The sequence below is a fragment of the Carassius gibelio genome, chromosome B22, assembly GCF_023724105.1.
Source record: "Carassius gibelio isolate Cgi1373 ecotype wild population from Czech Republic chromosome B22, carGib1.2-hapl.c, whole genome shotgun sequence".
Taxonomy (NCBI): Eukaryota; Metazoa; Chordata; class Actinopteri; order Cypriniformes; family Cyprinidae; genus Carassius; species Carassius gibelio.
Window position 1 is genome coordinate 16,606,864 of NC_068417.1, and position 137,500 is coordinate 16,744,363.

Here is a 137,500-nt window from a genome sequence, read left to right on the forward strand (position 1 = left end):
CTTATCACATGTCTAGGTTTTGAATAATTCCAGTGAAACTACAGCATGCACACAAAAAAAGCATTGCTCTAATATTTACAGGATATGGATTATTTTTTATTTGTAACACATATAAAAGTTTGAACTCCAGTGCTTTTTAGACACACACACAGATATCGAGAACCAGCATATGAATCTCTACAATGGTTACAATCAACAAAATGCTTCATGTTGCAATACATGAATTACTCCCATAATGCACTGCAGTATGAATAATAATTTTCACCACTGTTGAGGATCACATGATAAATGTTCATGATAAATGTCCAATTTTTTTTCTTCTTAATATTGAAGTGTTATAAAGCATTATATGGTGGCATTTGCATAATGAGATTTCTCTCTTTTTTGTGAAAGTGACATACAGTTAAGTGTGGTGACCTGTACTCAGAAATCATATTCTGTATTTAACCCATCCAAAGTGCACAGACAGAGCAGTGAATTCACAGCAGTTCTCTCTAACAACTAAACCACAAACTCTTCTCATTGATCAAGAAATTTAACCAAGATCATACAGTCATCAAAAGCATAAGTCACCTGCTAGATCAAGAGTTGTATCAGCATTGCACAAATGTTTGCTGCAAAACAATAATTCAAGTTCAAGTTCAAGTCTGCTTTATTGTCAATTTCCACATGTACAGTACATACATACAGAGAATCGAAATTGCGTTACTCTCAGACCCCGGTGCATACAGTTAACATTTACATTAAAGCCTAAAAAAAAAATAACTAGATCAAATATAAAAATGTAGAAACAACTATACAATAAGGGAATGATATAAAAAAAAGACATATAATAAAATTAAAAATAAAGTTAAATAAAGCAGCGCAAGGCAAATGACAGATATAGTGCAAATCAATGAAGTGAACAACAGTGCAGTTAAAAGATTTTTTAGTGCAAAAAAAAAATCACTTATTAAAAATATCTTATTAAGTCTGATTAAAGTGACAAGTGACCAAGAGCAGTTATTTTATTTAACTGACTGATGAGGTAGTGGAATGACGTCAGTTCCATGCCGAATGAGGTAGTGAGCAGGACAATGCTGCACAAGTGACTAGTGCATGCCATCATATAATAATTAATCTGTGTGGAGGGGGGGGGGGGTTCATAGTTCAGTGGTGCCTGGGGAAGAAGAGGGGAGGGGGGGCAGGTTCGGGAGGGAGTTCAGCTTCCTGACAGCCTGGTGGATGAAGCTGTCCTTCAGTCTGCTGGTCCTGGCCTGGAGACTCCGCAGTCTCCTCCCTGATGGCAGCAGGCTGAAGAAGCTGTGTGAAGGGTGAGTGGGATCACCTGCGATGCAGAGGGCTTTGCGGGTGAGACGTGTTCCATATATGTCCTGGAGGGAGGGGAGAGAGACACCAATGATCTTCTCAGCTGCTCTCACTATGCGTTGCAGAGTCTTTCGGCAGGACGCGTTGCAGGCGCCATACCACACAGTGATGCAGCTCGACAGAATGCTCTCGATGGTGCCTCTGTAGAAGGTGTACATGATGGGGGGTGGGGCTCTGGCTCTCCTCAGTTTGCGGAGGAAGTAGAGACGCTGTTGTGATTTCTTGGCCAGTGCTGCGGTGTTTTCAGTCCAGGAGAGATCCTCTGTGATGTGCACACCCAGGAACTTGGTGCTGCTCACTCTCTCCACAGTCGCACCGTTGATGGCCAGAGGAACGTGCTGAGTGTGTGCTCTCCTGAAGTCTACAACAATCTCCTTTGTCTTCTCCACATTCAGAGACAGATTGTTGTCACTGCACCACTTGGCCAGGCGGCTCACCTCACTCCTGTAATTTTTCTCATCTTTGTTGCTAATGAGACCCACCACAGTCGTGTCATCCGCAAACTTAATGAAGAGGTTGGAGCTGTGAGACGGTGTGCAGTCATGGGTCAGCAGAGTGAAGAGTAGGGGGCTCACCACACATCCTTGGGGGGCCCCAGTGTTCAGTGTGATGGTGCTGGATGTGTTACTGCCGACCCGTACTGCCTGAGGTCTTCCAGTCAGAAAGTCCAACAGCCAGTTGCACAGCGAAGTGTTGAGCCCCAGCTGAATCAGTTTGTAGATGAGCTGTTGAGGGATGATCGTGTTGAATGCTGAACTGAAGTCTATGAACAACATTCTGACATATGAGTCCTTTTTGTCCAGATGGGTGAGTGCTGAGTGGACGGCAGTGGAGATGGCATCATCTGTCGACCGGTTGGACCGATATGCAAACTGGAAGGGGTCCAGGGAGGGGGGGAGGGCAGACTTGATGTGGTGCATGACTAGCCGTTCAAAGCACTTCATGAGAATAGGGGTAAGTGCAACAGGACGGTAGTCGTTGAAGCAGGATGGAGATGGCTTCTTTGGGACTGGGATGATGGTAGTGGTTTTAAAGCATGTGGGAACAACAGCCTGACTCAGTGATATGTTGAAAATGTCTGTGAAGACATCAGTGAGTTCTGCTGCACAGACTTTCAGTACACGCCCAGGGATGTTGTCAGGACCCGGAGCTTTGCGTGCATTGATCCTGCTGAAGGATCTCCTCACGCTGTCTGGGGTCAGCGTCATCACCTGGTCGCCGGGAGGAGGTGGAGTCTTCTGTGCAGTGGTGCTGTTTTGTTGCTCAAAGCGAGCGAAGAAGGTGTTCAGCTCGTTCAGCAGAGAGATGTTGTTGTCACAGGTCCGTGGTGGGGGCTTGTAGTCCGTAATGGTCTGTATCCCCTGCCACAGGTTCCTAGTGTCTCTGCTGTCGCTGAATTGATGAGCTATCCTCCTGGAGTGCTGTCTCTTAGCCTCTCTGATGCCACGGGACAGGTTGGCCCTAGCTGTTCACAGGCCCACCTCATCTCCAGCTCTGAAGGCAGCGTTCCGTGTCTTCAGGAGTCTGTAGACCTCCCCTGTCATCCATGGCTTCTGGTTGGCCCGGACAGTGATGGTTTTTGTGACCGTTACATCATCAATACACTTATTGATGTAGGCAGTGACAGTCTCTGAGTACTCCTGGAGGTCAGTTGTGTTATTGTATGTGGCAGCCTGTTTAAACATGTCCCAGTCAGTTGTGTTGAAGCAGTCCTGAAGAATCTCTGATGATCCTTCTGGCCACACTTTAATCTGTTTGTGAACTGGTTTGGCGACTTTAATGAGTGGTCTGCATGCAGGCATTAGCATAACAGTGATGTGATCTGAGGCTCCGAGGTGGGGGAGGGGGAGGGCTTTGTAAGCTCCTCTCTGTGTGGTGTAAACAAAGTCCAAAATGTTATTACCTCGTGTTGGAAAGTTGATGTGCTGGTGTATTTTTGGAAACACACTCTTAAGGTCAGCATGGTTGAAATCCCCAGCTATGATGAGAAAAGCATCGGGGTGTGCTGTCTGCTGCTCACTGATGTGCTGGTACAGTTCATTTAGTGCGTCGTTCCTGTTGCAGCTGTTGTTTGGGGGAATGTAAACTGAGATGAGCAGTATAGCAGTATATTCCCTCGGCAGATAGAACGGCCGGCACTTAATAATCATAAACTCCACCAGGGTTGAGCAGTGTTTGCAGATCACAACAGTATCGCGGCACCACGCGTCATTGATGTAAACACAAAGCCCGCCGCCGCGGGTTTTTCCTCCCACGACGAGAGCTCTGTCCGCTCGATAGCACGTCAGCTGGTTGAGCTGAATAGCGCCATCTGGAACGCTGTTGCTGAGCCATGTTTCCGTGAACACAAAAACACAACAGTCTCTTACAGTCCTCTGAGTTGAGGGTAATAATTGGATGTAGTCCAGTTTATTATCCAACGAGCGTACGTTAGCCAGTACGATGGTGGGGATAGATGGCTTGTGTGGGTTAGCCGTTAGCCTAGCCCGGATACCTCCGCGCTTCCCCCTCTTCTGCTTCCTCTCACACCGCTTGTGGCGCCTCCGCTGCGGGCGAGATGCAGTAGTGGGGGTCGGTGATGGTGAAGGCCTCCGTAGCAGATCGAGATCCCGCAGCTGTTCCGCGTGCGCGGAGTTTAACTGTAAAAATGCGGTCCTGCCGACATCGAGCAGAAACTCGCGACTGTATTTGCGCTTACAGACAGGTAGACGCGACGACAACGTACAAAAACACTGCGACTTACAAGACAAAAAACACGAAAACACCATTCTGTCGGGACAGAGAGAAGCCGCTGCGTGTGGACGCGCCGCCATCTTACTATATCTATAATAATGCAATTGTATAGAAGCAAATGTGAAAACCGCTTAAAGGCTCAAGATATCAACTGAAGCAAATACTCACCACAAATATGGTGGCAAATTTTTTTTTTTTTTTTTTTTTCAATTGATTTCATCCAAGGCTGTGCTTAAAGTCAGTTGTAGTTCTTGTGTTTCTCTTTTCTTCAGTGATGTTGATTGTAAACAGCAGGTGTTTATCACTGATGCATCTTCATTTAATTAGTCACTTAATTATCTCATTAACTTTAACTCTTTGAGGACTTGGTACTTGACTCAAGACTCGTTTGTGACTTGGAAGGAATGACTTGGTTCCTCCTCTGGTGAAATCAGCTGGTGAGTTCATGGGTGGAACAAAAATATGGCAGGACTTTTACTCTTTGGCCCCTGGACTTCCCACAGTATATCCTATACTTCACATTTAGAATGAATGATATCTCTATTTTTATAAAAGCTCCCGAAAAAAACATTATTATATATTTTTTATGATAGGCAACGTGAGCTAAACTCTCGAGACGAGGCTTGTGACAGATAATATAAGTTACTAAATAAATACACGAGAATAAGAAGCTGACGTCTGATTTCCTCAAGCGGTCTTATTTACCATGTTTACTATGGTAACATTAATGTTTAGCATGCATAGTCTTTTGCATCACTAATAAATATTTCTGCATTGTATGGTGATTATAATCCACATTGGATCAAGTTATTTCAAAGACTCGCTGCTGACTGAAAGAGAGTTTTGAGCTCGACTTATTTAATAAAGTGTTTAATGCTGGTGTTAAAGCGGTTATCTTTCTGAAATGATCCTCAGTGCAGACTCTCTATTTTTATAAAAGCTCACGAACAAAAATCATTATTATATTTTGATGATATGCAACGTGGAGCTAAACTCTTGAAACGAGACGACATAAATTGTTACTTAATAAATACACAATACACAATTGTCATAGAGAATAAGAAGCTGACGTCTGATTTCCCCAAGCGGTCTTATTTACCATGTTTACTATGGTAACATGTTTAGCATGCATAGTCTTTTACATCGCTTATAAATATTTATGCCTTGTTTAGTGATTATAATCCACATCGGATCAAGTTATTACAAACACTTGCTGCTGACTAAGAGTGAGTTTTGAGCTCAACTTGTTTAAAGCTGCGCTGACGCTCTTCAGACATGGATAAACTCTGGCTGTGGTGCATCACACCATCTCCTGACTTCATTATTAATTGTGAAATAGGGACTTTATGGAGAGTGTGTATACATGTTTAAGTTTAACTGTTTATATTACATTAATTAAGGGAAATTAAAAAGTGTCTCAGCCCTCAAGGGACTATTTAGCAGCTTATTCCTGCTTGAAAAGCAAAACGTTATTGATAGTATAAAAAACATCAACTTTGAAACACATGCTGATTGATGGACTAGCATTACTCAACATTACTTACTACCTTCCAGCAACGCTACATTCAGTGAAGGTAAAATAGTAAAAAAAAACATAATAATAGTTCATTTAAATGAAACCAGAAGCCGAACCAGAAAATGTCTAAAAATACCCCACCCTACTTATGAAGATCTGTACACTGTAATATGTGCTGCATTTTGACATTACCAACCTTTAAATTAAGTTGACAGTAAGTAATAAACAGTATTGAGCATTGGAGTAGTTGAGTATTGTGCATTTTTCCTTACCACTATTTCTTAATAATTGTTTAATGATTTTAATGTAACCGGAAAATTTCTAACTATTCCCAACCCTAGAGCTATGTGATGATAACGGCTCACCATCACAGCAGACTGGGAGATGTGAAGTCCGGCTACTGTGATAAAAAGAAGATATTATGCCATTTGTACTTAAACTTGAACTTAAGTTGATTTAATATATTTTAATTGAATAATATAATGTTGATAAAAAAAGACAAAACGTATGTTTATTTGTCTTGGCCTTTTTTTTTTTTTTGCTGATCCGAAAAATGATCCTGTCATGTCATGTCATGAGTCATGAATCTGATCTGAGAAACGATCCGAACCATGAGTTTTTTGATCCGTTGCACCCCTACACTAGAGTATTAAAAACGTAACTGTGGCACTTTTGGCTGTGCTGCGCAGTCAGTGAACTGCTTTTTTCACGTCAAACATTTTATGTTTAGTATTATGACCAGAACTTTATTTGTTCTGCAAAATTTTTTATTTAGAATTTTTGCGTTCGGCTAGGCCAAGTATTAATACGGAAAATATATTTTACCGGTTTTATATATTTAATACTTGGTTGGTTTATTGATTTGTTTGGTTAACTTTGGATACATTTTTTATTTTAATACCGTGCAGTGCACAAAATTAAGATTCGAGAGATGGTTCAGTGTCAGTGCTCAATAAATGATGATAAGTTTAGAAATGTTGTGGATCCACTTATTATTAGTGTGACATTTTAGCATGCAAATGAAGGGGAAAACTTGAAGATATTGGCCATCGGCTGACCCTGACCTCTAAACATCGGCATCGGCTATAGAAAAACCCATATCGATCTCTAATACTGTATCTATACGACTATGTCAGCTGATCAATATGCTTTATAAAAGAGAAAGAAGAGATTAACATAACACTAGAGCTTCACGATTAATCGTTAAAAGATCGCAATCTCGATTCAGACACCCTGTTACGTCCCCAGCTTGTCTAGGGGTGTGGGACTAACAAATATTTATACCCAGGATGGAAAAACCAAGGATAACTCAAAACATGTGTCAAGTTCATGTATTGATTTAATTAAGCCCTCTATAAAGTAGTCTACAAAAACAGAAGCTCAATAAAAACCATACAACACAATATACTGGCTTCACGGCTCCCACTGCGTTACTGAAATGCATGTGGAGATTGCCCACCGCTCCCCACGCCGACTTCCAGCTAATCAGGAACCTCGGTCACACAGCTGCCTCCCCAGAGTCCCTTAACAGATGGTATGGGGAGAAACCTAAGATCAACACCCAGCAGATCACGCTATAAACCACACAGTAATCCACACAGTTCACACAGAAATTCACACAGTCTGCCACGAACTGCCCAGAGAAAGGGAACAACAACCACAAGAGCACTTCACTGGCTCAATTTATACACCCTTACTAATTGCCACTGATCCGCTTCAGCTGCGGGATTCTCACTTCAACCTCAAGATATGGGACATATGCTGAATAGAGACAGAAAACACCAACACCACACACACAGACCTCACGGGTTGTAACACCCTCTCGATCTGACAAAGTCTTACCGGATCATTCAGATCTGTGTTCACACTGCCACTGACAGAGAGAGAGCAGTTACCATGTTTGGTTAAGAAACATCTTCACAAACTGTCTTTTCAACTACACAGTATTATTTATATTATCACAGAAATACTGGGATAAAGTTTATAGTTCAGATATAAACACTGAGATCTATCTGGCAGCGATCAAAATAGAGCAAACCCCCTTCTGAAAGTGGCGATAGTGGTTTCACTACTAGGTGGCGACAAGTGTCTTAAAATGTATTTGTCAATGAATTAATTTTTCATTCAAGAGAATCGTTCAAAAACGCTGATGCATCCAGTAATGAAACAAGTGAAGTAGGTTTATGAGTGAGTCGTTGAATAAGTGATTTAAACAACTTTTTAATCATTCTAATATTTTTTTTAAAAACTGGGGTTTTAAATATATTATATATACACTACCAGTCAAAAGTTTTTGAACCATAAGATGTGTAATGTTTTTTAAAGAAGTCTCTTCTGCTCACCAAACCTGCATTTATTTGATCCAAAGTACAGCAAAATAGTACAACTTTGAAATATTTTTACAATTTAAAATAACAGCTTTCTACTTGAATGTATTTTAAAATTAGGGCTGCACGATTAATCGCATGCGATTGTCATGCGTGTCTTTGTCAGTAAAGCCGGTTCTGTGATTAGCAGTAAATGTCCACCACCTGGTTTCAAATGGAGCGGCACTTCCCAGCTAGAATTTTCTTTGTTCTAAAATGTTCTAAGAACATTCCCATGGATTGTTCTAACAATGTTTTTAGCGGGTAGTTTTATTTTTGTTCCCAGAACGTTCTCTCAAAAGATAGGATAACGTTCTCTAAAAACATTCTACAAATGTTTATCAATAACATTATTAGAACATTATTCCATAACATTCTAATTAAGATTTAAGTGGATGTTTAGATGTGGATGTGTCTGTTTAAAAGTAATAGCTTGGTTTGATGTCACCATAATGCTGGTAAGTGTTGGCTTTAGTTGTGCAATTTGACACTTGACTTGACGGTGTTGTTTTTTAGCTGCTGTCATCTTTATTGTGGCTAAAACAGCAAACGAATATGTGGTTCAATGGTGCTGTTTGCTTGCTGATGATTGATATGTCTGGTTACTTGTTTTCACCCAAGCTACTGTGTATTGTTAGTTAAGTATTATTTATTAAAGTGACTCAATGGTCAACAGCCTGACACCCAGTTGAATTTAAAGCAGATAATTTCAAAAATTTAAAAAAAATTTGTCACACAAACATCAAGATTCAGTGTATGAATCTCAGCAATGGTGACATGCTTTATGCTGCAATGTATTCTGGGTACATCATGCAAAACTCCCAGAATGCACCCAGAATGCATTGCGGCATGAAGCATGTCACCATTGTTGAGATTCTTACACTAATTCTTAAGGTCTCTGCATGTCTAAGCATCCTATGGTTTGAAGTGATTCTAAAACAATGTAGTTTAAAAAGATCAGATAAAAATAAAATAACATAACATAAATTGTCAGAACCCGGTGTATTGCAACACATCTGCTATAGTCACTAATATTAAATTAATAGCGTAGAACAGACTCCTGGTAAAATCAGTTGATCAGATTTTTACATTAAGACATCTTTAATATCAGCCAGTAACCAACATTATCTAATGGCATCTTTTTCTCAATGTTTTTGCTGTAACAGGTTTAATTACAGCAGCTAAATGAACGCTAACACTGAAAAGAGTCATACTTCCTAAGTACTGATCAGCATAATGGTGACATCAAACTAAACTATAATTTTCAATAAACCATCAACATCTCTGTTAATCTCAAAAAGAACTTTTTTACATTTATGACAGAAATAAATCTTGTTTATAATAAGTGAAGATTGTCATGTTTTTGGAGTATTTACGCTAGAGTTTGACACCAAACAGAGGTTGGGTTTTCACTTTCAACCAACATCTGACTTCTGAGCAATGTCAGTCCACATCTAGTGTGATGGGAAGCCGTAATTCACTGACAAGCTGTGCAATATCACGTTCATAATCGCAGATTAATCGCATGCGGTTATGAACGCGATATTGCGTAGCTTGTCAACGATCTACGGCTCTGTATATTAGGTGCGGCTCCATTTGAAAGCAGCTGATGGACATTTACCGCTAATCACAGAACCACCTTTACTGATGAGACACGCATGACAATCGCATGCGATTAATCGTGCAGCCCTATTTAAAATGTTATTTATTCCTGTGGTCAAAGTTGTATTTTCAGCATCATTATTCCAGTCTTCAGTGTCACATGATCTTCAGAAATCACTCTAATATGCTGATTTGCTGTTAAAGAAACATTTCAGATTATTATTTTTATGTTGAAAACAGCTGAGTAGATTTTTTTTTAGGTTTCCTTGATAGAAAGTTCAGAAGAACAAAATTTGTGAAATATAAATATTTTATTATAAATGTCTGTCACACTTGATCAATTTAAAGAATCTTTGTAAAATAAAAGTATTAATTTATATACTTGTGATAATGATAATAGTAAAGTTATATTAATTTTTAATCATCAGATTCAGTGACCCTAGCCAACTGCAATCCTATGCATTTGTAAGGAACAAACTGTTGTTGTCCAACTTTATTGGGGAATTACAGAAAATAGTAATAAGAATAAAGAGAAGACCTAACGTTACATTAGATCAGATAATCTGAATATGTTTTACACATCGCCAAAAGATCTCATATGGAAACCATTCTTACTAGTAGACCAACACATTAGCACACAACAGCAGCATTAATTTTTACATTGTTTTCTATATAAGAATCTAGATGTTGGTGACAATGTCTACTAGACATTGTCTAGCTTATTTTCATTATTTCATATATGGATCAGTGGTCTGATCCAACGCGTGCGCGCTCCCGCGAGTACATTTGCTGAACAGCGACCCCTGTTCAGTTTTCGATAGGTCACAGATTTCAGCACAACACCGACAATAAACTGAAAATGAAAGTGTTACAAGAATGAACGGAAATTACACTTACCGCACAATAGTAATACAAACAGGGTGATTTTCAAAGAATGTTTCATGTTGTAGCTTCCAGGGAAATGTTATTTCGATGTATATCATTAATACTCGTTGCGTTTGTTTTCGAACCACACCCAACCGATTGGATATAGTTAATGAACCAACTAAAACCCTATTTTATACAATTTGTGACTGAACAACAAATTTACACGCTGGTTTAGAGGATAAGGAAAAGAATCCTTAAGTTTTTGTTTCTAAAATATGAAAGACAATAACGCAGAACACTCTAATGGCGACTGAGGCGTCGTCTTCTCTTTTCTTCATGTGTTTGTACTTCTTCGGCTACGGTTTAATGGCCGTTGAATAGCCAACTCCTGGTGTGTTACGCCACCAACTGGACTGGAGTCTGAAGCAGCAATGAAAAGAGAGAACAAGACAATCATTTAATAATAATAATAATAATAACTGAAAAATAAATAAAGAGTGAAACTGATTAAACCAAAAAGTCTACTTTTCTTAAACAGCTCCTCTCTTTCTTTAATAAATTCTGCACAATATTGCAGTACATGCTCAATAGTTTGTGCTCATATGCATAATATTACCTACTTTAAACCAGAATGTCCTATTCAGAGTCTAGTTTAATTGTGACCAATGAAGAGTAATTCTGCTCTAGATACTCTTTGAACATTAAATCCTATGAAATTACACTATTTTTTTTTCAATGAGAAATAAATAAAACCCATAGCTCTCAATTTCTACAAGAGCTCCTCTCTTTCTTTAGTAAATACGGCACCAGTAGCAGTCAATCCTGACTAATGTAGTGTATTTTCGTCTGCCATGGATCTGAGGAATCACACAGTCTCGGGGTTTTGTTTCAAGAAGATAGACTATTTCAGAGAGAAACAAAGTCGAGATATTCTCTGTGAGAAGATCTCCCGAATGCTAGGTAGCATCTCATTATATACCCTATACAGGGCGCAGTGGTGGACAGTAACGGAGTAGCTTTACTTCGTTACTGTACTTAAGTACATTTTTTCAAGTATCTGTACTTTACTGGAGTAGTTTTATTTTGAGTAACTTTTACTTTTACTTCACTACATTCCAAAGCAAAAAATCGTACTTTTAACTTCACTACATTTCATAAAACATTTTAGGTGTGTTCGACATCGGCTGCGGCAGGATGCAACCGATCGGCGAGAGTAGCCGCGTGCAGGTGGGGAGGAGCTGCAAACGGAGATATGAAGCCGGACACGTTGTGGCTCCCGTAGTTTGCTGCAATTACGTCAGTCATGGCAGATCACATGGCGTTTGCTTACTTGATAGCGTTTAAGATGTGTGTATAAGTGGTGTTTTGGAAGGGTGTCTTCCAAAACAAGATAACATATTGGAAATATACTTTAGCAGTATGACATGGGTGTTTCTGCTAATACAAAATGATAAAAGTAACCTATAAAAACAATTCCATGGTGGGTATGTGTTTTTTAAGAAGGTTTCAGCAACAAGATTTACAGTACCCTCCTGCTGAGCTCTTTTTAACATTTTAAACATAACACCACTGATTTTCAAATACAGAAAAGCTCAATTCTATTGGATTTATATTGTGATTTATACCAACTATTTGAAAGTGAACAGTCAAGTTGTTGAGTTGAAGTTACAGCAAGTTGTTAGCAGTTTGCTAACCACATGCAGGTGAAGTATTTAAACACAGCAAAATAGACTAGAGAATATGAAGAAAACAAACAAATGGAGGAACATAATGTATTATGTATCATTTGTATAGGAGCATACATCTATGACCACATTAGATTGTATGTTTTTAAGATTAACATTTTAGTTATTAAAAATGCTCATTTGAATAGGTTATGCTGCTGAATACTGTTAAAGGTCTATAAAAAAAGAAAGTCATGCACAATAAACATACACAAACTTTATATTAACAATAAAGTAAATACAGTAAAACAATATTTAATAAATATGATTTATAAGATGGAGACGACATAAAAACGTATTGAACTGTTCTAAAAGTCCTTATGAGAATTTCTGAAACTGAAGTCGACTCGAAATAAACTTGAAACAATCGTGGATCAGTTGTGTCGTCATCTGAACCTGTGCAGCCGCTCTTCAGAAGCTGCGCTGGCTGAGTTCTCCGGCTACTCTCGAGTCGCTCTCGTGGTACTTTGATGGCACACGTTACAGTCATGTGGCGTCAGCGCTTTATCAAGTCGGACACAATTTCTAACCGTCATACACTGCTTCAAGTCAGCCCACGATCGGTTTGCGCAGAGCTGCGTGAAGTCGAACAAGCCTATCGTTACTCCCTATAATATATCACGTGCTCCGACACGCAGAAGTGGTGTCTGATTCATCATGAACGAACTGAGTCTTTTCAAAATAAATCTTTAAATCGGATCGCAAATCGTACCAAACGATTCGTTTACGAATTAGAATGATCCGATTGCAGCCTACTGTCTATGGATTGCAGCTGTTCTGGAGTCGACCACTCACTGATTCAAATGAACCGTTTAGTGCGAGTCTCCAGAAGTAAGAACCGGGAGATCTTGTGAGCGCGCGTGCGTCTGATGTTGCTAAAGTAAGTTATTAATGTCGAAATTTAGGATTAATTATTGTAACTGAAAATCATATTTAGGTCAAAATTGTCAGTTGTTTGGGAACTAAATCCGTGGTAAAGAGTGATCTATTTAAGCCCACTGAAATGCAGACGATGCAGATACAGCAATCAGCGTCTGTGTTTTAGGTAAAAAAAAAAAAAACTTAAACTAACACAGATTATATAAAATAATATTATAATATAATATTAACAGTTTTATTAAAATGCTACAATGTCCTATGTGACGTCTGTTTTTATATTGTTTATCAACAGTAACGTTATATTGTTTGGATTAACTAGACTAGTAGACAGACATGAATGTTTATTCAATACCGTACTGAAAATAAGTAAATATTGTTAGCTGATGCTAACTGTCTAGCTAATAAGCTTGCTGGTGATAACTTGAGTTAATTTTTATAAATAATGTCCAAATATTTTTCTTCAACCACCTATATATATATATATATATATATATATATATATATATATATATATATATATATATATATATATATATATATATACACAGTGGGGCTCGAAAGTTTGGGCACCCCTTGCAGAATCTGTGAAAATGCGAGTAATTTTAAAAAAAATAAGAGAGATCATACTAAATGCATGTTATATTTTATTTAGTACTGTCCTGAGTAAGATATTGTACATAAAAGATGTTAACATTTAGTCCACAAGACAAAAAAAAATTGCTGAAATTATTAAAATAACCCCCTCAAAAGTTTGGGAACCCTTGGTTCTTAATACTGTGTGTGGTCACCTGATGATCCTCGACTGTCTTTCTGTTTTGTGATGGTTGTGCATGAGTCCCTGAAACAAGGGACTCATGCACAACCATCACAAAACAGAAATAATTTTTTTTGTCTTGTGGACTAAATGTTAATATCTTTTATGTACAATGTCTTACTCAGGACAGTACTAAATAAAAAATTACATGCATTTAGTATGATCTCTCTTATTTTTTGAAAATTACTCATATTTTCACAGATTCTGCAAGGGGTGCCCAAACTTTCGAGCCCCACTGTACATCTAGGGACAAAAGTAAGGATGTGATGTTCATAACATGTTAACTACAGTAATTATCAAAGAGGGGAAGAGATGCACCCCGTTTGGCCAGGGGTGTTTTTACACCACAGACAAGATTTGAGAAGGAAAAAATCATTATATAATTATATTTTCCTTAAAATGTTCTTCCTAACTTCAGGCCTTATTATCATGTCATATATAACTGTGATGTTCTGTAAAACAACAAACTTTAAAATATTTTCTTCTTACTGGTGAAAATCCGATGGTCATCTCTGTTTTCTCTTAGGTACATCACAGTGTAAGCTTCACAGTGAACATTACTCTCATCAACGTAGTCCGTATACACAACAAAAATATATCTTGACTCCATATAGTGGTTAATTTGGGAAAAAAATCCCAGGTATTTTGAGCAGTAGGATTATAAAAAATATGTGCTAATATAAAATTAAATTAAGTAGCCTATATAAAATTGCAAACACTTATCTTTCAGTACTTTTTTACTTAAGTACATAAAAAAATTAGTACTTTTGTACTTTCACTTGAGTAAAATTGAAAAAGGAGTACTTTTACTTTTACTGGAGTAATATTTTACTATACGTATCTGTACTTTTACTCAAGTACTTGATTTGTGTACTTCGTCCACCACTGACAGGGCGTTTCCAAATAGTCAGACTTTTCCTTATGCTTACAATTTTGATACCTCCCTCGGGAGAAGGGGCCCCCTTCTGGTTTTGGAATAGAGAAAGGCCCTTTCTTTATGTCTGACCAGATGTTTCTCATCTAGTTTGTAGAATCTGGCCACGTAGGCAAATTCCTTTCTATCCTTAACGGTCCGTGTACGTTTTGATAGTTTGTTTTTTCGATTGAAACACAAAACAAAATAACGAGAAACCACCTGTTTTTCGTTTGTCGTTTCAAACCAAAATCAAAGAAACGGTAAAAAAAGAGCCGTTCTCCCGTTTTTGGTTCTGAATCTAAAAACGAAAAATGACAAAACCAAAATCAAATAACGGTCCGATTTTGGTTTTTTGAAATTCCTTTTTCCATTTTTTCGTTTGAAGATCTACATTGAAATACAGACAGGTTGGCCACGTGACCCAGAAGTAATAGTAAATATGGCCTATCAAAATAAAAGCCAAGCTTTTTACAAACGTTTTATAAGTTGGTAATATAGGTTAACCTAATAACTTATTGTGTGTGCAGAGTTGTTACTGTTAGCACTATATTATATAATTAAATTTATATTTAATGTGGTTTCCACCGTAATGGACAGCGATTCAACGTGAATTCCCACGTGACGTCATGCGCAGGCCTAACTAATAATGAGGGAGATTGGGATTCCGCCATCAAAATATCAGTCCCTATCTCGTCTTTGCCATTCGATTGACACCCTCGTAAAACTTGAGTTGGTCCTCAAATATAATTTTATCCTAACGCATCATATCTATTTTCAAAAAGCCCAAGGACACGCTGTTACCTCGCTCACGTTATAAAGTGTTAATATAAATGTATTGAACTGGCTAGTTAACTAATAGTGATAGTAGTTTGTTTATAATACAATAAAAAACGACATATGTGAAGGTTCTCAGTCCTCCATGTAACGTTAATAATCCAACGAAGTTTAAAATCAAGGGCAGTTCAAAACGATTACAGACACCAGTAGGTGTCGCACTGTGTCTGCTTTGTGCGAGCTACTGTCATGGAGATATTGCTTTATGTTCTGTAATTAAAACACTTTCCATTATTTTCATTACAACTGTGCTTTCACAAATCACGTTTCCTAGCACAGCTGCTTAAGGCATTAGCCTACTCAATAAAATGAGCTCTTTCTCCTCATGTTTGATTGTCTGATTTACATGTGCTATTATACTGCGTGAAGTTTTAGTTGACTGTAACACTCACAAATTTAAAAACATGTCTCACATATAGGCCTTCAGTCCAGTGGGGTGTGTGGTTCTAGTGTGTTATAATAGACAACAAGCAGTATGTCATGAAAGTGAACATAATTTATTTTATTAAAATATTTATATTAATTTATTATTTGCATAAAATAACTGTTCCCCCTTTCTACCAGCAGGTGGCAGTATTTAAATGACTGACTGTATGGTGTCTTTGGTAACTGTTTTAAATCAAGATTACTGATACAGATGTATTTATTGTTGTTCATTGTATTTTGTTTTTATTTGCCTAGTTATCATCATCATCATCATCATTCACCCAGCCCAGAGTTAAACCTGCTTCTGTTTTAACCTGATTATAACACTGCACTGCTATCAGCTTCTTATAGCAGCTCAGACAACAAACTCACATCAGACATGTCCTAATCCTAATGTAGGCCATCTAGCCAAAATAATGATTTACCAGTGTGCTATATACTTTGTGAATCTTTCTTCTCTATACACATTCCAGTTTGTATAACATACAAAACTCTGATTGTGTCATGCCAGTGAAGAGAATCCGTAAAAGTCTTAAAATTTTATATAGCACATACATGCTTTCAAGGGCATTGCATGTACAATCAATGGCTGCAGAACATTTGTTAAGCCCTAAGGTAAGAACATTTTACAAGGTCCTCAAAAGAAAACCCCAAAACATAATTACATTACTAAAAAAAGGCTGTCAACGCTGATTACATCAGGAATAACTGCAACAAAACGTTTCCAGTAACTTTTGATATGTCCTGCTTATTGACTTGGACGAATCTTTGCCCATTCCTCTGTACAGAACAGCTTCAACTCTTGGATGTTGGTGGGTTTCCTCACATGAGCTGCTTGCTTCCTCATCCTTCCACAACATTTCAATCATTTTAAGGTCATAACTTTTGACTCTGCCTTTCCAAAACATTCACTTTATTCTTCTTTAAGGTAGGTGGGTATATTTTGTCACAATATAATATATATAATAGTATAAAGTATAAATTGAGTTTGTATCTCCCTTCTGGTACATAGCAGACATTATCAGGCTAATATAGAAGCAATTATAAAAATGGTAAACATAAATAAACTATGATCTGCTGCTGAGGATGAACTATAGTTTAAGAGTACGATAGCTTGGGGGGAAAAGTTGCTCTGCAGTTGGTGCGGCAGTAGAAACTTCTATATCTCTTCCCAGAAGGCAGCAGGATGAACAGGCTGTGGCTGGGTGGGTACTGTCCTGTTGCAATGGCATATTGGATTTTAATATTTGTATCAATATAAGTGTGATGTAGCTTCAGTGAAGATGTAACCAGCAAAAAAAAAAATATATATATATGGATGTTACTGTCATACAATATAGAAAAAGAGGCTTAGAACTACAGAGATATATAGGGGATACATGGGAATGTTTAGAAATATCATTACTATGACTACAATTTTTATTAAAATGTAATTATTGTAGTCAATGGGAATATATAACTATTAACACATTGTAACACTAACAAGTGAAATGAGACAGAGGAAAATTGCTTGAGACAACTGTTGAAATATTTGTTGAAAAATATTCTGAATCTTGCAGATGTGATGGAAAACCCAGTTGTGGCACCGTGCTGCCGCAGCCTCGTTGGATGCCCAAAATGCAGGGACGAGATGTTCCAAGAAAATTTTTTTTTAAATTACAGGGATGGGGGAGATTGTGAATGTTTTGAAAGACACTATTAGTTAGGAGATTGTTTTAGTTAGTTTTTATTTTAGGTTTAGGTTTTAAGTTAAGTCAAATGGTTAAGTTTGGTTATGTTCATCTGTTATGTTATTTTATGCAATTAATAAATTGTTCAATTTTATTTTCTATTACTCTCACTTGCAGAACTCCTTTTGTTGTATTCATTTTATGTTATTTTATGCAAATAATAAATTAATATAAATATTTTAATAAAATAAATTATGTTCACTTTCATGACATACTGCTTGTTGTCTATTATAACACACTAGAACCACACACCCCACTGGACTGAAGGCCTATATGTGAGACATGTTTTTAAATTTGTGAGTGTTACAGTCAACTAAAACTTCACGCAGTATAATAGCACATGTAAATCAGACAATCAAACATGAGGAGAAAGAGCTCATTTTATTGAGTAGGCTAATGCCTTAAGCAGCTGTGCTAGGAAACGTGATTTGTGAAAGCACAGTTGTAATGAAAATAATGGAAAGTGTTTTAATTACAGAACATAAAGCAATATCTCCATGACAGTAGCTCGCACAAAGCAGACACAGTGCGACACCTACTGGTGTCTGTAATCGTTTTGAACTGCCCTTGATTTTAAACTTCGTTGGATTATTAACGTTACATGGAGGACTGAGAACCTTCACATATGTCGTTTTTTATTGTATTATAAACAAACTACTATCACTATTAGTTAACTAGCCAGTTCAATACATTTATATTAACACTTTATAACGTGAGCGAGGTAACAGCGTGTCCTTGGGCTTTTTGAAAATAGATATGATGCGTTAGGATAAAATTATATTTGAGGACCAACACAAGTTTTACGAGGGTGTCAATCGAATGGCAAAGACGAGATAGGGACTGATATTTTGATGGCGGAATCCCAATCTCCCTCATTATTAGTTAGGCCTGCGCATGACGTCACGTGGGAATTCACGTTGAATCGCTGTCCATTACGGTGGAAACCACATTAAATATAAATTTAATTATATAATATAGTGCTAACAGTAACAACTCTGCACACACAATAAGTTATTAGGTTAACCTATATTACCAACTTATAAAACGTTTGTAAAAAGCTTGGCTTTTATTTTGATAGGCCATATTTACTATTACTTCCGGGTCACGTGGCCAACCTGTCTGTATTTCAATGTAGATCTTCAAACGAAAAAATGGAAAAAGGAATTTCAAAAAACCAAATCGGACCGTTATTTGATTTTGGTTTTGTCATTTTTCGTTTTTAGATTCAGAACCAAAAACGGGAGAACGGCTCTTTTTTTACCGTTTCTTTGATTTTGGTTTGAAACGACAAACGAAAAACAGGTGGTTTCTCGTTATTTTGTTTTGTGTTTCAATCGAAAAAACAAACTATCAAAACGTACACGGACCCTTAACCTATAGGATTATAATGGAATAATAACTAGCAACAAAAATGGCTAGATTCACATTGATTATACTTGATTGATTAAAATCTTATTAATTAAAATCTTCCACATTCTCCCCTTTGAGACTTAGTAAGTCTCACATTTGATTATTCTTATCCAGAGTGCTACTCCATAATCCAGTCATATTAGTTACACTACCTAGTAACTAAATAAGTCACATTGTATTATCACCAGTGACTAGATTATGAAATTCCACTCTGAGGGATTACTGGACCAAACATCTCTCTCCTTTTTTGACAACCCACACACTGAAAAAAAGAATTAGTAAATTTACTTAATTTTTATTTGGCAAGTTTTTGCACAAGCATTTTTCAAGTAAATTTACACATTTGGAAATTAAGTAAATCTACTTAACTAAATTAAGTAAAAAATAATAATAATAATAAGTACATGTAACTTAACATGTTAAATTTTATTAAATTTAAAATAAAGCAATTAGGCTGACAATTTTCACCTATCATGTGTTTCCAAGGAATCAAACCCCCAACCTTGCGCTTTCTAATGCAATATTCTGCCACTGAGCTACAGGAACACTTCAAGATTTTGTGAAAAATAAGTGAAAATGTCACTTACTTACTTTTTTATTTTGGAAAAGTTTTTACACTAATAAAAAACCCGAAACAGAGATTCTAGAAATTTCTAAATGTAAAATATTTTTTTTTCAAAACAGTTTTATCAAATGAGGGTAAATAAGTCTCTCACTTCTGTCCCTTTAAACCAGTTTACAGCAAAGACAGCACGAAGGACTGGATGCACATGATAAATATTCTGCAATTAAGAAAACAGACAAAAGAAATAGCACTGTAAAACCCGATAAGTAAACTTTACTCAAACCGTTTGAGTAAATAGATTGCCTTGATTTAAACCATGTAAGTTTTAAACTTTGCATTTAAGTAATTAAGTGATTAACTAAGTGCTGATTGAGAATTAGTGATGAACAGCTGCTGTTAACAAACAGAATCACTGAAGAAAAGAGAAACACAAGAACTACTACAACTGACTTCAGACACAGACTTAGATGAAATCAACTGAAATAAAATACATGAAATCTCTCAAGATCTGATTAAACAACCCCACAAACAGCATCAGCAGCTCCACTTATTAATAACCAGACTGACTTTATTTCTGTCAGACGTCTACAGAAGATATTATTGAGAATGAACTAAGGTTTAGATGTTGATTTATTGTTTCATTTGAAGTAACCATGTTAGAGATCAGTGTTTGCTTTAGTTGAGCTCTTGACCCTTGATTTCTGTCTTAGTCTTTTCTCTGGCTGTTATAATCATGTGTTTCTAAAACACATTTGTTGTAACTCAATAGCGCAGAATGTTAATATTAATTAATTTTATATATACTATATACGATTCATCTGCGATAATGAACTCTGTCCATTAAATGCCACTCCAATTATAAGCAGGTGATGGAGATTTTAGCGGTGATCACGGAAGCAGCTTTACTGATTAGATGCGCATGATCATATCGTTAGATATATCGCCCAGCCCTACTGACAATTAGTGCATTCCTTACTCACACTGTTATACTCAGAATTGCCATGCTGTTGTTTCTGCCTACAGACACTTCAGCAACATTACCATATTGTTAACATTTAAAACATCTGATTAATTCTGGCACATACAGTATAAGCATATAACTGAATGTGCTCTGTATATGGCCTTCTATCCTGAATAGAATGAAGCATTACAGAAAGATCTATTTTCTTTTTATTTTATACACATTTCAATATTTTTACTTTAATTGTCCTCTCAGTTCTACTTTAGTGTACTGTTGAACACAATAGGAATTTCAGAGATCAAACCAAGCTCTTATATTCAGTACAATTCATCAACTGGCTGAGCATTAATTTTATTCCTTGTGCTACTTTCTGTTTGTTTTTCATTGTAAGTGGTAGGCTATTTCCATTACTCAGAATCTTCTTAAAGAGGTCCTATTTCACTCTTTCACAAAGTCTTGTTTTGGGGGTGTACTAGAAAAGGCTTTCAGGTTGTGAACAATTAATGATTTACAATACCTTTCTCCCCAGTCAGGCATGAAGGGCTCAAATAGTTCCTGTATCAAATGAAAGCCTGCCTTCTGAAATACATGCTGTGATTAGTTAGCTGGGCCAGTCTGTGTTGTGATTGGTTTGCTGGGCCCCAAAGCCACCTGCCAGGTTCAGTGTAAATATTGTATCAAAATCAAATTAATTGCAGTTTAAACCCAGATGACTGTAACCACTCTAAGCTTGCCTGTCTTGGAAACACTAGCATGTCTCTGACATAGTGATAACACTCACTGCCTTCTCTAGTGCAGCTCAACCAGGTCTCATCCCATTCGTTGATATTTGTGATATCACAAATCCCAGAAAATATGCGTTGTAGTCCAAACGAGTGGTTCGCTGTTGTTTTTGAAAAGTGACTTCTGTTATATAAAATATCTCCTTTTGAATTGGGGTTTGAGCTTTGTAACTTTGCAGATCTTTTTTTATGATCAAACAGTAATATTACAGACTAACTAAAGTTGAAAAAGTGAAAAAGCATAATGGCACTCTTTTGACAGCCAAGTATCCCCGGCTGCAGCCTGCAGATCAAGCCGGGGCTGCACCTGGGGCGGGGTTGCACTTTGCAGCCCCGCCCCACACCTACTCTGATTGGTTCGATCGTCTTTCAAAGACATACGTGATAGGAAATGTGTGCATAGTTGGTGTAGGACGGAGAATGCTGTTTAAAAAGCTAAAAATGCCGTACAGTTTTACAAAGCCTTTACTATAATGCAGTTTTTTTTATTGTTAACTTGACTCACTATGTCTGATTTATTGAATCAAGAGATGTTAGCTGCTGCAAGTTTGCTCTTCTTGAGCAGATTAATTCACATATGAATAATTGGGACATTATAAAAGCACGCTTAACATGAAAGTATGTGGCTTTATGCATTAAAACAGTGTTTTAAAAAGAACAAACTCAGTAAACAAATTATTAATAAAGCATCTATTCACAGACAAGCAGATATGAGCACAGAATACGAACACAAAGCGTTTAATTTCCACCCATAACCTGCTTGTCTGTAAATAAAATGTGTTATTAAAAATGTTTACTGAGTTTGGTCTTTTTAAAAGACGTTTTAATGCATTACGCCACGTTACGCTTTTTTTACTTTTAGTCTAATGGTTTTCTATGGGAGAAAATTGCTTAACACGTAATTAAACACATTGCATTCTTATTCTGGACTCATCTGCCTGTCAGTGAATAGAATGCTTTATTATTAATTTGTTTACTGAGTTTGGTCTTTTAAAAACACTGTTTTAATGCATTAAGCCACATTAAACGTAGAATGTCCCGAATCATTCCAGCTGATCGAAAAGAATCGGCTCAACCCACAGGGCAAAGTTACTTCCAGTGGACGTCTTTTTTATGTCTTTGCTGACGTTGAAAAGTCGTCCACTGAGGAGACAGAATGAAAGTTTTTATGACGTCTTTTTTTGACGTCTTCTGTACCTATGATTTAGATGTTCACCGAACCTCCTTTCAAGGTTAAAAACTAGTTCAAAAGGGGTCAGTGGACATATTTTCAACATCATTTATGCATAAATTATACTGTTTCTGGACCAAATCAACACTCTCAGGATTTAGACTCGTGTTATTTCAATGTAATTTCCAGACACTGTGTTTGTCCTTAAATCAAGAAAATAAAATAATCTTTAAGAAATAATGAAATAACTGACGATTGAGCATGTGGTAAAATCAACTGCAAATCAAAGACATTAAATCTCTGAAGATCTCAGCAGAGGAGGATCAAACATCTCCACAAACAGCTTCATCAGCTTCACTCATTAGATTGACTTTATATCTGTCAGACATCTAGAGAAGCTCTTATTGAGAATCAACAGAGGTTTAAATGTTGATATTTGATTCTTTCGAAGTCACTATTGTGGTGATCGGTGTTTGGTTTAGTTGGGATCTTGGTCCTCATACTTCTTGTGTTCGCTTGTCTCTGGCTGTTGTAACTGTGTGTTATAAAACACTCTTGTTGTGACACAGATCGTGGAGCTCAGGTGTTTGCATCTTGCTGCTAGTGGTGACAAAATTATAGCAAAATTAGATATTAGTGTTTTATTGCAAGTATATATATTTTTATTGGACAGAAATCTTGCAGAAAACAAAAATAATGTACATCTTTTTTTACAAAATGCATCATTTTGGATATGCATCACATCAATGGTGACAATCAAAACAAAAAAAGTCTGGAAAATGAGGATGAGTTTGTGCTATGGAGCGGTTTTGATTGTCACCGTTGTTGTGATGCATAGCCGGAATCTTGATGTCTATGTTTTAGTACATGATGCTTTCTCAAAATATTTAAATTGCATGCATTTTGTCCATCTTCAAAATAGGTGTAACTCACCTAAAAAAAAATGGGTTAACCAGTTAATTGTATTTAATTATTATCATTATTTACTCATACTTTATGTTATGAGTAATGAATCAGGGTATAATCAGAATCAGGGTATCTTCCGTCCATTCCAAATCCATTTCAAATTAAAAAACAGAAAACGAAAAACTCAAGAGGATTCAAATGAGAGAACATGAATTAAATAACCAGAAATGGAAAAATGGCTCGTTTATTCGTTATTCCATCTAGGTTAACAAACGGAAAATGAGTTTTTGACTTGATTTCTCATTTTGTCGTTTTGGGTTTAAAAAACGACTTATGGCTTCAATATTTCATTCGAACTTGTGGGCGGAGCTGAAACGCTCCTTTCATCTGATTGGTCGGATCGCTCCGCCTTCAACTCGAGCTTACATTCTTTCAGAATAAGAGTCTTATAAGAGTAGTGTCTGAAACCACCGCTCACTGTTAATTAACATAATATTTGAGTCAGATGTTGCTGCGCACATAATTCGTGCTGCTGTGACTTGCAAGTCACGCCTTTAAATTATTTCTAGGTTATAGTATTGTATGAATATTGTCCCACTGTAAATACAGTGCAAATAGTTTTGTCTCTTTGGATAAAAGTGAAGAGGAAATAAAAATCAATAATAGACTGAACATTTCCATGATAATATGTCTGTAACATTTACCACTCTCATCTTTTAAGTCAAAAGGCACTAGGTAGGTGTGTGTGACATTAATAATTAATTGGGAAAATTAATATAGTTAAATTTATGAAATAAATTAGTAATATTCGTTTTATTACATACCAAATTGAATGTTTTTTCTTTTAGTCTTCTTTGTTGGCCTTGAGAAAGCCAACATATATTTGAACATTATTATCATTTATTATGAGAGTAATTGACAACGACTAAAATTGTAATGTTTCACCAAATTTCCTTCTCAAAAAATCCTAGTGACTTTCATTATCTGAGCAATGAAGGTCTTACACTTAATGTCCACTAGAGGGGGAGACAGGATTTCTATTTACGTAAAATGGCAAATAAATACATTAATTTCATGTGTACTACCATGAATATGCCATTTCTGTGTACAAGAATAAACTTCACACTTCAAGCTGTACTTTAAAACTTCCCATTCTGGCTTTTTCAACCTACCTCCAAATGTATTTTAATATATTTTTTATTCACACTGGTTTATGCATTTAATGTTTGTCCATCTAGAACTTTTATTTTTCATGAGCTGTACATTTTAAGATGTACTCAGTGTTAATAAATCACATGCACTGAATATAAAGTGCTAATGTCAGGACTCTCAGTCCTCCTCTTGGATGGCCAGTGTCCTGCAAAGTTTAGCTACCCCAAATAAACACACCTAAGCTAAGCAAGGTCTTCAGGATCAGTAGCAATGTCCAAGTAAGTGTGTTGGAACTGAACTCTGCAGAACATGGTTCTCCCGGTTCAGGACTGGGTTTTAAATCTATAAATGAATTTGTACAGTTGGGTGTCTGCATGCAGAGGTGTACTTCAGTAAGTACAATGTAAACTGTAATCTATAAAGGCAAATCTTCAGATAAGCATTAAGGCCACTGCCTTGAGGTCTCCATCCATTGGTCAAAACAGACCTCGCCCCCCACCACACTCCTGCTAGCTGTCAACATTAATTGCGGCTGGTGCCAAATAAAAATTATTATGTATCCCTTGTGCATTGTTCAAATTCACTACCCTTTCGTTATGTTCGGGATGAAAACATTCACTCAATTAAACTGCTATAAGCATTAGATAAAAAATTTTTCCCCTAATTTATTGTTGGTGGATGTTTTTTTTTCACTGACTTCCATTATAATTACATTTTTGATTGCAAAGCCATGAAACATAATCATGCATTCTTGATTGTTTGTGGTTTTCCCTGTTGGGAAGAGGTAAAATTTGTTATTTTTTACAGTTGATCACTAGGTGGGACCATCAACCCTTTAGATAGGCCTGTGCAAAAAAAAGCTTAGTTTCTGACTTGTATATAGAGTTATGTGGAGTATAACAGCAAATTATATTGTGCGTATGTGTGTAGGGGAGAGAGAGAGAGAGAGAGAGAGAGACTTTTGCGCACTTACCTTGATGTATTTGAGAAAATCTAAATGTACACCTCAGCTCTCAGAACTACATGGAGTAAACAAAAGTGTATTTATGCACCTGCTGCCTTTTAATGGTGGTGATAAGTATAGACTAAACAAAAACAAAGTACATGGATTTAAACACTTGCATGCCATCCTTCTGGTCATTTGATGGTGAGAAGAGCAGCAAGCAATATGAAAAAGGGCTTGACTTGAACCAAAGTTTTAGAAATGATTATGCAGCTTGACCCCTCCAGCGAGTTGCTGCTTATTTGAACTTGGTATTGCATTTTGGTCCATAATCAATTATGTTCAAAGTAGTTTTTTTATAAGATTTAAAGGTTTTAAACTAGCTTCACCATCCAGAAAAGACAAGCATTTCACACATAGGCCCTCCGTTCTTTTCACCATCAAAAGTCAGCAGGTGCATAAACACACTTCTTTTTTTTATTGTTTAGTCCATGTAGTTCTGAGAGCATGAGGTGCATATTTGGATTTTTTCAGATACATCAAGATAAGTAAACAAAGGTCTCTCTCACACTCTCTCTCTCTCTCTCTCTCTCTCTCTCAAACACACACACAATAATTTGCTGTTAAACTCCATATAACTCTATATACAAGCCAGAAACTAAGCCTTTTTTTTGCACAGGCCTAAAGGGTTAATGATCCCACCTAGTGATCAACTGTAAAAATAACAAATGTTACCTCTTCCCAACAGGGAAAACCACCAACAATCAAGAGTGCATGATTATATGGTGTCATGGCTTTGCAATCAAAAAAATGTCGTTATAATGGAAGTCAATGGGGCAAAAACAGCCACCAACAATAAATGAGGGAGAAAAAATTAAAATCTAATGCTGCACAAAACTAACAATACATCAAAGCCTATCTACAGTTACTAATCCCTGACATGCCCAAGACTGTCATAAAAGGTTAAAAAAAATATCCAGTCCACAATTACTTTTTATATTGAAAATATGTCATTTTGTGTGTGTTTTTTCTTCCCAAATCAGTGACATAATTTATGAACTTGGTAATTAAAGAGTTAAAATCTTGGATTTTTTTTTAAACATTTGGTAGTTTGATCAGGACTGAGGTTGATTAATAGATTTATGCAAAAAAAAAAAAAAATCTTTATCTGAGACATTTTTACAGCATGTTAATTTAGTGGGTGTTTTCATCCCGAGCATAACAAAAGGGTAGTGAATTTACCCACAGTATACTGTTGAGTTTTTGAAAAATTTCAAGCATTTTCCCAAAATAAGTGTGAAAATAAGATTTGTCACCAATCATTCCATTAGCTGCAACACAGAGAAAGTTGTGGCCAAAATAAGACTCAACTTTACCCCCTTTACAACGCATATGGGGTATTATGTAACAGCAAGTCATTTGTGCAAGTACAGACTTGCAGTTTTCCAAAACGTAATCATTTTTATTTGGCACCAGCTGCAGTAGTTAATGTTGTTTTATATTATACAGCTATCATTGAGCTAAGGTATACCCCCCTACCACACCATCTATCATTGAAGAACCTGTGTTACACAGATATGGCATATTCATGGTAGTACACATGAAATTAATGTATTTATCTGTCATTTAAACTTACATAAACAGAAATCCTGTCCCCCCCTCTAGTGGACCTTAAGTGTAAGACCTTCATCGCTCAGATAATGAAAGTCACTAGGATTTTTTGAGAAGGAAAAAGTCTGACCAGTTACAGCAACGAGTCAAACGAGTCTGAAGTTCTGAGCTGAATTTGGTGAAACAATAAAATTTTAGTCGTTGTCAAGGCCAACAAAGAAGACTAAAAGAGAAACATCATTCAATTTTGTCTGTAATAAAACTAATAATTCTAATTTATTTAATAAATTTAACTATATTAATTTCCACAATTAATTATTAATGTCACACACACCTACCTAGTGCCATTAGACTTAAAAGATGAGAGTGGTAAATGTTACAGACATATTATCATGGAAATGTTCAGTCTATTATTGATTTTTATTTCCACTTCACTTTTATCCTAGGAGACAGAACAATTTGCACTGTATTTACAGTGGGACAATATTCATACAATACTATAACCTAGAAATAATTTAAAGGGGTGACTTGCAAGTCGCAAAAACGCTAATTATGTGTCTACATCTGGTTTCAGATATTGCGCTTGTAAGACTCTTATTCTGAAAGACTGAGGAGACCGAGTTGAAGGCGGAGCGATCCGACCAATCAGATGAAAGGAGCGTTTCAGCTCCGCACACAAGTGCGAATGAAATATTGAAGCCATAAACCGTTTTTTAAACCCCAAACGACAAAATGAGAAATCAAGTCAAAAACTAATTTTCCGTTTGTTAACCTAGATGGAATAATGAATAAACGAGCCATTTTTCCATTTCTCATTATTTAATTCATGTTCTCTCACTTGAATCCTCTGGAGTCGTTCGTTTTCTGTTTTTTTAATTTAAAACGGATTTGGAATGGACGGAAGATACCCTGATTTACCCTGATTCTCCTGGGATAAAAGTGAAGTGGAAATAAAAATCAATAATAGACTGAACAGTTCCATGATAATATGTCTGTAACATTTACCTCTATCGTCTTTTAAGTCAAAAGGCACTAGGTAGGTGTGTGTGTGACATTAATAATTAATTGGGAAAATTAATATAGTTAAATTTATGAAATAAATTAGTAATATTAGTTTTATTACATACTAAATTGAATTATGTTTTTATTTTAGTCTTCTTTGTTGGCCTTGAGAAAGCCAACATATATTTGAACATTATTATCATTTATTATGAGAGTAATTGACAACGACTAAAATTTTAATGTTTCACCAAATTTCCTTCTCAAAAAATCCTAGTGACTTTCATTATCTGAGCAATGAAGGTCTTACACTTAATGTCCACTAGAAGGGGAGACAGGATTTCTATTTACGTAAAATGGCAAATAAATACATTAATTTCATGTGTACTACCATGAATATGCCATATCTGTGTACACGAATAAACTTCACACTTCAAGCTGTACTTAAAACTTCCCATTCTGGCTTTTTCAACGTACCTCCAAATTTATTTTAAGATTTATTTTTTATTCAAACTGGTTTATGCATTTAATGTTTGTCCATCTGGAACTTTTATTTTTCATGAGCTGTACATTTTAAGATGTACTCGGTGTTGATAAATCACATGCACTGAATGTAAAGTGCTAATGTCAGGACTCTTAATCCTCCTCCTGGATGGCCAGTGTCCTGCAAAGTTTAACTACCCCAAATAAACACACCTAAGCTAAGCAAGGTCTTCAGGATCAGTAGCAATGTCCAAGCAAGCGTGTTGGAACTGAACTCTGCAGAACATGGTTCTCCCGGTTCAGGGCTGGGTTTTAAATCTATAAATGAATTTGTACAGTTGGGTGTCTGCATGCAGAGGTGTACTTCAGTAAGTACAATGTAAACTGTAATCTATAAAGACAAAATCTTCAGATCAGCATTTAGGCCACTGCCTTGAGGTCTCCATCCATTGGTCAAAACAGACCTCGCACCCCACCACACTCCTGGTAGCTGTCAACATTAATTGCGGCTGGTGCCAAATAAAAATGATTATGTATCCCTTGTGCATTGTTCAAATTCACTACCCTTTCGTTATGTTCGGGATGAAAACATCCACTCAATTAAACTGCTATAAGCATTAGATAATTTTTTTCCCCCCCTAATTTATTGTTGGTGGCTGTTTTTTTCACTGACTTCCATTATAATGACATTTTTGATTGCAAAGCCATGACACATAATCATGCATTCTTGATTGTTTGTGGTTTTCCCTGTTGGGAAGAGGTAAAATCTGTTATTTTTTACAGTTGATCACTAGGTGGGACCATCAACCCTTTAGATAGGCCTGTGCAAAAAAAGCTTAGTTTCTGACATGTATATGGAGTTATATGGAGTATAACAGCAAATTATATTGTGTGTATGTATGTAAGAGAGAGAGAGAGAGAGAGAGAGACTTTTGCGCACTTACCTTGATGTATTTGAGAAAATCTAAATGTACACCTCAGCTCTCAGAACTACATGGAGTAAACAAAAGTGTATTTATGCACCTGCTGCCTTTTAATGGTGGTGATAAGTATAGACTAAACAAAAACAAAGTACATGGATTTAAACACTTGCATGCCATCCTGCTGGTCATTTGATGGTGAGAAGAGCAGCAAGCAATACGAGAAAGGGCTTGACTTGAACCAAAGTTTTAGAAATGATTATGCAGCTTGACCCCTCCAGCGAGTTGCTGCTTATTTGAAGTTGGTATTGCATTTTGGTCCATAATCCAGTATGTTCAAAGTAGGTTTTTTTAATAAGATTTAAAGGTTTTAAACTGGCTTCACCATCAAGAAAAGACAAGCATTTCACACATATGCCATCCGTACTTTTCACCATCAAAAGGCAGCAGGTGCATAAACACACTTCTTTTTTTTTATTGTTTAGTCCATGTAGTTCTGAGAGCATGAGGTGCATATTTGGATTTTTTCAGATACATCAAGGTAAGTGCACAAAGGTCTCTCTCACAGGTCTCTCTCTCTCTCTCTCTCTCTCTCTCTCAAACACACACACACACACACACACACACACACACACACACACACACACACACACACACACACACACACACTATAATTTGCTGTTAAACTCCATATAACTCTATATACAGCCCAGAAACTAAGCCTTTTTTTGCACAGGCCTATCTAAAAGGGTTAATGGTCCCACCTAGTGATCAACTGTAAAAATAACAAATGTTAACTCTTCCCAACAGGGAAACCCACCAACAATCAAGAGTGCATGATTTTATGGTGTCATGGCTTTGCAATAAAAAAATGTCGTTATAATGGAAGTCAATGGGGCAAAAACAGCCACCAACAATAAATGAGGGAGAAAAAATTAAAATCTAATGCTGCACAAAAACTAACAATACATCAAAGCCAATCTTGTTACTAATCTTTGACATGCCCAAGACTGTCATAAAAGGTAAAAAAATATCCAGTCCACAATTACTTTTTATATTGAAAATATGTCATTTTGTGTGTGTTTTTTCCAAATCAGTGACATCATTTATGAACTTGGCAATTAAAAAGTTAAAATCTTGGAATTCTATTTAAAACATTTGGTAGTTTTGATCAGGACTGAGGTTGATTAATAGATTTATGCAAAAGAAAAATTAAAAAAAAAAAAATTATCTGATACATTTTTATAGCAGTTTAATTGAGTGGATGTTTTCATCCCGAACAACTCGAAAGGGTAGTGAATTTGAACAATGCACAAGGGATACATAATAATTTTTGTTTGGCACCAGCCACAGTTAATGTTGACAGCTAGCAGGAATGTGGTGGGGTGCGAGGTCTGTTTTGACCAATGGATGGAGACCTCAAGGCAGTGGCCTAAATGCTGATCTGAAGATTTTGTCTTTATAGATGACAGTTTACATTGTACTTATTTTAGTACACCTCTGCATGCAGACACCCAACTGTACAAATGCATTTATAGATTTAAAACCCAGTCCTGAACCGGGAGAACCATGTTCTGCAGAGTACAGTTCCAACACACTTGCTTGGACATTGCTACTGATCCTGAAGACCTTGCTTATCTTAGGTGTGTTTATTTGGGGTAGCTAAACTTTGCAGGACACTGGCCATCCAGGAGGAGGACTGAGAGTCCTGACATTAGCTCTTTACATTCACTGCATGTGATTTATCAACACACAGTACATCTTAAAATGTACAGCTCATGAAAAATAAAAGTTCTAGATGGACAAAAATTAAATGCATAAACCAGTGTGAATAAAAAATATCTTAAAATACATTTGGAGGTAGGTTGAAAAAGCCAAAATGGGAAGTTTTAAAGTACAGCTTGAAGTGTGAAGTTTATTCTTGTACACAGATATGGCATATTCATGGTGAAGTTCATGTATTTATTTGTCATTTAAAATTACGTAAATATAAATCCTGTCTCCCCCTCTAGTGGACATTAAGTGTAAGACCTTCATTGCTCATATAATGAAAGTCACTAGGATTTTTTGAGAAGGAAAAAGTCTTACCAGTTACAGCAACGAGTCAGGCGAGTCTGAAGATCTGAGCTGAATTTGGTGAAACATAAAAATTTTAGTCGTTGTCATTTACAAAATAAATGATAATAATGTTTAAATATATGTTGGCTTTCTCAGGGCCAACAAAGAAGACTAAAAGAGAAACATCATTCAATTTAGTATGTACTAAAACTAATATTACTAATTTATTTCATAAATTTAACTAAATTAATTTTCCCAACTAATTATTAATGTCGCACACACCTACCTAGTGCCTTTAGACTTAAAAGACGAGAGTGGTAAATGTTACAGACATATTATCATGGAACTGTCTAGTCTATTATTGAATTTTATTTCCACTTCACTTTTATCCAAGAAAACAGAACTAATTGCACTGTATTTACAGTGGGACAATATTCATACAATACTATAACCTAGAAATAATTTAAAGGGGTCACTTGCAAGTCACAGCAGCACGAATTATGTGTCCAGCAACATCTGACTCAAATATTATGTTAATTAACAGTGAGCTGTGGTTTCAGACATGACTCCTATAAGACTCTTATTCTGAAAGAATGAAAGACCAAGTTGAAGGCAGAACGGTTCGACCAATCAGATGAAACCAGCGTTTCAGCTCCGCCCACAAGTGCAAATTAAATTTTGAAGCCATAAACCGTTTTTTAATCCCCAAGCGACAAAATGAGAAATCGAGCTAAAAACTCGTTTTCCGTTTGTTAAACTGAATGGAATAACGAATAAACGAGCCATTTTACAATTTCTCGTTATTGAATTCATGTTCTCTCACTTGAATCCTCTTGAGTCTTTCGTTTTCTGTTTTTTAATTGAAAACGGATTTGGAATGGACGGAAGATACCCTGATTGTAATGGGGCTTTTATTTTGAAAAATGCATTTTATTTTGTGGGAAACCGGAAGTAGCACACTAAAATAGTTCCGTTTGCATAACACCGCCAAAATCAGATGGAGCTCTGTTTTGGTTTCTTCCACGAGTTAAGAAAAAAAACGTGAAGAAAAGAAGTTCGAGAGCCATCCAGAAATCGTTTTTATCTGTCCTGGCTTCTATTGGAAATCCTCTCTTGGTCAGGTCTTTTTTTATGAGGGGAGCAGAAGATCCAGAAGCTCCAGTCCTTGACTCATATCAGGTGAACCATTGATCCATAGATGGCGAGCCTTCCCAATGAGCCGTGAACCTTTACCACTGGATTCCGGAAGCTGTGGTAGGATTGTGTCAGTTCACCGAACCGGCATCAACGAGGTTTTCCTTTTTTGAGTATTTACCCTTGACTTTGACTATTCTTTTGTTTTTTACTGACTTGAATTCTGGATTGAACTCTGGAATTCCTAAGGACGACTTCCAAGGAACATTTTCAAGAAGGACATTTTATTTTATTCAAAATTTATTTTGGGCCCATAGGTGGTGTGTACACAATTGTTGTGAAGTGTTTGAAATATTTGTTAAACTAAAGTATTACACATATCAAAACGTTACACTGGTGTTGCTTGGTTATTACTGTACTTCTCAGCTCCTACGAACCTAGAGTGTACATCCTCAGAAGTGGGGTACATAAGCAAGTATTTTGCTCTTAGTTTCTGTACTGTAGATTTCAAAGGCTTGGGGGTGATAAATGCAAAAAATAAATAAACAAAGCTAACTTCATAACCTCAGGAAATATGTGATGATATTTTCATCATCAACAAAGAACTGATACCACCTGAGCTCTGTTAATTTTGTTTCGCTTTACTGCAGTGCTTCACAAAAACACAGTTACAGCAGTCAGAGACAGGCTTATCGAAGAAGTAGCTGGACCAAGATCCCAACTAAACCAAACACTGATCACCACAATGGTGACTTCAAATGAATCAAATATCAACATTTAAACCTCTGTTAATTCTCAATAAGAGCTTCTCTAGATGTCTGACAGAAATAAAGTTAGTCTAATGATTCCATGTTTGTGGAGATGTTTGATCCTCCTCTGCTGAGATCTTCAGAGATTTAATTTGTCTTTGATTTGCAATTGATTTTACCACATGCTCAATTGTCAGTTATTTCGTTATTTCATAAAGATTATTTTATTTTCTTGATTTTAGGACAAACACAGTGTCTGGAAATTACATTGAAATAACATGAGTCTAAATCAAACGCATCCTTGAGAGTGTTGATTTGGTCCAGAAACAGTATAATTTATGCCTAAATGAACCTTAAATGATGTTGAAAATATGTCCACGGACCACTTTTCAACTAGTTTTTAACCTTGTAAGGAGGTTCTGTGAACGTCTAAATCAGACGTACAGAAGACGTCAAAAAAAGACGTCATAAAAACTTTCATTCTGTCTCCTCAGTGGACGAATTTTCAACGTCAGCAAAGACATAAAAAAGACGTCCACTGGACGTAACTTTGCCCAGTGGGAATGGTCACAAAATGGATATAGGAGAAGATACCAATTTAATATAAACAGATGATACTTTATAAAGTTTATCTCAATATTTGACAGTGGCTGTGAGACTGCACTAAAATAAGAGCACAATTATCATGAAATTGTGTTTATCACTATAGCAACGGTTTACAGGTATGTCCTTTCAGAATCATCACTGGCCGATAGAAATAAAAGTTGATCGATTTCTTCACTTTCAAATAACGAGGAGCAGAATATTTTCCTGAAATAAAGGGGAGAAAATGTCTATGTTTTGCAATATAGTAAAGAAAATTAAAAGTGTCATGAAAATTGAATTGGCAGACACATTAGATTATTGCAGTGTCATTTATCAACTGCATGACAGATAATTATATGTAACAATAATTGTCTTGTCATGCTATATAAATTAAAACAGTAATGATACACCCCTTTCATTTTCCTTTCTCATACTCTGATGATATGAAATAATAATATTTTCTAAAATTATTTAATTCATAATTCATTCTTCTATCTGAAGACCTGATCGTCTTACTGTGGATAATCAACACAATTAATTTACTATATTCGTATGTTAGCCTAAAGATCAGCTTAATTTAACCAAAGAGTATAGAAGCTTCTATACTCTTTGATTTAACAAAACAATAATTTCAGGGACATGGAGTTACAGGCTAATGTTTTTTGTTCATTTCTTCTTTTGTGCATTATGAAGGCTTTATAAAATTGTACAGCATTTTTAGCTTTTTAAACAGCATTCTCCGTCCTACACCAATATGCACACATTTCCTATCATAGATACAGTCGGCATCTAGTCATAGCTGGGGGCGTGGCGAGGGCGGAGTCGGCGTGGGGGAAAACACTGCGAGCATCGTGTGTATCTGAATGGGAAAATGCACATATTGAGCACTCATACCCAGAGACACGTAGAGCAATTGTAGTCTCTTTTAACTTTAATATTCATATACACTAGTCCATATCAATATTTGATTCATTTTACAGCCCTAATATAGATGTATTCATTCAAAAATAGCCAAATCCCGTGACGTTCTGCTTTATACAGCAAGTTCTATTTTTGACTGGATTCCGCGATTCAATCGTTTCGCAAACACAGACGGGGTGAATTTATGAATGAAAGTGTAAAAGTTTTGACACAAAATTAAGTTGTTACGTGTCCACATGCTTTTTTAAGTGGGTTTATGTTCGACACAAGGTTAACGTTACATAGTTTTGCTTCAGGTAGAATGATAAGGCTAATTATATATGCATTCCACTTTCTGAAACAACCTTACACAGTTTTGATAACGTTAATAATGAACATGATGTTAATATAGCCTGCCTGTGATGAAATGCCGACTGCACACACACACATGCTTGGTCTTGGGATTCCACAACTTCCCTTGATCATCCTCACAAAGTAGCCATTTTGTAATTGTTTCCGGCTATGTATGTTTATTAGGAAGGATGTAGAACTTCAATTCATAATTTGTTAGTTTATTGGAGGTACAGAAAACGACACAGCAACTCTTCGGCATTATTGTCCCGTGTATTTCAATTGTCGCCAAGGCTATAGGTGTGTTCGACATCGGCTGCGGCAGGATGCAACCGATCGGCGAGAGTAGCCGCGTGCAGGTGGGGAGGAGCTGCAAGCGGAGATATGAAGCCGGACACGTTGTGGCTCCCGTAGTTTGCTGCAATTACGTCAGTCATGGCAGATCACGTGGCGATTGCTTACTTGATCGCGTTTAAAAGTGGTGTTTTGAAAAAAAAAAAAAAAAAAGTGGTGTTTTGGAAGGGTGCCTTCCAAAACAAGATACCATATTGGATATATACTTTATCAGTATGACATGGGTGTTTCTGCTTATACAAAATGATAAAAGTAACCTATAAAAAAATTCCCTGGTGGGTATGTGTTTTTCAAGGTTTCAGCAACAAGATTTACAGTGCTGCCCTCCTGCTGAGCTTTTTAACATTTTAAACATAACACCACTGATTTTCATATACAGAAAAGCACAATTCTGTTGGATTTATATTGTGATTTAGACCAACTATTTGAAAGTGAACAGTGTTGTCAAGTTGTTACAGCAAGTTGTTAGCAGTTTGCTAACCACATGCAGGTGAAGTATAAACACAGCTAAATAAACTAGAGAATATGAAGAAACCAAACAAATGGAGGAACATAATGTATTATGTATCATTTGTATAGGAGCATTTATGACCACATTAGATTGTATGCTTTTTAGATTAACATTTTAGTTCTTAAAAATGCTCATTTGAATAGGTTATGCTGCTGAATACTGTAAAAGGTCTGTATAAAAAAGAAAGTCATGCAAAATAAACATACACAAACTTTATATTAACAATAAAGTAAATACAGTAAAACAATATTTAATAAATATGATTTATAAGATGAAGACGACATAAAAACGTATTGAACTGTTTTTAAAGTCCATATGAGAATTTCTGAAACTGAAGCCGACTTGCAATAAACTTGAAACGCACGTCATCGGTGTCATCAGTGAATCCAGCCAATCGTGGATCAGTTGTGTCGTCATCAGAACCTGTGCAGCCGCTCTTCAGAAGCTGCGCTGGCTGAGTTCTCCGGCTACTCTCGAATCGCTCTCGTGGTACTTTGACGGCACACGTCACAGTCACGTTGCGTCAGCGCTGTATCAAGTCGGACAAAATTTCTAACCGGCATGCACTGCTTCAAGTCAGCCGACGATCGGTTTGCGCAAAACTGCATGAAGTCGAACAAGCCTAATGTTTTCCCCCACGGGCTAAATTCACATCACGTGACGGGGCGTTCCCAGGGGGCGTTCCCAGACCAACCGTCTGTATCTATGTAAGTCAATGAAAGACGATTGAACCGAGTAGGTGTGTGGGGCGGCCCCGCCTCGATCTGCAGGCTGCAGCCGGGTGCTTCTCTTGACAGCGAGAACGTCAAAAAAACTAGTGCTTTGCTGCCATCTGCTGTTTGCATGTAGCAGAGATTAACACTTTATGTAAAGTTCTGACCAAGTGACCATAATGTTATTTCTACATTTATTTTCACTGTGCCTGGCTGGAAGACCTCCTTAAATTCAAAGGTGTCATTGCACTACTTTTTGGTCTTAAATGGTCTTTTCACCATTTCAAGCAGAGCACAATCAATACCATGACTTAGGTGCCCTTGAGCAAGGCACCGAACCCCCAACTGCTCCCTGGGCGCTGCAGCATAAATGGCTGCCCACTGCTCCGGGTGTGTGTTCACAGTGTGTGTGTGTGTTCACTGCTCTGTGTGTGTGCACTTCGGATGGGTTAAATGCAGAGCACAAATTATGAGTATGGGTCACCATACTTGGCTGAATGTCACGTCACTTTCACTTTTTTCACTTTCAATGCACTCTAGGGATCTTCGCAGGAGATTGACAACCAGTAGAGCCACTGCAGAAACTCTTCCACGGCCCTCATGTACTAGCCTTACTGTCATGAATGTCACTATTAATAGTTGTCTGTGAAAACCATCAGTGTGAAGACAGACAATGTCTGAAGGGAGGTGCTAATAGAGGAGTTTCACTAAACTCTTACAGAGCAGCAGCACACTCCTCTTCAGCTCTTCTGTCGCTAAAACATTGTCTACTTCTGTTGTGTTAGTTTTACATGAGACCTTTTAATCGTTAAAGACTGATATTAGAAACGGTTCTGTCAAATCCTAAAGGAAATGATTGACACATTTCTGTTCTTCTGTTTGTGCTCATGGAGTCTGGCTGGTAAGTTTGATTACTTTACTATTAGGCTTCAGTTCTGTGTTTATTATCACTTGTCCACATACAGTACATCATTGTGTTCTTTATCGTTTTCATCATTTATTTTTCTTGTAATGTTTTCAAGTTTTATCAGATTAATATACTCTGATTCATGTGTGTTTTGCTGTCGTTCTGTAAGTTACCGTTTTTCTCATCCAGTCAAATGAAAGGTTTAATTTATTGCAAATTCCTGAAATGTAGCCTACACTGAAGTCACTGCAGAACAGCTGTTTTGCAGGGAAACATTGTTAAATAGTTTAAAATAACTACAATTCCATTATTTCTCTGAGAAAGTGTTTGTGTTTGTCCTTCAGGAGTGTTTGGTGTTGATGCAGTGCAGTCAGTGTCAGTGACGGAGGGAGATTCTGTCTCTCTAAATGTGACTGATATACAGACGAATGATGAGATCGAGTGGAGGTTTGGAGGAATCCTCATTGCTGATATCAACATAAAGAACAATAAGAGCACATTTTATAATGATAGTGCTGATGAGAGATTGAGAGACAGACTGAAGCTGGATCAGACTGGATCTCTGATCATCACAGACACCAGCACCACAGACTCTGGACGTTATACAGTCACCAGCAGCAGAAGAAATACTCTGCTCAACACATTCAGTCTTTCTGTCTTTGGTGAGTAGAGAATTACTTACCCTGTTTCATAGATATAAATATTTTGACAATAATCACTATCACAGTTACTAAGGATACTCTAATAGAGATCTATAAAATCAGCTTTATCATTTAATGTAGTCATTAACACTTTAATTTCATTTTAAATATAAATGTAACAAATATCACAACTCTCATACTGATTTATTGTCTAACTCCCTAATATTTTCAGCTCATCTGCCTGTTCCTGTCATCACCAGAGACTCTTCACAATGTTCTTCCTCCTCATCATCATCATCATCATCACAGCAGAATTGTTCACTGTTGTGTTCAGTGGTGAATGTGGGTCACGTGACTCTCTCCTGGTACAAAGGAAACAGTTTATTGTCCAGCATCAGTGTGTCTGATCTCAGCATCAGTTTCTCTCTACATCTGGAGGTGGAATATCAGGAGAAAAACAGCTACAGCTGTGTGATCAACAATCCCATCAGAAACCAGACCACACATCTGGACATCAGTGAACACTGTCAGCCATGTCCAGGTACATTAACAACACTACTATTATCACAAAGTAAATTGTTAATATTTCTATGTTATTGTTGTTCATTTCTTCTCTCATAAGCCTGTCACTGCTATGGTTCTACTGAAGCTGTGATCCGATTGGCTCTCTCTGTTCTGGTGGGCGTGGCCAGTGTTGCTGTGCTGGTTTATGAATGCAGATCCAGTCTTCAGCAGAAGAAGAGAGAAAAAACATCAGCATCAAACACAGATTAATTAAATATAGATTTTATTGAATGACTGGGATCAATAATCACGAAAATTTATTTGAGTAATAAAGAGACATTTTTTTCAAATGTTAACTTTACTGTAGAAAGATAGTTAATGTACACATTAGTGGTGTTTATATTACATTTCACAATCTTTGCATTTACATTTACTAATTTCACAGACGCTTTTATCCAAAGTGACTTACAATTGAGGACAACAGAAGCAATCAAAACCAAAAAAAGAGCAATAATAAGTTCTGTGATAAGTCTCCTTTAGTCTAATGCAGTATTAGTAGCAAGGTTTTTAAAAAGAATAAAAGAAAGCAAATCAAGAGAATAGAAAAAGAATACTCAAGTGTTAGTGGGTCTTTTTATAATAAATAAAAATAAAATAAGTAGGTAGGTAGAATAGAAATAGAAATAGAATGGAGAGTGTATTAGAAGGTCAAGAAGAGATGTTTTTGCCGTTTCTTGAAGATAGCTCAGATTGAGATGGTCATGAGTTATAGTTCTAGTAAAAGATTGTGAAAGTGATTTTGTGCCTCTTTGTGATGACACTTCAGTGCACTGTTCACTTGTGGAATGCAAGCTTCTAGAGAGGACACATAAGTCAATATAAATATAAATATAAATTATTTAATGTTTCTGAATGAGTGAATAATCCTATTTCAGCTGACACCATCAAATTTGAACATAAGCACTGAAACAGCTAACAATAAATAAATAAATTCTTATTTCATCTGATTACTCTTCTCATGCTGATCACATTCATTGTCTTACATTAAGCCTTAATCCATTACAGTGACCACAATTTTAAAAGGTAAGGTTTTTTTTTTCTTTTTTGTGATGTGAGCGAGTGCTACTATACTTAAACCTCCAGAGCTACACGGTTTCCTGCTCTCATGGCTTATATTGCTGTTAGTGTTGTTGTCTATTGTGTAATGAGTGATGATTGTCAAAGAACCAGTTCACCAGACATTTGTTGTAAATGTTAAGTTAAGTGAATTAGTCAAATTGTGATTTGTTTTTAAGTCTGGCTATCTCTTTCTGAGCATGGGAGGGAGGTGGGTGTCTTTTTGTTTTATTCATTTTCTCCTGGTTTATTTAGCATAGAGGGTGCTGGGAGGAAGGTTTTTATTTATTTTATTTATTTATTTATTAGGTTAGTTTTATACAATTAGTTAGTTTGCTTTGGCATTGCCCCCTCTCAAAGTTTATTTTCCTCTTTATTTATTATTGTTGCATTTTAAATGAGCCTGTTATTATATATCCTTGATAGTGAAAGCGATCAATAATTGTTACTGGGATTCCTAATTGTTACATTGTCAGAAATAAGGGTACAGATGGAGTCCATTTTTGTCCCCCAAGGTACAATCTAAACTAACGTACCCCATAGGGCTTATTATTGGACCTAAGGTACATATATGAGGTACATATATGTTCCCAAACATTAAAAGGTACATATATGTACCGTTTCTTTTAAAGGTTAAGGTACAATTTGTAGAGCCAGCCCTGATTGGCTTCTTGAATTTCAATGTAAAAGAACGTCCGGTTTCTTTCTGTTACTTTCTTTTGGCGGAGACGAAGGCTGCATCCGAAAACTGAAAAATGCTGCCTTCGGAGGACGCATTTCAAGGTCGTGAGGCATCAAGGCACATCCGAATTCAATGTTAGCTTCACTTCCTGTCTCCTGAGATGCCTTCATCTGGCCGATTTTTGAAGGCAGCATAGATGTATCCTTTGCTGCCTTTGATATCCCACAATCCTGTGCGTTACATTCTGTGAGAGTTAAGCAAACAAAAGAAAGATGGCGTCTGAAAGTTGCGGGCGGTGGTCAGTTTGTGTGTAAATGTATGTTTCTGATCAATGTTTTCCACTTTTGATGTCATTTCTAGCGAGAAAACAATATTGCAGTAATGAAATATTCACTTAGTTATCACCAAAGCTCTCTATGTTTTGCTGTAGATCATTAAACCATTACACTGCCTCAGAAGCCTGTCCAAAATCAGTTTCATGAGGTGCCTTCATGCAAAAACGCTGCCTGCAAAGTCATTGCCTGATAAGACAGCGAGGCAGCAAGTCACCTGCCTAAGTTTTCGGATCCAGCCGTGGTCATAGCACGGTTACGCATGGTTCTTACCAGATTTGGGTAGTCCAGGGGCCAAAAAGTAAAAGTCATGCCATATTTTTGCTCTATCCATGAACTCAGCTAGCCTGACTACGTCAGACTTCCTACTTCCGCTCAATTTCATTTAGCTTCTGTACTCAGTCTGATACAGCTTCAGAGCTTTCTGTTTCCCACCGGTCTGAAAACAGCCGGGCCAATCAACGAGCAGAGGGTGGGCTGAGAGCCGTGACGTAGATGCTTAGCGCCGAGTTTTACATTGTAGGTTAGAGAAATCGAAAACCGAAACGACCGCGGAAATGGGAAACGAGACACGGGATGCAATTCGCTCGAATAACCCCAGAGTGCAGTCTGGACGATGGGGCGGGGCGACACTTCGAGGCGGAGCGACACGTGTCGCCCCGCCCATATTTGTTTTCCCCGCCTTTGACATTTTCCTCCGAGCCAGCAGGGGGCAGTTTGCGTTGAAACAAACAGAACGGTGGCAACTACAGCAGCAGAGTAATAACGCTATTCCGTTGATTGCTTGAGGTGAGTAAAGGTGGTTGTGTAAATATCTTATAATATGAAATGCGATGTTCGATCATTTATTTATCCATGGTACGTTCAATTTGAATAATTATTGTTAATAATTGTTATAAATTGCTCATTTTATTGTTCTTTGTGGATTGTAACAGTACACTCTGTACATGGCTTTAGTTCATAGATTCGATTTTACAGAGGTATGGCATCACATTTGTCAAGTTATTTGAACAGACATGCATGATTTTTGTGTGTATATTATTATTGTTATTATTTTTTTTCAGGATGACATGATCAGGAGGTGGTGGTGTTCTGTTCTCCTGGACAGCTTTACTCCGCAAATGTATGTAGCTGTTTGAATCTTGCTACATGAAACATTACTCTGTACTATATCTAGCAATATACCTACCTCTTGACATTTGTTCTTTTAGAGCTCAACCACTGAGGGGAGGAACTTCACCATTCACCATGTCTTCAGGCAGAGTCCAGCAAAGCAGGTTATTTGTGCACATACATTCATTAAGAACTAATAATTACATATGTGTGTATGCAGAGGTATTTTAGTTATTACAGCTACATAGTTGTTCAGATGTGAAATTGGTATTATGTACAAGTACTATATTGGTCAATACTGTGGATTATTTAATATATAACTATCAGTTAACATCAGCATCAAAGACATTTAAAAACATTTCAGCTTAATTCATTTTCAGCGAGTTTTTTAAATAACTTCTGTTTGGGATCTAATGGATTTTGTTCACCATATAAGACAGAAATATTTATATTCAATGTAAAAGATCTTCATGTGGATCATGCATACAAATATATACAAATATCTCACTGGATTATTACAATTAATGGCAAAATGAATGTGTGGAAATGTAAACTAATATATCCTACTGACACACAACAGCAAAAGATATAAATAATTGTCTTAAAACAGTTTTTTTTTTCAATGTGAAAATACTAACATGCCTAATACTTCTGCACAGTACTGTATATATTAAAATTTTATTAGTGGTATGATAAAAGAATGAGTATGCAGTTGTGACAACGATCTATAGAGTTTTAAAGCAAGGTTGTCTGCATTCAGTGTTTATACAATGTTTGATAACATTTATATACATGTATAAATAAACCTATGTATGTTTTTGATTCAACAGCTTCCACTGGAAATCCTCAGGGAAGTTATTTTGTCGGCGAGTGACTCTGCATATTTGACACTGTCTCTGGTTTGCAGATGGTTTAGGGATGTGCTCCGAAGTTTTTCGGAAAGCGGCACAGTTTGCCTGGCTAGACAGAAAGATTTCCCCGTTTAATGCTCATTCTCCAATTGAATTTTGTAGTAGAAGGCTGTTAAACTTTTTTTGTATTATTATTATTATCTTTCATGTATTTTGTCTTTACACTATAAGTTGTGGCCAACTGGAAGAATTGTCCTCCTGTCTCCTGACCGGAACGAGTTCAGACGGATGTACAGCATCAGGGAACGCTTGCAGTGCAGAGCCCTTTTCAAGTTTAACCCACCAGGGTACAGGGAAGAGGTGATCTTCTGGGCTTTTGTTTACACAGGATTTTGTTCCAAGGACTGTTTTTTTTTTTTGCGGCATGAAACACATTTGTGTTCAAGTTTATTTTATTTGTATAGCGCTTTTTACAAAACAAATCGTTACAAAGCAACTTTACAGAAAATTATGTTTCTACAATATTTAGTAGTAGCTAGTAGTTTGTGCACATTTGACAGGATTTTAGAAAAACTAAAAAATAATAATAATACAAGACGTAGTCAGCTAGACGATGAACTATCAATATTATTAATTAAGTTATTAGATGATTAAGTCACACATTTAGGAATAATTGTTAGTTCTGTTTGTTCATTCAGGGTTAGCATCATCTGAGGTCCTCTGAGGGTCAGCATCATCTCTTCTGGATCCAGACTGGAGCTTGTGTAAATCCTAGTTACCACGGGATGTGAATCCCGTGGCAAAACATAGAAACAAAATACAGACATCATTAGCATAGCTGCTGATCCAACAAAGTAAAATTAGTTTAACCCAAGCTAATGAATAAAAATGCACCTTTGATCAGAAGCAACTACACTCACAATTAAAAAGATACATTATTCGAATGCTTGGCGAAAGAGATGTGTTTTTAATCTAGATTTAAACAAAGAGAGTGTGTCTGAACCCCGAACATTATCAGGAAGGCTATTCCAGAGTTTGGGAGCCAAATGTGAGAAGGCTCTACCTCCTTTAGTGGACTTTGCTATCCTAGGAACTACCAAAAGTCCAGCGTTTTGTGACCTTAGGGAGCGTGATGGGTTGTAACGTGGTAGAAGGCTAGTTAGGTACGCTGGAGCTAAACCATTTAGGGCCTTATAGGCAAGTAATGATAATTTGTAACTGATGCGGAACTTAATAGGTAGCCAGTGCAGAGACTGTAAAATTGGGGTAATATGATCATATTTTCTTGACCTCGTAAGGACTCTAGCTGCTGCATTTTGGACGACCTGTAGCTTGTTTATTGAAGAAGCAGGACAACCACCTAGAAGTGCATTACAATAGTCCAGTCTAGAGGTCATGAATGCATGAACTAGCTTTTCTGCATCAGAAACAGATAACATGTTTCGTAGCTTGGCAATGTTTCTAAGATGGAAGAATGCAGTTTTTGTAACATTGGAAATATGATTTTCAAAAGACAAATTGCTGTCTAATATAACACCCAGATTTCTGACTGTAGAGGAAGTAACAGTACATCCGTCTAGTTGCAGATTGTAATCTATAAGATTCTGTGTAGTGTTTTTTGGTCCAATAATTAATATCTCCGTCTTATCCGAATTTAATTGGAGAAAATTATTTGTCATCCAATCTTTTACATTTTTAACACACTCTGTTAGCTTAGATAATTGGGAAGTTTCATCTGGTCTCGTTGATATATATAGCTGAGTATCATCAGCATAACAGTGGAAGCTAATTCCGTATTTTCTAATAATATTACCAAGGGGCAACATGTATATTGAAAATAGAAGGGGACCTAGGACGGATCCTTGTGGCACTCCATATTTTACTGATGATAAATGAGATGACTCCCCATTTAAGTAAACAAAATGGTAGCGATCGGACAGGTAGGATCTAAACCATCTTAGAGCCTGCCCTTGAATACCTGTATAGTTTTGTAATCGATCTATGAGTATGTCATGATCTATGGTGTCGAACGCAGCACTAAGATCAAGTAAGACTAGAAATGAGATGCAGCCTTGGTCTGACGCAAGGAGCAGGTCATTTGTAATTTTAACAAGTGCAGTTTCTGTGCTATGGTGGGGCCTAAAACCTGACTGAAATTCTTCATACAGATCATTTTTATGCAGGAAGGTGCTCAATTGAGCAGACACAACTTTTTCTAAAATTTTAGACATAAATGGAAGATTTGAAATAGGCCTATAATTTGCCAATACACTAGGATATAGTTTTGGTTTCTTAATAAGAGGCTTGATAACCGCCAGCTTGAATGGTATTGGGACGTGTCCTAAAGATAACGACGAGTTAATGATATTGAGAAGCGGTTCTTCGGCTACAGGTAACAGCTCTTTCAGTAATTTAGTGGGTACAGGATCTAATAAACATGTTGTTGGTTTAGATACAGTGATAAGTTTATTTAGCTCCTCCTGTCCTATGGTTGTAAAGCACTGCAGTTTATGTTTGGGTGCGATGGATGAAACTGAAGTGTTAGATGCTGTAGAATCTACATTCGCTATTGTATTTCTAATGTTATCTATTTTATCAGTGAAGAAATTCATAAAGTCATTACTATTTAACGTTGGTGGAATATTTGAATCAGGTGGCGTCTGGTAATTTGTTAACTTAGCCACTGTGCTAAATAAAAACCTTGGATTGTTTTGGTTATTTTCAATGAGTTTGTGTATATGCTCTGCCCTAGCAGTTTTTAGAGCCTGTCTATAGCTGGACATACTGTTTTTCCATGCAATCCTAAAAACTTCTAAGTTAGTTTTTCTCCATTTGCGTTCAAGACTACGAGTTACTTTCTTGAGAGAGTGAGTATTACTGTTATACCATGGTACAGTACGTTTTTCTCTAACTTTTTTCAATTTGATTGGGGCAACAGCTTCTAATGTATTAGAGAAAATAGTGCCCATGTTGTCAGTAATTTTGTCTAATTCATGTGTATTTTTGGGTACAAATAGCAGTTGAGATAGATCAGGCAGGTTATTTGCGAATCTGTCTTTGGTGGCTGGAACAATAGTTCTGCCCAGACGGTATCGCTGCAACATATAGTTAATATCAGTTATACGCAGCATGCACGATACGAGGAAATGGTCTGTAATATCATCACTTTGAGGTACAATATCTATAGCAGTAAGATCGATGCCATGCGATATAATTAAATCTAGTGTATGATTAAAACGATGAGTGGGCCCGGTGACATTTTGCTTGACTCCAAAGGAGTTTATTAGGTCAGTAAACGCAAGTCCTAATGTATCATTTGTATTATCAACGTGAATATTAAAATCTCCCATGATTAGCGCCTTATCAACTGTAACTAGAAGGTCTGAGAGGAAATCTGCAAATTCTTTTAGGAATTCTGTATACGGCCCTGGTGGTCTATACACAGTAGCCAGAGCAAGAGATACATTAGATTTCTTTTGCGTGTCTGACAGAGTAACATTTAGCATTAGTATTTCAAAAGAGTTAAACCTGTATCCTGTTTTCTGGGTAACATTGAGAATATCACTATATATTGTTGCAACACCCCCGCCACGACCAGTCTGACGGGGCTCATGCTTATAACAGTAGTTTGGTGGAGTAGACTCATTTAGACCAAAATAATCATTTGGTTTTAGCCAGGTTTCAGTCAAGCAGAGTAAATCAAAACTATTATCTGTGATCATTTCATTTACAATAACTGCTTTTGGTGTGAGTGATCTAATATTTATGAGCCCAAACTTTAAAAATTGTTTTTGTTCATTTACTTTACATTTTTCTGGTTTAATTACGATAAGATTTTTTCTAGATCCTACATTATATTTATATTTTGACCTCACTATTCGGGGAACAGACACAGTCTTAATAGGTTTTACAGCACAAGTACTTTTATCATTTAAGCGGGTGGAACAAAACTCATCATAATGGTTATTTGAGAATTGACTTACTAGTCACATGGAGCGAAGTGTCCTGGAGATGTTGTCAGAGAGAAGCTCCGCTCCGACTCGACTGGGGTGTAATCCATCAGCGCGAAACAGTCTAGGACGCTCCCAGAAAAGATTCCAGTTATTAACAAATAGCAGTTTCTGTTCTTTACACCATGACAACAACCATTCATTTAAAGCAAAAAGTCTACTGAACCTTTCGTGTCCTCGTCGATACGTGGGCAGTGGTCCTGACACGACGATCGTCGCCGCGGGCGTCGTGCTTCGAACCGTCTCGATCAGGCTGCTGAAGTCCCTCTTCAGCGTCTCCGTCTGCCGCAGCGTGGTGTCGTTAACCCCGGCGTGAAGCACGACCGCTCTCGGGCTCTCGTCGTCCTTCAGGATCGCGGGTATCTGCGCAGAAACATCGAGAACACGAGCACCAGGCAAACAATGAGTGTGCACTTTACCTTCGGCTAACGTAGCACTTACGTGTCGGACGATGGAGTCTCCGATGATCACAGCGTCGCGTCCTGTCTCGCGGAGGGGAGCGAAGCGGTTCTGGATGGAGATCTCGAAGGCAGGAGGGGGAGATGTCGTCGCCCGGGACCCGGCTCGCATCCTCCACTGTGGATGCACCCAGAGTCCGTGGTGTCCCGGCGTCGCAGTGAAGGACATCTGGGAAGATCGCGTCCTGGGTGCACCGGGCCTGCGCAGAGAAACACACGGAGTAGACGTGGTGGGACTGTTAACAGCACGCTGTATACTTACCCCGGACTTGTGAGCGTCAGCCCGGGATGATTCCAGCGCGGCTCTCCGCTCTCTCAGCTCGGCCTGCCTCTGTTCCAGGTCGCGAATCTGCTTCCCCACGGCCTCGAGCTCGAGCTGCACAGAGTGGAGACATTCATCCGCCATTAAAGCAAGTAACAGTGAGTACAGCAGTGGTAATGTGTGTGAATAGAGTATTAGCAATGTAAGCGCAGTTAGCAGCAACCACGCTTGCTGATGCTAACTGGCTAAAAGCTAATAGCGGACACGGGAGATCAAAATAAATCTAGTGATAGCGAGTCGCTCTGATTGTTTTTGTTGTAGAATACAATAGAGGATATATTCACGCGTTATATAAACGGAAACGATGGTGTATAAAATAGATTTTTAAGTTAAAAATAGTCAATGAAAAGAATATAGTGACGGAGCTCAAACGCAGTTCAGCCGTCCCATATTTGTGTGTTAAGTTCATTGAAGGGAAATAGAGAATGGACTGAGATCAACTGGTTTTGATGTATTAATTGATGTCATTTAAAGTTAAACTTTGCAGTGTATAATGTTTTAATAAAAAAGCTATGGAAAACACGTGCATGACAACAGGTTTCAGTCATTTACATCAGTCTATCATTCTTTAAGGTTTCTCATATTTGATGATAACATCATTTGCTATGCATTGCTCATAATGGATTCTTAATTTAGTTGTGACAGGATTGTGAGGATTAATGAGGTTTTCAGTAGTGCAGTTCAGAAAACAAATAACAGAAAGTAACAAGTGTTTTTGGGCAAGTTCTTTAGAACCTGTATAGTTCCTTCCTTGCAAAAAGTAACCATGGATTTATTGTAGTAAAAATATTTGTTGGCATATTAATTACTGTGAGCTGTAATTATAAAAACACCATAGTTTTACTATAGTTAGTGTAGCAGAACCATGGTAAATTTTCGTAGGGGCCAAGGGAATGTTCAGAATATTATTGGTGACGTTCAGAGACTGGTGACAATTTGTTACACACACACACACACACACACACACACACACACACACACATATATATATATATATATATATATATATATATATATATATATATATATATATATATATACACACACACACACACACATATATATATATAGGCCTATATATATATATGTATATATGTATATATATATATATATATATATATATATAATTTGAATATATAAATCAAGGTACTCCATGACTATCTACATAACCATACTTCGCATAATATTGCCGTGTCATTTTCAAACCAGCGAGTAATGCCGAGGTAGCGTCTACACTACAGCCATTGAGGGAGTAGACCATTTATTTCTATTCTGTTCGTCGTAAGCCAAAACTCTTTGTATTTATACGGGATGTTGTGGAAATGCAACAATAAATGCAAAAACACAACATTTATATTCACTTTTTAATTTATATTAAAAGTTTATTCATCTGAGTGTCTACTTCCGCATTCCAATCCTGCTAATAGCGTCATAATTCTCTATACCAATAAGCTGTAAAATCGTCACTCATCTCTACACCAATAAGCTCATCTTAATCATAAACCAATAACCGCTGATGTGGGCGGGGCGACACGTGTCGCTCCGCCCCAACGTGTCGCCCCGCCCCATCGTCCAGACTGCACTCTGGGATACTTGATTCGCTCTGTTATGGAGAACATTCAACTCTTTTTCAAACTGCAAAAGTCGTTTACAGCCATGTTCACTCCGGTATTTCGCTCGCATCATCATGTGTTAACAACAGGTTTACAGTGGAAGTTCAATCATAGATTTGAGTTCGATGCATGATGTCTGTGCTTCGATGCGGCTGTACAGGCGCATAACATACGTCATAACTAAACGTATCTGATTGGCTACGGGTAACCAATGATTTTAAACTTCAGACAAGCGCCCCCTAGCGAGAGAGAAAACACTTCTCTATTATGCCATTCCAGACTCTGTCTACGAAGCAAAGTGAAGTAGCAGAGTCTGGTATTACCAGGCTAGAACTCAGCAGGGGCATGTTCAAGTTCAAAACGGTGCGCAACGTTTTGCTACGGTTTCCGGGTTGAACATCATGTTTCCTGGAAACGGCGTGCACCGGTGTGCAACGGGGTTTGAGATGCGTTTTCTCTTGTTTGGTGGGTGTGTCAGAACTGCAGTCCAATCAGCAGCAACATGTATATAAAGCACGCGGTATTAAAGTGAACTCGCACAATGGCTTCAAGGAAAATAATGTACAAATGTGTTCGTTGCAGCTCGGTATACGCAACAACTGAGGATATTAGAAGACATGTTTGTCCTAAGTTTTATTGTAAAATTATAGGATATCAACATGATGTAGTTGTTTATATTTTTAGCTTCATTGCAAGTGTATGACATTAATGGTAATTAAGTGCTTTTCCTAAAAATGAGAAAGAAAATACAGGGTATTAAAACCGTAAGTAACATCGGCATATTTTGTAGCATTAAACGCATATTTATACCGACTTCATCAGGCTCCGAATATTCTTCACAAAGAACACAAAATGGCCTTCTCAGCTGCCATAGTTACAACTCTTGCGTCATAGAACAGTGTGTTCAACGCATCACCGTTTCTGTTTAAAAAACGTTGTGCAACGTTTTGTCGGGGCTGAACGCAGGCCTGATGAATTCACCAGGGGAGGAACCAAGTCATTCCTTCCAAGTCACAAACGAGTCTTGAGTCAAATCCCAAGTCCTCAAAGAGTTAAAGTTAATGAGATGATTAAGTGACTAATTAAAGAGCCAGTAAGATGAAAATTCTAAGCTTCCTATCACTGTTTATAAGTCCTGTCCTGTAAGGTTAAAAAACATTGTCATTTTGTCAAAATATCATTTTAAAATTACCTCAATTCTCAGAGATCCCCAAACGGTTCGCGCGAAGCTGTTCAAAAGATTCAGTTTCCTTAAACCCCACCTTTCGGTAGCATACTGTGTTCTGATTGGTCAACTGACATAGTTTTGATTGGTTCCGCACACAACTTCACGGTAAACAATGCGTTAGCATCTGTTTGGGGTTAATTATGTCTTATTCCTCTCATCGCGAAGCAAACAGTAAAATAAAAAACTTGAACAGTCTCGCTGCTTTTTCTTCTGTGTGGGTGTATTCAAGCCGCGCGCTTCAGTTTGAATATGAATAGCGCGTTCAGCGCGGGGGCGTGGTCACATTAGATATAACGAAGGGAGACATGAAAAACAGACATCGCGCTGTTTTCATATCGATTACTTTATCACAGAATATCTGTTAGCAGCACTTATTTAGTTTTAAAGTAGACATGTCAAGCTTTCTATAGATATCTCTCTCATGTCTCTTCGTTGAGGTATTCACGGAGTTACACTTCATTTTAATGACGTTTTTGTCAATGAAGATCAGCGCAGACAGGCTGCAGACAGCACACATACTGATAAGACGCTCGGGAGAAAACAAACACATAACTTCATAATCATACTTCGCGTTGTGATTCGGAGATGCTCGTTGGTCTAAATAAAGTTGGTAATGAACCCTCTTTTATGTAGCCTGACTACGTCAGACTTCCTACTTCCGTTCAATTTCATTTCGCTTCTGTACTCAGTCTGATACAGCGTCAGAGCTTTCTGTTTGCCACCGGTCTGGAAACAGCCGGGCCAATCAACGAACAGAGGGCGGGCTGGGAGCCGTGACGTAGATGCTAAGCAATGAGTTTTACATTGTAGGTTAGAGAAATCGAAAACCGAAACGACCGCAGAAATGGGAAACGCTCGCATCATCATGTGTTTACAACAGGTTTACAGTGGAAGTTCAATCATAGATTTGAGTTCGATGCATGATGTCTGTGCTTCGATGCTGCTGTACAGGCGCATAACATACGTCATAACTAAACGTATCTGATTGGCTTACGGGTAACCAATGATTTTAAACTTGATGACAAGCGCCCCCTAGCGAGAGAGAAAACACTTCTCTATTATGCCATTCCAGACTCTGTTTACGAAGCAAAGTGAAGTAGCAGAGTCTGGTATTACCAGGCTATCTTTTATGGCCAAACGCTTTGAAAATCCAGCCTTGTACTCACCGAGATTAGAAAAGCAGTCATCAGTGAAATGTTGTGAACACAACAAGGATTTGTTGTACTGCTCTGGTATTGTGGTAAAAATGAATTTTAGCCATTGGTTCTTCTGATCTTCATTCTTTGGCAGTGAAAATAAAACAAACTTGCCTTTACAATTAAAAACACACTGTCTCCTCGACATGACACTATCACACCAACCAGAGCGTCTGTGTGGGGGGTGGGGCTGGTCAGAGTTCCGTTTCTCTCAAGACGGTAGGCGGAGATTATTATGCAAAGTGTTCCTAGTGACGTACATAGAGACGGGCAAAAGATTTGAAATCTATAACGACTCGTTTCAGTGATTCAGAGTCGACTCCTTACTTTAGAAGCCAATAACTTTATAAATCGTGTACTTTTTGGTTTAATTACTTTGCACATTGTTTACACTGATGGACAGCTACATCATACACTGTAATACAGGTAATTTTTGATTTCCCATCTGTGTGGCTCTTTAAATGATGATGCATTAGTGATGAACACCTGGGCTGCGTTCAGCCCGACAAAACGTTCCACAACGTTTTTTAAACAGAAACGGTGGAGCGTTGAACACACTGTTCTGATGATGCAAGTTGCAACTATGGCAGCTGAGAAGGCCATTCTTTGTGTTCTTTGTGAAGAATTTTCGGAGCCATCTATTTAGCCTCACATTCTGACTTTATTTGTAGTTCATACGGTTTTAATACTCTATTTTCTTTCTCATTTTTAGGAAAAGCACTTAATTACCATCGTTTATTTCTATACCAAATGTCATACACTTGCAATGAAGCTAAAAATATAAACAACTACATCATGTTGATATCCTATATTTTTACATTAAAACTTAGGACAAACATGTCTTCTAATATCCTCAGTTGTTGCGTATACCGAGCTGCAACGAACACATTTGTACATTATTTTCCTTGAAGCCATTGTGCGAGTTCACTTTAATACCGCGTGCTTTATATACATGTTGCTGCTGATTGGACTGCAGTTCTGACACACCCACCAAACAAGAGAAAATGCATCTCAAACATAGACAGTAAAAGAAATGGACACAGCGACCCCATTGGAACTCAATTGAGACAAATGAAGCCCAGTTTTAGCGTTTTTTAGCACTTCCGTTTCTGACGCGCAGACTCAAACGAAGCTTGACGACGTCAGCAACCTGTCTGCCAGATGTAAATCTTCTAAGTGGCTGTGCGTGCAAACTGCCATCGTTAATCTTGCAGAGACGGCGAGCTCGAGCGGGGAGTTCTTTGTCGTGAGTGAGCAGGAGTAAGTATTCTGATTAATTATTTTGTATAGTATTTTAAAATGTAACGCCAGTACGCCATATTAAGTTAATTGCCTGCGAGCTTCTCCTCCTGTCTGTACGGTAATGCGACAGAGAGCCGAGTGGTTATGACGCAATCGTTAGCCTATTTTTTACAAAAACTGTTTATACGGGGCCATAATGTAACATAGAAGGTAATGGAGCCCTTTATACATTGTCATGTATCTTTAGAAATAAATAATGGACAAACAGAGTCTTTAAACGCTTCAGATGTAAAGTTATTCGCTGTCAAAGTGACGCCAAAATGAATGGGAGTCAATGGGAATGCTAACGCAAGTGAAGTTCTGCTAAAAGATGGCAGCCCCCACCCGACTTCAACTTCCGGTCGAGTTCCTTGCCCCTTGATCTCAAACCCCGTTGCACACCGGTGCACGCCGTTTCCAGGAAACATGACGTTCAACCCGGAAACCGTAGCAAAACGTTGCGCACCGTTTTGAACTTGAATATGCCCCTGCTGTTTACAATCAACATCACTGAAGAAAAGAGAAACACAAGAACTACAACTGACTTTAAGCACAGCCTTGGATGAAACCAATTGAAAGGAAAGACAAAACTTTGCCACCATAATTGTGGTGAGTATTTGCTTCAGTTGAGCTCTTGAGCCTTTAAGCTGTTTTTATAAATTTGCTTCTAAGCAATTACGTTATTGTTTTGCAGCAAACATATAATGCTGATACAACTTTTGATTTAGCAGGTGACTTATGCTTTTGATGACTGTATGATCTTGATTAAATTTGTTGATTATGTTTTAAGTGAATAGTTCATGTCTTAGTTGTTAGAGAGGACTGCTGTGTATTCACTGTTCTGTCTGTGCACTTTGGATGGGTTAAATACAGAATATGATTTCTGAGTATGGGTCACCACACTTAACTGTATGTCACTTTCACAAAAAAGAGAGAAATCTCATTATGCAAATGCCACCATAGAATCCTTCAATATTTAGAAAAAAAATACTTAGGCATTTAGCCATGAACGTTTATCATGTGATCCTCAATAGTGGTCAAAATTATTATTCACACTGCAGTGCATTATGGGAGTAATTCATGTTTTGCAACATGAAGCATTTTGTTGATTGTCACCATTGTAGAGATTCATATGCTGGTTCTTGGTTATAATTCATACCCTGTAAATATTAGAGCAATGCTTCTTTTTGTGTGTATGCTGTAGTCTCACTGGAATTATTCAAAAGCTAAACATGTGATAAGAAAGGCAAAAAAAAAAAAATTGAGATATAGTTAAACCAGCTCATTGTGACTGAAGAGTTCAGATACAAAAGCCTCTAAGTGCCATCTGAAATTTTCATATAAAATTAGGAATTTTATCAGGCTCCTATATTTGTTGTTTCACTTTAATGGCCTGGAAAAGGACGTGCACATTGCAATTGAAGTAAGATGACTCAACCTAAGCATAGGAGCTTGATAAAAATCCAAATTTTAGATTAAGATTTCAGATTACACTTAGAGGCTTATACATCTGAAGTCTTCATATATCACAGTTCTGTCTTCTCCACATGCAGAGCTACAGACAGATCTAGTACAACAAGTCAAGGGTCAAGAGTACAACTTAATCAAACACTGATCTCCATGATGGTGCCATCATTTTAACCAATAAAACATCAACATCTGATCCTCTGTAATTCTCAATAACAGCAGGTTTTCATCACTAATCCACAGTCATCATTTAATTAGTCACTTAATTATCTCATTAAGTTTTTGAGGACTTGGGATTTAACTTGAGAGTCATTTGTGACTTGAGAGGAATGACTTGGTTCCTCCTCTGATGAAATCGTCTGGTGAGTTCATGGGTGGAACAAAAAATATGGCAGGACTTTTACTCTTTGGCCCCTGGACTCTCCACCTCTGGTTCTTACAGGGCTTTCAACCAAAGAGGTCCTTCAAAAAATATCAGAAGCAGGCATAGAAGTAACCGACGTCGAGATGTACTGGATTCTGAGTCTATTCCATTGTTTTGGCAAATCAAGTATTTCTTTAATAAAGACACTATGTGGATCCTTTGTCCTATAAGCGTCACTTTCATGCATGCAGTGTCAAGGCTGATGCTGAAACCAGGAGATGAAATTGATTTTCAGATAAATTACACTCACTCAGTAGATGATAATTTCTATGTTATAATTAGACATTGTTTTTAAAATGAAAAGGATTTAGTAAATTCTGATTTTATTAATTCAGCGTGTGTGTGTGTTAATATGTGTGTATATATAAAATCATATCTCGTTATAGTCAACGATTGTACCTTTTTTGAAGGGTGAATTTTTGTACTGTTAAATAAAGGTACAAAATTGTCACCACAGGTACAAAACTGGTCTCTTAAGGTACAAATCATAAGGGTACAAATTTGTTCCCTATATACCCTTGAGGGTACGGCCCCAGTGACAAGCTATTGCACCCCTAAAGGTACAATTATGTACTTTATTTTCTGAGAGTGTACATGTATTTTCTTTCTAAGTTTAACATATTCTTAACAATAGGATTGAGCATATTTGGGTTTTCAACTAATTCAAAAAACAAAAATTACCTGACCTGAAATTGTAAGAGAGGCTGAATCTCTTCAATCTATTGAAACAACACATGATATGCTTCATTAACATTGTATGAAATGTTATAAATTGTATATGGCGGTCTAGGAAAATGTATAATGTGTGTGAGTATAATACAGTGATCGACAACCTTTTTGGCATGACGTGCCATTTTTTTTCTTCTTCTGGTTAACCACTGTGCCAACAGCAACCCCCCCCCCCCCCATTATACAGAATGCATTAACGCTTTACAGAATGCATTAAAGCTTTGTACAATACATACACATTTTTAAATGCTTTTTAAATATTTGAAATGTAAGTCATGTTTGAAAGTAAGATTGCTTAAAGTTTAATACTATCTCCAACCAGGAGAGGTCGCTAGTTTCCAGCTGCTCCTATTATTTTCAGTGGTTTTATACATATAAGTTACTCTATAATAGGAGTAGGACGTGCACTCTAATGTAAACATTCACTATCATAAGCAAATAATAAATGAAAAACCGATCATACAGCATTTTCCAGTCAAGATGTTAAACAGATTATCTTTTTACCAAGTTCAAGGGGATACTTATATGTTTGTAGTGTTTGGAAATCTGTTATTTAAATCGTCATCACACAACTACCACAAACATCAGGGACGCCAGAGTTGCACTTGCCGCATATTTTAAAGGTAAAAATCATTGTCAACAAAAGCTTTTTGCCAAATGCATGAATGAAATGTTTCCACTGAACTATGTTCGGTTTCTGCGAGGCCTTAAAAACACTTAGGCCTAAGTTAAATCGTTTCAATTTAAGGCCATGTAAACTCTTAAATGATACATAACGTCTTAATTATTAGAGGTCTTACATTTTTGGGACAGAAAGACAAAAACTGCAATATAGATTAGAAAATCCTGCAGTTACCTAGTTATTTTATGGTATGATTTGGAATAACTATTTATTTATTTATTTATTTTTAATAAGCCCTTTTCTGTTATAAAAAATAGGACCTCTTTACATTTGTTTGCTGCAAATTTACAGACCATGCAACTGAGATGTTTATTTGTTGGGGTGATATTGCTGAAAACTGAAACAAAGATTCCCTTCTGAATTAGATTAACTGCACAAGTTTGATAGTTAATAAAACCTTTTAAAACAAATTACATTAATTATACTTTAATTTCCTTCAATAAAAAGGAAATTGAGTAACACAATGTAAAAGGCGTGTGAACTTGGATTAGTAATCTGGCCCCTTGGTAAGGAGAAAAAATGCTGGCCCTCGTCACTATCAAAGTTACCCATCTCTGCTTTAGAGCATATAGTCTATGAGCACTATATTAAAATCCCAGGACACCCCTAGTCCGAATCACCACTGCTATTTATTACTACATTGTCTGACATGAATATTCAATTCATTCATAACGAGACAACAGTGATTCTACAATGGGTTACATTTGAGAGATAGGCCTTTTGAGTTAGAAAATAGAGTAAATGAAATTGCTTATAAGTTGATAAGTCTGATTAACACAACAAACACACACACATCGAGAGAAAGACATGTGAATACTCTAATTGAAGAATTCTGTTGTTTCAAGTTTCTAGATTCTAAGTTTATGCTTATTATTGTCATATTATACATTTTGCCTTCTGCTCTTTTTCTATAGATTTCAAGTATTTTAGTTCATACAATAATACATTTATTTCAATCCCCTACTGAATAAATAAATGGAAACCATCACATAATTTGTAATGGTTTTACTTGTTATAATGAAACTGTATTTGTTTTGATGGAAATTGTAATGGTGCCTGTTGGTCACCTTCTGTTGGTGGCTTTTGTTAAAACCATTAAACCATTAAAACCATTAAATCCTGATGTAATATGTGATCATATTACATTGGTCATATAATTTCTGTATGTATATATACATATGATTTGTATACATATTGTACATATTTTAAAAAAAATTATCGGATCACAGATGCAATTTTTTGGTCTATGAGGTGTGCAGGTTGTCAAAGGTGTCAAAGGCAACTCCACTTGGAAGGGTGTGCCTTTAGATGTTTGTGCTAGTGTCATGGTCCTCACAGTCCACATTTGTCAGATTTGACTGCTTTAATATGGATGGATTTCCCTTGAAAGGGAATGTTTCAGGTTTCATACCCGGTTACCTGAGAAGGAAATTAGACTGTGACACATTTTTCTTGGTTTTTGTTGCTTTAGATCTAAAAAAAAAAACCTGTTATTTTAACAGGATAACCCTCGTAAACTGATAGCTCCATTTTATTTTATCATAAATTTTAATTAATTGTACATAAAATTGACCACTTCCTTATTACGCTGCATGATTTTTAGGTTTACATACAATGTTTGATTTATTTACTGACATGAACAGATTATAATTTATTTAGAGAAAAAAAAAAACTTCCACACTTATGCTGTGGACGGGATGCTCACAAGTACTTGTACTTTTACTGTAATCATATTTCATCAGTGTGTACATGTTTCTGGTTACTAAATGTAAAATTAATTTATATACATGATTTACTTATCTGTGATAAGGAAAGCGAAGACTGTAATAGCTACTCATAGGAAGCAGAAAGTTGTTCTTTTAATGTGTCTTTTATGTATTAAAGTATTGTGTATTATTGCTTTTCATTGTTTGCTGTTCCTTGTTTCCAGTTGGACAACATTTCTAACCAATAAACACTTCTTCCAGTCAGATATCAGTTGAACATGTCTATTCAGTGCAGAGTCTACAAGGCTATTATTCAAAAACACAAGCTCAGAGGTTTAGAGAGGATGTCTGTAATATAAATTGAGAATATTTAAGTCAAGTCTTTAGAAGTAGTTTTCTTCATTCTTTTGTCAGGAATAAACAGTCCAGATTTAAGAAGTCATGTTCAGTCTGTGAGGGAGGTGCTTATAGAGGATCTTATACTGACTGAGAGTTTCTCGAAACCATTTCCAGATCAGCAGCTCACTCCTCTTCAGCTCTTCTGTCACTTATCATTTAAGACTGTTCTGTCAAATCCTAAAGGAAATGATTGACACGTTTCTGTTCTTCTGTTTGTGCTCATGGAGTCTGGCTGGTAAGTTTGACCATTTTACTATTAGGCTTCAGTTCTGTGTATATTATACTAATATATTAATACTCAAATTCATTTCTGTTCATGCTGCTGTTCAGAAAGCTGCCATTTTTCTATAGTGATAAATTCATTTCACATAATTTTTTTTTTTTTGCTAGAATATATAACATTTATAAAATCCCCATAGTAAAATTAGTTATTATTAATGTTAATAATATAAATTTTTCAAATGGTATTATAGCAACTATATATTTCAACAATGTATATTTTATTATGTCAAAAGTCTTTCTCTGAGAAAGTGTTTGTGTTTGTCCTTCAGGAGTGTTTGGTGTTGATGCAGTGCAGTCAGTGTCAGTGACGGAGGGAGATTCTGTCTCTCTAAATGTGACTGATATACAGACGAATGATGAGATCGAGTGGAGGTTTGGAGGAATCCTCATTGCTGATATCAACATAAAGAACAATAAGAGCACATTTTATAATGATAGTGCTGATGAGAGATTGAGAGACAGACTGAAGCTGGATCAGACTGGATCTCTGATCATCACAGACACCAGCACCACAGACTCTGGACGTTATACAGTCACCAGCAGCAGAAGAAATACTCTGCTCAACACATTCAATCTTACAGTCTATGGTGAGTAGAGAATTATGTAGAATTAACTCTGTCTGTTGTGTAGGTGTTTAGTCAGTTGCTGCACTTTTAGCTATACATCGGTATTACAAAAGAGATTTTTGTCTTTTTAAGGCTAATTTAATTGAATGTATTTCAATTTAGCATTTATGCATCCTAAATACAAACAGCAAACTATTATATAATATAATTCTATAATATATTCTTCATAGAAAATGAAGCGTCATAATGAATTTTATGATATTCTTTATGGTTTTGTTGTCTGTATGGTTTTCACTTAGGAACTGATAAATACAGACTGTGTTTTATAATAAAGAAAATCCATTTCCATATCTCACGATTTCACTGCGAGACTTTTTATAGTGACCCAGTCTGAACCAGACTATTCATATGCCAGAAATCATATAAGCTCCAAAATCAGCTCAGCTCAAAAAAAAAAAAAAAAAAAGTTTGTGCTTTGCAGTAAATTATGTGATTTTTAGCAGACTGCATTAAATACCTGTCAGCTTGTGCCATCAGATTCATGTTCTCTATCTCTTCTCAGCTCATCTTCCAGTTCCTGTCATCAGCAACATCTCTTCACAACATTCATCATCTTCATCATATTGTTCATTGTTGTGTTCAGTGGTGAATGTGAGTCATGTAACTCTCTCCTGGTACAAAGGAAACAGTTTATTGTCCAGCATCAGTGTGTCTGATCTCAGCATCAGTCTCTCTCTACCTCTGGAGGTGGAATATCAGGAGAAAAACAGCTACAGCTGTGTGATCAACAATCCCATCAGAAACCAGACCACACATCTGAACATCAGTGAACATTGTCAGCCATGTCCAGGTACTTCAGTAACGATATTTGCTTTATTTTTCTTAGCTCTCTCAAGGCAGGCGTTGCAGATTTGCAACAGTAAAGTAACTTAAAACCTTATTACTCCAGATACATATTTTATGTATCTGGAGTACTAAAAACTTTAAAGGTTACTAAAGTCTCTAAGTTACTAAAACTTAATTTGAGCCTGAGAGGGTTAAACTGGGGCCAGTTTCCCTTAGAGCTAACTGTTTAATTCTTGTAGTACAATGGTTCCTTAATTTGGACAAATTGACGGCAACTGTCGGTTTCATTCATTCATGTTAGTACAACACCAAATGACTGTCTTTAATGAGGTCAAGCAGGTGGTGGAGTGATAGCTTTTGCCAATTAATTGATTGAAGATCAAATAAATGTGCAACAAAGTTGTTCAATTTTATTTTAGATCATATTTACAAGTTCTATGTAATACAAGCGGTCAGCAGCCATCTTAACAACAGGCTCTGATCTCACCTGCTACAGAATGGATGGCCACGGGGCAAGTAAAAATCCTGGGGTGGCACACTATAGACCATATTTACATTTTACCTCTTGATGCACATTTCCAATTTGTGAACTTTGATAACCAGCTTACATCTTTTAAAAGTGACCCATATCTGCATTTGCACTATACACTTGGCTAAACAACTAGAATGGGTAGACATACTGACAGCTTGCCAGGTCTTAAAACAAAACCAGCCCAGTTGCCTTTCTCCATTTTTGGAGGACTAGCGGAGCTTTGTGGTGATGGTGGCAATACGAATCTTGGCACGAAAACAGTAAGTGTCACACAGTCCATGTAGGATGATGAAGTTACTAAATCATAGTCCATAGAGTTTTTACTGCGCTCTAGAAGCATTGATGAAAAAGGTATCGGGTGAGAGTCAATGCCTCTGTTATCCAGTCAGTCAATCATTCCTCATGGTCCATATTCACTGGTCTCACCTGCTGATGTCATGGACACCCCTGGTCAGACTCACTGTGGAGTCAGCACTGTCCTCTTCACTTAATGATGGCATCCCTCCAGTCAAGACCAAAGGTGTCTGGAAGGTCAACAGGATGGTAATAATCTCCAAACCAGAACAATGCCTTCAGGGTTTTGTCATCAAAGGAACTAGCGATGGCTAGATGGCAAAACACCTCAGTGTAGGTTACAAAATTGTATTCATTTAGAGGTCCAGCCATGGATGAATGCAGGAAGACCGATGAAGACAATGAATTAAATTCCAAAACTCAAAGTTTAATAGTACTGTTCTAACAGACAGAAGCAAAACACCCTTCATGCAACAGTGACCAGAAAATAGGTGACAAAAAGATACAACATAAATAGGAACTCAACCAAGGTAATTAATGAAACACAGCTGACACAAATGAACTAATAATGACAGAAACCATGACAACCAAGGAGTGGCGGGAAAATAAACACTATAGTGAAAGCAAACTAAAAGTCCATGATAACTGAAGCAAACTGAATATAACTGTGTCAATATTATGAAGATAGAATTGTGGCATAATTCCTAATAAATATATTATGATCCACAAATAAATGTAAAGAGATTAACAAAAAAATGAAACTTATTGACAAATAAAATGAAATCCACAAAAAAAAGTGTTTCACCAACATGTATTAAATGTACAAATACATAAAATGAGATTTGCAAATAAAAGAATATTTGCAAAGATCTTTTTGTCACAACCAAAACTGTACCTGGAATTCAATTGTGAAACGCGTCCTATACCTTTATAGATCTCTACATGCATTTGTCAATTTCTTACTGTGCATTTATGAATGGCTTTCTGGGCATGCTTGAATTGCTGTCCACATTTGTGAATTGTGAAAAATTTATTGTGTCAAGATGCTGACAATCCACAATTGCATGGACAATCAGATAAATTATGTTTTATTGACAAGGTTTGACGAGCGAGATCAGATAATCAACCAATTTGGCAACTCGTTAAGCAAACCATCTTAACTAGCACAATACGTGTATATAAATGCAGCCTACTTACCTCTGTCCTGCCACAATTTTCTGTCATTGTGCTTCCAGCCCAACTCCTCACTCCTAATCTATTTTTATTCCACATTTGGGACAGGGGGAGTTCTTTGGGTTTGGGCTTTATTCCCGGCTTGGAGCCTTTCCCCAGGACAGCATGCCAAAATATACTTATTATTTGCTAACAGAATAGATTTAAGGGTGAACTCGTGAAACACCACATTTCACTGAATATTGTTATCTATCATGATCTATTTATTTAGAATTATACATTTTTTTTTATCTCCATACAATATGATTTTAGCTTTTTTTGTCATTTCATACTTGCAATATATGATTGGACGACAATCTGATATGCACAAATTTGAACAAAATCGGATCTGAACTGACGGTCTTAACCTGAACCTGACATCTGAAATGAACACTGAAAAAAAAAAAAATGGTTCGGCTGCAAATATTTCAAGGATATATTATGTTGACTTGATCTAACACAGAAAAATTACTTCGACTAAACTAATTCATTAACAGGTTTATTCAGTCACTTTAAATTATATTTTTTGACTTGGATTAAGCTAGTTATTAATTAACTGTTACCACAAGAAGCACATTATTTAATTTAGGTTCAAAATGTTCAAAGAATAAGTCAATTAGTAAATCATGAAATAAAATGTATAAATTATTTATACAATCTGAGTTAGTGGCATTTTGTTGTAGATTAGAAGGACAGGTTTAGTTGGACTAATGGCTCATTTTGTTCATTACAGATAAGGGCCTACCCATAATTTATATACTTTCAATCTCTGCTGCTGCTGTTATATTCTTGTTGATCGTAGTCGTGGTGTGCTGCTTCTGCAAGATACACAGAAAAACAGACCAAAAAGGCAAGTGTTACCTATACAACTGTACAAATACCTGTCATCAACATTAAAACCATGTAGAAAAGTACTGATTATAATTTATTGTATTATTTCATAAAAATGCAACAATAATGCTCCAACATCAATTAACTAAGTGTTTTGTTTCTATCATTGTGAAACAGTTGAGGCTCGCGAGGAAGAGATCACTTATGCTGATCCGACATTCCACAAAAGAAAAGCACAGAAATCAGTAAGTGAATTTTTGACTGTATATTGTGTGTCTCTATTATTTCTCTATTATTTTGTATGAGTGTAAATGTGTGTGTAATGCATAATCACACACACAACAGCACAAGATCAGAAACATTTATGTTTAGTCTTTTTATAAATGGTCAGTAATACTTCAATAAACACATCTACAGTATGTGACATGAACGTGTTTGTGTTTTATTATAGAAAGCTCAAGTGGAGGAGGACGTGGTGTATGCAGGAGTCGCTGTGAGACATTGATCAATATGTGATTCTGTTTAAGGGTTGTCTTTTTTCTTGAACACAAATACCAAAAAATAAGAAAAGAGGTGGATTAATTTATTAGTGTGGATGTGTTTGTGTGAAGTAGATGGACATTTCATGTCAGAGGAATCTCACACAGACCTTTGATATCATAGTTTCCATTCTAAGATAATTCTATAGTAAATGGATAGAATTATCGTAAATTGAGTTTATTATTATATTGGATTTCACAGCACTATAACCCTAACCAACCCTCAGCTGTGGTCCTCGAGGTTCACTTTACTGCAGAGTTTACCTCCAACCCTGATCAAACTTACCTGCCTGAAACTTTACAATATTCCTGAAGTTCTTGATGAAAATGTTGATATGCAAGCTATATTTCAAATTATTTTAAAGATTTGTGCTTTATGTCCGTTTTGTACTACATTCAAATAAACATGTAGATATATTTATTTTTTCTGCCTCATTATTGTGATCTAGTACAAACGAATAAACACCAACCCAACACATGCTTTTGTAATATTCTCTAAATGTAAGTCTCTTTGAATAAAAACATCTGCTAAATGAATAAATGCAAATGTAATACTTTCATTCAGCTCATTCATGTTTTTCTAACTGCTGATTCAATTATTTTTACATCTTTAGTAAAAATGAATCCACACATCCTGCATGGTCAAGTATTCTGCATCCCACAACACAATATCCTGCTGCCATCAGATGAAATTATACTTCCCAGTCATATCCTCTCCAATTAATTATTTAGTACAAAATAGTATCATCTTTCTTTTGGTTACATTTACACCTTTGAATTCTGCTTGTTCATTAAGCAGACACATTTTTCAGAAAATAACAGACACCACTAGGCCATTAACTGCGAAAAAAAAATAATAATTACATTAAACAAATACAATCAATAAAAAAACATAAAAAACATAAAAAATAAATAAAAATAAATGACACAACTTGGATAAAAATATTCTGACTATACTATTCTAAAACTGTGTCTGCAGAGAGATACACTTAAAATAGTAATACATATCCAAACCTTAAAATTGTCTTTTAATTAAAAGATGGCAAACATTAACCTCATTATGGTTGCAGTTGTTTCTGTTTAAAGTTCTAGAAAGATGCTGACCACAGGCAGTGCTTTAAGTGGCCCAACAGAGGTGCCGGTACTCTATTATAGCCTCTCTCTCTCTCTCTCTCTCTCTCTCTATATATATATATATATATATGAAAAAAAAATTTTTTTTTTTTTTTTTGATGACTCCCCTCATCCCCTGAGGTAACAAAAACTATAATAAAGGGGTTTTATATACAGCAGTCAACAGACGACCTTATAAAAAATAATAAATCCTTTTATTAGTTTGTGGATTTGCTTGAGCTAGAAAGAGCTACTGAGAATAAATAAAATGTGCAAAAGGATTTTGAAAAAATACCCTTAGAAAGAGCTACTGCATTACTTCATTAGCTTGCGTCTGACCTGCAGCAATATCATTCAGGTTTGGTGGGGTGTCAGCCAGCGAGTCATCTGATTCTGATCGTGATGTTTTAGTACTCAGAGTCTGAAGCCAAGAGAGCATATTAAGTGTTGTTCACTGTATTTGTCTTTTTACCGAGCCGAGTGTGCGCATTTCACACACCCTCTCCGGCCACGTTGAGTTGTTGACACTGACAGCGGAAAAAGCGACGCATGCGGTTTTCACTTGTAAAACTCAAGGGTTTATGGGTAATGTAGTCTCTGCTCTCGGTGGACGAATTAGGAAGCTTGCATTGTGAAGGCCAGGGCGCTCTGAAAAGCGGCAGCTGAGGCAAAAGATTAAAACCTCTATTAAAACAGATGTCCAAATGAGCGTACTGGTACGCTAAAAGCTAGGGATGGGCGATACCACATTTTTTCCATGCGATACGATACCGATACTTTTTGTTACAATTTTAGCGATTCCGATACCGATATCAATACTGCTTATAATTTTTAAAGTGTATGTTTTTTTTTTAAATAATCTTAATTTAATATATATATATAGTTACCATGTTACCATGTTACTTGTAGCCAGTTACCATGGCTACAAGAACTATGATTTGTTGTGTTATTGTTAAAACCATGGGTAATTTTCGTAAGGGAACCTGAAAAAAAAGGAATGTGCCTGAAATTGATAAACGGGCCTAGATTTGAACCTAAATGACTTATAATTTATTTTAATATATATAAAAAATTTATAAGGTGTGCATTGTAGCTGACACCTAAATGAACACATTACAATTGTTTTATGACTGCAAGTCTTTCTCCTCAAATGCTATTGAGCTTCAAATTTGCGTTTGAGCCCACGTGAAAAAGTAGCATAATTTACATATGATTTACAGTTTATTTTAATAAATATCAAACATTCAATTCAATTGTGCATTATAGCTGACACCTAGATTAACAATTACAGTTGTTTTTATGACTGTTAGTCATTCTCCTCAAATGCTACTGACGTTAGAAAAGTGTATACCAATATCGCATGTAACTTTAGAGATGGTCCCTAAATTTGAGACTCTCGAACGTCCAACGTCAAGCCAACTTTATGCCTTTGTTTATTTTATTTTTTTACTTTCTTTAGTTTTCTTTTCTCTGCGCCGGATTGCTGATGTCCTTTACCTGGGCATAGATGTCCATCCATCAATTATGAACGTTCAGCCGCAAACATGAGGTGCGAGCGGTCGCGAGCGCGGATGGGAGAATGGTGCAGTCCAAACCCCTCTGGGAGTTGGTGCCCTACGCAGACTGGGTATTCTGCGCATAGGGAGTAGCGGTACTGCTGTCATCTTTCACGCAAGTCACAACCTTGCATGCCGTGTTGTGATGGTGAATGGTACATTGCACTGCGCGCAGCCGCAGACCAATCGGTGTTAACGTCATACCACCGTGTCCGCGAGACCTTTTCTTTTTATATCATTTACACACCGTCCCGATGTGCCTGCACACACTGCTTTAAACATTTAGTTATAAATAAATTATAAATATAATTAAGTATCGATACTTTGCAGAAAATATCGATACCAAAATAGAAGCTTCTGAGTATCGATATATCGATACTGCAGCATCGATGTGCACATCCCTACTAAAAGCACGTTCTGGGCGCACAGATAGGTGGCGGTACGCTCAAGAGCTATATTTGGAAGTGGCGGTACTGAGTACCGGTGCGTACCGGCCCACTTAAAGCACTGACCACATGTGTAAAAAACAATAAGTAAATTTGAACATGAAATGAGAAGCAGAGAAGGAAAAAAAACTGAGCACAGTCACACAGTTTCAAAAATAAATGTGTCAGTTTCTGTTCTCTTAGTCTGATATCTATTTTAGCATGTTTCTGCCTTGACTGTTGAACCACAGGAGTTTTCTTTCATGTACTGATCTACAGATGTTTGGGCTGACCAAGTATCTCCATTGTGTTCAGCTCTTCAATCAGAGTCAGGTCTCTCATTTGCTTCAGACAAAGACTTTATATACACAAAGACATGGTGTTCGAAATCACCCTCATTGACTAGCTCCAGTAGTAATGAAAATATTTATCTTGAATGTGGAAACTAGCAAGTATAAACCTTGATTAAAAATGATTCACTCTTTAAAGGGTTAGTTCACCCAAAAATAAAAATTCTGTCATTAATTATTCACCTTCATGTCGTTTCAAACCCTTAAATTTGATGGAATCTGGAGCTGTCTGACCCTCCATAGACAGCAATGCATCTGAAATGTTTCCAAGTCCAGAAACTAATTAAAAATAAATCTGTCCCTGCAAGATATTACACTTTTGCCACATTGGACCGGCGGTTTGGAAAATGTTCATTCATCATGACCCTCACAGTGCATCGTGGGTATTCTCTAGCTGTTGAGTGTACATCAATAATGAACTTGTTATTGTGGTGCATTATGGGATTGAATGAGTGCACTCAATAATGTCCACTATGGTTTTGGACACTACTACAAATGACTGGCTCCTCAAATAGTGCCGTGTTTAAGAGTAGAGGCAGGGTTGCCAGGTCTGTGTAACAAAACCAGCTCATCTGGTATTCAAAACCACAGGCAAAACTGGCCTAGTCACATTTCTAGGTAAAATGGCAAAATTGCATCAAAATCATATTCCAGGGAAGATAAAAAATCTCCCAAAAATTTCATTCTGGGGGCAAACATTTTGAAATATAATCACTAATTGGTAAAGTCATTAGAAGCTCTGGTCATTATTCTGAGATGTACACTTAGGACTTTGCATGCACACTGCCTGCATGGTCTAAACTGATAAATGTACTGTCTTTTTATTTGTGCTTTTGTTTTGAGTGTAACAAACAGCATTTTGTTGAGACAGCTTTTGTCATATATTGTAATTTCAAATATGAAATTTGAGCAGCTAAAGCAACAACAGATCAGTTCAGTAACAATCTGAAGCTTTTTCTGAGGATTTCAGTTTTTATATTAATAAAACATGTTTTTTTCGTGCAAACGTAGAAGCAGTGGTCACTTGATAGCAGAAGAGAAGGGGGAAAACACTTCAGAAACTGAAGATACACTTTAACCGAAGATGATAAGCAGTTCTTTCACGAAACTGAAGCGAAAAGTGTCAAAAAAGCTGCAGTTACTTCTGCTTTTATGCATGAAAACGTGTGAGATATATATGTGTGAAAAAAGCAGAAACTGACAAGTACATTGGAAAGTTTGCTTTTAATACTGAACAATAATTTTCAACATATATGAAGATTATAGAAAAAATACATTTTGTTGGTTAAACTTCATATTCCTTTTATTTAAAAAATAAAATAAGGGTGCATAGAGAGTACGTCTGTCCTAAAGATCCTGATAGAGCACCAACTAGTGACATAACATGAAAAAACAAGGCTTTATGAAATGTTGTAAATAAAAAGCAAGGTCTCTCCCTCTCTGCCGTGCGCTCGCTACACAGTTTGCGTGAACGCTTTTGCTTGCTCGCTCTAGATTCGCAGGAGATTTGAACTAATTTCCAGGCATCATAACATTACAAAAGGCAATTGTAATATTTTTTTATTACTATTTTGGTATGATGAACATTCACCCGCCAGTGTGGCGGATAGCCTTTTGAGATTTACTCGCCAAACTGAAAATCTAACCGCACTTGGCGGGTGTTAATTTCGGACCCTGGCTGCGGGCCAATGAAAACTGGACCGCGGGCCGTAGTTTGGACACCCATGATATAGACCCAGTTAGATGGGGCTTCGAAAATGTACTACCTTGTCAGATGACGTTTACTACTTTTTACTGGCCTTAATTTGGCATAATTTAATTTACTACCTTTTACAAGCCCGCAGAAACCCGGAGCAATGTTTTGTTAAAAACCACCATTGTTTCACTGTTATTCCCATTAAAATACGCATTTAAAATACCCATTGAAATGTTGTTTTCTTCCCAACATGTTGTTAGTTGTGGTTCACTATTTCAACTTACATTATATGATTTACTTATGAATTATTTTGTTTTATGGTGTCTCCTTTATCTATACACCTTTAACCTGTTTCTTTATTATTCTCAGGTAGGTAAGGAAAGTCGACCCTGGACAAAACTATAAGCATTTAAAAATACTTACAACTTGCTCAGTAGACTTCCCTGTGGTCAGTTCTTGCTTACGGATCTTAAATTACTACTCTTGCAGACCATAACTTGTCATTAATAAAATACAAGTTTTATTAAAGTTAACAAAAGTTATATCAAAGTACAATAGTAAAGTTACAAAATCAAGGTATAATCAGCTGGTATCAGGCGTCGAGGGATACTGTGCTTGTTCAGTATCCGTCTGTCGAGTCTCTCTCTCTGTCTTTTATACACAGACGTCGAACGCTGGCTCTTCTGATGTCATCACCTGGAGTGCTGCCAACTCCTCTGCCGAGGCTTTCAGTTGTTTACGTCGCATTGCTTTAGCCCTTTTCCTCTTCTTTTTCCTCTTAACCGTCTGTGAAATACACCTTAAATACTATATTGTCCATTTATCATAACAACTATTTCTAATACATAAGTGTTTCTACTCTAAATCAGTCTTTACATACATTTCATGCAAGTAAGCAGTTTTCTTAAGGTTAGTGAAGTTACACAATACATTTTCCATATAGCATTAATCACAGGGTTACATCTTTATACTTAAGCAAAAGCATTATTACTACTTAGGTTACAGTACATCTGTTTATAGCAAATTAAGCATTAATCAAGACAGTACAATTGCAAAATCATCATCTCCATTAACAATTTATAAACTAGGACTAAACAAATTTTTGTTAATCTTAAACTCTAAAATCGAATCCTGTCAATCACACAAGGACATAAAAAATAACTAAATACATAAATAGCTTAGAAAAGTAAGAAAATCCAATACAACTTGGTGTATTCAGTTCTTTATTGTTTAACTATTGTCATTTTTAGTTTTGTCAATTTGTTTACTTAATGGAAAATGCCTAAATCGCTTCAGCAGCACATACTAAAATTATATATTGACACAGCAAAGGAAGAACTGATGACAAGTTTTGCTACAAGTTAATTTTTGGTTATTTTTCATACCAAGATCGCCAAAAATAATATTAATATATATATATATATATATATATATATATATATATATATATATATATATATATATATATATATATATATATATATATATATATATATATATACATTATATATATATATATATATATATATATATAAATAAATGTTTTTAAATATAAGGGCCCATTTCAAAAACTTGATAACTTCTGCATTTTATAAATTGAAATTGTAATAAAACTCAAAAGATCAACAAATGTATCTGTGAGTCAACAAACATATTCTTGATTGTTTTCTAGGTACAGATGAAGTGACGTCAGTGTCAGTGATGGAGGGAGAATCTTGTCATTCTTCACACTGGTGTTCCTGAAGTACAGAACTATCATCAGATACAGTGGATGTTTGGAAACTCTCGAATAGCTGAGATCAGCAGGCTTTCCCAAATCTCCATATATGACACTGATGATGATGACAAAACACTCAAAACCAGACTGAATCTGGACAATCAGACTGGATCTGTGACCATCACAAACACCAGAACCACAGACTCTGGACTCTATCATCAAGTAACACTGACCAGTGAAGAGACCAAATACAAGAGATTCAGTGTCACAGTCTCTGGTGAGTAGACTATTAGTGTCAATCGTCTTTACAATTGTTTTTAAATATTTTATCTCAGTCACTATTATTTATTATTTTATCTGACATTAACTATTCTTACAGTGATGTCAATTGTGTAAATAACAGAGATACATACAGTGTAAGCAGTGTTTAGCTACTAGCAGCTACACAAAACACAACAGATAGTTTAGTGTGTAGCATGTAAACAAGCTTTGGGAAATACTACCATGTCATAAAATGTCTTATATAGGCTACTTGTCACACTAACAATGTCTTGTAACACAAACACTTACACCCTTACATAAACTAATGAAGTTATTAACGTTACACTACTCAAACAATTCTTCCAATGTTATTAGAGAAATAAACAGTAGCATGTTGATTTTTCCAGTGTAACAGACATGAACAAACACACTCACACGTGGGTTTCCTTGTGCTTGCCTTTATCTTTTGGAAATAAAATCGCACAAATCACTTTGGCTGAAGATTTGGCTGACATTCAAGACCAAATATCTGGAGTACGGACAAACTTGTATGATTCATATTAAACATATATTATAACAGTATACATGAAAACTGAAACAATATCCCTGTAATTAATAATACAGTGTACTAGGGCTGTTTCTTTCTTTAAAAGAATGGCTAAAGAGTCCTTTTGCTGCCTACATGCCCCAACCATGTTGCTTTGTACCATTATAATGGAGTCTCCCAAAACTTACATATTTAAGTTTATTTAACTTGACGGTTTTGTAGATTGTACTTAAATCACTCAGTTCACCAAACTTGATGCTTATTTAATGCACTTAAACAATTATGTTCACTTAACTTGGTATTAATTTCAAGTGTACTTATATAAGTTAACTCAACATGTAAATTTAACTGAAAATGATGTTCTTATTTTTGACAGCACACTGAAGTAAAACAAATAACAGCATATTTAAACCTTGACCTTTTGACAAACTGTCACAATATTTATGAAAATACAGAAAACCCTATACTGCACTGTAAAAAAAAAATGTTTTTATGACGTCTTTTTTTAATTTTCTTTATGTCTTGTGTACATCCGATATAGATGTTCACATATCCTCCTTACAAGGTTCTGTGACTTTATTTCTGTCAGACATCTAGAGAAGCTCTTATTGAGAATTAACAGAGGTTTAAATGTGCATACTTGATTCATTTGAAGTCACCATTGTGGTGGAAAGTGTTTGGTTTAGTTGGGATCTTGGTCCAGATACTTCTTTTGTTTGCTTGTCTCTTGCTGCTATAACCGTATATTTTAAAATGCTGTTTTTGTGGCGAAGAAAGATTAAGTTTAAAAGAGCTCAGGTGTTAGCTTGTCTCTTGCTGCTGTAATTTGTGTGTTGTAAAACACTGTTACTGTGGCAAAGAGAGTTGAGATCTAACATACACATATCTTGCTTGTAATGGTGACTAATTATAGTAAAATAAAATGTATTGCAGCAACTATGGATATACTTTTATGGATATAAACTTTGTAGATAAAACAATGTACTTACTTTTAGAAAACCGATCGTGTCGTCACAAACAGACATCAAGATTTTGGATATGTATCACATAAATGGTGACAATCAGAACAAAAAAGGCTGGAAAATAAGGATGAGTTTGTGCTATGGAGCTCTTTTGTTTGTCACCATTATTGTGATGCATATGCTAAATCTAGAAGTCTGTGTGTGTGAGTACTTGATTGATTCTTTTACTCAAATTATTTCAAACACATTCATTTCATCCATCTTTAAAATAAGTATTTTACTCCTGGTGCCTGTTAAAAATATCAAACAAAACTTATTTTATGATCTCAAATACGTATTATGTGATGACTTTCTCATCAACAAAAAACATCAAACAACACCTGAGCTCATTTAAATTTGTCTTTTTTCACCACAAAAACAGCGTTTCAAACTACACCAATACAGCAGCAAGAGAAAAATTAACCCAAGAAGTAACTGGACCAAGATCCCAACTAAACCAAACCCTTTCCACCACAATGGTGACTTCAAATGAATCAAGTATCAACATTTAAACCTCTGAGGGATTTCGGTAGTCTACAAAACCGTCAAGTTAAATAAACTTAAATATGTAAGTTTTGGGAGACTCCATTACTCAATTAAATTGAGGCAACAAGTTTACTCAATAAATTTAGTTCAGTCAACTTAGGGTTTTCAGTGTATTTCTGATGTGCTGCACGCGCTGAATTAAAGTGACCGGATGACAGTGCATGGTTCATGGTCAAAATGAACACAGATTGACATGAAAATATAATAATCTCACCATAAATGCGTTTAATTAAATAAAATGTAGTAATCTCACCATAAATGCATTTAATTTAATTATACTCTTTTACACAGTCATCTTTTTTTAACTTTAGGACCGGGGTAAAGCAAGGAAAAATAAAATTTACTTCAACAACGCGACATAATGAACAACTCTCGTCTCATTCATGGTGGAGGTGAAAAAACAATTTCTTTGTGGCATGCAATATTTATTGTATTAAAACTTAAATGCAAAAGAAAAGGCATGATAGTCGGCTGTTTTTGTCAATTTTAAGTTTTAATTTGAAATGTTTGCGATTTTAATATTAGTACTACATGGTTATTTATTTTACCACTTGTTTGAGCAACTTAGCCTAACATATAAATCTATATAAGTAGCGCTGAATAATACGTTGTTTAAATTGTGTTAAAACATCTATTAAAGAGTGTATATGTACAAAGAGAATCACAATGCTGAATAGCTGAGTGTCAGTCTACTATCCAAAGATAAACACAATTTCATGATGTTCAGTCATCATGAGTTATAATCAGAAAACACATAAGATCATCTGTTACTGCAAGGTTCGACTCAGCAATGCATACATGTTTGTTGCAAAAACAATATTGCAATTATTTTGAATCAAATTGGTTTGAATTAGTAAAAGGGTCAAGACACTACTTAAAGCAAACCTTGACCACAATTATGGTGACATAGTGTTTGTTTTTTTTCTTGTACTTTTTTTTCAGTTGAAGGCTGTGGCTAAATTCAGTTGTAGTTCTTGTGTTTCTCTTTACTTCAGTGATGTTGATTGTTAACAGCAGATGTTCATCACTAATGCACAATCATCATTTAATTAGTCACTTAATTATCTCTTTAGCTTTAACCCTTTGAGGACTTGAATATGACTTGAAGACTTGCTTGTGACTTGAAAGTAGGGCTGCACGATTAATCGCATGCGATTGTCATGCGTGTCTTTGTCAGTAAAGCCGGTTCTGTGATTAGCAGTAAATGTCCACCACCTGGTTTCAAATGGAGCGGCACTTCCCAGCTAGAATTTTCTTTGTTCTAAAATGTTCTAAGAACATTCCCGTGGATTGTTCTAACAATGTTTTTAGCGGGTAGTTTTATTTTTGTTCCCAGAACGTTCTCTCAAAAGATAGGATAACGTTCTCTAAAAACATTCTACAAATGTTTATCAATAACATTATTAGAACATTATTCCATAACATTCTAATTAAGATTTAATTGGATGTTTAGATGTGGATGTGTCTGTTTAAAAGTAATAGATTGGTTTGATGTCACCATAATGCTGGTAAGTGTTGGCTTTAGTTGTGCAATTTGACACTTGACTTGACGGTGTTGTTTTTTAGCTGCTGTCATCTTTATTGTGGCTAAAACAGCAAACGAATATGTGGTTCAATGGTGCTGTTTGCTTGGTGATGATTGATATGTCTGATTACTTGTTTTCACCCAAGCTACTGTGTGGTGTTAGTTAAGTATTATTTATTAAAGTGACTCAATGGTCAACAGCCTGACACCCAGTTGAATTTAAAGCAGATAATTTCAAAAAATTTAAAAAAAATTTGTCACACAAACATCAAGATTCAGTGTATGAATCTCAGCAATGGTGACATGCTTTATGATGCAATGTATTCTGGGTACATCATGCAAAACTCATCCATAGCACCCAGAATGCATTGCGGCATGAAGCATGTCACCATTGTTGAGATTCTTACACTAATTCTTAAGGTCTCTGTATGTCTAAGCATCCTATGGTTTGAAGTGATTCTAAAACAATGTAGTTTAAAAAGATCAGGTAAAAATAAAATAACATAAATTGTCAGGACCCTGTGTATTGCAACACATCTGCTATAGTCACTAATATTAAATTAATAGCGTAGAACAGACTCCTGGTAAAATCAGTTGATCAGATTGTTACATTAAGACATTTTTAATATCAGCCAGTAACCAACATTATCTAATGACATATTTTTCTCAATGTTTTGCTGTAACAGGTTTAATTACAGCAGCTAAATGAACGCTAACACTGAAAAGACTCATACTTCCTAAGTACTGATCAGCATAATGGTGACATCAAACTAAACTATAATTTTCAATAAACCATCAACATCTCTGTTAATCTCAATAAGAACTTTTTTACATTTATGACAGAAATAAATCTTGTTTATAATAAGTGAAGATTGTCATGTTTTTGGAGTAATTACGCTAGAGTTTGACACCAAACAGAGGTTGGGTTTTCACTTTCAACCAACATCTGACTTCTGAGCAATGTCAGTCCACATCTAGTGTGATGGGAAGCCGTAATTCACTGACAAGCTGTGCAATATCACGTTCATAATCGCAGATTAATCGCATGCGGTTATGAACGCGATATTGCGTAGCTTGTCAACGATCTGCGGCTCTGTATATTAGGTGCGGCTCCATTTGAAAGCAGCTGATGGACATTTACCGCTAATCACAGAACCATCTTTACTGATCAGACACGCATGACAATCGCATGCGATTAATCGTGCAGCCCTACTTGAAAGTCCCACCTCTGATAGACAGAGCCGTAGATCGCTGACAAGCCACGCCATATCGCGTTCATTATCGCGCGATATGGCGTGGCTTGTCAGCGATCTACGGCTCTGTCTATTACATGCCACTCCAATTATAAGCAGGTGATGGAGATTTTAGCGGTGATCACGGAAGCAGCTTTACTGATTAGATGCGCATGATCATATCGTTAGATATATCGCCCAGCCCTAACACATGGTTATCACAGCCAGAGAAAAGACTAAGACAGAAATCAAGGGTCAAGAGCCCAACTAAAGCAAACACTGATCTCTAACATGGTTTCTTCAAATGAAACAATAAATCAACATCTAAACCTTACACTGTAAAACCCGACAAGTTAACTTAACTCAAACCGTTTGAGTAAACAGATTGCCTTGATTTAAACCATGTAAGTTTTAAAACTTTGCATTTAAGTAATTAAGTGATTAACTAAGTGCTGATTGAGAATTAGTGATGAACAGCTGCTGTTAACAAACAGAATCACTGAAGAAAAGAGAAACACAAGAACTACTACAACTGACTTCAGACACAGACTTAGATGAAATCAACTGAGATAAAATACATGAAATCTCTCAAGATCTGATTAAACAACCCACAAACAGCATCAGCAGCTCCACTTATTAATAACCAGACTGAATTTATTTCTGTCAGACGTCTACAGAAGATCTTATTGAGAATGAACTAAGGTTTAGATGTTGATTTATTGTTTCATTTGAAGTAACCATGTTAGAGATCAGTGTTTGCTTTAGTTGGGCTCTTGACCCTTGATTTCTGTCTTAGTCTTTTCTCTGGCTGTTATAAACGTGTGTTTCTAAAACACATTTGTTGCATACCAAAAGCCCAGAAGAAATGTCATCAGATGTTAACCTGTACCTAGGTGTAGGTTGTTATGCTTCGTGATAATCATCAATTGAACTGTACAGATTCTAATCTCTGATGAAATAGGCGTTATATAATTTGATTGATTATAGTAAAAATGATTTTAAGAGCAATTGGTTCTGTGATAATCAGTTAATCTGAATGACTTTTCAAACAGTGTGGTCTTCTACGGTGTCAAACAGTCACACAAAGACATTCAGAAGCTGGGAGCTGACAAGATGGCGCCGCTGTGCCTGCCGTCCACGTCTTTTGACTTTCCTGCTAATTATTGTATTTATCCTGTGTGTCATTAATAATGTGTCATCGCTATTGGTGTATGAACGCCTGACCCTGCTAAAAATACGGGATACGGTGAACAACCTGACTGATTTTGTTAAATATGGACATTCAAAAACGCCGCCGCCTCTGTTAGCCGCTGTGCCAGCCTATCTGTGGCGTCCTTTCTGCACGTTGCCTCTAACAAGAAGCGGAGACGCGGGAAAAGAGGAGGGGTGCTCGTAAGATTCAAGGCTTACCTGGCTTCATTATGTACGGATGTTTCTGGCTGTTCGCTGAATGGAAAATCCACGGTGTGCGGAAAATTTGACCTTCTCCGTTCCTTAGAGTTCAGCTATCGGTGGCTCCGACCAGCCCTCCCTGACGCTGGGTGTTTGCTTCCGTGTTGCCGGCCGGTGAGGATTCAGGTGCGGGGCTGCGTACGAGGGAATCTCCGCCCGCTCAATCATGCCACTCAGCAGTCGGTGAACTGTAGGTCGGTGCACGCAGCTTTGATTAACACAGGATCGCTCACAAACAAGACCTTCATCCTGAACGACTTGATTTCCACTCACGACTTGGATTTTCTCATGCTCACAGAGTTCCTGAGTACGCTGCGAGTGTCCAGTCGTTGTGGTGGTCTGGCTTCTGTCTTTAAACAACACTTGAACTGTCGTCTGCTTCCATCTAAGAACTATAGTAGCTTTGAGCTTCAGCTATTTCTGGCTCCATTTGCATGTCCTCTACTGTGTGCTGTTGTCTACCGACCTCCAAAATATAATAAGGATTTCATTCCGGAGTTCTCTGAGTTACTTGGGGAATTACGAACACAATATGACAGTTTATTAATTTGTGGTGATTTTAATATTCATGTTTGCTGCCCATCAAGTCAGCTGTCCAATGATTTTCAGAGCCTTCTGATCTCTTTGGATCTGACACAATCAGTGAACGCTCCCACACACCAGCACGGTCACACATTGGACTTGATCATTTCTCACGGACTCACTGTATTAATCTCAGAAATAAGTGACATTTGCATTTCAGCAGAGGTGGGAAGTCCAGGGGCCAAAAAGTAAAAGTCCTGCCATATTTTTGTTCCACCCATGAACTCATCAGCCGATTTCACCAGAGGAGGAACCAAGTCATTCCTTCCAAGTCACAAACGAGTCTTGAGTCAAATCCCAAGTCCTCAAAGAGTTAAAGTTAATGAGATAATTAAGTGACTAATTAAATGAAGATGCATTAGTGATGAACACCTGCTGTTTACAATCAACATCACTGAAGAAAAGAGAAACACAAGAACTACAACTGACTTTAAGCACAGCCTTGGATGAAAAAAAAAAAAAAAAAACACTTTGCCACCATAATAGTGGTGAGTATTTGCTTCAGTTGATATCTTGAGCCTTTAAACTGTTTTCACAAATTTTATTCTATAAAATTGCATTATTGTTTAGCAGCAAACATTTGTGCAATGCTGATACAACTCTTGATCTAGCAGGTGATTTATGCTTTTGATGACTGTATGATCTTGATTAAATTTCTTGATTATATGAGAAGAGTTCGTGGCTTAGTTGTTAGAGAGAACTGCTGTGAATTCACTGCTCTGTCTGTGCACTTTGGATGGGTTAAATACAGAATATGATTTCTGAGTACGGGTCACCACACTTAACTGTATGTCACTTTCACAAAAAAGAGAGAAATCTCATTATGCAAATGCCACCATATAATGCTTTATAACACTTCAATATTAAGAAAAAAAAAATGGATTTAGGCATTTAGCCATGAACATTTATCATGTGATCCTCAACAGTGGTGAAAATTATTATTCATACTGCAGTGCATTATGGGAGTAATTCATGTATTGCAACATGAAGCATTTTGTTGATTGTAACCATTGTAGAGATTCATATGCTGGTTCTTGATATCTGTGTGTGTCTAAAAAGCACTGGAGTTCAAACTTTTATATGTGTTACAAATAAAAAATAATCCATATCCTGTAAATATTAGAGCAATGCTTTTTTTGTGTGCATGCTGTAGTTTCACTGGAATTATTCAAAACCTAGACATGTGATGAGAAAGAAGACAAAAATATTTGAGATATAGTTAAACCAGCTCATTGTAACTGTATGTTTTTCACATGTCACAGTTCTGTCTTCTCCACAACAACCCATGCAGAGTTACAGAGAGAGATCTAGTACAACAAGTCAAGGCTCAAGAGCACAATTAAACCAAACACTGATCTCCATGATGGTGGCATCTTTTTAACCAATAAAACATCAACATCTGATCCTCTGTAATTCTCAATAACAGCAGGTGTTCATCACTAATACACATTCAATAGTCACTTAATTATCTCATTAACTTTAACTCTTTGAGGACTTGGGATTTAACTTGAGAGTCGTTTGTGACTTGGAAGGAATGACTTGGTTCCTCCTCTGATGAAATCGGCTGATGAGTTCATGGGTGGAACAAAAATATGGCAGGACTTTTACTCTTTGGCACCTGGACTTCCCACCTCTGCATTTCAGACCACCTTCCTGTTATGTTTGAATTCAAAGGCCCTGTCCCTGCAGCAAAATCCCTTACGCCAGCTGGTTACCGCCGCATCATCACTTCCACCACAGCTGGAGAATTTGCTGCTGCCTTTATGAACACCAGTCTACTCTCAAGACGATGTGGTCTTCCCACTCTGCACAGAAGTCTTCATCTCCTCTTTCAACTCCACCTGCTCAGAGATTTTTAACATCATTGCTCCTTACAGGTGTAGAGCTGTCAGGACTCATTTAGAGCCTTGGCTTGATGACACCACCCGTGCCCTTAGACGGAGGTGCAGGCAGGCTGAGCGCAAGTGGAAAAAGGACAAGCTACATGTTTCACTGGGTATATTGAGAGAGAGTCTTACTGAATATCAAAATGCAGTTAAAGCAGCTAATTGTCAGTATCTGTCTAATGTCATTTCCACCAGCTCTAACCGTCCTAGAGCGCTATTCAACACAATTCAGTCTGTTATAAATCCATCTAGTAATGCTCTACAGCAGGCCTCAAAGTCAACCTGTAATGATTTCCTCCATTATTTTGTTGATAAAGTAGCCTCTGTTAAACAGAGTATTAAGAACATGTCTAACACTTTTGACTTGTGCTCTTCTTCTGTCCGTTCTGTGTTTAATGTGTTTGAGCCAGTGTCACTCCCTCTTCTCTCTGATGCACTGCAGCTGCCCGACTGCATACTAACAGTCGTAAACACTAGCACATAACACCTGTCCTGTACTCCCTGCACTGGCTCCCTGTCCAGTTTAGAATTTATTTTAAAATCTTAATGTTTGTTTTTAATGCACTCACGGGCCTTGCACCTTCCTATTTGTGTGAGATTCTGACCCCTCACAAACCCAGCAGAGCTCTACGTTCTGCTGGGCAACATCTGCTGAAGGTGCCCCGGTCCCGGTTCAAACAGTGGGGCGATCGTTGTTTTGCAGTGGCCGGTCCTAAACTCTGGAACTTGTTGCCCATTGAGGTACGTTCCATCACTGACCGGCCTCTGTTTAAAGCCAAACTTAAAACCTATTTATTTAAAATGGCTTTTTGCACATAATGGCTCTGTGACACTGCTCTGTTTCTATTGTGTAAATATGTTTTAAACTTACTTGTAATTATGTTTATTTTTTTAATGTTGTTAAGCACCTTGGTTCAATCTGTGGTTGTTGGAAGGCGATATATAAATAAATATTGATTGATTGATTGATTGATCAATAATCAGAATATGAACCTCAACAATGGTGACCATAAAAAAAAAAAAAAAAGCCATGGATGAGTTTTGCACTACAATAGTACCCAGCATGCATTGCAGCATGTTTTTTTTTGTCACCATTGTAGAGGTTCATATTCTGATTATTGATGTCTGTGTTTGACCAGTTACTGGCATAGAAGAAAAATGTATGTGTACGAAATGTTTATAAGGTCATTTTTATGTTAACTGATTATCACAGAATCACTGGCTCTTAATGTCATTCTTACTAGAATCACTTCTACTGATTACACATCCATTTCATCAGAGATTAGACTCCTTACCGATCAATATTTGTGAATAATAATGAATAATTATCATCACCTATATAAAGTATACCAATATACACCTAGGTACAGGTTAACACCTGATGATATTTCTTCTGGCCTTTTGAGTTACAACAAATGTGTTTTATAAACACACAGTTATAACAGCCAGAGAAAAGACTAAGACAGAAATCAAGGGTCAAGAGCCCAACTAAAGCAAACACTGATCTCTAACATGGTTACTTCAAATGAAACAATAAATCAACATCTAAACCTTAGTTCATTCTCAATAAGATCTTCTGTAGACGTCTGACAGAAATAAAGTCAGTCTGGTTATTAATAAGTGGAGCTGGTGATGCTGTTTGTGGGTTGTTTAATCAGATCTTGAGAGATTTCATGTATTTTATTTCAGTTGATTTCATCTAAGTCTGTGTCTGAAGTCAGTGTTAGTAGTTCTTGTGTTTCTCTTTTCTTATAGATTCTATTTATATATGTTAAAATAGCAGTAGCAAAGTACTGCTATTTTAAAAAGTAGCAAAATAGCATTTTCTGCTATTTATATTACTTATTGCAAATAGTGGCAATTATTTGCACCTCAGTATTGTAGTACATTATAAAACAGTATGCAATAATGACTGAGTGTAAATTATAACTTTAATTCAAATTATTAAATGTATGCCAGCATATTAGGACAATAAAGCCCTCCCTCAAAACTGTTTGATTATTTCCTTCATTTTTATTTAAAATAAATGCTTTTCTGATGTGATTTGAAATTTGAAAAGGTAGGGAAAAAAAGACAGATTCGGACCGGATCGATTACATCAAATTGTGAACAACACACGTTTTACCATCTGCACTATTAGAGCCGACGGCTGTACTTTATCTGTTGTAATTTTGACTAGCTCAATAAGAAATATAAGGTGCCATTAAAGTGTAATATTACAATATACAGTGAAGTAAAGTGCAACAGAATGTTAATATATTGTAAGATACTACACAGATATTACAGAATAAACTTTAATTCCATATAATTTTACCTCAGATGAAATATGGTTAAACATGGTTGTTTTTCCCGTCTTTTTTTTACACCTTAATGTTAATACTTTAACATTTTATTCAGAGGTGGAGAGTCCAGGGGTCAGAAAGTAAAAGTCCTGCCACATTTTTGCTCCACCCATGAACTCAGCAGCTGATTTCACCAGAGGAGGAAACAAGTCATTCCTTCCAAGTCACAAACTAGTCTCAACTCAAATCCCAAGTCCTCAAAGAGTTAAAGTCAATGAGATAATTAAGAGACTAATTAAATGATGATTGTGCATTGGTGATGAACACCTGCTGTTATTGTGCGTTACAGAGGATCAGATGCTGATGTTTTATTGGTTAAAATTATGCCACCATCATGGAGATCAATGTTTGGTTTAATTGGGCTCTTGACCCTTTTAATAATTCAAAGTAATTTGCTTTTAAACACTTGCGGTTGTGTTACGTAGTACGTGTTACATTAACACATTGCTGAATTAAAAGCTTGAAGTAGAAAATTTAATTGCCCTTTTTTCATCTAAAACATATTAATTAACTTCATGAAGGTGTCTCTCTTTGGTTTGTTAAATTATGTTCAGCAATTACTGAACTACAAAAAAAGTCCTATTAAACAAATATTATTGTAATGCTTAAATATTGGGGGAAAAAATTGTACAGGCTCGGGATTTTAGACATGAGCACTTATCATATGATCCTCAACAGTGGTTACAATAATTATTCATGCTACAGTGCATAATCAGAGTTTTTACTATGGTGTTACCCAGCATGCACTTCAGCTTGAAGCGTTTTGTTGATTGTCACCATTGTTGAGATTCATATGCTGGGTCATGATGTCTGTGCGTCTTATTAGGAAAAGATTTCGAAAAATGTATATTTATTACATACATTAGGAAATGTATTCATTATAGTGATTAAACCAACGGTTCCACAAGGTAGGTTATTTAAAAACTGAACATTTGTTAATAATAAATACATAAAATTGTTTTGGAAATAAACAGCCTGATGCCTAATAATTACTTCATCATGTAAAACCGGCTAGTAACGGTTTTCTGCACAGCACTGATCACACTGTTTTATAACAGCACATGTACTTTTACAGAGAAATATCTAACATAAGAAACCAAAGGTCAAGAGCCCAACTGAAGCAAACACTGATCTCCATGATGGTGGCATAATTTTAACCAATAAAACATCAGCATCTGATCCTCTGTAACGCACAATAACAGCAGGTGTTCATCACCAATGCACAATCATCATTTAATTAGTCTCTTAATTATCTCATTGACTTTAACTCTTTGAGGACTTGGGATTTGAGTTGAGACTAGTTTGTGACTTGGAAGGAATGACTTGTTTCCTCCTCTGGTGAAATCAGCTGCTGAGTTCATGGGTGGAGCAAAAATGTGGCAGGACTTTTACTTTCTGACCCCTGGACTCTCCACCTCTGATTTTATTAGAGTTTTCTATTGAGTTTGCACATCGTTTTAAAGCACGCACGACCCGAAAACAACTAACGTCATCACGCAATGCAAATTATAAGCGATTATAAGTACATACGTCACCGCGCTACAGTCTGCAGTGAAGGGTGTCTTGATGATTCCAGCGCGGCTCTCCGCTCTCTCAGCTGGGCCTGCCTCACCTCCAGGTCGCGAATCTGCTTCTCCACGGCCTACAACTCGAGCTGCACCGAATGCGGCTCGAACGTGTCCTCATCTGCAATCAAAGGTAGACATTCATCCGCCATAAATGCAAGAAACAGTAGTGAGTAAAGCAATAGTAATGTGTGTGAATAGAGTATTAGTAATGCAACCGTGGTTAGCAGCAACCACGCTGCTGACACCATATCGCATTCATTATCGAAGGCGATTCATCTGCGGTAATGAACGCGATATGGCGTGGCTTGTCAGCGATCTACGGCTCTGTCTATTAAATGCCACTCCAATTATGTGATGGAGATTTTAGCGGTGATCACGGAAGCAGCTTTACTGATTAGATGCGCATGATCATATCGTTAGATATATTGCCCAGCCCTAATCTGAATGCTATTGTTTAGTATTAAAAACAATATTTCAAATGCACTGGTGAGTCTCTTCTCTGGTTTTCTCACTCCGTCTCTCTCTCACATGTTCACATAAACTCAGAAGAATCGGGATCTTTTTGGCTCCTGAGAGCTTCAGTTTCTGAAAGCACTGTTTATCAGCATTTGTTTTTAGCAGAAATGCATTAAATCACTTGATTCACTATATTCACATAAAATGCACGTTTTGTTGATGTGAATTATTCAGATTGTTGTACTGAACTCATCTCTTACTGAAATCTTCTTTTGTTGTGATTCAGTGACTGATGAAGCTTGTGTCTGTGATTCAGTTGCTCTGTGGAGTTTGATGAATTGTGGGAAGAGAATAATTATTATAACATCTGAACACAATGGACATACTTCATCAGACAAAACATCTGTGGACCGTGGGCTTCAAAAGACATGCATGAAAAAATTTGTTAAAATAGACATGATGAGAGATAAAGATCAACCAAGAGCAGAGTGGAAAATTAACTTAAGAAATGACGAATGTTCACACATTTATTTTGTGACCATGTGACTGTGGTCAGCCGTTTTTCTTCTCAGTTTCTGTCACACTACTTTTTTTTTTCACTCGAGTGGTCAACATCTTCCTAGAACTGATTAACAGTATGTTTTCAGCAGAAACACCCGCAGACATGATGAGGTTAATGATTGTTACATTTTAAAAGACATTTTTAAAGTTTGAATGTTTATTCAGTAAAAGTTTTCTCTTTTGATCGCTCTTTTCACATGGTAGTTATATTTAAGTCATTCTTATATATATATATATATATAATTAGGGCTGGGCGATATATCTAACGATATGATCATGCGCATCTAATCAGTAAAGCTGCTTCCGTGATCACCGCTAAAATCTCCATCACCTGCTTATAATTGGAGTGGCATTTAATAGACAGAGCCGTAGATCCATGACAAGCCACGCCATATCGCGTTCATTACCGCAGGCGATAATGAACGCGATAGGGCGTGGCTTGTCAGCGATCTACGGCTCCGTCTATCAGAGGTGGGACTTTCAAGTCACAAGCAAGTCTTCAAGTCATATTCAAGTCCTCAAAGGGTTAAAGCTAAAGAGATAATTAAGTGACTAATTAAATGATGATTGTGCATTAGTGATGAACATCTGCTGTTAACAATCAACATCACTGAAGTAAAGAGAAACACAAGAACTACAACTGAATTTAGCCACAGCCTTCAACTGAAAAAAAGTAAAAGAAAAGAAAACACTATACCACCATAATTGTGGTCAAGGTTTGCTTTAAGTAGTGTCTTGACCCTTTTACTAATTCAAACCAATTTGATTCAAAACAATTGCAATATTGTTTTCGCAACAAACATGTATGCATTGCTGAGTCAAACCTTGCAGTAACAGATGATCTTATGTGTTTTCTGATTATAACTCATGATGACTGAACATCATGAAATTGTGTTTATCTTTGGATAGTAGACTGACACTCAGCTATTACTGAACTGAAGTAAAAATAATCACAATGCTTCAATGTTGAAAAACACAAAAGGAGACAATCAGTTCAGGTTTTTAGAAAACACACTTATCACACGATCCTCAACAGTGGTGACAATTTTTCATACTGCAGTGCATGACTGGAGTTTTTACCCAGCATGCAACATTTTGTTGATTGTCACCACTGTTGAGAGTCATATGCTGGTTCTTGATGTCTGTGTGTGTCTACAGAGTACAGTTTTTCAAATTTTGTATGCACTTAGTAGATTTAAAATTCACTTACTTTAATTTTTTTTCCATAGTGTAGTTTTACTGGGTTATACTAAACTTAAATAGAGCTAATGTCAATTTGATTGTGATCTGACCACCTATCACATACAGATTAATTTCTTATCTCTGCTTTACAGCACCTCATGCAATGCTACATAAAGAGATCTAACATGACAGTCAAGGGTCAAGAGCCCCACTAAAGCACACGCTGATCTCCATTATGGTTGCATCACTTTAACCAATAAAATATCAACATCTGATCCTCTGTAATTCTCAAGAACAGCAGATGTTCATCATTAATGCACAATCATCATTTAATTAGTCACTTAATTATGTCATTAACTTTAACCCTTTGAGGTCTTGGGATATGACTTGAAGACTTGCTTGTGAATTGAAAGTCCCAACTCTGGTAAAAGCTGAATGTCAGTCAACAATCCAAAGAAGACTATCTCATGATGTCCAAATCAACATGAGATAAAAGCAGAAAAAGCATAAGATCACCTGTCACTACAAGGTTTGATTCAGCAATGCATACATGTTTGTTGCAAAAACAATATTGAAATTGTTTTGAATCAAATTGCTTTGAATTAGTAAAAGGGTCAAGAGACTACCTAAAGCAAACCCTTACCACAATTATGGTGAATGGTCCGTGTACGTTTTGATAGTTTGTTTTTTCGATTGAAACACAAAACAAAATAACGAGAAACCACCTGTTTTTCGTTTGTCGTTTCAAACCAAAATCAAAGAAACAGTAAAAAAAGAGCCGTTCTCTCGTTTTTGGTTCTAAATCCAAAAACGAAAAATGACAAAACCAAAATCAAATAACGGTCCGATTTTGGTTTTTTGAAATTCCTTTTTCCATTTTTTCGTTTGAAGATCTACATTGAAATACAGACAGGTTGGCCACGTGACCCGGAAGGAATAGTAAATATGGCCTATCAAAATAAAGGCCAAGCTTTTAGAACGGTCATAATATGCAGCGCTAACGTTATACCAGAGTAACGTTAGAAGAAGAAAAATCATTTAATAAATAGCCTTATATAAACCTGGACCGGAATAAATATGTTAGCAACAGTAGTTTATTACAGCTATTTAATATCGTGCCTATCCAGACATCACCAGTCACGTTTAATGAGCGCATTGTTTGGCTCAATACAGTTGGTAATATAGGTTAACCTAAGAACTTATTGTGTGTGCAGAGTTGTTACTGTTAGCGCTATATTATATAATAAAATTTATATTTAATGTGGTTTCCACCGTAATGGATAACTGTTCCCCCTTTCTACCAGCAGGTGACAGTATTTAAATGACTGACTGTATGGTGTCTTTGGTAACTGTTTTAAATCAAGATTACTGATACAGATGTATTTATTGTTGTTCATTTTATTTTGTTTTTATTTGCCTAGTTATCATCATCATCATCATCATCATTCACCCAGCCCAGAGTTAAACCTGCTTCTGTTTTAACCTGATTATAACACTGCACTGCTATCAGCTTCTTATAGCAGCTCAGACAACAAACTCACATCAGACATGTCCTAATCCTAATGTAGGCCATCTAGCCAAAATAATGATTTACCAGTGTGCTATATACTGTGTGAATCTTTCTTCTCTATACACATTCCAGTTTGTATAACATACAAAACTCTGATTGTGTCATGCCAGTGAAGAGAATCCGTACAAGTCTTGAAACTTTATATAGCACATACATGCTTTCAAGGGCAATGCATGTACAATCAATGGCTGCAGAACATTTGTTAATCCCTAAGGTAAGAACACTTTACAAGGTCCTCAAAAGAAAACCCCAAAACATAATTACATTACTAAAAACAGGCTGTCAACGCTGATTACATCAGGAATAACTGCAACAAAACGTTTCCAGTAACTTTTGATATGTCCTGCTTATTGACTTGGACGAATCTTTGCCCATTCCTCTGTACAGAACAGCTTCAACTCTTGGATGTTGGTGGGTTTCCTCACATAACCTGCTTGCTTCCTCATCCTTCCACAACATTTCAATCATTTTAAGGTTATAACTTTTGACTCTGCCTTTCCAAAACATTCACTTTATTCTTCTTTAAGGTAGGTGGATATATTTTGTCACAATATAATATATATAATAGTATAAAGTATAAATTGAGTTTGTAACTCCCTTCTGGTACATAGCAAAAATTATCAGGCTAATATAGAAGCAATTATAAAAATGGTAAACATAAATAAACTATGATCTGCTGCTGAGGATGAACTATAGTTTAAGAGTACGATAGCTTGGGGGGAAAAGTTGCTCTGCAGTTGGTGCGGCAGTAGAAACTTCTATATCTCTTCCCAGAAGGCAGCAGGATGAACAGGCTGTGGCTGGGTGGGTACTGTCCTGTTGCAATGGCATATTGGATTTTAATATTTGTATCAATATAAGTGTGATGTAGCTTCAGTGAAGATGTAACCAGCAAAAAAAATAAATAAATAAATATGGATGTTACTGTCATACAATATAGAAAAAGAGGCTTAGGACTACAGAGATATATAGGGGATACATGGGAATGTTTAGAAATATCATTACTATGACTACAATTTTTATTAAAATGTAATTATTGTAGTCAATGGGAATATATAACTATTAACACATTGTAACACTAACAAGTGAAATGAGACAGAGGAAAATTGCTTGAGACAACTGTTGAAATATTTGTTGAAAAATATTCTGAATCTTGCAGATGTGATGGAAAACCCAGTTGTGGCACCGTGCTGCCGCAGCCTCGTTGGATGCCGGGTCTGCGTTGAGCAGTGGGCAACTACCTAGCCGCACTACCCAAAATGCAGGGACAAGATGTTCCAAGAAAAAAAAAAAATTAAATTACAGGGATGGGGGAGTTTGTGAATGTTTTGAAAGACACTATTAGTTAGGAGATTGTTTTAGTTAGTTTTTATTTTAGGTTTAGGTTTAGGTTTTAAGTTAAGTTAAATAGTTAAGTTTGGTTATGTTCATCTGTTATGTTATTTTATGCAATTAATAAATTGTTCAATTTTATTTTCTATTACTGTCACTTGCAGAACTCCTTTTGTTGTATTCATTTTATGTTATTTTATGCAAATAATAAATTAATATAAATATTTTAATAAAATAAATTATGTTCACTTTCATGACATACTGCTTGTTGTCTATTATAACACACTAGAACCACACACCCCACTGGACTGAAGGCCTATATGTGAGACATGTTTTTAAATTTGTGAGTGTTACAGTCAACTAAAACTTCACGCAGTATAATAGCACATGTAAATCAGACAATCAAACATGAGGAGAAAGAGCTCATTTTATTGAGTAGGCTAATGCCTTAAGCAGCCGTGCTAGGAAACGTGATTTGTGAAAGCACAGTTGTAATGAAAATAATGGAAAGTGTTTTAATTACAGAACATAAAGCAATAGCTCCATGACAGTAGCTCGCACAAAGCAGACACAGTGCGACACCTACTGGTGTCTGTAATCGTTTTGAACTGCCCTTGATTTTAAACTTCGTTGGATTATTAACGTTACATGGAGGACTGAGAACCTTCACATATGTCGTTTTTTATTGTATTATAAACAAACTACTATCACTATTAGTTAACTAGCCAGTTCAATACATTTATATTAACACTGTATAACGTGAGCGAGGTAACAGCGTGTCCTTGGGATTTTTGAAAATAGATATGATGCGTTAGGATAAAATTATATTTGAGGACCAACACAAGTTTTACGAGGGTGTCAATCGAATGGCAAAGACGAGATAGGGACTGATCTTTTGATGGCGGAATCCCAATCTCCCTCATTATTAGTAACGTTATTAGGCCTACGCATGACGTCACGTGGGAATTCACGTTGAATCGCTGTCCATTACGGTGGAAACCACATTAAATATAAATTTAATTATATAATATAGTGCTAACAGTAACAACTCTGCACACACAATAAGTTATTAGGTTAACCTATATTACCAACTTATAAAACGTTTGTAAAAAGCTTGGCTTTTATTTTGATAGGCCATATTTACTATTACTTCCGGGTCACGTGGCCAACCTGTCTGTATTTCAATGTAGATCTTCAAACGAAAAAATGGAAAAAGGAATTTCAAAAAACCAAAATCGGACCGTTATTTGATTTTGGTTTTGTCATTTTTCGTTTTTGGATTTAGAACCAAAAACGAGAGAACGGCTCTTTTTTTACTGTTTCTTTGATTTTGGTTTGAAACGACAAACGAAAAACAGGTGGTTTCTCGTTATTTTGTTTTGTGTTTCAATCGAAAAAACAAACTATCAAAACGTACACGGACCGTACACGGACCCAGTTTTTGCTCTGTTTTTCACACTTAATTTTTTCACACTTGTTCGCACGCAAAAAAGCAGAAGTAACTGCAGCTTTTTTAACACTCTGGGCTCCTGAGCACTTCAGTTTCTTGAAGGGCTGCTTATCTGCATTTATTTAGCAGAAGCACATTAAACCACAGATGTTTACAGTTAAAGTGTCTCCAAGTGTTTTTTTTTTTTCACCTTTCTCATCTTGTCTCAATTGATCACTAATTTCTTTTTACACAAAAATACATGTTTTGTTTATATAAAAACTGAAATCGGAGAAAAGCTTCAGATTGTTGTACTGAACTCTGTGGTTGTTTTGCTAAAAAGGTTTTTTTTTTTTTTTTTTTTTTTTTTGTGAGTCTGTTGACCGATGCAATTTGCACAAAAACTATAAACTAAAAAGTTTTCCTTGGCATTTTTTTTTTTTTTAGTTTCAAGTATAGAGTATCTTTAAAAATGAATAAAAATGCATGCCAGGCCAGTAGTTGGCGATGTCACTTTGTAAAGACACAGACACACACAGACACATTCCTAAAGTGACATGAGGCCAAGTATGGTGACCCATACTCAGAATTAGTGCTCTGCATTTAACCCATCCGAAGTGCACACACACAATTAGAGCCTTTTAAGGCAAATCATTTCACTCGGCAGCCATCTGAAACATCTTTCAGTCAGGCAAGTGCATCTCTTTGAATGGGCAATCATTAAATTCTCCAAAGCTGTTCACCAAGCTTCGGATTAAATATCATATTTAAAATTAGCAATGAAATCTGGCAACATTTGCCTATTATACATTTTTTTTCTTATGCTCAAATAGTGTTAAAAAGAGTAGCTTATTTTACATGCTAGACCAGGCTAGGTGTTCCTCAGGGATCAGTTCTTGGGCCCCTCTTCTTCTCTCTATACATTACATCACTGGGACCCATCATTCAGGCACATGGTTTCCTCAATGCCTTCACTTTTTCTATTCTCTTATTATCCTTTCTCCCTTCCTGTCCTATATTTTACTATTTTGAATGATGACTATGGCAAATAGCTTGTTGTTTTCTTCAACTGTAAGTTGCTTTTGGATAAAAGCAAATCTGTCGAATGAATTCATGTAAATGCAAATTTTCAAACATCAATGTTAAAAAGGCCTAAAACATCCGATAGTATCCAGCTGCAGACCCGCAGCACCAGCTGTTTCAGAACCGCAGCCACAGAACCGGAAGTGAGAGGCGGAGCTTAACGGAGTATATAATAAGTATACTTATTATAGTTATAGTTATAATAAAAATGTGTTCACACATGGATAACAACATACAACTTATTTTGTACTTAATGCACTCAAATTGTAAGAAAGTAGTGCTGAAGTCTAACTAAAAATATACTGAAGTAAAATTGTTTGTGTGCTGCTGCGCATCCCTGTGTGTGTAATAAGACAAGTGCACGCATGTTGTGCACTTCCCTATTAGAGCATATTAATAACACGCTCTTTAAATAACAAAGAAAAAACATTGTGCCACACTTCAGACCAGGTTTTTGTTGGTCAGTGGTGCAGTCTAGTTTCAGTTCCTTAATATAGCAATGCAGTAACAATGTGCCTGAACACAGCTCTTTTTTTAGAGCAGCATGCCCATGGGCACACAGATGGGTGCAAATGTGTTACGTCCTGTGGACGTATTTGGGGATTGTGCGCTCTTGGGAGAGTGACTTCACCTACTGGGCAAGTTCGGCATTGCATGTTTTCTTCTCTTGCTCTTTCTGTCTCTCTCTCCACTATAGATCGCTAATTGGATTCCAGCTGATGTCCATCATTCATCAGTACTGAGTGAATGCTACAGAGATCCAAGGTGTATAAGATGGCAAAGAAATAATGCTGAAGGACTGACGGCTACGCGCTCACTCTTTGTCCTGATCCAGATTGGTGTTATTTGGTGTATCTCAGTGGGACCAAGTGTGGTCTTTATTACCTCTTAACTTTGTGAATGAACTTGTCAATTACAAACTATGAGAGAGTGTGTGAACATTATGGTGGGTGTGTTTATGATTCTTTTGTGTTATTTTCTAATTTATGTAAATACCTTTGTTTGTCTTTGTTAGGAAGCGGTAGGGAGAGGGTGCCATTTGTTTTGAATATATAATATTGCTTATGTTTATGGTAGACAGGGAGATAGGTAAGACTCTGTCATTTATTTTCTTTCTTTTTAGTTAAGGTTATTTAGAGTTTCTGTGTTTAGCTAGAGGGTTTTTTGTTTGTTATGTTGGCCTGGCCCTCTCCTGAAGATTTGCTTCCTCTTGTTATTAATAAATTAAGTTATTTGCTTAATTTAGTGTCTGTGCTTTTCTGGATCAGGGGATTGATGTGACCGTCAGACTTTTTATTTATTTACATTTTGTTACGACGTCATTTAACCCCTAGACTAACAGTGAGGTTCGTAACAAGTGGGGGCTCGTCTTTTTTTTTTTTGAGCAGTGAGTTCGTTTATTTTTCGGATCGCAAATTGGAAGTTTTGCTCTGTTTGTCCAAGACTGAAGTCTGTTTGTACGATCGTGATTCGATGGGTCGCGGTTTGTGTATGGTGAGTTTTTCTCTCTTCCTCTAACTTTTTGACTGTTTTCATTTGTGGGTGGGAAAGGAGTAAATAAGGGAAACGTAGAAATAATGGAATTCGATTTAACAGCGTTTACTCTCATGCCCACGATCGAAGTCTTCAATAAATGTAGAAAAAAAGATTTGGTTTTAATTGCGGAATTCTTCAATATTCAGATTGAGAGGGAGGCCACTAAACGAGTGCTTAAACAAGATCTTGAGGAGAAATTGACAACTGCAGGTATTTTACCTAGACAATCTGGTGATGAGGATGAGTTGGCAGTGGATCCTAAAGAGGCAAGTCCAAATTTTGATTCTGGGCCTCAGGACCCAAAGATTGCTTTAAAATTGAAAGAGATGGATCTTTTAATTAAGAAGCAAGAATGCGAGGCGGAGATGATTAGGTTTCGTATATTAGAAAAACAGGCGGAAAGAGATATTGAGATCCGTAAATTGGATTTGGAATCTGAGCGGTTGGCCCAAAGGCCAATTCCAGTTCCACGTATTCGGGGTAGTTCCATATCCTCACCTGTAAATAGCACTGTAACTGAAGATTTTTCTAGATCTACTGCGAGTGATTCATTTGACGTTAGTAGGTATATTAGACTGGTACCTCCATTTAGGGAGGCTGAAGTCGATTCTTACTTTGTCGCGTTTGAGAGAATTGCTAGTAAACTAAAATGGCCAAAAGAGATGTGGGCTTTGTTGTTGCAATGCAGTCTAACAGGGAAAGCTCAAGAGGTTTGCTCGGCCTTACCTATTGAAGGTTCCCTTGAATGTGAAACCGTAAAATCTGCTGTTTTGCGGGCATATGAGTTGGTCCCAGAGGCTTATCGGCAGAAGTTTCGGGGGCATATGAAAACAGTCAAACAAACTTTTGTTGAATTTGTGAGAGAAAAGAAAGTGCTTTTCGAAAAGTGGTGTCTCTCTAGCAAGGTTACATCCTTGGAGGAAATACAGGAGTTAATCTTGTTAGAAGAGTTTAAAAATTGCGTTCCGGCTAACATTGTTGTATATTTAAATGAACAGAAGGTCACTTCTCTAGCTGATGCTGCAGTTTTGGCAGACGAATTTGTGCTGACACACAAGAATGTTTTTTCTTTGGGTGCAACTGTCAAAATGCAGGTGGAAAATTCGGTGCAGCGTGTTGCACGTCCATTTAAAAATGAAATGACTCGCAAATCAAATGGGGGTGCTGACAAGCGAGTTTGTTTCTTTTGCCTCGATTCAAATCATCTGATTGCGGATTGTAGAGCATGGAAGCAGAAGAGTGGTGCTTCTAAGACTAAAAATGTTGCACTTGTTGATTCCGTACAATCTAACACAGATAAAGAGATGTATCAGCCTTTTTTGTTTAGGGGTACAGTCTCGTTATGGTGTGATTCGGAGTTTAAGCCTGTAACAATTCTGCGTGATACGGGGGCAGCTCAATCGTTTATATCTGCAGGAATCTTGCCGTTTTCCGACACTACTTTTACTGGTCAGGAAGTATTGGTACGTGGAATTGAGATGCGTTGTGTGAATGTACCACTTCATATTGCATACTTGAAATCTGATATTGTTAGTGGGGTAGTCAACTTGGCTGTGCGTGAACAGTTACCAGTAGAGGGTGTTGACTTGATTTTGGGGAATGATCTTGCAGGTGGCATAGTTTTCCCTACACCTATTGTGACCCGCATGCCTAATACTTCCCAAAACGATGATTTAGCTGAGAAGTTTCCGTCTGTGTTCCCCTCTTGTGTGGTTACTCGTGCTCAAGCACAGAAGTTTAAGGAAATAGTAGATCTGTCAACCTCTTTTATAGCTAATGACGTGCCTAAGACTGTGGAATGTGCTCTGTTTATACCACCAGACTCTGATGTTGATGTACCTTCTGGGAGGGAGGAGGGTGAAATGGAGACTTCCTTGAAGGTGGGGAGAGACTCTTTAGCTGTTGCACAGAGAGCAGACCCTTCTTTGGCCAAGTGCATAAAGGCTGTTGAGAATAGTGTCCATGATTCTAATTCAGGGGTGGTTTACTTTTGGGAGGAGGGCTTGCTGATGCGCAGATGGAAACCACCGAAGGAAGAGCTTGGCTGGCAGGAGGTGCAGCAAATAGTTTTGCCATCTATTTATCGGCAACAGGTTCTGAAACTTGCCCATGAGAATTTTCTTTCTGGACATGTTGGTATAACTAAAACCTATTACCGCATTTCTAGATACTTTTTCTGGCCTGGACTTAAGAACTCTGTTTCTAAATACTGTAACTCATGCCATGTCTGTCAGATGGCAAGCAAGCCGAATCAGAAAATTCCTCCCGCACCCCTTTGTCCGATTCCTGTTGTAGATGATCCATTTGACCGACTGATTATTGACTGTGTCGGACCACTGCCAAAAGGGAAAGCAGGACATCAGTATATCTTCACAATAATGTGTGCGACCACCCGTTTTGTTGAAGCAATTCCATTACGTACATTGAGGGCTAAGGTGGTGGTAAAAGAGCTTCTTAAGTTCTGTACTACGTTTGGATTACCAAGGATTATACAGAGTGATCAGGGCTCAAATTTTACCTCCAAGGTTTTCAGGCAGGCTTTAGAGATGCTGGGTATTGGCCACCAAATGTCTAGTGCCTATCATCCCGAATCCCAGGGGGCCTTGGAAAGGTTTCACCAAACCCTCAAAGCGATGTTGCGAAGTTATTGTATCGAGACTGGTAGAGACTGGGCTGAGGGTCTTCCTTATTTGATGTTTGCAACCAGAGAGACTGTACAGGAGTCTCTTGGTTTCAGCCCTGCTGAACTTGTGTTTGGGCACACTATGCGGGGTCCGTTAAAATTACTAAGTGATCAGTTGTTAAGCCAGCCATCTAGACCTGTGCCTGTTGATGAGTATGTTACCTCCATCCGTGAAAAGCTAGGTAAAGCACGAGACCTGGCTAAGTTACATCTGTCTGAAACTCAGTTGAAAATGAAAGAACGGTTTGATGTAAAAAGTGTAAAACGAGACTTTTCACCTGGTGATCAGGTTTTAGTTTTGCTGCCAATGCCTGGGTCGATTCTACATGCCAAATTTGCTGGTCCGAATTTGATTGAAAGGAGGTTGAATGAGACCAACTATGTTGTTGCTACACCGGACCGAAAGTGCAAGAATCGTGTATGTCATGTGAATCGCCTTAAAGCTTATGTGAGTAGAACATCATCTGATAACAATAGCAAGCAGGTTGATTCTCTCTTAACTTGTGCTGCTGCTACTGTGAGTGTAATCGCTACGACCTCTATGGACGAGGATGAACTGCAAAGCGGAGGCTTTCCTATTTCTCGCCTTCAGAATTCTGCTATATTACAAGATCCCTCTTGTTTTCTTTCACATCTGACTGCAGAACAGTCTCATGACTTGTTGGAGTTGTTGAGTACTTTTTCAATCTTGTTTAGTGATGTCCCCGGTAGAACATCTGTCTGTGCTCATGACATTGATGTGGGGAATGCCAAACCAATAAAACAACACCCTTACAGACTAAATCCACGAAAGCGGGAAGCTATAAAGGTAGAAGTTGACTACCTGTTAAAACATGGTATGGCCGTGCCCAGTCAGAGCCCATGGAGCTCTCCCTGCTTGCTGGTACCTAAACCAGATTCAACCTTTCGATTTTGCACGGATTACCGTAAAGTCAATGATGTAACAAAGCCTGACTCCTTTCCTCTTCCTAGAATTGAAGACTGCGTGGATAAAGTTGGTTCAGCTAAATATGTTACTAAGTTGGACTTATTGAAGGGATATTGGCAGGTGCCCCTCACTAAACGAGCCTCTGAGATATCTGCATTTGTAACCCCTGATAGCTTTCTACAATACACCGTTTTAGCCTTTGGGATGAGAAATGCACCTGCTACATTTCAGAGGATGATGCACCAAGTTCTTTCGGGAGTCTCAAATTGTGAAGTGTACCTAGATGACATTGTGATTCATTCAGATGATTGGGTACAACACTTAGAAACTCTCAGAGAAGTTTGTAGTCGTTTAAGGACTGCTTCACTGACACTAAATCTGGCAAAGTGTGAATTTGCTAAAGGTACAATTACCTATTTGGGTAAGCAAGTTGGTCAGGGACTTGTAAAACCAATTGATGCTAAAATAGCAGCTATTCTTCAGTTCCCTGTTCCATCTAATAAACGTGAACTAAGACGTTTTCTGGGGATGAGTGGTTACTATCGAGCTTTTTGTTCAAATTTTTCCACCTTGGTCTGTCCACTCACAGATCTCCTCAGTATAAAACGAGAGTTTGTGTGGTCTACCGAATGTCAACTTGCTTTTGAAGCAGCAAAGGATCTCCTTTGTCAGGCTCCTGTTCTCTCTGCACCTGATTTTACAAGGACTTTCAAATTACAGGTGGATGCGAGTGACAATGGTGCTGGAGCTGTATTGTTACAGGAGGATCAAGCTTGTGTTGAACATCCTGTCTCCTATTTTTCTAAAAAGTTCATTGGAGCTCAACGGAATTATAGTGTAATTGAAAAAGAGGCCCTTGCACTGTTGTTAGCTCTCAAGCATTTTGATGTGTACCTGGGTAGTAGTATTAGTCCTATTGTGGTATATACTGATCATAATCCCCTGGTGTTCCTCTCTCGTATGTCAGGTGCTAATCAACGGTTGTTACGGTGGTCTCTTACTCTACAAGAGTACAGCTTAGATATTCGTCACAAGAAGGGGGTGGAGAATGTTATGGAAGATGCCCTTTCAAGAAGTTAAGAGTGGTACCCGATTAATGTATCCACCATCTAGGAGATGTATGGGTTGACATCTTTATTTTGTTTCTTATTTTTATTTTATTTATTTTTGCATTCTTAGTGGTGGGGGTGTTACGTCCTGTGGACGTATTTGGGGATTGTGCGCTCTTGGGAGAGTGACTTCACCTACTGGGCAAGTTCGGCATTGCATGTTTTCTTCTCTTGCTCTTTCTGTCTCTCTCTCCACTATAGATCGCTAATTGGATTCCAGCTGATGTCCATCATTCATCAGTACTGAGTGAATGCTACAGAGATCCAAGGTGTATAAGATGGCAAAGAAATAATGCTGAAGGACTGACGGCTACGCGCTCACTCTTTGTCCTGATCCAGATTGGTGTTATTTGGTGTATCTCAGTGGGACCAAGTGTGGTCTTTATTACCTCTTAACTTTGTGAATGAACTTGTCAATTACAAACTATGAGAGAGTGTGTGAACGTTATGGTGGGTGTGTTTATGATTCTTTTGTGTTATTTTCTAATTTATGTAAATACCTTTGTTTGTCTTTGTTAGGAAGCGGTAGGGAGAGGGTGCCATTTGTTTTGAATATATAATATTGCTTATGTTTATGGTAGACAGGGAGATAGGTAAGACTCTGTCATTTATTTTCTTTCTTTTTAGTTAAGGTTATTTAGAGTTTCTGTGTTTAGCTAGAGGGTTTTTTGTTTGTTATGTTGGCCTGGCCCTCTCCTGAAGATTTGCTTCCTCTTGTTATTAATAAATTAAGTTATTTGCTTAATTTAGTGTCTGTGCTTTTCTGGATCAGGGGATTGATGTGACCGTCAGACTTTTTATTTATTTACATTTTGTTACGACGTCATTTAACCCCTAGACTAACAGTGAGGTTCGTAACAAATGTATTTTCTATTTAAACAACGTGGCGCAGGACGGAAAAATGAGAACTGCGTCGAGCTGAAACTAGCAAAAACACTTGCGGTGCACCTTGCGCCAGGTGTATGGTAGGACCCTAAAATGTGTTTTCATTTCAATATTTATGGTTGTCTTTAAATGCAAGATATTTAAAGTGTACCAGAAGTATACTTGCAATAATTCCACTTATACTTAAGTATGTTCATCAGCACTACTAAGTGCATTAAGCACAACATTTTAAATTGTTCCAATTTAGCAGACTTGAAGTATACCAGATTAGTATACTAAAAGTACATGGGTATTTTTATTAAGTACATAAATATGTAAATGTGTTTGTAGTATACTTAGCATTAAATAAATGTATTTAAAATACATCTTAGTATATTTATTTTTCACTAGGGACATACCATCAGAATGTAAGTTGACTAGCTACACCTCACTGACAATGAGTTCTGGATATTTCATTTTCTCCCTCATCATCCAGCTCTTTGACACAAAATAAGATAAATAATACATTTTCAGCAGTAAAAAAACTGGTTTCTTCTCCATTTCGCCCAAAATGTCACTTATGCCCTTCTGGTTCTCACCCCTTGATTTACAAAATGAACAAATCACTCTTGGACACATTTTGTCATGACAATCTTGCATTAATTCAAATGAAAATGTATCAAATGAACAATTTACTATTAGGCATATTTTGTTATGACAATCCCACAACAATGACAATGACCTGAACACACGATGAAACATGAAGGACACTCTGGAAGCTTCTGATTGTTCAGGAGATTATTGAGGGCCTTTTCTTTGTCCTCTTTCTCCATTATAAGGAAAAGAGGCTCTTCCACTGACTCCTGAGCAGATTTCTGTTGTAATGGAGCCATTTCACAACTTCTGTCTGAGATTACTGGGATCTCCTTCATTACAGAATATTAAAGGAAAATGTAACTTTAATATGCGTTATTATTATTTATAACTTCTTATATGCATATGTGTGTGTGTGTGTGTTTGTGTGTGTGTGTGTATATATATATATACACACACATATAATTTTTGTAATATATTTTGTAATTGTAATTTTGCCCACTTACGAAGAAATGAAGGGTCTGTGATTTTGATGGTTTATTTTAATGGATAGAGACAGAATATCAATAATAAATTAATATCAAATTTATTTGCATTTCAGTGAGTGAAATAAGTATTTGATCCCCTACCAACCAGCAAGAATTCTGGCTCCCACAGATTGGTAATGTGTGGAACACAGATTAGTCATGTCACTTTAAGAAATTACTTCTAATATTAGCTTGTTAGGTGAATAAGACACCTGTCCACACAATCTGTATCTTCCATTCCAGCCTCTCCCTCCACCATGGGCAAGACCAAAGAGCTGTCAAAGGATGTAAGAGACAAGATTGTAGATCTGCACAAGGCTTGAATGGGCTACAAGACCATCAGCAAGCAAGGCTTGGAAGAAAGTGTTGTGGTTAGATCCAACACTACTATTATCACAAACTAAATTGGTTAATATTTCTATTTTATTGTTGTTCATTTCTTCTCTCATAAGCCTGTCACTGCTGTGGTTTTACTGAAGCTGTGATCTAAACCTCTACATGGTTTCCTGCTCTCATGGCTTATATTGCTGTTAGTGTTGTTGTCTATTGTGTAATGAGTGATGATTGTCAAAGAACCAGTTCACCAGACATTTGTTGTAATTGTTATGTGAATTAGTCAAATTGTGATTTGTTTTTAAGTTTGGCTTCTTGGAGGTGCAGTGCCTTTTTGTTTTATTCATTTTCTCCTGGTTTTGTTAAAATAGGAGCAGGGAGAAAGGCTTTTTAATTTTATTTCTTTATTTTTTTACTTGTTTTAGGTTAATTTTATAAAATTAGTGTGGGGATCTACATAGGCAGGCACACAACCTAGTTGCATCACGTTCACACCCAGGATCACATGATGTTTTGAAAAGTCACATGACCAATTAGGAAGTGATAAGTGTCTGCTGGTTGCAAGGCAGATTCTTTTTGTGTTGGTGCTGGACACTGTTGTGCGTGTTGGGCTTCCTTTTCAGTGGTAATTTCTAGAAGTGTGTGTCTACTCTTCATGGAGGACACAGGCTTCTGCATGGAGTTTTAAAATGTGTTGTGATCACCTCATTGTGACCTGAGCTGCTGGGCTGCATCGCAACGGAATGTTCACCTTTGTCTTCATATGTCAATGAGCTGTGGGACAGTTGAGCATACTGAAAAGGACCAGGCCAGCCACTGTTTTCTTGTGATTAATGTGCATTTTTTTATTGTTTTGTTGGTTTGTTTGTGTGATGTGATTTTGCTTCTGGGCCTACCACCCATGTGCCCTACTTGTAGTAGCATTGTTCCTTAAACTTCTGGTGTTATCCATGCTGGTGGTTCTCCTCCCTAACTATGTCTTCTGCTTAGGCTATCCCTGTACAAGGCCGGATCCACACTGATGCTTTGCCCCTTCTTGCCAAGGGACCACATTGTTAGAGACATTGGTTTGGGGTGTCTTTATAACCATAACATGGTGTGAGATTTTTTTGTCGTGGTATCTGAAGATCTTGAATGAGTGGTGCTTGCTGTGTTGCATGCTTCTTCTGGTGCTGGGTTGCTGTCTCCTGTTTCTTTTTGTCTCACCAGGGTCCACCTGAGCAGGGGTTTCGCATTGGCTGATCCGACCTTCCTAGACTGAGGAGAATCCACCAATTGTATAGCAGTATTTAAGAGCCATTTTAATAACTTTTCCACACTTTTTGTACTAAATTGTAATAAATTTGAAATACATTTATATACCTGCCTCTTGTCAACTGTCCCTTTGCGGGGAAAATATAGAGTTAGCTACACTACATTAAGGGAAGACTTGTGGGTCCTCCTGCCCATCATCAGGGGGTGGCATAGTCAAACCATAAAGATTTACTCCTTGACGGGTACCACATTAGTTAGTTTGTTTTGGCATTGCCCCGTCTCAAAGTTGCATTTTAAAAGTGTCTGTTGTTGTAAAGCCTTGGGAGTGAAAGCAGGACTCCAGGGATCTTTTAAATGGGACTCCTCATTGTTACATGTATTTTCTTTCTTTCTGAGTAGAAGCAAATTTGAGCAAATTTTGGTTTTAAAAGGCCCCAGTTTAAAAATTATATAAAACCCGAAATTATATGAGTGGCTGAATCTCTTCAGTCTATTGAAACAAAACATGATATGCTTCATTAGCACCACAAAAACTGGCAGATAATATTTGGACTGACCTGCACAAAAATGATTAAACAGATGTTTCTGAAGAATTTTAATTTGGTTTGTTTTAGTTGTATAGGTTATGTTAGAACTTGTTTGGAACAACTTGGGGACAGTAAATTATGACAATTTTAATCTTTGGGTGAACTTCCACTATTAGGATTACAGTATTATATTCAGATCTACTTTCACACAAGTTTGCAGCACTGAGCACTGTGTCTTGCTCAGTTCGCAATCCCTTTTTGTAAAATTTCACAAGACCTCCTAAGATGTTATGCCTGTTTACACACTTTGCATAGACCTTGCAATGGTTTCTGTATTCTGCAGCATTAAAACACAAAAGTGGGGACTCACAAGGGCTTAAGGTGCCATTTAAGACAAGGCCTTACATCTATGTATTCATACCTTACAAATAAAAAACTGAATTTAAAAAGCCTGGCAGCGAAAAAAAACAACAACAAAAAAACATTCTGGCCTCAATAAGACCAGTTTTTTTATGCTATGAAAGCATGGCACCAACCGGGAAAAATGGGAGAATATGGGACAGAGGCATAGGAACCAGAGGTTAAAACCCTTTGAAGTCGATTAACGCATATATGCGTTTTGAGTCATTTTCTCTGGATAACCCCGAAAAAAACTTACACTCTCAGTTTTAATCGTACAGATAAGAACAATACATCAATAGAATCTGTAAAGGGTCTACTTTTTTTGGATACAGACATAATAACAAAACACCTTAGTGCACTTATAAAATAAAGATAACAAACAAGGTGCGCTGTCTACAGCCTTTGTGTGCGCTGATCTTCATTTACAAACACGTCATTAAAATGAACTGTAACTCCGTGAATACTCAACAAAGAGACATGAGAGAGATATCTATAGAAAGCCTGAAATGTCTACTTTTAAACTAAACAAGAGCTGCCGAAAACAAATATTCTGAGATAAAGTAATCCATATGAAAACAACGCGATGTCTATTTTTCATGTCTCCCTTCATTATATCTAATCAATCACCTTTATTTATATAGTGCTTTAAACAAAATACATTGCGCCAAAGCACTGAACAACATTCATTTGGAAAACAGTGTCTCAATAATGCAAAATGATAGTTAAAGGCAGTTCATCATTGAATTCAGTTATGTCATCTCTGTTCAGTTGAAATAGTGTCTGTTTTAATTTGCAATCAAGTCAATGATATCGCTGTAGATGAAGTGACCCCAACTAAGCAAGCCAGAGGCGACAGCGGCAAGGAACCGAAACTCCATCGGTGACAGAATGGAGAAAAAAACCTTGGGAGAAACCAGGCTCAGTTGGGGGGTCAGTTCTCCTCTGACCAGACGAAACCAGTAGTTCAATTCCAGGCTGCAGCAAAGTCAGATTGTGCAGAAGAATCATCTGTTTCCTGTGGTCTTGTCCTGGTGCTCCTCTGAGACAAGGTCTTTACAGGGGATCTGTATCTGGGGCTCTAGTTGTCCTGGTCTCCGATGTCTTTCAGGGCAGTAGAGGTCCTTTCTAGGTGACCACGCCCCGCGCTTAACGCGCTATTCAGATTCAAACTGAAGCGCGCTGCTTGAATACGCCCACACAGAAGAAAAAGCAGCCAGACTGTTCAAGTTTTTATTTTATTTTACTGTTTGCTTCGCGATGAGAGGAATAAGACATAAATCACTACAAAAAGATGTGATGTGGTTGAGGATTTGAGAAATGGATTTCCTCAGAAAAAAGAATGAAGCACTTTATTCAGCAGAGATCATAAACATGAGTAAGTCTCTTTTTATTTATTTGTGTGGTGAAACGCAAATTGTTGTTGCGGTCCTTTTCTACCACGCCCCCCCTCGGGTAATATTTGCGAGGGAGCAGGTATATAAGGTGAGCGGTTCGGTAAAACGAGTATTGCGTCATATCTGGCGATCTCATTTCCGGCGTCTCGTTGTGTTGCACGAGAGGGTATGTATTAGGGGTGCTCCGATCACGATCGGCCGATCGTTAATGCGCATCTCGTCAGTAAAGCCGGTTCTCTAATCAGCTGTTAATTCCATCAGGTGCGTGATTTCACATAGAGCAGCTGTTACTACACAGAGCCGTTGTTAATAGAGAAGATGCGCCAAAAAACCCTGAAAATGAAGTGGATTTGCGCATCTTCTCTATTAACAACGGCTCTGTGTAGTAACAGCTGCTCTATGTGAAATCTAGGGATGTTCCGGTACTAGTCTGGACAAATTCCAAATGGAAGTGATCATCCCTATCCCCTTGAAGTGAGGACTTTGGAGTGAGTGGGGCATGTGCGTGCTATTAAGTAGTCGTTAGGAATGCACTTTGCTAAAGGAGCGACAAAATGTCCTCATTATCTTCAGCTGAGATGTTCCTGTGACAGCGCAGCATGTGTCCGTCAGCAGATGTCGCTGTTTTACTTTTATAAATGTTTATTTTTTTATTTTATTTTTATTGTTGTTAGCATAACCGTTGCAAATAAGCATACATTTAATATTTAAATACGTTTTAAAAATATGCTACACTGTAAAACCCGACCAGTAAACTCAAACCGTTGGAGTAAACAGATTGCATTGATTTAAACCATGTAAGTTTAAAAACTTTGCATTCAAGTAATTAAGCGATTAACTAAGTGCTGATTGAGAATTAGTGATGAACAGCTGCTGTTAACAAACAGAATCACTGAAGAAAAGAGAAACACAAGAACTACTACAACTGACTTCAGACACAGACTTAGATGAAATCAACTGAAATAAAATACATGAAATCTCTCAAGATCTGATGAAACACCCCCACAAACAGCATCAGCAGCTCCACTTATTAATAACCAGACTGACTTTATTTCTGTCAGACGTCTACAGAAGGTCTTATTGAGAATGAACTAAGGTTTAGATGTTGATTTATTGTTTCATTTGAAGTAACCATGTTAGAGATCAGTGTTTGCTTTAGTTGAGCTCTTGACCCTTGATTTCTGTCTTTGTGTTTTCTCTGGCTGGTATAACCACATGTTTCTGAAACCTGTTTGTTGTACCTCAAAAACCCAGAAGACATACCATTAGCATTTTTACTTACCCCATTGATGAAAATTATCAATTAAAAATCAATTGAAATTAGCAATTATTAAAATGATCTGAGTCTAACTTCTGTTGAAATGTGTGTTTAATTAGTTAGATAATGTAGTAAAAGTGATGCTATGTAATTCTGTGATAATTATTTAATATAAAAGACTTTCTAAACAGTGTGGTCTTCTACAGTGTCAAGCAGTCACACACAGACATCAATAATCAGAATATGAACCTCAACAATGGTGACCATAATTACAATAAAATGCAGCGGAGCATGCTGAGAGCCATATATTAGTTTTGTACTATAATAATACCCAGCATGCATTGCTATTTTTGTGTGTGTGTGTGTGTGTCACCATTGTTGAGGTTCATATTCTGATTATTGATGTCTGTGTGTGACTAATTACTGCCATGGAAAAAAGATGAATGTGCATAAAGTGTTCAGTATTATTTTTGTAAACTGATTTCGATGAAACTACAGGCTCTTTAAACATATTCCATTATAATTAAGTAAACTAATTATGCATCAGGTACCTTGTCAGTTTTTGGACTTTAACCAGCTCCATAATTGACAGTTGTCATCACCAGAAAGCTGCATAACAACCAATATCTGTTAAGATTTTTTTCTGGGCTTTTGAGTTATAACAAACATGTTTTAGAAACACACGGTTATAACAGCCAGAGAAAAGACAATGACAGAAGTCAAGGGTCAAGAGCTCAACTAAAGCAAACACTGATCTCTAACATGGTTACTTCAAATGAAACAATAAATCAACATCTAAACCTTAGTTCATTCTCAATAAGATCTTCTGTAGACGTCTGACAGAAATAAAGTCAGTCTGGTTATTAATAAGTGGAGCTGCTGATGCTGTTTGTGGGGTTGTTTAATCAGATCTTGAGAGATTTCATGTATTTTATTTCAGTTGATTTCATCTAAGTCTGTGTCTGAAGTCAGTTGTAGTAGTTCTTGTGTTTCTCTTTTCTTCAGTGATTCTGTTTGTTAGCAGCAGCTGTTCATCACTAATTATCAATCAACACTTAGTTAATCACTTAATTACTTAATCGCAAAGTCTTAAAACTTACAGGGTTTAAATCAAGGCAATCTGTTTACTCCAACGGTTTGAGTTAAGTTATATGTCGGGTTTTACAGTGTATATAATATATAAAAACGAATATATTTAAAACTTTTTAAAACATTAAATGTATATTGTTTTTATGTCGATGTCCATCAGTGAATCTGCTGTCACGGGAACATCTTAGCGGAAGATAATGAGGAAATTATGTCGCTCCTTTTGCAAAGTTCATTCCTAACGACTACTTAATGGCACGCACATGCCATACTCACTCCAAAGTCCCCGCTCCAAGGGGATAGGGATGATCACTTCCAAATTTAATTAGCCCGGGTACCGTTTGGTACCGGTACTAGTACCGGAACATCCCTAGTGAAATCACGCACCTGATGGAATTAACAGCTGATTAGAGAACCGGCTTTACTGACGAGATGCGCATAACGATCGGCCGATCGTGATCGGAGCACCCCTAGTATGTATGGGTGTTTTCTCCGAGGTTTTCCGTGTGGTAGACGCTAAAAGTTCTTTTATGTTTGTTGTCTGCTAACAGTAACTTCGTTTGAGCTGGCGTTCGGGTGAGTGCATGTTGCACCCATAGACTAACAACCGTTGCTTTGCCGTTGCGCTCCGCTGGACGTGCGAACTCCATGTGACGTCTTTGTGGTTGAATTCTGCTGTTGGAATGTGATCGAACAGAGGGGTGGCTGCTGTATGGATGTGTTTTGCACGATTTGGTATGTATAACCTCCTATTTCCCTTTCTGTCCTCATGAAGGTAAATGGGGCTATAATTTGTTTGTGTTTTAGGAAGTGAAATCATTTTTGTGAGGTGGGCTTGTTTCAATCCCAGTTACAACTTGATTTCAGCATGGCTGGCACCTTCAACACTGCCGTTTTGCTTTAATTCTGTTTTGTTTAATGATTTGGGTTGTATGTATTGATGTTGTGTAAGCCTTTTTCCCTGTTCTTTTGTGTTTTCATTTTTGTTCTTTTTTTCTCTTCTGTTGTTAATATTCATTTTGCTTTTGTTAAATGCATGCTGTGCACCTGTTAGCATTGCATTTGCTAATGCTCGTTTGGTCTTGTGTTTGATGTACATCTGTGTTTTTTTTTTTTGTTTATTTTGGTTGCATTTATTCTTGTTTTATATTTTTGTAACGTCGGCTTGGTATTTCATAATTTGTCCTGTTATTTCTTTTGTTGATGTAACTTTTTCTTTTTTTTTGTACTGGAGCTGGGGCCTGGAGAGGGCAGGCTGACCCTTCCCGTGTGGTTATCTCACTGTTCACTAGAGTGGTGTGGAGTTGCCGTGAATTCTTTGGAGGGTGAGTGGTTTGAGGCGCGTGTGTGTGTGGGTGGTTATCATTATTACTATTACGGGCATTCTTGAAGCCCGGTGTCCAGCCTGCCACCTTAGTAGTAAGCCCCAGCTCTTTTGTTGGGGTGTTTGTTTTCTTCTTTTGTGTGTTTTGCAGCAGGTGGTGCTGCTTGCTGTGTGGAATCTCCTTGTGGTTACGTATGATTCATTGAACGAGACCATCTTGTTTTTTTATTGTTTGTTAAATAAAGATGTACAAGTTTTATACAAGGTACCCATGCCTCTTGGTCATTTTCTGAGATATCGAACCTGTGCCCTTTGGGCTCTTCCCAGAGTTCGTTCTGGGTGGTGTAGTCATTATTTTTTTTTGTAATAATAACTTAAATTAAGAGCTGCCGCGACATCTCTCTACGCCACATTTGTACTAGTTTTCACATAACGTGTAAACATTTTACTAGTTAGACTTTTTCCAAATACTTTTTCCAAACTATAATTCCTGACTAAATGTATAATCAAGTGAAACATTATGAAGTTTCAATAACAATATACAATACTATACCATTCAAAAGCTTGATGTAAATAACATGTGACAAATAGAGATAACTCTAACAAATGTAAAAACAATGCATTTCTTTCCATTTATTCCCCCTAAAAGAACCTGAAAAATATTCTCAGCTCTTTTCAACATTAATAATAATAATGATGATGATGATGATAATAAATGTTGTTGTTTTTTTGTTGTTGTTTTTTTGGTAGAAAATAAGATTGTTAAAAGGATTTCTGAAGGATTGTGTGACTGGAGTAATGATGCCAAAAAAATAGTTTGAAAGTAAGCTTTGATTGTCCCTAATAAACTGTTTAACTGCTCCCCCAAGTGGATATTAAATTATGTTGTGGGATAATTAAATATATTCTTAATATACTACAAACATAAAATTATATAGATTTATTTTATTCTCACATTCTTTCTTGTAAGTCCTCCCTCACAGTGTCATAGCTGAATAAGAGGCTCATTATGCAGCTCATTATGCGGCCCTTTGTCTTCTCAGGTGTAAATCACAATGATATTCATGATAGTTGACGCCTACTCGCATATGACTTTTACCAACAAAAAGTGTCATAGAAAATTTTAATCAATATATTGTTTTCTGTGAATGAGTAAACAAGATGATTTTCACATAATTTAGAAAGAAAAATTCTAGGCTACAAGCAGTTCTCAACAATCCCGGGAACCAATGTTCTGTATGTGTTTTATGGCCTTATTCAAGTGATTTAACATTTTTAGTTTTTCACTAACCATGCATAACATTTCTTTTCTCAAAAATACAATCATGTACATACATGCATTTCACATATTATTATAGCCCAGTTTGTGCTGATTACAGTGATATTAGACTTTACCCATTTAGATATTTATAAGAAACTGAAAAAAGCACAAATATCAGGGCATGACAAAACTTCTCCAGGCCCCAAAAATGCCCTTAGACTCCAGAGGGTTAAGAGGAGCCCTGACCCCAAAAACACCCTCCCCACCAGACTACCACCCACCCACCCACACACACACACACACACACCCAACAGTCTTTATTTTTCACAAAAAAGTTCCAAATATGAAAATGTTTTTTAAATGTCATATATTTTATATGACTGACTAGGATTATTTATAATGTGTGTGTGTATAATCAGGTTGGTATAATATATATATACTGAGTACCAAGAAATGCCAATACATCCACAACTCTCTGCTGTGAACATCTAAAACTTACCTTTCATCCCCATGCATCCCCTCGCTGACATAACCATTGTAAAATGATCCAGTATAACTCTATTCATAGATTTTGTTTTATCATAAATTTAAATGTATTGTACATAATATGAACAACATCTTTAGTACACGGCATGATTGTTAGAATTACATACAACATTTTATTTATTTACTGAAACGAATGGACTATAATTTATTTAGTTTCTAAGCTTTTACATTTATTTAGAAAAAGAAAAAAAGAAAGAAAATTCCCACACTAAGTGCCATGGGCGGGATGCTCACCTGTGTGTAGGTCTGTGGATGCTGATTGGCTGCTGTGGAAGCTGGGCATCAATCAATCTCAGCAAAGCAGAGAGAGAATCAGAAGGCTTTTTATTGTAACATCAACTAATGTACTTTTTAACTAATATTTTATTTATATATGGTTGTATAATTTTAAAATTAGTACATGTACTTTTACTGTAATCATATTTCATCAGTGTGTACATGTTTCTGGTTACTAAATGTAAAATTAATTTATATTCATAATTTACTTGTCTGTGATAAGGAAAGCGAAGACTGTAATTGCCGCTACAGGAAGCAGAAAGTTGTTCTTTTAATGTGTCTTTTATTAATTAAACTATTGTTGTTGCTCATTGTCTGCTGTTCCTTGTTTCCAGTTGGACAACATTTCTAACCAATAAACACTTCTTCAGGTCAGATATCAGAGGTTTATAGAGAATGTCTGTGAATATTTAAGTCAAGTCTTTAGAAGTAGTTTGCTTCATTCTTTTGTCAGGAATAAACAGTCCAGATTTAAGAAGTCATGTTCAGTCTGTGAGGGAGGTGCTTATAGAGGATCTTATACTGACTGAGAGTTTCTCGAAACCATTTCCAGATCAGCAGCTCACTCCTCTTCAGCTCTTCTGTCACTTATCATTTAAGACTGTTCTGTCAAATCCTAAAGGAAATGATTGACACGTTTCTGTTCTTCTGTTTGTGCTCATGGAGTCTGGCTGGTAAGTTTGACCATTTTACTATTAGGCTTCAGTTCTGTGTTTATTATCACTTGTCCACATACAGTACAGTATTGTGTTCCTTATCGTTTTCATCATTTATTTTGTAATATATTCAAGATTTATCTGACTTATATACTCAAATTCATTTGTGTTCACGCTGCTGTTCTGAAAGCTGACATTTTGCTATAGCAATACATCAATTTCACATAAAAGTTTTGCTAGAATATATAACATTGATAAAAACCCCAAAGTAAAATTTGTATATGTACATGTCAATGATTGTTTTTTTTTTTTTTTTTTTTTTTTGGTATTATAGCAAGCAACTACATATCAACAATGTATATTTTATTAATGTATGTCAAAAGTCTTTCTCTGAGAAAGTGTTTGTGTTTGTCCTTCAGGAGTGTTTGGTGTTGATGCAGTGCAGTCAGTGTCAGTGACGGAGGGAGATTCTGTCTCTCTAAATGTGACTGATGTACAGACGAATGATGAGATCGAGTGGAGGTTTGGAGGAATCCTCATTGCTGAAATCAACATAAAGAACAAAAAGAGCACATTTTATAATGATAGTGCTGATGAGAGATTGAGAGACAGACTGAAGCTGGATCAGACTGGATCTCTGATCATCACAGACACCAGCACCACAGACTCTGGACGTTATACAGTCACCAGCAGCAGAAGAAATACTCTGCTCAACACATTCAGTCTTTCTGTCTTTGGTGAGTAGAGAATTACTTACCCTGTTTCATAGATATAAATATTTTGACAATAATCACTATCACAGTTACTAAGGATACTCTAATAGAGATCTATAAAATCAGCTTTATCATTTAATGTAGTCATTAACACTTTAATTTCATTTTAAATATAAATGTAACAAATATCACAACTCTCATACTGATTTATTGTCTAACTCCCTAATATTTTCAGCTCATCTGCCTGTTCCTGTCATCACCAGAGACTCTTCACAATGTTCTTCCTCCTCCTCCTCCTCATCATCATCATCATCATCACAGCAGAATTGTTCACTACTGTGTTCAGTGTTCAATGTGAGTGCTGTGACTCTCTCCTGGTACAAAGGAAACAGTTTATTGTCCAGCATCAGTATGTCTGATCTCAGCATCAGTCTCTCTCTACCTCTGGAGGTGGAATATCAGGAGAAAAACAGCTACAGCTGTGTGATCAACAATCCCATCAGAAACCAGACCACACATCTGAACATCAGTGAACATTGTCAGCCATGTCCAGGTACTTCAGAAACGATATTTGCTTAAACTGGGGCCTGTTTCCCTTAAAGCTCACCGTTTAATATTATATATATATATATATATAAAATAAAAAAATGAATAAGAAATAAAATAATGCTGCAAAGTTCTCCATTAAATAAAATACTGTGTCTCAAACCAATATCATATAATAAAATATAATGAAAAATATAAATAAATAACTATGATTACAGTGCAGCATTACCAATCCCAGCTTGTAGGCCTGCTCATAAAAAATAATAATATATATAACTTTTCCAAAGTGTAAAGTGCAGCATCAGCAGTTTCAGTTTTTAGACCTGCTCAGATTTCGTTATATCGTTGGCCCGATCGGAATTAAGAGCAAAGGTCTGTTTAAAGGCCGACTGGAGCTGCGTTTGAATTATGGTCGGCTTTTTCCTAGTTGTAGTGATGTTCACACTCGCGTGATGCCTTTTGAAAACTTTCCGCATACAAAATATTGTATTCGGTCCAAAAAAAAGCCCTGTACCGAAACGGTCCGGTACGAATACACGTACCGTTACACCACTAATATATATATATATATATATATATATATATATATATATATACTGTAAAAAGAAGTTGCATCAATTTAAAAAATAAGGCAACTTATCACAAGCACTTTTTTGAGTAAACTTAACAAACCAACTTAAAATAATAACTTAATATCACAAATTGTCACAACATAAATAGTCATGTTAACCTAAAAATTATCAGAACAAAATATTTTTTGTTTACTGAACACAAGGCCTATTATCTATAAGCATACACAATTTTAAAGTGAAAAAAAGTCAAGTGAAGGAGTTTCAACAGCAAGAGACAAGCCAACACAAGAAGTAACTGGACCAAGATCCCAACTAAACCAAACACTGATCACCACAATGGTGACTTCAAATGAATCAAGTATCAACATTTAAACCTCTGTTAATTCTCAATAAGAGCTTCTCTTGATGTCTGAAAGAAATAAAGTCACAGAACCTTGTAAGGAGGATCTGGAAACAACTATATCGGACATGCAGAAGACATAAAAACATTTTTAAAAAAGACGTCATGAAAACATTCTGTCTCCTCAGTGGATATCTTTTCAACGTCTGCAAAGACATAAAAAGAAGTCCACTGGACGTAACTTTGCCCAGTGGATTAGGTTGATGTTAAAATACGCAATATAGTAATTTTCACGTAATAGTTCCTTTAAAAACAAACAAAAATGTTAAATACATGTGACTTCATGCCACAATGTGATATGTGACTCATTGCTGCTTTAATTAATTTTACATATTCAGACACATCCTGCATGGTCAAGTATTTTGCATCCCACACACAATACGCAATAACGCGATGAGTCATTAGAAACTCTGGTTGCTATAAAAACAGTCAGTATTCTGAGATGTGCACTTAGGACCTCACAAGCAAATTGGTTGGTCTAGCCTGATAAATGTACGTTTTTTTTTTTTCTTTCGTCAGATATTGTAATTTCAAATATGAAATTTGATTAGCTAAAGCAACAACAGATGAGTTCAGTAACAATCTGAAGGTTTTTCAGATTTTATATTAATGAAACATATTTTTTGTGCAAACACAGAATCAAGTGATCTATTAACAGCAGAAGAGAAAGGGGGGAAAAAAACTTCAGAAACTCTAGAGACAACTTAACCAAAAATGTGCTGCAGATTTAATGCAATTCTGCTAAAATAAATGCTGATAAGCAGATCTTCATGATATTGAAGCACTCAGGAGCCAAAAATGTCAAAAAAGCTGCAGTTACTTCTGCTTTTATGCAGGCGAACATGTGTGAGATATATACTGTAAGTGTAAAAAAATAAATGAAACTGACAAGTGCATCAGAAAGTTTGCTTTTATTACTGAACAATGATATTCAACATATGTGAAGATTATAGAAAATATAGGTTTTGTTTGTACTATGTTAAACTTCATATTCCTTTTATTTAACATTTTATTTTGATGGTGTACAGACGAGAAGGGTCTGTCAGACTGCAAGACGGAGGCGTAACTTGAACTAGGAGGCGTAACTTGAAGTTGTTCAAATCACACAGAACCACGCGAGAACTCAAAACGAGACTTTGTTGGGATGCGTTCGAAACCGCATACCCTTTAATTAGGCACTTCATTTCAATAAGTACTAACTTAACGAGCGCTAAAAGAGTACATCCTCTACAGCCTAAATGCATATGTATGAAGTATGAATCCAAATTGTATATCATCATCCGCTATGTTGATCACGTGACCTACAAAGTTAAAACAAGCACAAAAACTTAAAAGATATAAGTGACAGGTTTAATTAATGTATTTGTGAGTATCTTGATAATGAAGAACATTGCCCATGTTGTGGTCTTGTTGCAGAAATGGCTGCCTTTTTATTTTGTGATTGTAGTATAGCCAATACTGTTGTGTTGATTTTAATTTGTAATATTTTTAACTCCACTAATGTGATGAATTCTTATCCTTAAAGCATTTTTTTATAAATTGAAAACCCAAAATCGTTATCTCTTGAATATTTTTTCAATTATTTTACATTAAAAGTTTTTCTTGTATAGTATCTCATACTATGATGAACACATGAATTTTTGTATTTGTTTTATGGCATTATGATTGTTTATGGTTAGATACAACCGTCTTACCATTATCTTTTATGTAATAATTTGGCAATAATAATAAAAAAGAGGGTCACGTGCAAAAACACCTCACAGCGACTCTGGAATATGTGCACAAAGACTATGTCGATCAGCTGCTCAAAGATCTCACCTATGGAGAGGACTGTTGATTTTATACTCTAAAATGTAAGTATTACTACTCGAAAATTAACATTACCCCATAATGAATTGCATCTTTTGCCCACCCCAACACTTACCATGCAATAATATCAATAAATGCCAACCAATAATTATATAATTTCTTTTCTTAAAATTACATTTTAGTAAAAGAAGCTACATTTATTTTCTTTTGTGACACAGCTAAACATGACTATATACAAGTTAAACAAATGCAGTCGATGTGAATACATCCATTTTCAGTCAATCAATTAATACATGAATGGATAAAATATTTATATTTTATTTACTGACAACAAAAAACATGTCTAAATGATTAAAATAATGTATAAAAGTTATCATCACAATAAATGCATACATGTACAAGTCAACAACACATGAAACAAAGCTTCATTCAAACTTATTGTTCTAACAAACATGTATTTACAGATGGTGAACACAACATCTTCCTGCCATCTGAACACAGCTGATACAGTTCTGCTGCACTTCACAATCTCACTCTTCTCAATGGGGATGTCATTGAGCAACAGGATGAGGAAGACCATGATGACGGCTCTCTGAACCACACAACCTTCAAGCGAGAGCAGGGGAACACGTGCGGGACAATCTGACCGCTGTGTCTGCTCCGAACTTTCATGTGCCTGCACCCCATGAGCACGACTACCTGAAAAACATTTACACAGAGTTTACAAGTACTTGCATTGATTTATTACTTTTGTAGTGGGCTAAACCACTGAAGTGGTTCAAATTTATAAATAAATTATAAATTTATTCAAAGCGACTTACAGTGCATTCAGACTAACAGTTTTTACCTAACGTGTTCCCTGGTATTCAAACCCACAACCTTGCACTGCTAATGCAATGCTCTACCACTTGAGCCACAGGAACACCAGTGTGTCCTTGGGCACGGCTCTCTTCTCCAGGTTGATCAGGGGATTGAAGGCCCCTGTAATAAGAGCACTGTCAATCACTTCAGATAAAAGCTCCATCACATTTTTTGACAATGCTTTTGAAGCTTCTGAAAGTCAGCCTTCATTGTTTAAGCATTAACCAGCTGAACAAACTTTACCAAAATCACATCCTCAGTGTCTTGTGGTCTTTCTCTAGATGCTTTCACTGGCTCTGGGGTCACTGAGGATGAAGACACCACAGCAGCATCTGGTCCTGATGAGACAGTAAGAGCTGGAGTGATGGAGCATCTCATCTGTGACTCTCAATCATTTCCAGGATGATGCTGTGGTCTTCTCCATCCTCAGTGCACACACACCAGTCTACAGACATTTTCATGTCCTACAAAAATACACATACACAATACAAAAATTATTCTTTTGTTTCAGGTTTTCCCTCTTTTTCACCTTTCCTTGCAGGTCCTGCTCCACCACAAAAGATCTGCAGCAAATGCACAGAAATAAAGAATAAGAAAAGAGGTGTAATAGTTGTTTAAAATTACATTAATTAAAATAAAATACAACTTAAGATTTAAAATGTTTCATTTTATTTTTGTAGTGTACTTACACAAATCCTTTTATGTTAGCATTCCTTCATCAGTCTCTCAGCAGCAGATAAACACACGTGTGTCTCACCTGTCCCTGTAACATCCAGACAAGAGTCAGTCTCCTCTGTCATATATCTGTGATGTACTGCATTAACATGTTGAGTTAGTTACTGATGTAACTCACTTTTTATCCAACACAAATGTTCCTTAAATTATCAATATTGCAAATGGACAAATAAAATAGATAACTTATGTTTAGTTACTTTACATAGATTTGTTTGTTTACATGACTTACACTCATCTATAGCAGTGATGACAAAAGTGAATTCTACACAATATCACACACACATATCACTCAGACACCTGTTTCATGTCTGTTAGATGTGCTCATCTACAACACTTATCAAACATTATCCAGTCAGATGATAAATAGACATTTTAGTAATAGTCTTCAAGAAGTATATATGTTTTATGTAAATCCACTATTGAGTCGTGTACTTAATGGAGCTCCCCTGTTAGTTATGCATTATAAAACATGTTTACAGCAAAATCACAAATATGCTATATTATGTAGGTCACAGGGTTTAAATTAAGCCTGTGAAACCTGGGGATAGCGTCTTTAGACCTTTTGCTTACTTTACGCCTTAGTTTTAATAAATTATTAACTCCAAAAACAATAAAACTGTATGAAAATGACTTATACACTTCAATTTAAATAATTATTTCGGAAAAAAAATAAGATTCTCACCGTTGTCTCTCACAGCAAGCTGTCATATTCGTCTTCTTTCCAGTTTAACGGCGGTTGGCATCCAGCTTCTTGGTACAATACCGCCCTCTTCTGTTCCGGAGTGTGGGTCAGATAATACATTTTCCTACTAAAACGTACACTCTCACATTGTCCCCTAACATTAATATCTACACACACATCATGCATCAAATCCTGCCTAAAACCCCTGCCTCCCTTAAAACCATAGCTTAAAACGTAATCAATATTCTACTCTGTGCCGCCATATTGCCAACAACTTATCGTTTTGAGGTCTCGCGTGTTTCTGTGTGATTTGGACAACTTCAAGTTACGCCTCCTACTTCAAGTTACGCCTACTTCAAGTTACGCCCCCGTCTTGCAGTCTGCAGACGTACACGCTTGTTACAGACGTCTCTCCTAAAGATTCTTCTGGAGCACCAACTAGTGACCTAACGTGAAAAAAACAAAGCCTTAAAAACTGGAAACTTTGTAAATAAAAAGACTTTAGTCTTATATAGCAGCTCAGTTTCTTCACTGAACTCTGATGAAATGTATTTAATGTCAATCATTTGTGATGGTGATTCACTACTATAGTTATGTTTTCACATAGTTATAATTTTACCTTTATTGTTTTGTCCAAACACAGCTTTTTATTCATATTATTACATAGGCCTATTCATACTTGAGCTCATAATAACTGACACAATTCTGTTTAAAAGAGATCTTAAAGACCCACAATTCAGATTCAATGCTCTTTTTTCTTTCCAGACTGTATCTGCTGTTGTTATACTTTTGAAGCTGTGATCCGATTGGCTCTCTCTGCTCTGGTGGGCGTGGCTGCTGTTGCTGTGCTGGTTAATGACATCAGATCTACAGGAAGTGAACAACATGGAAGAGGCCTTTTGGGGGGCCCAGTTGCAGGACATTATAAAAGAAAGGGCTTCGAGACACTGCAAAAGACACGAGACGTGAACAAAAAGTAGTTCGGTGGAGCGGGTTTATAGGGAAATTTTTTTTTTTTTCTCCAGGTACTTTGGATGGGTTAAATGCACACTGAAAAAAAGAATTAGTAAATTTACTTAATTTTTATTTGGCAAGTTTTTGCACAAGCATTTTTCAAGTAAATTTACACATTTGGAAATTAAGTAAATCTACTTAACTAAGTTAAGTAAAAAAAAAAAAAAAAAAACTAATAAATACACACTAAAACATGTTGGGTTAAAAATAACCCAACAAGTAACCCAACTATGGGTTGGTATAGCACCTTCCCATCTATGGGTTATTTCAACCCAACCCATTGGGTTAAAATCCTGTTGTGTTAAAAGTTACCCAACAGTTGGGTTAATTATTTATATTAATTAACATCAGTATATTTATTAAAAATTACTTAATACAACCATATTTTGAAAATACTTTGTTGTAACTTACAGATTTTATTTTAATATGCAATTAACACATTTACAAATATATTTTAAAATATTTTATTTAAATGTACAAGAATGTGTAAAAATACAACAGACATTTTCAAGATGTACAAATGTGTCGATTCATATTCATATCAAAACACACAAATGTGCTAATACAGTTCACAGCTGTGGCCTAATGGTTAGAGTTGGACCTTTAACCCAAAAGTCGCAGGTCTGAGTCTCTGTGCTGGCAGGAGTTGTAGGTGGTCGGGAGTTAATGAACAGCTCTCTCTTCCACCCTCAATACTCATGGCTGAAGTGCCCTTGAGCAAGGCACTGAACCCCCAGTTGCTCTTCGGACACTGGATCTATAGCTGCCCACTGCTCCAGGTGTGTGTTCACTTCTCACTGCTGTGTGTGTGCACTTGGATGGGCTAAATGCAGAGCACCAATTCAGAGTATGGGTAACCATACTTGGCAAATATTACGACTTTCAAATAAAATGAACATAACATATAATAAAACATATATAATAAATATAATAATAAAATAATAATAAAATCAAGTAATAATAATAAAAAATATATTGCTGGACCTACTGATGATCAATTAAATAAAAAAGTGTTTTACTGATTACTAAATACAAAGTTTTTAAGGAGGAGACAGTGTGCAGAAGACTGTGTGTTCCAAAAACTCTCAAATGGGAGCAGAGGGCTTTGGGAAGTAGATGTCATATACAAAGAAAAGTTTGAAACACAGATCGACTGCTTGTAGTATCGTCTTCTGTTCCATCTTCTCCCTGTTTAAAATAATACAAACTTGGGAGGAGCTTTCCTTGTCACCAAGCACCAGGACATGTGGATTCTGGCTTGTCTTGTGATTCAAGTACAGCACTAATTAGTGCCAACCTTAAAAGAATTTAAAAAAAAGTTTAGTTAACATGCATTGTGATGATATTTCATTGATACACTCACTTTACAAATTAGTGAATTTAAATGAGTTAAAAGCTATAGTGAATTTAAATAGGTTAAAGTGATAATTCACCCAAAAATGAAAATTCTGTCATCATTTTTTTATTCAAAATATCTTCTTGGAACTATTTGTATTGTACAACGTGTGTCTAATACAAAATAAATAAAGGTGACTTGACTACGCAGGGCACTGTAATTTTAAGTTTTGCTTTTACTTACAGGTTGAATGTCAATGAAGGACCGCTTCATTTCCGTGTATGATGTGCACACCATTTTTCCATTAGTGTGGTATCGTGCAGATGGCAGGAAGGGTTTTAAAGAAAATTTCTGCACGAAGGCCTTTAAATGACAAAAGTACAGAGATTTTACAGACAATAATAATTTTTGGAAGTCTTAGGTTTAAGTAAAATTGAAAACTTATGTATCATTAATTTAAATAGGTTACTTACCTTGTAATGTTTCATGAAATGTTTCAGTTAACAGGCAGAAATTCTATTGTTGCAATTTTTCCTTCACGAAAAAGTCCATTGTCTCTAAAACATAAGTATAAACACATTTAGTACAACACATTTAAAAAACATGTCAATCAATCTAGCTTCATAAAAGAAACTGCTGTAATTATAGGGTATTCCAATAGATGCATAACAATATTCAATATGAATAAATAATGAAAACACTTTTACAGTACAATTAATTAGTGCTGGTGAGCTAAGACGAATATGGCTTCTGTTTTACACTCCCCTCTTAAAGGTTTGTCGTAGGAGTAACGTTAACGCTATGTAAATTTGGGGCGCTGGTATAAATTTTCGCTGAAAGAACGGATTACCTCACTACTGCGCGCTTTTCTTTCGTCTGGGTTTTGACCTTTTATAACAGAAAATTGCAGGTTCATTCAAACGATTCTCGTGGAGTCTGTTGTCTGTCGCATGACTGATGTGTGAGCTCAGCTCGAGCAGCTTCTTTAACTGGTCTGATCCGATAAATGGTCCGTGCGGCTTTTCTAACATTTTTATTAACTTTAAGTAATACTTGTCTAAACATTTTTTTTTTGCAGCTAATCTTTTAGTGTATTAATGCTGGCGAACAAACAGGAATAGCATTCATTTACAATCTATATGATTATCTGGGGGAAACAAACGGACTAAAGGGAATTAAAACTTTTTTAACGTATAAAAAAAAACAAGAATTAATGTATCAGACACATAACTTAAAGTTATGACAGTTATATACATCATACGATTATATTAACAGTTACTTACCCTTCATAATCCAGGAAGACTGCCGCTGATGTCCGTGCTGAGTCTCTGACTGGACCGTTAAAATTTGAACAGGAGTGAAACGGGAAACATATTTAACCCAACAGTTGGGTTATAACTAAAAATAACCCAACGACGAAAAAAAATTACCCAACAAATTTTAAGATAACCCAACACATTGACCCAATATGTGTAACCACACCGTTGGGATAAAAGAACAACCTAACGTTTTTTGCTGTGTACATGTAACTTCACATATTAAATTTTATTGAGTAAATTTAAATGAAAGCAATTAGCAGACACTTTTATCCAAAGCGACTTACAATGCATTCAGGCTGACAATTTTCACCTATCATGTGTTCCCGGGGAATCAAACCCCCCAAACTTGCACTTGCTAATGCAATGTTCTGCCACTGAGCTACAGGAACACTTCAAGATTTTGTGAAAAATAAGGGAAAATTTCACTTACTTACTTTTTTATTTTGGAAAAAGGAATTTGGAAAAGTTTTTACACTAATAAAAAACCTGAGATTCTAGAAATTTCTAAATGTAAAATTATTTTTTTCAAAACAGTTTTATAAAATGAGGGTAAATAAGTCTCTCACTTCTGTCCCTTTAAACCAGTTTAAAACAAAGACAGCACGAAGGACTGGATTCACAAGATAATTATTCTGCAATTAAGAATTAATAAACAGACAAAAGAAATTGCACTGTAAAACTCGACAAGTAAACTTTACTCAAACCATTTGAGTAAATAGATTGCCTTGATTTATGCATGTAAGTTTTTTTCTGATTGTGAATTAGTGATGAACAGCTGCTGTTAACAAACAGAATCACTGAAGAAAAGAGAAACACAAGAAACTACTACAACTGACTTCAGACACAGACTTAGATGAAATCAACTGAAATAAAATACATGAAATCTCTCAAGATCTGATTAAACAACCCCACAAACAGCATCACCAGCTCTACTTATTAATAACCAGACTGACTTTATTTCTGTCAGACGTCTACAGAAGATCTTATTGAGAATGAAGGTTTAGATGTTGATTTATTGTTTTATTTGAAGTAACCATGTTAGAGATCAGTGTTTGCTTTAGTTGGGCTCTTGACCCTTGATTTCTTAGTCTTTTTTTTTCTGGCTGTTATAACTGTGTGTTTCTAAAACACATTTGTTCTAAGTCAAAAGGCCAGAAAAAGTAACATCAAGTGTTACACAAAACCACAAAGGCTGCTTTTATCCAAAGCAACTTACAGTGTTCTCAGGCAAGCATTTTTTTTTCCTAATCTGTATCTAGGTGTTAGTTGTTATATTGTTGAAGATAATCATTCATTATTGAACTGCTTGGAGTCTAATCTCTGATTAAACAAGTGTTGTGTAATTAGTTGGATTGATTATAGTAAAAGTGATTCTAAGAGCTAGTAGTTCTGTGATAATCAGTTAATATAAAGAGTTTCCAAACAGTTTGGACTTCTATATTGTCAGATAGTCACACACAGACATCAATAATCAGCATATGAACCTCAACTGTGTGTGTCTAATTGCTGTCATAGAAGAAAGATGTATAAGCACAAGATAATTGAAAAGTCCTTTTTGACTGATTATGACATAACCACTGGCTCTTTGAATGTTTTTTTATTATAATCATCCAAACTAATTATAGAACAACTATTAAAAGTCTGATTTTTGACTCTAAACAACTCCATATTTGATGACTGTCCGCAACAAAATGCTGTTGAACAACCAATATCTGATAATATTCTCTCTATGATTTTTAGTTAAAACAAACACATCTCATAAACACATGGTTACAACAATCAGAGAGGAATAAACTGAAAACACAAGTCAAGGGCCGAGAGCCCAACTAAAGCAAACACTGATCTCTAACATGGTTACTTCAAATGAAACATTAAATCAACATCTAAACCTTAGTTCATTCTCAATAAGATCTTCTGTAGACGTCTGACAGAAATAAAGTCAGTCTGGTTATTAATAAGTGGAGCTGGTGATGCTGTTTGTGGGGTTGTTTAATCAGATCTTGAGAGATTTCATGTATTTTATTTCAGATGATTTCATCTAAGGCTGTGTCTGCACTGTAAAACCCGACAAGTAAACTCAACTCAAACCGTTTGAGTAAACAGATTGCCTTGATTTAAACTAGGGCTGGGCGATATATCTAACGATATGATCATGCGCATCTAATCAGTAAAGCTGCTTCCGTGATCACCGCTAAAATCTCCATCACCTGCTTATAATTGGAGTGGCATTTAATAGACAGAGCCGTAGATCGCTGACAAGCCACGCCATATCGTGTTCATTATCGCAGATGAATCGCCTTCGATAATGAACGCGATATGGCGTGGCTTGTCAGCGATCTACGGCTCTGTCTATTAAATGCCACTCCAATTATGTGATGGCGATTTTAGCGGTGATCACGGAAGCAGCTTTACTGATTAGATGCGCATGATCATATCGTTAGCTATATCGCCCAGCCCTAGTTCAACCCTCTCATTTTCTGTAGGGTTCAGGTCAGAGGACTGGGGTGGCCATGGCAGAAGCTTCATTTTGTGCTCAGTGACTTACAGAGGCAATCCGGTTTAGATTTTTTATCTGTTGGTATTTGATGATGCCTTGTATCTGAACAAGATGTCCAAGACCTCCAGCAGAAAAACAGGCCCACAACATTAAAGATCCAGCAGTATATTTTTAAACGTGGACATAGGGTACTTTTTTATCATTGTTTGCACCAAACTCATCTGGTCCCAACAAACATTGGTCCAACGCCGACGTTGTGTCCCCATCCAAAAATAGTCGCGGTAGGACGGCATAAATCAGTAGAAATATGTAACACAGAACATTTCCTAAAAATGCATTCAGATACCTTTGGACATGTCTATAGTTGGGATTGCATGTATAATTGTTACTTTGACTTCCTGTTGTGAATCGGTTGTGAGAGGACGTCACTAGGTGATGTCTTTTACACGTGCATTACACGTCCATCATGACCCTCTGTGAAATCCTTGTGGAATATGCAAAAGCTGTGCTTACACCTTTGGTTAGAATATCAAGAACATCTCATCATCTGTCAGTTTATACTACAGAAATGATTGCCATATTTTTGGCTCTTCAGTGGGTTGAACATGTTAATATACCTAAAGTAGTCATATGTTCAGACTCATTTCCAGCACTGTCAAGTTTATCTTCAACTAGACAAGACATTTTGTCATTTTACAGATTTTGTTCAGAATACAAACAAAATAAATATTTATTTTGTATGGATACCTGCAAATATAGGAATAGAAGGTAATTAAGTGGTGGATCAGACAGCGAAAAAACAACAACATTAAAACATCCAGACATAGTGTTTAATACTCCAATGAATAAATTATAAATAAAGGGGCTAATTAAAAAACATTAAAAGATTTGTGTGGCAAATTAAATGGGATGGCGAGAATAAAGGATGGCTTTCCATTTATCTAATATTCAAAGAACAGTTGGAAATGAGAGTTTTTAATAATTGGGAATAGAAAAGAAGACCGCATAATATTTTGCCATAGACTTGGACACATTGCACTTAATCAATCATTATTTATAAGAGGACAACATGAGTCTGGACTTTGTGTTAAATGTGATCTTCCTGAAACAGTTGAACATATTTTAATAAAATGTAGAGGATATGACAATGAAAGATTACAACTTACAGTAGCACTTATTATAGAAATAAATCAGATCTCACTTCAGAAATTGTTAAATAAAGATGTGACTATAGAAATGTTTCACAGATGGATTATCTCAAAGATACAGAGTTAATAAACAGGATTTAAAGAATTACTACTAATTGTATTATTTTTTGTTTTGTTTTATTATTTTATTGTAGTATGTGCATTGTATTATTGTATGCTTATTATTACTATATATATATATATATATATATATATATATATATATATATATATATATATATATATATATATACATACGTACTTTTGTTTTTTTTAGTTAGCTTTCATTAACGTCAATGCTCCACACTCCTTCCAGGTAGGTGGCGGTAAATGCACCTAAAGCTGGTTTGCCAACCGCCATAAAACTCAAAGAAGAAGAAGAAGAAGTGGCAGGAAGAGTGGAATTTTTTTTATTATTTTTTTTTTATTTAACATTGCACAGGGGATACAAAATCAAACACAAAAAAATAAAATAAAAAATAATACAATACACTCAGAGTAAAGCAAGGCAGTAGATAAGGGATAGTCTACGAAAAAAAAAATTCACAAAAGATTCATAGACATTACAAATACAAAAGGTGAATAAAAGTAAATAGAAATAAATAACACTGGGAAACAAATAAATAATAAAACTTCAGAAATTCAGGAAGTAACTTATAATGAAACCATAATTTCTTTAAACAGCAAAGAAGTTTTAGCAGCTTTCTTATTAGCTAATAAACAAAGAGAGTCATAAAATAATTTTAGATCAACACAAAAAAGCTTAAAATTGGGCTTTGAAAAAGTTACTTTACACTTATGAAGATGAAACGCGCCACATAAAGTAAGCAATTTTAATCTGTCATCCATCTCCTTTGACCCGGTGTCCCAAATCAAAAACAGCACATTCACAACCTCAAATGTAAAGAGTTTGTAATAAACAGAAAATATAAGCCAGGCTACTTTTTTCCAGAACTCTTTTGCATAATCACATTCAAAAAACAGATGTGGTATTGTTTCAAGATTAGAATTACAGAATGTGCAGTGAGAAGATATGTCGAACTTAAATTTAGAAAGGAGAGAGTTACAGGGATAGTAATTATGTAGAATTTTAAAGTGAAGCTCTTTCCACTTGTTAGGTAACAGAAACTTATTAATGCCAGTCCTTATATTATTTGTAGAAAGAGAAGGATAATTCAATTTCCATTTGAAAAAAGCTTTGGGATGACAACTAGACTTCCTAATAAGACATTTTCTAATCCAAAAGTTATTACATTTGACATTGGAAAGCTCCAAACCTCCAATAGACAATTGGGGCTTTTCACAAACGGATTTTCTGTAGCTACAGAATGACCTCACCATATGCAAAAGTTTAGGTGAAATAGAATTAGTAACCCAGTTATAAACTTTAGGTGATGAACTTACTCCAAAAAGGTTGATAAGTTCATTGTAGGAATAAAAGTTACCATCCTTATTCAATAAATCCAAAATAAAAATAACACCTTTGTCAACCCAATCCTTAATAAAGATAGATTTTTTTCCACGAAGCACATTCTGATTGTTCCATATAATACTCCTATGAGGGGAAAAATTGTGGCAAAAGGCAAGCTTACAGGCCTCCAAGGCTTGCTTATGAAAATTAGCAAGCTTGAGTGGAAGTTTGTTGCATTTAAAATCGCAAGACAATAAAAAATTCAACCCTCCACATTTTTCAAATATAAATTTAGGTATGTGAAACCATAACAAATTAGAATCAGCATTCAGGCAACGTTTAATCCAGCCGATCTTGAAAACCTGATTGAGAGTACTGAAGTCCAAAGCATTCACACCTCCCTCCAGAGGATATCTTATCAGAGTCTTTCTTTTAACATACTTGGTTTTATTTTTCCACAAGAATTTAAACAGTATAGAGTCAATAGATGAGCAAGTTTTCGGGTTGACGTATAAGGTCAAAGCTGGGAAAACAATCCTAGAAATGCCTTCAGCTTTAGCTATCAGGACACGACCATAGATAGTTAAATTTCTTTGTAGCCAGCAATTGAAGACATTCTTCAATTTTTTTGTCCGTTGTGAAAAATTATCTAAAATTTTATCTTCAGATGATTTACTTATTAAAATGCCTAAATATCTAACAGAACTTTTGACCTCAATACCTTCTATATGATGTTTTTCAAGACTGTGAATAGGTATAATTTCACTTTTATTTCTATTAACTGTGAGACCAGAAGCACTAGAAAAGTTTTTTAAAGCTTCCAAAATAACAGGAACCTGTTTCTCATCTTTTAAAAACAGACAGGTGTCATCCGCCAGTTGACTAATTAGAAAAGTGTGTTCAGCTACAACAATACCATGAACATCTACACAGCGAGTAATAAAAATATTAAGAAACTCTGTGACTAATAAAAACAAAAATGGTGAAAAAGGACACCCTTGTCTGATGCCCCTGCTAATTGTAAACCGGGGAGAAACACCATTCACCAATGACACATTGCTGTTAATATTTTTGTAAAAAGTCTGAACTATTTTAATAAAGGAAGAGCCAAAACCAAATTTGCGCAAAGATTCAAACATAAACTCATGCTCGACTGTGTCAAAGGCCTTATAAAAGTCTAAAAATAAAATGATTGCACCATCATTGATCAATTCATTATAATCTAACATATCTAAAACAAGCCGAATGTTATTTGCTATATGCCTACCTTTCATAAAGCCAGATTGGGAAACTGAGACAATTTCTTCTAAACATGGTTTCAGTCTATTTGCATAAAGGGAAGCTAATCATTTATAATCCGAATTAAGTAAAGTAATTGGGCGCCAATTATCTAAATATGAGGAATCTTTGTTAGGCTTTGGGATTAAAGTGATCAAGCCCTGCTTCATGGATTCAGTCAATTCACCTTTCTTTACACAGTCTTTAAAAACTTCAAAAACAAACTTATTTATGTCTTGCCAAAAGGTCCTATAAAATTCAAAAGGGAGTCCATCTGGACCAGGGCTTTTATTGAGGGGGCTTTCTGGATTATCATATCCAACTCTTCCATAGTCAAATCCATCTCACAAGACGACCGATTTCCATCACTTATAATAGGTGTGAATGCTTGAACTCTCTCAAAAAAACTATCAGCAAACTGAGGATTAAATGCGGAAGAATAAAGCTGTGAATAAAAATTAGAAACAAAATTAGAAACTCTAGCTTCATCTGTGACCAAATTGCCCTCAATATTTAGAGAACATATTTTCTTAGATTCCCCTCTTTTCTTTTCTAAATTAAAAAAATATGCTGAATTTTTTTTTCAGAATTCTAGCCACTTTACTCTGGATCGAATAAAGGCACCCTTAGCCTTTTCTACATAAAAGTTATTTAAATCTTCTTTAAGATTGTGCAGTTTTACTTTATCAACTTCACTAGTCTGTTGCTTGCCTAAAATTTGATTCATTTCACTTAATATGGAGGTATACTTTAAAGATTTTGCCTTGGCTAACTGTTTACTAAATCGAATAGATAGAAAATTTTCTACACTTGTATTTAAACATTTCCCAATTAGAAGATATTGAAACATCAGGTTTTGCTTTAAATTCTTCAATTATGCTTTTAATACCCAAACAATAAGAGGGAATCTGTAGTAGAGAACAATTTAGTTTCCAATATCCAGGGTTTCTGTGACAACCAGTACCAGAAACAGACAAAATGAGATCAATAAAAGCATGATCTGTGAGGTGAGCAGGAAAGATACTACTGGACTTAATAAAAGAAGATATACAGTCTGATGTAAGCCAGTAATCTATACGTGATTTTCTCGAAAGATCTTTACTGAACCAAGTATATGAACAATCTTTATCGTGCATAAACCTGTAAGCATCCAAAAGAGAAAGGTTACTACAAAAATCATTAATAATAGTGTTACATCTGCATGACTCTCGTTTTGGGGGAAATCTATCCAGACATAGGTCAGGTGCTTCATTAAAATCTCCCCCAACTATTACTGCAGCAGATGGATATTTACCTTTTAAATCAAGAATTTTAGAAGACAGATCCTGAAAAAATAAGATATTTTGTGTATGATTATTAAAACCATAAACATTAACCAAGATAAAGAAAAAATCCCCTAGAAGAATGACAGCAATAATCCATCTACCCTCGGTAGAAGAAAAGGACTGCAGAATCGAGCCCCTAAAATTACGGTCAAATAAAATCAAAACTCCAGCGGAGTGATTAGTACCATGACAAAATAAAACCTTACTTCCCCACTGATTGCGCCAAAATGTTTCATCTTCATAACAAGAATGTGTTTCTTGAAAAAAATAAACATCGCCTTTCTGTGACGTACAAAATAAAAATAAAGCCTTGCGTTTAGATAAATCACGAATCCCCCGTACATTAAGAGAAAAACAAGACAGTTTAACCGCCATATGAACAGTAACAAAACGAGAAAAAAAAAAAAAATACTATACAACTACAATCGTAACAAAGTTTTGAAATGTAATACAGAATACAATTAAAGTGCAAAACTTGAAACATATCCATACCCCTTAATAACGGTTTAGGCTATCCGTTATGTTGCCTCCTTTGCTTACCTTAACATATTAATGCTCATACATATTTGTCAGAATTTTGCTAATGTCAATAAATGTCTCGATTAACAAAAGATCAGACAAAACGGCAAAAATCAGACATCGTCTGCAGAAATCCTCCTTCCATCCACGATACCCAGACAGCAACATAGTGTTGGCCCAGATCCGGCCCACATCTGGCCCGCATGAAATCCATGTGGGCCAGATGTGGGCCAGACCTGGGCCAAAACTGCTTGCTGTCTGGGTAGCATTTGCCCCCCTGAAGCCAACACGGCGACCTTCCTTTCGGGCTTTCTCCACCAAAGGCCACAGCTTGTTCCGTGCTTCCTTCGTCCTCTGCGTCAGGTCCTCTGAGATCCTATAATCTTCTTCTGTTTGAGCACTTCTGATCGTCTTGCATCAGCCCAGACACGATCGCGGTGAGATCGAGAGAGAAATTGTACAATTATCGTACGCGGGCGTGCATTGCCCAGTTTGGGGCCAAGCCTGTGCGCAACATCAATTGAAGACTGCAGAACATCTGCTAAGCCTGGTGACACCTGAAGAAAAATGTCCATTATTACCATCTTGACATTCTCCCCAACTTCCTCCAGCACACCCGAAATCCTCAGATTCCAACGCCTCTTGTAGGCATCCAGCTCATCCACTTTATCCCATAAGCGTTTATTTTCTGCAGCCAGCGAAGATAGCTGGGAGTCCATTTTATCAGATTTAACAGCAGTAGTCTCTGTTTTTTTGTCAACGGCGTCAACCCGTGTTGTGAGATCGGAGATGAGGGTGGAATTGGTTGCAACCGATTTCTCAACCTCCAGAAGTTTCTCCATAAAGTCATCCTGCTTCTTACCCAGTCTCTCTATTGCCTCCAGCAAAACAGCATTAGAGGGGTCTGAGGACGGGCGTCGCATTTTCGGTAACGGGCTTGCCGCTGGAGACTCGGGAAGACACACATCCAATGAATCCAGATCATGGGCAGTTTTAGAATAATTATGTATACGTTTAACACTTTCAAATTTCGAGGTATCGTCCACCTCCATCATGACGCCACACAGGAAAGCTCAAATCCACGTGTTGTGCAATGACGTTAATGAAAAAAAAATTAGGAATTCGCAAAACACAGTATCTTTGAAGTATAGGGAGCGTCAACAAAACTAAAAACAGCCCATTGATGACAAAAGAACCTTTAAAGGGGAATAATAATCAAGTTTTACACAAAATTCAGATTAGAGACAAAAAATATGACCTACACCGACGCCATCTTGAAGACGCCCCTAGTCTGTTGGTCTCCGTGTCCTCTTTGCTTCGTGGTTTTTCTGTGCATGAAACAATTGATGTGTGGCGTGAAAGCGTGTGAAAAGAGTCAATTGCGTCCCAGCAGGCACAGGACGTAGACTCCAACGTAGGGCTGGGCGATATATCTAACGATATGATCATGCGCATCTAATCAGTAAAGCTGCTTCCGTGATCGCCGCTAAAATCTCCATCACCTGCTTATAATTGGAGTGGCATTTAATAGACAGAGCCGTAGATCGCTGACAAGCCACGCCATATCGTGTTCATTATCGCAGATGAATCGCCTTCGATAATGAACGCGATATGGCGTGGCTTGTCAGCGATCTACGGCTCTGTCTATCAGAGGTGGGACTTTCAAGTCACAAGCAAGTCTTCAAGTTATATTCAAGTCCTCAAAGGGTTAAAGTTAAAGAGATAATTAAGTGACTAATTAAATGATGATTGTGCATTAGTGATGAACATCTGCTGTCAACAATCAACATCACTGAAGTAAAGAGAAACACAAGAACTACAACTGAATTTAGCCACAGCCTTCAACTGAAAAAAAAAGTAAAAGAAAAAAAAACACTATGCCACCATAATTGTGGTCAAGGTTTGCTTTAAGTAGTGTCTTGACCCTTTTACTAATTCAAACTAATTTGATTCAAAACAATTGCAATATTGTTTTCGCAACAAACATGTATGCATTGCTGAATCAAACCTTGTAGTGACAGATGATCTTATGCTTTTTCTGCTTATAACTCATGATGACTGAACATCATGAAATTGTGTTTATCTTTGGATAGTAGACTGACACTCAGCTATTACTGAACTGAAGTAAAAAAAAAAAAAAAAAAAAATCACAATGCTTCAATGTTGAAGGACAGAAAAGGAGACAATCAGTTCAGGTTTTTAGACAAACACACTTATCACACGATCCTCAACAGTGGTGACAATTTTTCATACTGCAGTGCATGACGGGAGTTTTTACTAAGGTTTTACCCAGCATGCAACATTTTGTTGATTGTCACCACTGTTGAGAGTCATATGCTGGTTCTTGATGTCTGTGTGTGTCTACAGAGTATAGTTTATCAAATTTTGTATGCACTTAGGAGATTTAAAATTCACTTGCTTTAATTTTTTCCATAGTGTAGTTTTACTGGGTTGACTATGCTAAACTTAAATAGAGCTAATGTTAATTTGATTGTAATCTGACCACCTATCACATACAGATTAATTTCTTCTCTCTGCTTTACAGCACCTCATGCAATGCTACATAAAGAGATCTAACATGACAGTCAAGGGTCAAGAGCCCCACTAAAGCACACGCTGATCTCCATTATGGTTGCATCACTTTAACCAATAAAACATCAACATCTGATCCTCTGTAATTCTCAAGAACAGCAGGTGTTCATAATTAACGCACAATCATCATTTAATTAGTCACTTAATTATCTCATTAACTTTAACCCTTTGAGGACTTGGGATATGACTTAAAGACTTGCTTGTGACTTGAAAGTCCCAACTCTGGAAAGCTGAATGTCAGTCAACAATCCAAAGAAGACTATCTCATGATGTCCAAGTCAACATGAGTTATAAGCAGAAAAAGCATAAGATCATCTGTAACTACAAGGTTTGATTCAGCAATGCATACATGTTTGTTGCGAAAACAATATTGAAATTGTTTTGAATCAAATTGCTTTGAATTTTTAAAAGGGTCAAGAGACTACCTAAAGCAAACCTTGACCACAGTTATGGTGGCATTGTTTTTTTTTGTTTTGTTTTTTTCAGTTGAAGGCTGTGGCTAAATTCAGTTGTAGTTCTTGTGTTTCTCTTTACTTCAGTGATGTTGATTGTTAACAGCAGAAGTTCATCACTAATGTACAATCATCATTTAATTAGTCACTTAATTATCTCATTAACTTTAACCCTTTGAGGACTTGGATATGACTTGAAGACTTGCTTGTGACTTGAAAGTCCCACCTCTGCTGTCTATTAAATGCCACTCCAATTATAAGCAGGTGATGGAGATTTTAGCGGTGATCACGGAAGCAGCTTTACTGATTAGATGCGCATGATCATATCGTTAGATATATCGCCCAGCCCTACTCCAACGTCAGTTAGACGTTGGATTTTGGTTGAAAATGAAAATCTGGTTGACGTCTAAATCCAACGATTGTTTGACGTCAAGCTCCAACATTGGGCAGATGCTGAATATTGGCTGGAATAAACATCCCCCAAAAATAACATAAACAGTACACGTATTACCAGCTTAACTTATTACTAACCAGTTTGACTTTATTTCTGTCAGACGTCTACAGAAGTTCTTTTTGATAATTAATGAATTAAGTTTTATTTGGAAATGTTTGGTCACCATTATTGTGGTCAATGTTTGCTTTAGTTGGGTAGTTTGACTTTTGTATTAGTAAGTTTGTGGATCTTGTAATAGTTTTAACTAAAACACATAATTTATTGTTAAATGGGCCATAAACAAAGATAAAGAGGTATAGTTTTCATCGTGATGAAGAAGAGTGATTGAGGACTTTTGTTGTCATTGACCCAAAGTGGTTATTTATTATTAGTGAACTATATTATGTACTTTATATACTTCCTTTTCACAGATCAGACATTCAGAATTTTCATTTTTAAATACATTCTGGGAGAAATTTTTTTCGAGACACATATACATCAATAATCAGTATATGAATCTCAACAATGGTGACATGCTTCATGCAGCAATGCATGCTGGGAGCCACCACAGTATAAATCATGGCTGCCAGCATGCATTGCTGCATGAAGCATGTCACCATTTTTGAGATTCATACGCTGATTGTTGATGTATGTGTGTGTGTCAGTGTAGGTAACTTTTATTGAGCTCATGATTGATAAAAGATTTTTAATGATTGTTATAATACTGCTGGATCTGAGTTTGTAATATGAATGTACTGACACCCCAACATAATTGTTAGACTAAAAAAAAAAAAAAAAAACAGTTAATCAGGTTATTTCATGATGATTCGTGAAACCATCAACAGATAACAGTCATCACCTGATCTAATATCACTTTAGCTTTCTTTGAAGCTGCAAATGTGCTTGACATACACACTATTAGAGCAGCCAAAAAAGACAAGAGATATAATAAGAGTTAAGACCGCAACTAATGGAAACACTAATCACTGTTATGGTGTTATGGAAATTAAACATATTATAAAAACCCGTTAATTTTCAATAAGAGCTTTTGTAGATGTTTGACAGAAATAAAGTCAGTCTGGTTAGTAATACGTGAAGCTGGTAATGCTGTTTGTGGAGTTGTTTAATCCTCCTCTGCTGAGATCTTGAGATATTTAATGTGCTGCCATGCATTTTACCCATTGTTGCAGTGTGGTGCTTATTCCAACCAAAATTCAACGTCTGTCTGATGTCGGAGTTTGACGTCAAACAAAGTTGGGTTTAGACGTCAACCCGACTTTCATTTTCAACCAAAATATGACATCTGACTGACGTTGGATTAGTTGGAGTCCAACGTATTCCTGACGCCACATTAGCCGTGTTTCCACTATCGAGCTAGGACCGGGCGTGCTAGTGCGTGCCAGGGCCAGTCGCGTTTCCACTGTCACTTCCGGGGCTTGATCGTGCCTCGCCGGGGCTTCCTCGGGGCCAACGGCCAGGGTTTTTCAGCCCGACGAAATCCTTGGGCCAAAGCGGGCCAGCTGGGGCTAGAGGAGGGGTTACGAACAAAGGCGGAGTTTCTCAGCGTCTGGAGAGCGTCAGCGCGGATCATTTCAAAAAGATAACAGCTTTAACACCAGCATTAAAGACGTTTTAAAATCAGTTGAGCTCAAAACTCACTCTTAGTTTGCAGCAAGTGTTTGAAATAACTTGATCCGATGTGGATTATAATCACTAAACAAGGCATAAATATTTATAAGCGATGTAAAAGACTATGCACGCTAAACATGTTACCATAGTAAACATGGTAAAATATGACCGCTTGAAGAAATCAGACGTCAGCTTCTTATTCTATATAACAGTCGTGTATTTATTAAGTAACTTAATATTATCTGTCACAAGCCTCGTCTCGAGAGTTTATCTCACATTGCCTATCATAAAATAATATAGCCTAATAATGTTTTTTGTTCGGGAGCTTACAAAAATAGAGATATTATCATTCATTCTAAATGTGACGGCTACTGTGCCTCATAAACAGAAACAGACTCGGCTGAATAAGCAAGCTATCTGCATGAGCGTTAAAAATAAATAAATAAAATAGAAATAAGTGCATTTATGTGTGAATAATTTTGAGTCCTGATAAATTAAAACAATATGATCAATGCATCACTTATTCTATAGTTAAAACATCGATGCTTTTGAATTTGAATATATAACAAAGCATGCAAACAAACGGCCGCTTTTATCATGTTCGTTTTGTGATCGCGCATGTTCCATTGACTTATTTCTTAGTTTTCTGATAACTTCTCTTTGTTGGTGAAATAATGAGGTTGCATGACGTTGTTCTGAGAGGCGTGTAAAGGGCGTGTTTTAGTGACGTGCAGCGGTGCTTCAAGCTCCACTGTGGAAACCCTGCGCTATTCTGGCCTTGGTATATGAGCCCTGCCCGGTGTCCTGACATTTTATCCTACCCTGTCAGATTTTCCTACGCGAGTTTACTGCGCACGCGCACATCAATATCGCGTCCTTTGTCTCATGCTAAACAACGATATTTAATGTATCTGCATTACTGTAAGGGTAGGTTTAGGGCTGGGGTAGGTGTAGACTTTAATAAAAACGCAATCTAATTGGTAGAAAATAATATTTATTGTTGGTTTCCTGTAACTGTATGCCTTTTAGCTACAACCGCGAATATAACACATAATTACTGTATTTGCAGTACTGTAAGGGTATGATTAGGGTTGTGGTAGGTGTAGACGTTAATAAACCATAACTTTACAGTAGAATTTTCGTTGTGGAATTGCACTACCCACTGTTTTGGTGGGAGGTAGGAAAATCTGACAGCGTAGGACAAAACGACAGAACACCGGCCCGCTTTAAGCCCTGGCTCGCACTGGCCCTTCAGTGGAAATGCGGCTATTGATGTACTGTGCCTGCTCGGAAGGAAATACATGATGCGCATGTTACATCTGCAAAGGAAAACTCTGCTACATTTTGTGGAGTAAAAAGAGGTTGTGTGTTAACAGAGAATTTATCTCACTTTCATGTTACTAGAGGCTATCCACCTGATAATGTACATGACTTGTTTGAGGGCATTGTCCCATTTGAACTTGCACTTTGCTTGAAAGAATTTGTTTCCAAGAAGTATCTGTCTCTTGATACTCTAAACAGCTTGATCTTGAACTTCCCCTGTAAGGGGGGTGATAAAACAAATAAACCTCACATTATTCCATGTACATTTGCCTCCAAGAAGACCATTGGAGGTAATGCACATGAAAATTGGAATTTAGTGAGATTGCTTCCATTCATCATTGGAGACTTGATACCAGAGACTGAGCCTGCTTGGCTTGTACTTCTTGATTTGAAAGAAATAGTTGAACTTGTGGTCGCCCCTGTTCATAACGAAGAAACAATAGCCTACTTAAACTGCAAAATTGTAGAGCACAGACAAAGATTTGTTGAACTTTTTCCCGCACAGCTGTTACCAAAACATCATTATGTGGAGCACTATCCACAAATGATTCAATGTTTTGGACCTCTAGTAGGACAGCGGACTATGAGGTTTGAGGCGAAACATAGTTTCTTTAAGAAAGTTGCTCGCCACACAAATTGTTTTAAAAACATAATGCTCACACTGGCAGCCAAACACCAGCAAATGATTGCTTATCAGATCCATTCCTGTAGCCTTAAGAAGTCCTCACTTGAAGTTACAAGTGTCTCCACACTTCCTGTGGATGTTTTAAACAAGGAAGTGGTAGCAGGTTTAAGACAGAAATATCCAGGAATTAATGAAGTTCATCTTGCAAAAAATGTGACAAACAATGGTATAAATTATAGAACTGGTATGCTGATTTCATTTGGATCAGCTGGTGGGCTCCCAGAGTTTGCTGAAATTCTTCAAATCTGTATTGTCAAAAGCAGTTTGAATTTTGTTGTGAAGGTACTGTGTGCATGGTATCAAGAGCATTTTAAAGCTTTTCAGTTGACTGTCTCTCCTGATAGAGAGGTTGCCCATGTTGATCTAGATCATTTAACTGATGCTTATCCACTGTATGACTATATGGTAGGAGGAAGATGAATGGTGACCCTGAAGAGGCAGATCCTCATTTAAGGTAATGTATTTATGAGGTGTTTTTATTTAAAATTACAACACAAAAATTGTATTACTGATTTGTGTCATTGTCTGCTTCATACCTTTTTTTAGAAAAGGAGAGAAAAATGTTGAGTCCGGTCATTCTGAGGATTGTTTTTGGTGGGGATGACGATGCGAGAAAGCTTACACTTAAGACAGGAATCCAAAAGTCTGTGGATGACCTTGTACTTGAAATAATGACTGTTTTTGGGGTGAAGCAAAAGTTCAGGCTCCAGTACAAAGATAAGGATTTTGGAAATGATTACATGAATCTCATGTCAACCAGTCAAATTGAAGACAGGGATACCCTGAAACTGATTTTTCTATCAACTGATGACTATAACTCCAGCATGCAAGAGTCTTCACCTGATGCACCTTGCTGTTCCAGCATTCTTGTTCCTTCACCCAGATCAATTTGTAGCTCTGACACTCTCCACACAAGAGATGTTAGCCCTTGTGCCATTGACTCAGTCCAGGAAGTCAACTTGTCTGATGACTCATTTTCCAGCAGCGCTGACATTGTCATAATTACGTCTCCAGAGTCGAGAACCAGTTCTTGGCCTCAGGTTTTTGTAGTTCCTCGTTTTTCATGTTCTGCTGAAATTCAGCTTCAGAGAGCTGACACATAGTTTAATAAAAGTGGAATGCTACTTATTCCACCACCAAAACTAAGATCAGACATTCTGGAGGAGATCTTTAGGTATGCAGCATACCCCTCTGATAGTCAGCTTGATCAGGCAGCTGAAGCCTTGATAAATACCCACCCTTGATTGAGGGAAAAAGGAACTCGCACTGGCCATGAAGGATGGAAACACTACCTAAAGATTAAGATGGCAAATTTTCGCTCCAAACTCAGCAAGATTGGGCACCCCGAAATTACTGTGAACTCTCTTAGGAACAAGCGTAAAGGTCAGGGTAAAGCAGCATCAAACATCAAAAAGCCAAAAAAAAGCTGAGGTGAATTTCCTTCCTTGCCTTCCGAAAGGACAAACAGCAGAAAGCATGGAAAAGGAAAGAATTGCTCTCTTAACTGAAATGAAGAAGAAAAATAACGAGGCAGTCATTAAGGAAAAAATGCACTTGACCTTCTCCTATAGACGGCAAGAGTTGGTTGAGGACTTGCCCATGGTTTCTGATTTACAAAGCAGGTGGCCTGCGCTGTTCACAGTAAATGAAGTAAGTGTTATTGATATTAACACAAATATTGTGTAAGTTTCAGTGAATTTCACCACAGTTTGCCTATACAGTATTTCATTTCCCTTTTTTCTTGTAGATAAATGCAGAATTCATGCGGATAACGACTGTGCCCCTTATGTCAAAGTTCTTAGCGCAGCTGGACAAATACACTGCTAATCTACAGAAGGTTTTCAGCAGCAAAGGAGGTGCTTCTGGACAGAAAATTTCGCGCATTATGTCAGTTGCAGACAAGGTGTGGTAAATTGCGTTTAAGTTCTTAAGCAATAAAAAATTTCAAACTATAATCAGTTTTTATTATATTGCTATTTCTGATTGTTTAATTTTGTGTCAAATTTTCAGTGTGGTGACATACACATCAAACGAGATTGTGTCATCCAGAGTCTATGTGTGTACCTCAATGAGGACCTGACAACAAAGTCATCAAATAATTCCAGGTTTGTATACGCATCCCCCTTTTTCAAGGACCTAACTTACATTTCCAGCCTGTATGTTGCAAATATTTCAGTGAAACTGAAAATGTTAATTTTTTTATTAATTTATTATTATTCAATTATTTAATATTTATTTATTTATTGTGGCCTTAGGACTGCAACCATGAAGAAGCAGAAAATGGAATTTCTGAGACCACTCTGGGGCTTTTTGTGATTCGCAAAGAAGGTGCTGGTGCTGAGGATGAGCCTGGTGATGTTGGAGTTGTGATAGAGGGTGCAAAGCTGCTACAACACTTAAACAGTATTTCCTTTGG

At 36.7% G+C, this 137,500-nt stretch overlaps 3 protein-coding genes and 1 long non-coding RNA gene across 7 annotated transcripts in view; 3 read left to right on the forward strand and 1 right to left on the reverse strand.

The window, feature by feature from the left end:
- The window catches only part of LOC127988118 (uncharacterized), a 22,588-nt gene extending 11,782 nt beyond the window's left edge, over positions 1 to 10,806 (reverse strand). Inside the window, exon 1 of the mRNA XM_052590665.1 lies at positions 10,483 to 10,806. Within this exon, the coding sequence (XP_052446625.1) occupies positions 10,483 to 10,528 (46 nt within the window). The 5' untranslated portion in view covers positions 10,529 to 10,806. The remainder of the gene's footprint in view (positions 1 to 10,482) is intronic.
- A 26,908-nt stretch (positions 10,807 to 37,714) lies between these two features.
- Positions 37,715 to 40,078, forward strand: LOC127988508 (SLAM family member 5-like). The gene is made up of 4 exons (XM_052591311.1): positions 37,715 to 37,934; positions 38,285 to 38,602; positions 38,814 to 39,122; positions 39,204 to 40,078. Exons 1-4 carry the CDS (start codon positions 37,886 to 37,888, stop codon positions 39,353 to 39,355), a joined length of 828 nt encoding a protein of 275 aa, XP_052447271.1. The 5' UTR covers positions 37,715 to 37,885; the 3' UTR covers positions 39,356 to 40,078.
- A 1,477-nt stretch (positions 40,079 to 41,555) lies between these two features.
- Positions 41,556 to 43,452, forward strand: LOC127988522 (uncharacterized). Its single transcript, XR_008161709.1, has 4 exons — positions 41,556 to 42,004; positions 42,280 to 42,338; positions 42,427 to 42,492; positions 43,159 to 43,452. It is a non-coding gene; the product is annotated as an uncharacterized LOC127988522 (long non-coding RNA).
- A 15,227-nt stretch (positions 43,453 to 58,679) lies between these two features.
- LOC127988498 (SLAM family member 5) lies at positions 58,680 to 118,643 on the forward strand. Of its 4 annotated transcripts, XR_008161690.1 has the most exons (5): positions 58,751 to 58,929; positions 59,246 to 59,563; positions 60,105 to 60,392; positions 63,160 to 63,502; positions 63,709 to 64,215. XR_008161690.1 is itself a non-coding variant. In XM_052591293.1 (4 exons), exons 1-4 carry the CDS (start codon positions 58,881 to 58,883, stop codon positions 117,062 to 117,064), a joined length of 900 nt encoding a protein of 299 aa, XP_052447253.1. In that variant the 5' UTR covers positions 58,680 to 58,880; the 3' UTR covers positions 117,065 to 118,643. The 4 variants fall into 4 exon arrangements, 3 of the variants coding, with proteins under 3 accessions (XP_052447253.1, XP_052447254.1, XP_052447252.1); XM_052591293.1 differs by lacking the exons at positions 59,246 to 59,563; positions 60,105 to 60,392; positions 63,160 to 63,502; positions 63,709 to 64,215 and adding exons at positions 110,186 to 110,503; positions 110,715 to 111,032; positions 116,850 to 118,643 and having other exon boundaries at positions 58,680 to 58,929; XM_052591294.1 differs by lacking the exons at positions 63,160 to 63,502; positions 63,709 to 64,215 and adding an exon at positions 70,609 to 70,747 and having other exon boundaries at positions 58,742 to 58,929.
- Positions 118,644 to 137,500: the final 18,857 nt, after the last annotated feature.

Excerpts from the sequence above, each read along its gene's own strand:
- LOC127988508 (XM_052591311.1), top strand. The coding sequence starts at position 37,886 with ATGATTGACACATTTCTGTTCTTCTGTTTGTGCTCATGGAGTCTGGCT. Across the intron at positions 38,603-38,813 it reads ATTCAGTCTTTCTGTCTTTG|CTCATCTGCCTGTTCCTGTC; the intron begins GTGAGTAGAGAA and ends TAATATTTTCAG. Across the intron at positions 39,123-39,203 it reads ACACTGTCAGCCATGTCCAG|CCTGTCACTGCTATGGTTCT; the intron begins GTACATTAACAA and ends TTCTCTCATAAG.
- LOC127988498 (XM_052591293.1), top strand. The coding sequence starts at position 58,881 with ATGATTGACACGTTTCTGTTCTTCTGTTTGTGCTCATGGAGTCTGGCT. Across the intron at positions 58,930-110,185 it reads GTGCTCATGGAGTCTGGCTG|GAGTGTTTGGTGTTGATGCA; the intron begins GTAAGTTTGACC and ends TTTGTCCTTCAG. Across the intron at positions 110,504-110,714 it reads ATTCAGTCTTTCTGTCTTTG|CTCATCTGCCTGTTCCTGTC; the intron begins GTGAGTAGAGAA and ends TAATATTTTCAG.